This window comes from Sciurus vulgaris, assembly GCF_902686455.1.
Source record: "Sciurus vulgaris genome assembly, chromosome: 6".
Taxonomy (NCBI): Eukaryota; Metazoa; Chordata; class Mammalia; order Rodentia; family Sciuridae; genus Sciurus; species Sciurus vulgaris.
Genome location: NC_136466.1, coordinates 25,178,366 through 25,322,148, shown reverse-complemented (window position 1 = coordinate 25,322,148; position 143,783 = coordinate 25,178,366). Strand labels below are relative to the sequence as shown.

The following is a 143,783-nucleotide window of genomic DNA, read 5'->3' as shown; positions in this document are numbered from 1 at the left end:
CACAGCAGAAAGCCTGGCAGTTGACAAAAATTCATAGCCCCAGGCCCAGCCCTGACCTTCTGAATCAGAATCACTGGGTTAGTTCCAGCACTTTCTGCATTGTGGTCAGTTCCCTGGGCAACCCTGATCCAGTCGGGCTGTAGAAGCAGCACAGTAAGGGCTGGTGGTCAAGACCCTCCAGGGCCGGAGAGCACACTTCAATTTCCAGGGGGCTGTCCCCTCTGCACTTCCATCACCATCACCACGAAAGAGTGGATGGACCATGGTAGGCTGTCACCAGGCACGTAGCAGGTCCTCAGCAAACACCACCGAGTGAAAGGAAGGCCGGAAATGAAACAGGAGCAGAAAAGAACCCGTCAGCCTAAAAAATGATTCTCTCTGAACTCAGACAGCCCTGAGTTGGCGTTCCAGGCTGACCAGTTACTAGCTGGGTGACCGCAGACAAGTTACCTCCCCTCTTAGGGTCCCAGCTTCCTCACCTGTCACCAGGAATGATGACAGGTCCTACCCAACTCCAGGACTGTGTTGGCACACAGCACACTCTCTGAAGGTCACCAGAAGGATAGTGTCTGCTTTAATAATCTCTGGTGCTAGGGCTCAGTAACTCTTTTCTGGAGACAGGAAAGGGGGACCTGAGCTCCAGAGATGGGACTCGGGTCCTGATGGGGTCTGTGCCCACCAAGCCCTGGGCCTGGTCCTCTTCCAGCTGAGACTGCTGCCAGTGTGGGCAAGCGGCCCCTCCCACTCCCTTCCCCAGGCCCTCCGACTCACACTCACCCCTGCCAAGAAGCCGGGACTCCCCAGACCCCTGGAACTCAGGCTAAAGACTGACCCCATGGCTTAGGCCCCTGCAGCCAGGTATGCTCAATGCACAGACCCCTGGCCCACTGCTGGGGACTTGAGTTCAGGGATTTGGATTGGGGTCCAGGGCTGGCACTTGACCAATTCCCCAGGGACTCTGGTCTACAGCCAGGTGCTTCAGCATCTGCTCTGACCTCCAGGTGGTTTCCGATGTGCCAGTTTAGAATGTCTCATGGGCAGGCAAGAGTCCTGGTCACCCAGAACCTGTCCCTAACAGCGATACTGCCCCAAGATGAGCTCTTCGGGTTGCCCCCCTGCCCGCTCATGTCCATGGTACCTGTGGTCTGAGGCTTGGAGGGGCTCTGCAAGGAGCAGGGTGGGTGTATTTATAGATTTGGGGGTGGTGGTGAAGAGTTCTGGACTGGGAGACAGAAACTCTTCTGCTTACTCTGCCCCTTCCGGGCTCTCTGAGCCTCAGTTTCCTCATCTGTACATGAGGCCTGCTCCTTCATGGAAAATCAGGGTGGATACTTAACATATGCCAAGGAAGCACAAGCCAATGGGCCCCTCCTGAAGCCCTGCACCTAAGGTTTTCTCTTCCTTAAATAGGAGTCCATAAAATCCACACGGGTCCAGAGAGAAACAACGGCTGTACACATGCCAATGAGGAGCACAGCTGCAGGCCCTCTCTGGAAAGAGAGCTTCCTCCTCACTTGCTTTATTTCTCCACTTTCCTCTGGCTGGACCCTGTCTCAGCCTTCCGGGGGAGCTTATCAGCAAGGCCTGCGAATCAGCCCCTCCTCTGGGCCCAGGGATTAACCCTGCAGACCCCAAGCCAGGGTCAGTGGCCCTGGCTACCAGTCGTGGCCCAGGGTTCGCAACTGCAAGTGGGGTCAGGGTGGGGGGTACCCAAGGAGGGACCCCCAACAGCCAGAGAGACGGAGGCCAAATAGGAACACCTCAGCGTCCTGCTTAGAACAGCATAAAATCAAAGCCTCCCCTCTGCATGAAGAGTAGCTGCTGCCTCTCTACTGGCCCTGGCTCAAGACCGTCCACCTCCCTGCTTTCTCTCCTGCCCCGCTCTCGCCCTGGGACTTCTGTGCCAGCCAGCATGGTGGGGCCCAGCAGCAGTAGGTGGACTGAAAGGGTGAGCACAGTAGGTCTGCTCAGCCACCATCCTGGGCTCTGGGCAGGGGTGGGTGAAGGATGAGGGTGGTTAAGCCAGGTTCCCAAGCAGAGGAACATGTGCCCTCACCACCCTGGGAGAGCAGACTGGGAGGGGGGATTTGGAAAGACAAGCACCACTGCTGGTTTCAGTCCCAGCCCCAGGGCTGGCCTGGAGGAGGTGGCTCTGTGCCTGGCCATGTGTGAAAACCCCTGGAGAGCTTGTTAGTGGGTGGATGGCAGCCGGGACTTCCCCTCTGGAGGCAAGGAAGCTTCCCAGAGGTCCCGCCACACACCTATGGCTGGGTGGTCAGAGGCCGGTTACTTAATAATCATCTCTGCTCCTCAGTTTCCCCAACCGTGTAATGGGATCATGAACAGGATAAAGGAAGGGTTGGGCAAGTTCATCCACCCCCACAGGCAAGTAAGTGTTCTGCCTGCTCATTTCCCAGAGCCCAGAAGCCCAAGCCCCAGGCCTGCCTAGCCCAGGCCTTCAGCGCCACCTACTGGCCAAGCGCACAATGACGCAGACGGCTGTCCCAGGGTGGAGGAATCCGGAGCCCGCGGGCGATTCAGAACTGTCGCGACATCCTGCAGGAAGCGGGACAGGTCCTCCCCTCTGTGAGTGTCACCCTCCTCTTCAGTTACCTGGGCATGGGTCTTGTCCGTATGAGTGTTGGGCTTCAGAGAGTCTTGGGGGGCAGGGATCAAATGCCCTCGGTGAAGGACCTGCTCAGCCTGAGCTCAGAGGCCTCGTCCCCACAGGGGCCTTGGGGACCCGCATAAGGCTGTCTACGCTCTGTTCCCGGTGAGTGAGTTGCAGGTTCAAGGCCTTGTCCCTTGTCCCTCCCTCAGGCAAGATCCACAGCTGCTTGTTCCACTTGGGATTGGGGGCGCTCCGGACCACGTGTGAGCCTCTCCCCGCATTTCTCTCTCTCTCTCTCTCTCTCTCTCTCTCTCTCACACACACACACACACACACACACACACACACACACACACACACACACACTCCTGGACCCATGCATCCAGGAAGTGAGAAGTGAGTTGCTTTTATCCCGCTTAACGTCAGCCCTTGGAGTGGGGACAAGGTCCTCGACTGTCCTGGACACCTGGTGTCCCAGCACCTGGCGGGGGAGGCTGGCAATACGCCCGACTCTTAAATTAATAAACAGAACAACACTCGTGACACGCGCAGGCACGCGCAATCTCGACCGTGCTCGCCGACTGTCACAAAGATTTACTTCCCCCGCCTCCTGCAGGCTCAGAGTCGCCCTCCTGCCACGCGCGGCTGCGCCCGCTGTCACAGAAGTAGACGCCCACCTCTGCCAAGCCGGCGGCCGGCACACGCACACGTGTGCGCGCACACGCGCACGCCTCTCTGCTGCAGAGAGCCCACCTGGTTTCCGTCCCAGCCTCCCCAAACTCCCTTCACCATTTGGTAAAAATGGTTTGGCTGGATCCTTTGGAAGCAATCCAGGGAGGGATCTCCAGGGGCCCCAGGGACAGACAGGCGGGCGCAAGGATTTTATGCGTTTGCTGTCTGTAAATTTTCTTCAGGCAATGCCGGGACTTCCTTCCTCGGTCTCAGCAGGAGGGGAGGGGGCATGTTTCCACACCCTCTGCTCATCTCCTTCCTTCTTCTCAAACTGATCAGCTGGGACCAGTCACCTAGGGCCACACACACCATCACCACCACCATCACCGTCAAGTAGACTGCCGGGATTTGGATCCAAGCTCCGTTCTGGCCCATGTGTGTACTGGCGCCAGTGACTTGACTGCCCCGGGTCTCAGGTTTTCCTCTGCAAAATGTGAGCAACAGTACTTTCCTCCCAAAGGAGATGGTGCATTAAAGCCCAGGGCCATTGTGGCTGGTACCTGCTAATGTTCAGAAAATGGGACTTATAATCATCACTATGAGGTCCTTAAGATGATTATTTTTACAATGCTCTTTATACTTAAAATGCCCCAGCTGGAGGGGCTCTTAGAGACCCCCTATTCCAACTCTGGAGTTAAGCTCAGAGAGAAGTCACTTGTTCCAAATCACTGCCAGTCAGTGGTAGAATTTTGTCAAGAATTCAGTTTAAGCTCTTTGGTGAAGAATTCTTGAACCTGACACCAAAAACACAATCCAAAAAAGAAAAAATAATAATAAATTGAACTTCTTTGAAATAGAGAAAATCTGCCCTTCGAAAGACATTGTTAAGAAAATGAAAAAACAAGCAACACATTGGGAGATATTTACAAATCACACATCCAATACATGACTTGTAACTAACATATATAAAGAACTTTCAAAAATCAATAAAAAAAGACACAAATTTAAAATGGACAAAAGATTAGAGCAGACACCTCAGCAAAGAAAAGGTACGAATGCTGAATAAACACATGAAAAAAGTTCATCTTTATCAACAGAGAAATACAAACCAAAACCTTAATAACACTCGTCACTTAACTAGAGCCACCAAAACTGTACAATAAAGCTAATGATATCAAGCCCTGATGGGGATTTGAGGCAAGCAGAACTCCTACTTATCACTGGTAGGAATGCAAAATTATAAGTGCAAATACGAATTACAATAAAATCCAGCAATCCCATTTCTAAGTATTTATTTTCCAACTAAGATGAAAACCTATGTTCACTCAAAAATCCACACTTTTGGGGCTGGAGTTGTAGCTCAGTGGTAGAGCGCTTGCCTACCATGTGTGAGGCACTGGGTTTGATTCTCAACACCACATAAAAATAAATAAATAAAATAAAGGTGTATTAACATTTAAAAAATATTTTTAAAATGCATGCATTTGCAGTAACTTGCATTTATTATAAAAGCTAGAAACAGCCCAGTTGTCCCTTTAGCAGGTGAATGGATGGACAAACTATGCTACGTCCACACACTGGAACTCTGCTTAACAATAAAAATCACAAGTGCTGGGGAGATAACTCAGCTGGTAGAGTGCTTGCCTCGAAAGCACAAGGCCCTGAGTTCGATCCCCAGTATCGCAAAATAAATAAATAAATAATAAAAAAATAAAGACCACAAATATAAAATGTATTAGGATAAATAAAAGGAGGGTTAAGACTGCAGACTCTATGATTCCATTTATAGGACATCTAGAAAGTGCAGAACTCTAGGGATAAAGGGGATGGGCAGAGAGGCTGATCACAAGAGAACCTGAGGGAACCCGGAAAGAGGAAGTGGTTTTCCAACTTCATGTTCACACAACTTTCGCATGGGTCAAAAATGCAGAAGAGTAAAAACAGGTGAATGTTGCTATAAGTTATTACTTAGTATTTAAAAGAATCCTGGTCTCCAGACTCCCAGCCCAGCCCTCTTTCCACCCACCCTCTCCAGGCACCATGTGGTCTTTGGGCCCAAGCACTGCAGGCAGCAGGAGCTTGCAAGAAATGCAGTCTCTGGCCCCGGAATCTAAACTGAAGTAGCAAACTGTGCAAAATAAGGCTGTGAACTCTGGCTGACACCATGCTGCATTGGTCTCTCCAAAGAGCAAGGGAAGTGACCAGCCAGCCCGTCCACATGAGGGAATAGCACTGTATTCTAAGTCAAGCTTGAGACCTGGTTCAAGTGTGGCTCTTGTGTGACCATGAAGAACAATCCCCCGCCCCCCGCTGCTCCTGCTGCCTCGGTTTCCCCAGAGGATGATATAGAACCCCAAGCAGCCCTTCAGCTAGGACCCGCTACCTGTCCATTTTCCCATCCTCTAATGGTGCTCACTCCATTTACCTGCACAGACTTACCCTGGGAAACCACGTAGGGGTTTAACCGAGTATTGTGACATCTGATTGAACCAGCACCCCCTGGTGGAAAAGGTGCGCACTTGAGAAACATTTTTCCAATATGAAGGTATCACATGGATCATGGAATTATACACACGTTTTATCCTCCACACAATCCTTAGTGGCTCTGTACCTGGGGAATTGTCTGAAAACACAAATGTGAGAGTGACTTCACGGTTGGGACTCAGGAACTGGTTGGCTTTAAAAAAAAAGAAAGAAAGAAAGAAAAGCTTCTTGTATCATGAAGTGTAATAGATACACAAAAAGTTCACAAAAGGTCGTTTCCATACAGTAAACAGGTGAATGTTGCTGGGCACTCAGATCAAGAGAAGACTTCCTTCCCCAAAACCCCTTAAAACCTTCCAAATCATGTCTCTCCCTCTTCTCCCTGAAGGTGGCGCTGTTCTCACTTGAGACACTGATTTCATTTTGCCTGATGGGGGATTTTGTGTGAATGGAATAAAGATGCATGTGCTTGCTTCTGCCTCTCAGTTAGCATCACGTTTTAGGATTCATCTTTCTCATTGCATAGAATGATTTTTAACCAGCTCTGCCAGTGATTCTTCAACTTTTCCGGGCTTGGAAATCTGGGAATTCCAAATTGGAAAATTGAGGCTCAGAGAAAGAAAGGAACTCACCCGCCGCCACACAGCTGGTGAGCTGACTCACAACTCTTCTGTTGATGAACGTTCCCCTTCGGAGCTGTGTTTCCTGTCTCCATCTTTCTCCTTACATTGACAGCTTTTTCAACAGGCTCTGGAGTCAGACTGCCTGGGTGCAAACAGACCTCATTTGACCCTTCCTTTGTATAAGCCAACTATAAATAGAGTTTTTGTTTTGTTGTATTGTTTTTTGACACGTAGGAACATTTTAATTTGACTTCAGTATTACATCTAATACATTTAATAATAGCAGCATGACATTAAGGGACTTTTAATTTTGGTAGCTATAACCATTGCTTTATGACTAGCTTATGTAAGAAATTGTTTCTCCTTTTTGAGATGCATACAGATGAACCTGGAGGTGACAGATGGAATGTCTGGGGTTTATTGCACAATACTTGAGAAAATTAAAGGTGGGTAAGGAAAGATGGCAGGGCATGCGGAACATCGGTGGTTGCTAGAGCAGGGTAATGGGTACCTGGATTTTTGTGGCACTCTTGACTTGTGCATGTTTGGAAATGATCACACTTCAAAAAATAAAACGGCTTATTAAAAACAAAGACCTGGGTTCAACTGACTTGAGCTCTCTGGGAGGAAAGTGGCCTCTGCTTCCTCTCCAGGAACCCAGGTCTTCTCAGAGGGGGATCTGGCCAAGCCCTCAGTCACAATCCTCCTGGGAGCAGGCCTTTCTCGTGGAGGTGTTTTCCCATCTGGAAGCACACAGACTGACAGAACCCCTCCCAGACACCCACCCACCCACTCCAGTACACACGCCCCCGGCCCCAGGACTCACAGAAAGCCAGAGCCACTTTTGATGAGACCCCTATCAAGGCACAGCCCGGTTTTGATTAAACTTACTAAGCAAATGATTAATCTGGACTAGACACCCAGTGGGAGGTGGCTGTGGATGACAGCATCTGAAATTTGTGGTCACATCAGAAGCGCTTGATGCTGGAGAGTCACCATGGACCCCCCCCCCAGGGGCTCCTGGTGGTCTCTGGGGCCCCTGGGGACCTCCTAGCTAAATCGGGAGGGAGGAGTGCTGGGCAGGGGCAAGAGCCCCACGCTCCAGGCTCAGTTCTCCAGCCTCACAAGTGACCGTGGGCCAAGCACTTGGACTGGGGTTAGGGAGGCCTCTGAGGTCACAACTAGGCATAGAGCAGGTGTCATTACAAAAATAATGTCCAGGCCCCTCCACTCACTAGCTATGAGAATGTTGGCCACCAGCTTGGTACCGCTTCTACCAAATGGAGACGTGCACCTTCCCGCCTCCCAAAAGGGTCCCCCTTATTCTCCCTTCCTGCTCCGCCCTCCACCCGGTTTGTGATTCCACATTATATGCTGGTTTCCTCACGCCCCTTCCCATCCCACGGCCCCCTCAGCTGGACCCCGGGCCCAGCCCGCTCCTGACCAAGCAGGCCCTCGATAGCTAACGACTGCATGGAGGCATGAAAAGCTGGCGGCCCCGTATCTGACGCACGATCAGTGCTCAGTAAATCATCAGTGATCGATAGGATGGTTACTACTATAATTTCTGGCCTGGAAACACGAAGCCACCCTAACACCTCCAGAAGTGCTCTGAGAAACGGCAGAACTGGGGTTTGGAAGGGTTCTGATCAGCTCAGGTGGGACAGTTGCTGGCACACCTCTTCTGGAACATCAGGTCAATGCCAGTGGCCTGTGGGGACTGGGGGGAACAGGGACAGGACGCACACAGGGCCCTGGTGATCTGGTACAGCAGGGCGGCGGTGTCTGCAAGATGGTTGGCACAACGCTTCTGAGCTTTGCTTTTCATTCTTGATGCCAGTGTTAGCACTTTTATATAGTGGACAGCAAAGCAAAGTGCCCTGTATTCACGGGTCCAAGTGCTTAACAGCTCCAGTAGGTGTCTGACAGCTGGGCCGCCTCTGGAACACCATATGGAGGCATGATCCTTGGGACAGCTGTCCACTCCCAAGTAGGGGACAGGAGTCAGGCATTTCCAAGGGGGTAGGAGCAAAGGTGACTGGAACGGAGAAACGAACTGCTACTGCTGTTGTACCTCCATGTCCAAGATCTCTTCCTTATTCCTTACTAATAACAGAGCCCTAATTTTCAATGTGCTCCAGCTGAAAAACTAAATTTCCCAACCTTCTTTGCACATAGAGGACGCTGACAAGATTTAAGCAAAAGTCTTGGATGGGTCTTTCATGAAAGCACTTAAAAGACAACTAAAAGGATGAGGAGCCCGTTGCTCTTCTCCTTCTCACATATAATGCTAGGGCTCAGGTGCAATGGCTGGAGCTTTAACAGTCATCAAGGACCATGAGGTAGCAGCCTCAAGGATGGAAGCCATGTACTCAAGATGGAAGAGTAAAAGGAGCTTAGGTTCTTGATTATACTGTGGGGCAACCATCCAGTCACAGACTGCTCAGCCCTAGGCATCTCAGTAAGCCAGAAATTAAAAATGAATTCGTTTGAGCAACGCTAGTCAGGTGTTGGTGGCTAGAAGCTCAACACAATTCTTTCCACATGCAGAAATGATGGAGGAAAAGATCTACCACAGGACCCAACACACGGTGAGTAAATGGACAAAACAATTATCAAATAAGCCCCAGGAGGGACGGTGGGAGGTAAGAAGGGAGGGAGGGAGGAAGGAGAAACAGAGAGAGACAGAGGTAGGCTATGGTGGTTCAAGAGCATTTCTCTGACCTGGAAGTCGCCTGAGAGTTTGAAATGAGGGATCCTGTTGGCACCCCAGACCCTCTCCATGCTTCCCCATTGGATCGCTTTCCTGGAAGAAGCCCCACCCCGCCACTGACATTATGCCTCCACAGTTCTGGACCGACTCCCCCAGACTCAAGCAAACAGGACCGAGCAGGGCCCAGAGCAGTGGCCATACCCCAGGCCTCCAGGTCTCCTTTCCTGGGCGGGCTGGCTTCTCCACCTGGGTGGGAAGGCAGACCCTCTGGAAGGCGTTTTCAAACCTGGCCTAGAGTCAGCCTTTCTCAAGCGCACTGGAACCCCGATGTGCAGAGAAGGCAGGTGTCTCCCCTCTATTCCTGGGACAACCAGAAAAGTGGATGTTATTAAAAGAAGCGTGGGTTATACTCTCCTGGACTCACACAGCCAACTTCGAACACAGACACCAAAGTCATACTCTTTTTTTGGAGGTGGTGGGGGTGTGCTGGGGAATTGAACTCAGGGGCACTTGACCTCTGAGCCACAACTCCAGCCCTAATTTGTATTTTATTTAGAGACAGAGTTGCTCTGTCTCACAGAGTTGCTTAGGGCCTTGCTAAGTTGCTGAGGCTGGCTTTGAACTTGAGATCCTCCTGTCCCATCCTCACCAGCCGCTGGGATTACAGGTGTGCAGCACCGCGCCCAGCCCAAAGCCATACTCTCATGCCTCTGCACTGCAACCCCTTTCCAGAACCTTCTCCTCATCCCTCCCTGAGTGGACACCCAACAAGAGGAGGTAGCTGGATGGAAGCTGGGATAAGTCAAGGGTCCTTCATGCCCATCAGACACCCCACTGCCCTTGTCCCAAGCCAGTCTCACCTCTGGCTCCAGTGCACAGAGGTGGCTCCAGCCCCAGGTCCAACCACGATCCTCTCAGGGGGAGAAGGGAGAACAAATAAAAATAAAATGGTAATAATTCAGGCTGAGCAGGAGCACAGGCAACAGCTTTACCCAATTAACATTCCTTCGGGGTTTGGGGCCGTCCCCTTCAGTGGCACCTCATAAATGTCAGGAGGGGCTGAGGAGCAACTGGGGCTTCTCCGCCGCCTGGCTGAGGCGGCACCCTGGGCGGGGCCAGCCCAAGCAGCTTCCGGGGAAGGAAGGGAGAGCACAGCCTTCCCAGGGGCTGGCAGGAAACCAGAAGGAATAGGGCGAGAGCCCTCTTCAGGGTCATGTGGGCCCGCGGGAGTTACGATGCTAATGGGAGGCCGACAACCTTCCAAATCCTGACCCTTCTGCACTGGGAAGGAGGGGGCAAGCCACAAAATCAGCCCCTCCCTGGCTGGATTCCCTCCCCATTGGGATAAGATACAACTAGGCCTCGACCAGGCTCCTCACGCTGCCTAACTGCCCTGCAATGGTGAATTAATGAATGAATTTTAATTTTATTAATTTTTTTTTTTTTTTGTAGTACTAGGACTTGAACCCAGGGGTGCTCTGCCACTGAGCTATATCCCCAGTCCTTCCTATTTTTTTTTTTTTTTTTTTTTTTTTGAGACAGGGTCTCACTAAGTTGCCCAAGCTGGCCTCAAACTTACAATCCTCCTACTTCAGCCTCCTGAATCACTAGGATTACAGGTGAATGCTACCATGTTAGATGTCACAAAGTGCCCAAGTATTTCGTTAAATGTTACTTCTATATGTGATTATGAGGGTATTGGTGGATGAGAGTGACATCTGAATTGGTGGCCTAAACAAGGCAGGGTATCCTCCCTCATGTGGGTGAGCTCCTCCAACCCACTGAAGGCCTGAATAGAATAAAAACCTGAGTAAGAAAGGATCTCTCTACCTGAGTCTCTTTCTGGACATTGGTTCCCTCCTGGCTTCAGATGCACTGAACTGGACCTTACATCACTGGCTGTCCTGGATCTCAGTCCTTCGGACTCAGACTGGACCACACCGTGGGCTCTTCTGGATCTCTGCTTATCAACTGCCTCCTTAGTCATGTGAGCCAATTCTTTGTAGTAAATCTTTCTCTTTGGCTATATATCTACTATGGTCTGGTGTTTGTCTCCTCTAAGCCATATATTGAAACTTAACCCCCAAATCCAATGTTAATGGCATTGAAGATGGGACCTTTGGGAGGCGATGGGGTCACGAGGCCTCTGCCTTCATAAATGGATTAATCCACTTGTGGATTAATAAGTTATTGCAGGAAGGATGTCATTATAGAAGAGAGTTCTCTCTGGCTTGCCTGCTCTGTCTGGCCCGTGATGGCCTCTCCCATGTCATGATGTAGCACAAGGCCCTCACCAGAGGCTGAGCCAATGTCCTTGGATTTCCCAGCCTCCAGAACCATGAGCCAAATAATCCTCTACTCTGTAAATTACTCTCAGGTGTTTATAACAACAGAGAATGGACTGAGGCCATATCTCTACCTCTCTCTTCTTTCCTTCGCTCTGGGTGGCCTGTTCACATCCCTCGCCGTGGAGGGCATTCCTACCTCCTCCTCCCTCTCTGAGCTCAGCTTCCCTCATGCCCCAGCAGGATCTGACCCCTCAGGTCCCCTCTCTCCCTCTCCATTTCTGCCTTCCCCAGCAGCTCTTGGGTTGCGTGCCGGTTGCTTTCCGTCTCCTCCAGTAGACTGTGCAGCTAAGGCAAGGCAGGGTCCGGCTTGCTGTCTGCCTTGTGCCCACACGATGCCTTGAGAATGGACAAACGAGCAGGTGGACAGAGTCCACTCTGCCCTGAGGCTCCCGGATGCCCAGTAGGATGAAGGGCTTTCTGATGGCTCTCTTGGGTCCCTTCAGAAAGTCCCTTCTCACAAATCAGAGGATTCCAAACCTGGGGAATTCTGTCTCCTGGGGTTGCTGGGGACAGTGCAGGTACCCGGCTCCATGGTCACAGATCCTGGGACTGGAAAGATGCACTTTGGTGAGCACCTCGAGAGATTCCCATGCAGAGGAAAAGCAGTGGTCCCTGGAGGGTGGCGCCAGGGTCTTTCTCTGTGCCCTCCTGCCTCTGCCATACTGCACAGGTTCCCCGACATGGGCATGTAAGACAGACCAGAACTGCACGGAGGCTCCTGCACTGACCGCAGCTCAAGAGACGAGGAGAGGACGGGAGCAGGAATCACGGGTGACCCTCCAGCTCTGTCTGGTAAGGAGCTGCAAGAACCCTGGCAGATCATCCTGCCTTTCAAGCCTCAGTTTCCCCCGTGCATAAATGGCAGGGGGTGGATAACCCATATCCCAACCTCAGGCCCAATCCTGGGCACAAAGAAGACAGACACTGCCCCGGGTCAGAGAAGTGTTCTTCCCAGGGCAGCAGTCAGACTGCTCACAGGGCCAGGCAGCTCCTGGCAGTGAGTGTCCAGAGCTGGGTGGGGACTGCAGCCAACCAAAGGCCGGAGCCCCATCTGCAGAGGGCAGCTATCTCTAGTCCCATGCTGAGGAAGGCAGGGGCTCCCAATTTTACAAAAGAAACTGTAAACTTGTATATGACTGTAGGTCAGCTTTTTACCACTGTGACAAATACAATTCGAAAGAGGAAAGATTTATTTTGACTCAGAGTTTCAATCTCTGGTCAGCTGACTCCATTGCTCTGGGCCTAAGATGAGGCAGAACATCATGGCGGAAGGATGTGATGGAGGAAAGCTACTGGGCTCAGGATAGCTGGGGAGCAGAGAGAGAGAGGGGAAGGGGCCAGAGACAAAATACAAACCCCAAGGGCACTCCCCCAGTGACCTACTTCCTCCAGCCACATCCGACCTGCCTACAGTTTCCACCACCTCCCAGCCATCCATTCAGTTACAGGTGATCAATCCACGGATGAGCTCAGAGCCCTCCTCCCCTAATCATTTCCCAGAAGTCCCACCTCTGAATATGGCTGCACTGGGGACCTCGATTTTAACACATGAGTCTTTGGGGGACTCTAAACCATAACAGTGACTGTCCTGATTTTTAAATGTTGGAGCTGGGTATGGTGGCACATGTCTCTAATCCCTGCTACTTGGGAGGCTGAGACAGGAGGATAGAGTTTGAGGTCACTCTGGTCTGGGCAACATTGCAAGATCATGTCAAAAAATATTTTTTAATAAATAAAAGTTAACAAAAGTTCTGGGGGATATTTTTAAATGTTGGCAGTGAACTAAAAAAAAAAAAAAAAAAAAAAAAATTAAGCTAAAGATTGAATGAGAATCAAACAGGCCCTGAGGGATGGGAATGGGGGCAATGTCTTCCCCTTAGGGTCGGCCTGGCCCAGATTCCTGGTTTCCACCCCTCCCTGGACAAATATCCCCTGGGACAAGGATCCAATCTTGGCCCAACTCAGCCCACTCACCAGGAAGAATGCTGAGTCCAAAGAGGGACCTCAGCTATAAGATGAAAGGTGACTTGATGAGAACTTAAAGTGACCTCCAACGGAGGAGGAGACAGAGGTCCAGAGAGGGACAGGACCAAAGCAAGGTTTCAGGGCAAGGAACAGCCAAGCTGGAGTCAGACAGAACCCAGCCCTGCAGGCTCAGGGTCCAAAGCTCCTTCCACTCTCCAAGGAACCTCATGTCTTTGGCTGGCTGCTGCTCTCTTCTCATGTCCTGAGAAACGCTGGGATTAGGGTCAGCCAGGCCTGGGATGAGAGGGCAGTGAAGTGCCCACACCTGAACCTGTTCTAGAAGAACAGGTATTTTAGCATGGAGAGTTAGGGAGGGGACAGGGGGAGGGTCAATGACCAGAACCACTAGAAGACCCAAGTGAGTTTGACGTTCTTTTCTACACCTCTCCCGCCCGCCCGAGGCAGAGAGCTCAGCGCCGACCTAGGCACGAGAGGAACGAGGAAACCACATCAGTGCACCTTGCCTTCCAAACTCCTTCTCTAGGACTGGCACCACCCACGGAGTGCTCCTCCACGCTTGGCAGGTGGAGTTCCTCCGTATCTTCCCAGGCCCCAGACGTCCTCTTTAGGGAACCAGGGCAAGTGGGGAGATTGCTGCGAGCCAGGATTCCGTGGGTCGTCAGGCTCGCCGTGACCTCAGTCGCTCTCCGGAGCTGGTGGCACCTGTGTCACCCCTTGGAGCGCACGCGGCGTAAACTGGGCACACTAATAAACCCCGCCAGGTGAGCTCCGCTGCGGAGCGACGCGGCGCACAGGTGAGGTCAGGATCCCGAGATTCCGCTCACATTCGAGCCCCGGCGCGCGCCCCAGCGGACCCCAGGTCGCGCGTCTGCGGACGGTCCTGCAGCTCTTCCCGCGTCCTCCCCGGGAGTCGGGCGCATGTGGGTGAACCCGGAACGCCCTGGCGAGGCTCGCTCCCGAATCCAAGGGAAGAGGTGCGCTTCTGAGAAGCGGGGTGGTGGAGGAAGGAGCCTAGAAAGGGATAGACCGCCAGGGAAGGCCACCGGCTCACCGCTGAGCCACTGTCCACCCGTAATTTGCATTTTAACCCCTGTCCTCGGTGTTTCTTGTGTCGCCCTAGTGGTCATCGAGGATCTGTGGACCTTTTCAACGAGGAAACCCGATTCCTTTATTTTCCTCCCCACAACCCCCCCCACACACCCCTTTCTTAACTAGTGGTTCATTATTTTCCTTTCTTTCTCTCTTATTTTTCTTTACTTTTTTTTTAACCATTAGAAGGCCATCAATAAGGAAACAGAGTGTAAAAACAATAAAATACTAAAATACACCTCGTTCCTGCCAGAGTTCCAAGCCATGATTTACGAATTTTCTAAATCGGTTAATTTACAAAACCAAGTTGTGGGATAATGTGTATTAGAAAACAGTAACATTATTCCACGTGTGTAATGTATGCACGTGTGTGCGTGCGAATGTAAAGGACACGAGGAGTTGGGGGAAAAGTTTAAAAGTCAGCACACGGAGACATGGCACCCTCTGAGGAGTGAGAGAAGAGAGAGATTTTAGCTTCACATATACTGTCCGCATTGTAAAATTAGTATGCACCATGTGAAACTAAAAATTGATGAAAGTAGCTTTTTAAATATGAAACTAATTTATGCCTCTTGGGAAAAAGTTACACTGTTCCATATACAGTTAAGTAAAATGCTAGTTATAAAATGATATATATCTGGTATGATTCTATTTCTTAAAATATTGAGTGTGTGTGTGTGCACAGAAAAAAAGACCAAGAGAATATTAAAAAAAAAAAAAAAAATCTTAACCAATAGTTATTTCTGAGTGGTAGGGTTAAAGGTTACTCAATAAAATATGCCAGTGATATTGGTCTACATTATCATTTTTATAGCTTATGATACCCTGTTGTATAGACATCATTTATTTAACCAATCTCTTATTGATGGATATTTAAGTGACTTCCAGTATTTTCCTACTATCCAGTGCTAGGATGAACAGCTTTAAAGGACAAATTCTAGAGGGGCAACCTCAAGGTCAAAGGATGCTACAGGTTACTTTAAGATAAATATACATATGTACACATATATTTGCATGTATATATATATTAGTTGTAGATGGATAAAATACCTTTATTTTAGTTATTTATTTTTATGTGGTACTGAGGCTCGAACCCAGTGCCTCACATGTGCTAGGCAAGTGCTCTACCACTAAACCACAACCCCAGCCCCCACAGGTTATGCTTTGACACACATCACCAAACTGCTGCCCCTCAGCCCCATCCCCAGACTCCTCTCCAGAAGTGGTAAGGGTTTATTTTCCCACTTACCCACCAATACTGGGAATATTCATTCTAAATTTCTGCTAGTCTGATATGTATGAAAGTCTGTCTGACTTAAATTTCTTTTTCTTCCATAACCAAAGTGATGAAATACAAACACAGATTTTCTTTATGCCTTGGGATTCCTTAATAGGTTTTCCTGAGATGATACTCTCTTGATGATGTATAATAAGTCTTTACATTTTATCTTGCTATTTGGTAGGACAAATGTTCCAGCTTCAAAGATTTCTTGACTGTTCCATATCCTTCCATGTGATTCTTTACTCTGCTGTGTGTGTTAAATTCTGCAAAAGACCTTGGAGGTATTTTGCTTGGATTGCTTTGCACATGTGTGTGAAACTAGGAAGAACTGACATCTTTACCCTGGATCATGAGATAACTTGCCATAGTTCAGATTTTTAAAGAAAAATTCCTCAGTGACATTTTATAATTACCCTCATAAAAGTCTTTCATGCTTTTTGGTTAGATTGTTTGAGGATGTTGTATAAATTTGTTTTGGATTTTGGTATAGTTGTTTCATTTTTGCAAATATGCTTTTCCCCTCTTATATATTTACAGTTGATTATTATTGGCTTTTAATAAGGTTATTGATTTTTCCACGTTGATTTCATATCTTACCACTTACCACGTCCTTAGAGAATTGGATTTAAAGGCTTGTGTCATTGATTCCCTTGTGTTTTTGAGATGCCTGATCTAATTATTGACAGCTTTTTCTGTTCCTTTAAAATATTTATACATTTTTTTCTTTTTCTTGTCTTATTACATTAACTATGACTTCCAGTACATGTGTGATAGAAACAATAAGAGTGAGTGTTCTTGTCTCTTCCTGACATGTTTGGTTAGCCTTCTAGTATTTCCCCACAAAACATGTTTTTTATTACACTATTTCCAGTTTTATCTTTAAAAATCAGTTTTCAGTATTCTGAAATTACCGTCCTTCTATTATTCAGTCATTCTTTCTTGAGATTAGTTTCCACAGGGAATGATGGAAAAGGGCACCATTCTAAAACTAATGGAACTTTCTGCAGTCATAAAAATATTCTACTGTCCAACATGGTAGTCACTAGTTACATGTGGCTACTGAGCTCTTAAAACGTGGCTAGCAAGACTAAGAAACTGAATTTTAAATTTTCTTTTTAATGAATTTAAATTTTAACTTACAAACTGAAATTTAATGCTGACCAAGTGTTTCTAGTGAAAATTTAGTGTCCAAATTTAGAAGTAAGTATAAAATAGAACACATTTCAAAGATTTTAGTTTGAAAAAAAGAATGTAAAATATCATTAATAATTTTATATTGATTACACATTAAAATGTAATATTTTCATATAGTGTATCAAATAAAACCTCAAAAATTATATCACACAGTTGTTGTTTGGTTTGGGGACTGGGGATTGAACCCAGAGGCATTTTACCACTGAGTCACATCCTTAGCCCTTTTTATTTTTATTTTGAGACAGGGCCTTGCTAAGTTGTGGAGACTGGCCTCAAACTTGCTGTCCTCCTGCCTCAGCCTCCCAAGTTACTGGAATTACCAGCATGTGCCACTACACTATGCCCAGCACCTAATTGTTTTTAAATTTTTCTTAATGTGGCTATGAGAACATTTAAAATTCCATTCATGGCTTACTTTATATTTCCCTTGGAAGGGAGCATTTTAGTGCATGGAATGATGGGAGAGCCCTGTGACCTTGAACAAACTTCTTCTCAGTTGCCTCATGTGAAAAAACAGTGACCATAGGTCTTTCCCTGTACATTTTCTCAATTCTTTTGTGAGAATAAAGTGAAATAATGCATTGGGGAAAAAAGTGTTCTGTAAGCTTGTGAGAAAAATGAACAGCAACCATAGCATGTTTAGCTCTTGCTATGGATGAGCCAGGTTCAGTGCTAAGTGCATGCATGCAGTACGTGCACAGGCTGTAAAGGGCCCTGTGAGGTAGAAACCACATTGTACAGATGAGGAAACAGCCTGAAGGAGCCACCTGCCCAATGCGCCAGAGCTGTAATGTGACACCGTCAGAATCCTAAACATCTTAACCCACACTGTAAGAAAGGGGTGCAAAAATAAAAGAGCCAACCGACCTCCTGAGAGTTGAAAAGCAGGACTCTGACTCCCGGTCGATTTCATAACTGCGGGCGACCGCAGGCTTAGACGGGTCTCCTAAGCTCAGTGATCATTTGCTTCCTTGGGGATAAACTGGCCACCTTGTGCTGGTGCTTAAATGAGATACTGCCAGGAAAGTGTTAGCACCGTGCCTCGAACGTGGACATAAGGATGAATGATTTTCAAACGTGGTGTTTCCAGCTCCCCGTTGTGGCTCCTTGGGCTGCCATCTGGACACATTGTTCTGGGTGCCTCGGTTTCTTCCTCTGGTAAACAGGAATGAGAGCGAAAAGAACCTAAGTGAGAAAGCACGCCCTTTCCAACAGAGGGATCCCGAAGCCCGGACTGAGAAGGGGTGAGAGGATGGGCCGGTCTGGCCTGCAGCAGAGGAAGTGGAAGCAGCTGTCAGTGTGAGACTGCATGCGGCCGCTTGCTCCAGGTATTGCTGCCTTCGCGTTGGGCCATGTGGCTCAAATTTGCTCTGACTCCTACCTGCTGCCGTGTCACCTCTGGCCCCCCTCTGGAGGGATGAGGACCCCCAAGAAGCATCAGCAAGAAACAATCCTGAAGCTGACCCCTGTTCTGGGAGAGGAACCATGTGACTCCAGACCCCTCCCCTTTTAACCGCGCCCCTGTCTCGGGATGCTAGCGACTGAGAACTGAGTTTTAGACGTAGACCAGCCAGTTCCTACCGCCAGCCAGACTTCATCCCAATAGGTGACCTCGCAAACTCCCCCAGGCTGCGCTTAGATCCCCACAGGAGTGTGCTGCCCCCGCCCTCCCAGCTGCCGCAGAGAATTGAATTGACGCATGCCTGGCGCGTCTTCTCCTGGGCCACTTCTGGGTCCACACGAAGTCATTCTGAGAAGTTGCTTGACAGCTCTCGACTTACTTGTTCAGCGCTCAATGAGAAATGGCAACGTTCTTTCTACTGGCCTGGGTCTGTGGCAAGTAGGTTTAGACGAGGGGTGGGAATTGCGGGTGCGTAAACACGCCACCAAAGTCCCTCTCCATTCTAGCCCTGTAGATCCAGGGGCCAGGTGTCCTTGTCTGAGGTTGGGAGTCACTTCCACATCATTCACGTATCCATTCCTTGGTCATCGTTGTGGGGTGCTGGGCACAGCGTGCTCAGGCAGAACTGGAGCAAACCCTCTATCTTTCTGCTGGTGGCCACAGTCCCCTGCAGGCAGATGATCCGCAGTGCTAGTCCACCGGTCAGAGACCCCAGGACATGTGGGAATTCCTCGTGGAAGTACAAGTAATCCAAACACAAGGGACCAGCTTTTATTCTGAAATTATCCCCTGCTAATTGTTTAAATGTCCATTTGGTGTATGAAATGACGGTAACCAAGGATGGAAGCTGATTTTCTAAAAGTTCTTTGACAAAATTAAAAGTTGGCAAACAGAGGGCAGTAGGAAGGCTCTAGAATGGCCTCTCTGTGACCAACCCCTGTATAGTCCCCTTTCTTGCCTTGCTCCCATTGATAAAGCAGGGGACCTGAACTGAAGGTGGCCTCTGACCAACAGCCAGTCGGGACAGGAGATAGAGGGTATCCAGGGTCCTGGAGGAATTGAATCCTGCCAACAGCCACAGGCAACTTGGGAACAGATAGCTACCCAGTGGAACCTTAAGGTGACCACAGCCCAGTAGCAGCACCTGGACTGGAGTGAGGCCCTGAGGCAACAGAAGCACTTAAGGGAATTCTCGAGCAGCCAGATCTTGCAGGGGAGGGTCCAGGGAAGCGGTGGACAGACTCCTGTCCCACAGAAACCATCAGACAATATATGTGTGATGTATTAAGCTGCTGGGTTATAATTCATTCTAACCGACACATTTGGGTATTTTTAAACGTTCCCATCTGTGGAATCCCCAAAATTCAGGTACCAGTGGTGGTAAAACCCGCTCCTTACACCTTTTTGGTTTTGCAGCACTGGGGAATGACCCCAAGGCCTTGCACATGCTAAGAAGTGCTGCACCCCAGCCTTTTCCATTTTTGACTTCGAGCTGGGGTCCAGGGGGCCTCAAACTTGCAATCCTCTTGCCTCAGTCTCCAGAGTTGCAGGGACTCTAGGTGCACATCACCCTGCCTGGCTGAGATGGTATCTTAAGGGTAGGGAGGCCTCCCTGGATTCTAATCTCGATTCTTCTCTTGTTATCTAAATACCCTCAAGCAAGCTACTTCAACTTTCCTGAGCCTCATCCATAAAATGAGCCTCATGCTGATTTCCTAAGTGAAATTATGTGGGCAAATACCAATAATGACCATTTCTACAACATTCTTTGGTGCAAGGACCAGGGTTAAATGCTTTATTTACATGCATTATTGTGATTTATCCTCACCGACTTAATGGGTCAATTCAGTTATTACCCCCATTCTTGAGATGAGACAACCGAAAAGGCACAAGCCCTGTGTCTGCCAGATACACTGTGGGCTTTGAATCTGGGGAGTAAGTGAATAAAGGAAAAGAGAGCAAGCCTTGCAGTGGCACTTGCTCACTAGGTGGCAGCAGAGGCAGGCAGACCAGTCCACCTCTACCCTCACCTAACCGTGGCTGAACATTTATTCCTGAAAATAAATGTGGAGCTGAAAGTTTATTCCTGCATTATTTCCTTAAGTATGTATGGACTGCATTTTATCACCACATTATTTATTAGAATTAGTTACATTAATTCTCATCACGACCCCATGAGCTTTGTTATGACCAGTTTACAAAAGAGGAATCTCTGGCAGACAGTTGTGAGTTCCCAAGGTCACAGAGCTAGACGGTGGGGTGAGTGAAATTAAACACTTGATGTAAATCCTTCCAGAACTACTTTTCTACGTCAGTCTGAGTTGCTGTGTGTGTGTGTGTGTGTGTGTGTGTGTGTGTGTGTGGCCAAAGAGTAGTTTTGTTCGTGTGTTTTCAGAATTCTGACCACACATATTGTTCTGCACTTGCTTCTTCCCCTGCCAGTGAATCTTGGAAGCATCTTCCGAGAGATGGTGGCGTTTGGCAACTGCGTGATATTCGGCAGTGTGGTTGGATCACACAGTGTCTAGGTAGGCAACCCTTTGTTGATAGTCATCTAAATTACTTCCAATTTTGCGCTTACACAAAACAAAATGCTTCCAGAAACATCCACGGGGCTTCTGTGCTAGCATTTCTGTCTGTGGCGTCTCTGAAGTTTGGTTCCTGGGTTGTGTGTGCTTGTGTGATAAAGGTGCTGCTCACCCACAGGTGGGAGGGAGGGAGCCAGTTTCCCCAGGGTATTGGCATCCTGGGTGGTTATCCGTGTGCACACTTTTTGCTGGCTTGACATGAAGAAAATCTTAGTAGATAGGATAGTAAAATAGCTGGAGCTTTTAAGATGAAGCGAGCTTCTCTTTCGCCTGCAGATAAGCCGTTAGAGTTTGCATGGCCAAGATGGTCCCTGGGGGAAGAGCTGAGTGAAAACATCCCATCCCAGGTCGCTTCAGGGCCACCATCCCAGCGGAGAGTCCTGTTTGCCCTCTGGCTAAGCTGGGATGCACACACAGAAAAGCTGTCACTGCCGAGGGTCTTGTTTGCTTCTTTGTTTTTGTACTGGAACTAAACCCAGGAGCACTTCACCACTGAGCCACATCACCAGCCCTTTTTATTTTTTATTTCAAGACAGGTGTCTTGCTAAGTTCTTTAGGGTCTCGCTAAATTGCTGAGTCTGGTCTCGAATTTGTGATCCTCCTGTCCCAGCCTCCCAATCACTGGGATTACAGGCATGCCCCACCTCGCCTGGCCACTGTTCGGGTTTGAATGTGCAAGTCACAACCAGGTTGGAAGCCCCCAAGTTATTTTTGTGCTTTCATTGACATGCCAAAGTGTGCATGGTTCATCCTGCTGGGTAATGTGGACAGGGGGGGCCTGACCAGTCACACGGGAAACACTGCAGGGGGAGAAAGCTCAAGGGAACAGAAGGAATTTCTAGGCCCCACACTGAGGCTCAGAGGTGTCACATGGGATGTCTCTCAGCCTCCTTACATCGGGAGTGGGGCTTCCAGAGCATGATGCTGTCCCGAAAGCAGAGAAGCCAGTGTCGAGACCTTCCCACCCTTGCCCACTGAGCCACACCGTCCCTGAGCAAGCTCAGCCCTCACTGACATGCTGGGAGCCCTGACTTTCCCCACTTTGCAGATAAGGAAACTGAGGCTCTGGGAGGGGGAAGCTCCCCGTGGCATCAAAGCGGTGGGTGGTACAGGGAGACCGAGCTGACTGGCCTGGGGGTGTTCCTAGGCCTGCAGAAACACCCAGGCAGAGCCCAGCGGCACCCGCAGGGCCCCAGCAGCAGAGCTGGCAGGGGTCTACCAAAGAGGGCAACCCTATCATCTGGCCCCACCCTTTCCTGGGGCTGCCGTGTTATCTGGGCCCCAGGGACCCAGCTGCAGACGCTCACCAGCTCCGGACCTCCCTGCCAGGCGGCATCTGACCTTTGGATGTGTAAACAAGCCTTGGCCTGGCCCAAGGTGGCCCTGCTTGTCCTTGGGGCCTGCAGATCTGTGCCTGCCAAGGCAGGGGTGTGTGTGTGTGTGCGCATACACACATGCATGTGCATGCTTGGGCTCAAGAGGGTGCGAAGGCATCTCTGCATATCCACTGCGGGCTGGACCTGGGGACATCTTATCCATCCTGCTGTCTGCCTATAAATTGGAGATTTTCAGGAATGGTTTCAAGGTCCAGCTTCCTTCCCAAAAGAGGGCTAGGCTGGAACCAGGGAATCCAAGGGGAAGTTAAGGACCAGAGAGTCACTGCCACGTGCCTTGAGCCACACAGCAGACAGTTAGGTCCAGAAATGTAAGCTGCACAGGTCTTGCTTTCTCTGAGTCTTGGGGTCCTCTTAGTCCAGTGGGGAGAGGTCTGCCAACAGCCCTGGTTCCCCACACCACCTCCCTGCAGAAGACCCTGGCCCCTCCCATCCACCGCCCGAAGCTCTTGTTATCTCCGGGGCCCTGGAGCCTTCTGACTCCTGGGACAGGGCCCACCCTCACTGGAGGGACCAGATGGCCAGATCTCAGGGGCTGTGCAGGCCTGATACGGGCCAGCTTGGGGCCCTTTATCAGTAGGTCTGTGTCTCCCCGCAGGCATGTAGTCATTTCTGGGAGAAAAAGTGAGAAGAGGGTTCCCAGGCTTGGGCAGAAGGACAGAGCCTTTTCTTTGTACTTACAAAAGGGAGAGGGCTGGGGATCTAGCTCAGTTGGTAGAGTGCTTGCCTTGCAAGCACCAAGGCCCCGGGTTCAATCCCCAGCACCCCCCAAAAAAAAAAAAAAAAAAAAGAGAGAGAGAAAAATATATGAATAAAATCTGTATTGCCCTTCTCCAATAACAAAGTTACTGCAGGCATGTTACAATAAATCGGAACGGAACAGAGTAGATGTATGCAAACTGAAGGTCCCTGCACGGCCACCTTCAGACATCACCTGGGCCTGGTTTGGGGTCATGGCTTCAGACTTTTTTTTTCCTATGCACAGACTAACATTGTCAGAGATTTAATAAACTGGAATCATAGAACAGGATGTGGTGGCTCAGAGAATGTCCCAGGTCCCAATCTGTGCACCGGGCATATTCATCTCCCGACCCTCATGTTTTCATCTGGGAAACCTCGTGTGGACATTGTCGGGATTAAACCGAATGTGAACGTGAGGCTCTTGGCCAGCAAGACGAGGCCGCAGGAAGCCCTCGATGAGCGCCAGCATTTCCAGGGCCCTTCCACAACGGACCTTTGTTTTTTGTTTACCAACCTAATGTGTTTAACCAAAACCAAAACCAAAACCAAACAAAAAACAGCCTAAAATTGTTTTTTGTTTTTGTTTTTTTCTATATTGGTGCCTAGAGATATAGCCCCCTCCTTGACAAATTCAGAGCTTTCCCTGCATGAGTGAAAGTAATCATCATTGGTTTTTCCAATTAATCTTATTGCAGAACAATTCACATACGATAAGATGCACCTATTTTAAGAGTACAGTTCAATGAGTTTTCCAAAAATGATACAGTCCTGTAGCCGCAGTATAATCAAGATCTAGAACATTTATTTGCATCACCCAAACTACTTCTGTGGAGCCCCTTTGCAATCAATGCTCTGCCCTACACCTGGCCCCAAACAGCCACTGAAATATTTCCTATCTCTATGGTAAAGATCTCCTTTGTCTAGCCAGTCTAGCCACCTATAATCCCAGCTGGTCTGGAGGCTGAGAGAGGAGGAACACAAGTTTGAGGCCAGCCTCAGTAATTTTTTTTTTTTTTTTTTTTTTTTTTTGGTTGGTGCTAGGGATCAAACCCAGGGCCTTGTGCATGCTAGGCAAGCACTCAACCAGCTGGGCTATATCCCCAGCCCCCTAGCCTCAGTAATTTAAGGAGGACCTAAGCAACTTGTGAGACCCTGTCTCAAAATAAAAAATAAAAAGGGCTGGGGATATGGCTCAGTGGTAAAGCAACCTGGGTTAAATCCTCAGCACCAAGAAAAATTAAAAGAAAGAAAGAAAAAACAGGAAAAAAATCTCCCTTGTCTAGAATATCACAAAAGGGATCCTGCAGCACCGCCATGCTGGGGTAAGTCTGCCTCCACTGAGCCGGTTGTTTCCGAGGTTCAGGTGCATCGTTGCGGGACCATGCTCTTTGCTTCCCAGTGCTGAGGATCGCCTCTTGCTTGGACACAGCACCATCTGTGATTCCTTCCACCTGTTGCTGAGCATCCGGGTTGTTCCCACTTGGGGGCCACTAAGCCAGGATTTTCAAAGGCAGGTGAGGAAAGACACGGAAGCTGTTTCCCGAGGCTCTCTATTCCCCTTTAAACAAGGCAGCCACGTGTGGTCAGCAGCTGTGCGTGGCCATGCTATAGAGGTATGATGGAAAGTGTTCTAAAAGACCCCTGCTTCCAACTGGGGGTCCAGAAACCCAGAGAAGGTCAACAGCGTTTCCGAGATCATGCAGTGAATCTGTTTCCATGCAGAGGCTGGAACCCAGCTCTGCCTCCCCAGAGGCCTTGCATGAAGCAGTGTGGGCACCCTGCAGGAGCACACTCATGAAGTGTGCCCTCATGAAGGAAGCTAAATTGCCATTTCCAGCCTACAGCTATAAAATTGAGGCACAGAGAGGTTAGGCAGCCTGCCCGAAGTTACACAGGCACGGACTCTGAGCTCAGTCTCGTACCAGGCGGTCGGGCTCCAGTACGGGACAACCCCTGCCCCCTGGAGAAACACAGGGCATGTGGCATGCAGCCTGAATCGGATGCCAGGCATCCTGGGCCGTGGGTCCTCAACCTGCTGTGTGAGTAGAACCTAATCACTTTCTGGGACTCAGATTCTTCAAACCTCCAAGGCAAGGTGGCCGTCTGGCAAGAGGCTCTTGGAATCCCTTGGCAGTGGGACTCCAGGTGTATTCTTGCTAAAAGGAGAAGAGGGGGCTGGGCTCATGGCTTCGCTGCCTGATGAGTCAGGAGAGACAGGCACTGGGGCCTGGGCTCCATCCTCAGCGGGCAGACCCGTGTCCCTGAGCTAGGGCTCTGGCCTCTGGCCCCAAGGCAGGCGAGGCTGCCTGTCCAGGTCCACTACATTTCCCTGCTGAGCCATTGCCTGAAACCCATGGGATGAGTCTTACCCTGTATCCACCACCCGATGGCAACCCGTTTCCAGCCTCATGGCCTCTCCTTCCCCTCCAGCCCCCACCCCCTCCCCTGGTCCCTGCCTGCTGCAACCATATGCCATGGGTGCCCTGCCTCCCTGGCTTCAGGAAAACCATATTCAAACCCGGACCCAGCCAATCACTGACTGTGTCCTCGAGCCAGCCTCACAGCTCTCTGAGCCTCACTTTGCCCGTCTGTAAAATGGGATTGACAGCAGGATCTACCCCCACAGAGTTACTGCGAAGATGAAATCGACAGCGTGATCCAGTGGCTCTCAAGCTATGGTCAGGGGAACCCTGAGGAGTCCCAAAACCCTTTCAGGGGATCCAGTACATCCAAATTCTCTTCCTTAGAAGACTTAGAAATTATTCACCATTTTAACTGTCGCGAGTCTATGGTGGCGTTCTCTGGAGGCGACACAGGTAATATGATATCAAAACTGACTGGGGGGCTGGCGCTCAGTGGAGGAGCACTCACCTAGCACGTGCGGGGCACTGGGCAAAAAATAAAAGCAAGAATCAATACATGGAATAGATTCAAACTAAAAAACTTTTTCTCAGCACAGGAAACAATCAATAATGTGAAAAGAGGACCTACAGAGTGGGAGAAAATCTTTTCCACACACACTTCAGACAGAGTGCTCATCTCCAAAGCTTATAAAGAACTTAAAAAACTTTACACCCAAAATACAAAGAACCCAATCAATAAATGGGCTAAGGAAATGGGCAGACACTTCACAGAGGAAGATATACAGGTGATCAACAAATATATGACAGAGTGCTCTAGTAATTAGAGAAATGCAAATTAAAACCACCCTAAGATTTCATCTAACTCCAATTAGAATGGCTATTATCAAGAACACAAGCAACAATAGGTGTTGGCGAGGATGTGGGGACAAAGGTACACTCATACATTGCTGGTGGGACTGCAAATTAGTGCAGCCACTCTGGAAAGCCGTGTGGAGATTCCTCAGAAAGCTTGGAATGGACCCACCATTTGACCCAGCTATCCCACTCCTCAGTTTATACCCAAAGGACTTAAAATCAGCATACTACAGAGATGCAGCCACATCAATGTTCATAGCAGCTTAATTCACAATATCTAGATTGTGGAACCAACCTAGATGCCCTTCAACAGATGAATGGATAAAGAAACTGTGGTGTATATACACAATGGAATATTACTCAGCCATAAAGAATAATAAAATTATGGCATTTGCAGGCAAATGGATGCAGTTGGAGACTATCCTGCTAAGTGAGATAAGCCAATCTCAAAAAACCAAAGGATGAATGATTTCACTGATAAGTGGATGATGACACATATAGGGGGTGGGAAGGGGGCAAGAATGGAGGAAGGAGGAACTCTATAGAGGGATAAGGGGGGGAGAGAAAAATAATAACAGAATGAAACAAAAACTATTACCCTAAGTAAATGTATGATTACACAAATGGTATGCCTCTACTTCATGTACAGAGAAACAAGATGTATCCCATTTGTTTACAATAAAAATGAATTTTAAAAAAAGAATAAAATTATGGTGCTGGTAAATGAATGAAGTTGGAAAATATCATGCTAAGTGAAATAGGCCAACCAAAAAACCAAAAAAGGTTGAATGTTTTCTCTGATAAGTGGTTGATGATACATAATGAGGGTGGGTGGCAGCAGGGAGAAGAGAAGAACGGAGGAATTTTGGATGGTGTAGGGGAAAATGGGGCGGGAGGGGGTGGGGGAAGGAAAGACTGGAAGGAGACAGACGTTATCACCCTATATACATGTATGATTGCATGAATCGTGCGAATCGTGTGAATCTACGTCGTATACAACCACAGAAATGAAAAGCCACACCCTCGTGTGTACAATGAATCAAAATGCAGACTGTGGAAATAAAAAAAAATAAAAAAAAAAAAACGATTGGATACAGAAACAGGTACGAGAACCCAACTGTCCTCTACTGAGCAAGATGTCAGAGCATAAGGAGGACCTGGGACCAGGACGTTTGGGAACTGCTGGGTGAGTGCAAGGCGCCAGCTGCACTTGGGGCGGGAGATGCCCTTGACCTTGGGCCCACCCAGCTGGGTCTCCTTCTTCTCCCTGCCCTCCTGGAGGTCTTTACCAAACTGGAGGCAGCTGAACAACGGCCAGGAGCGACCGGTCGGCCCCTGGCCCTGTTCCTGCTATGGTTGACTGCCTGGTGGCCCTGGACCGGCTCGGATGCTCTGGTCTCCCCATTTCTTCACTTGAAGGGCAGGCGTGGCCAGCCAAGCAGATTCCGGGGCACCTTGAGCTGCTAACATACGACGAGAAGGTGAACCAGGAGTCCCATCTCGGCCTCAAGGTTAGAGGGTGGGCGCTGTGGGAAGGCAGCCCTCCCGCTGCCCCGCCCTGCCTGGGGTGGGAAGCGCTCCCAGCTGGTCAAGAGATGGTGCGGATCTAAGAAAAGCAGGGCACCGAGGCCACAAGGCCGGGGCTTCAGCTCCGCAGACTCTGACGGACCCACAGCCTCACGAACCTCAGTCAGTGCATCTGTGAAATGGGTGAGACCCTGGCCCGGCCATGTTCCAGCTGGGAATGGGAAGCTTCTCCCCTCCAGGTCTCCTTTCCCCTGGGTCCCCCGCTGCCTGGAAGGAGGCTGGGTGGGGGCGTGGGGGGGGAGGGCTTGGGTGGGCAGGGGTACCTCCATCCTGGCTCTGATGGCAGCCGAGGCACCTCAGGCAAGTCCGTCCCTCTTTGGGCCTCAGCTCCCAGGACTCTCACATGGGCACCAGCCTTGCGGCTCAGGGTTGGCTTCTGCCGGCCCCCATCTGAGGACTGCTGGGGATTCTGCAGGACTCGACCCTCGCAGCCTCATAGCCCAGATTGAAATGCCACTCGCAAACCTTGGCCCTTCTTAGAAAGCCGGGCTCGTCCCAATTCACTCAACAAACCTTTATTTAGCACCCACTGAATAAAGCACTAAACAGACAGGAACCCAGAAAAGATAAAAAGCATCTTTTCAATTCTCTGTGTTCTATCCCTCTAATCAGGATTCCCCAGACATCCACTCTGGGCTAGAGATAAGAGGGGAGCCGAGTGTGGTCTTCGTCCTAGAAGGGACCTTGGACTTCAGCGGGAGAGACATCGTCCATTCCCTCCTACCAGCCTCCTTCCCTCTCTCCCTCTCCCTCTCTCCTTCGTTCAACTTATTGAGCACCTACTCTGGGCCAGGCCCCTGCTATGAATAAAACAGACACAGTCCTGCCCTGGCAGAAATGGCACCCTAGCTCAATGAGCAGACGCTGAACAGATAAACACACAATCACAGATAGTATTACACACTGCGATAACTTGTGTGCAAAAATGGTATGAAAGAACAGGAAATACTTCAGTGGAGATTGGGATTCACTATTAGAAACACAGACTTCCAGGACAGTAGCATAAGCATGTAAAAACTTATTTTTCTCATTATGAGAAGTCTGGAGGTAGTGGCTGCTGGTATTGTTTCAGCAGTTCAGGGAAGGTAGAGTGGAAGTCTGTGTTGTGCCTTATATTCCCAAGGTGGCTGCTGGAGTACCAGCCAACACATGTGTATTCCAGTCAGAAGTCAGAAGGCATCCTACCTTCACACATCCTGAATGTCAAATCTCCCTTGGCCTATTTGGGGTCCACCCTGACAACCCAGAATAATCTTCCCATTCTAAGGTGCTTAACTTAATCTCATCTAAAATGTTATCCTTTTTCCTAATAAGGTAACATTCCCAGGTTCCAGGGATTAGGGCCTGATATCTTTGGGGGCATTGCACACCCTGCTACAGGTGTGCAGGTACCTACTTCATTTAACCCAGGGGGTCAGAGAAAGTCTTGCCAAGGAAAAGATGCATCCCCAAGATGGAAAAGATGAGTGGGGGTTAGGGTAGGAAACAGTGTCCTAGGGAAAGGGAACAGCACATGCAAGGCCTGAGTGTGAAAGCTGGCCCAGTGGCCCGTGGGGCTGGCAGGAGGGTCAGTGAAGAAAGACAAGCTGGGACCCAAGAGCCAGGAAGCCATATTAGGAATTTTTGTCTTTATTCTAAGCATAAAGAAAAGCCCTAAAAACTCTTGCATGGGACATAACAACAATATGGTCTCATGCTTGTGAACGATTGCTCAGGCTGTAGCACAAAGCCCACATCATAAGGGACAGGGGTTGCGGGGAGACCAACCCCCGTGGGAGAGGGTGGCAGCTTGGCCAGGTCGGTGGCTGGGGGTGGGGACAGTGTGCAGGGAAGGCCTGGGGCTCAGGGATAGATGAGACAGGCCAGGGCTGCACCCTCTCCCTGAGGCTGTCTTTAAAAAGGGAGTTCCAATCCCCACCTCTGTAGTTGGAGGAGATCTCAGCCATGGTTTCCCAGCTGGGGGGAACTGCATCCTGAGAGCGACATGGCCTCAGCTCCCGCCACAAGGAGAGCAGAACAGAGTCAGGACATGAGTCCCCTGGACTCAGAGGCTTCCTGGAAGAGGTGGCGTCCATCACCACCGATTTTCTCTTCCTTGCCGCGATTTTGAATCCTGCCCTTTCTTTCCAGCCTGGGAGCGCTCTGGGTCTGGGATGTGTCTACGGCCACCTGCCATCCCCAGGAGCTGTATTTGGGGCAGGGCGGTTGGAAGTCACGCTGGAGAGAACCTTTGACAACCCATTCCCTTTTGGAGCCTCAGCTGGCTGGTCTGTGAAGTGGGATAGTAACGGTGCCAAGGCGGTGGGACCGTTCTGAGCGCTCGATGAGGCCAAGAACCGAAGTCTAAGGGCGGTTTACAGAGAACCTTAAACTCAGCCCCTCAACCGCCCTGCCCTGCCCTGCCCTGCCCTGCCCTGCGGCACCCTGGGCGGGGACCTCACGATGTATTCACAGGTGATAAAAGGGTGCACACTCAAAGAGATGTAGGATGCTGTATCACCCAGAGGCAGCGCACCAACGAAAGCTTTCTTGTGTTTGTGTGGAGTTCGTGGTGTTTACGGAATCGTAAGTTTTTGAGAAGTTGTTACCTGCCGGGCTTGCTTTTCGCACGCCGAGAACACATTCGTGTCAGCACCTCCTCGTGTACTTATAATTTTGCATTTTACTTTTTTTTTTTTTTTCCTAAGGAAGGTTCCCAAGATGGTGTGAACTTCAGGCCCCACCAAACCAGCCCCCGCAGCCTTCAAGGGCGCTGGCCGTCCTGGTTCACCGAGGGCCGGGCCAGGGCCGAGCCAGCCCTTCCCTTTCCACCTTCAGGCTGACCCCCAGGCTGAGCTCCTGGAGGACAGAGATTCTTCTTCTTGTCCCTCATGGGACAGCAGCTGGCACACGGCCAGCTCTGAGACCTAGAGAGGGTGAATGAACGAATGAACGAATGACAAGTGGATGAGGGTACGGGGTCGGGAGACAGCAGTCAGAGGCAGGCACGATGCCCTGAGCTTTCCCAGCGGTCCTGGGTGGAGCTGACCCCAGGGCCGACTCAGAGGGAGAGCCGCCTGAGACAGCCTTGGCCTTGGCAGAAGGGCAGAGAGCGAGTTCTGCCCATCACTGAGCCCCAGAGCTACCTCGGGAGAAGACTCCTCTGATAAGGGCCACCACACTCCTGAGCACGAGTGCCCTCTGTCCCCTGACCTTGGACTGAACCTCACACTGGGCAGGGATCCATGGCTCTCAGGGTACAGAGGGCAGAGAGCAAATCACCTCGGAAGGGAAGTGGGAATGGATTCAGGTTCTCCACCTCTCCAGAGGTCGGGTTCCAGGAGGTGTGTAAGGTCGGGCAAGCTGCTCGCCTTTCCAAACCTCAGCTGTTGTCTGTGAAGCAGGCAATAAAGGTATCCACTTCACAGGGCACAGTGAGGACTAAGTGGGACAGGGCCTGCGAAGTGTTCAGAGCAAGGCATGGCACACCACACAGCTCAGTAAATAGCATCTACTGTTACTCCTTCCACCTGTTTTTCCCAAATGCCAGTCGGTGAAGAATTTTTTTGTAGGGAGGGGGATACTGGGGATTCAGCTGCATTCGACCACTGAGCCACACCCCCAGCCCTATTTTGTATTTTATTTAGAGACAGGGTCTCACTGAGTTGCTTAGCACCTTGCTTTTGCTGAGGCTGGCCTTGAACTCGTGATCCTCCAGCCTCAGCTTCCTGAGCTGCTGGGATAACAGGCGCACACCACCACACCTGGGAGAAGTTTTCTTTGATTCGAGGTAAAATGAAAACACAATCAATACGGAAGAAAAGGCCAATTTACTCTTTTTTCCTTTTAAATATTTTTAGTTGTAGAAAAACACAATAACTTTGTTTACTTTTTTGTGTTGTGCTGAGGATTGAACCCAGGGCCTCACACGTGCAAGGCAAGCACTCTGCCACTGAGCCACAATGCCAGTCCTCAATTTACTCTTAATATCTCATTTATCTTCTTCGTGTGTGTGTGTGTGTGTGTGTGTGTGTGTAGGGAGCGGGTACTGGGAATTAACCCCTGAGGCACTCTGTCACTCACCTACATCCCCAGACTTTATTTTAAGACAGGGTCTTGCTAATTTGCCCAGGCCGGCCTCAGACTTGTGATCCTCCTTCCTCAGCCTCCCTAGTAACCGGGAATATCTCATTTACTTCTATGTATCTTTTTCCTAAATTCCCATCAATGTATTACATTTACAATAAAAAAGGAATAGAAGTATGGACTAGAAATGTGCATGTAAACACAGAGTACACTTAGCAAAGAAATAGCTGAAATGTTAACAGTAATTACTCCTGAGCAGTGATAATAGGAGTAGGTAATTTTTAGTCTATTCACAATACATTTATCAAATATTTTTCAATAAGCTTGTGTTTCTTTCACTAAACAAATCATTTGAAGGTAAGAATAATAGTTTGGAAGCTAGGCACAGTAATGTGCACCTTGAGTCCCAACTACTCAGGAGGCTAAAGGAGGATCACTTGAGCTCAGGAGTTCACAACCAGCCTGGGAAACATGGTAAGAACCCATCTCACAAAAATAAAAATAACTAAATTTTATTTGACTTTGTTCTGAAATTGTCCTTCCCACTATTCTCATGTTGAAATATTCCTTATTTTTATGAAATCATGATCAGAATGAATGACAATCGATTCTTTAAAAACTCATTCTGGGCAAAATTTAAAATGGACTTCCCCATGTCAATTGTCAGCGTTTTTCTTTTTTTTTTTTTTTCCTGAAATGTTGTGGGTCTGCGAAGCCCTGTTGTCAGGTAACTACCCACTGTCCTTGTGCAGCTATCTGACTTTCCATGGGGTAGACTGAGACCTTGAGAAGCAACACTCCTCTTTTCTTCATTCTAAACACACAAAAAACCACAAAGAACACGATCACAAACATCCAGGTCTCACTACTCAAAACCGATAACAGTTCAAACTTTGTTTTACTGTATTTGCTTAACCCGTGGTCTTTATTTTCTTAAGTACAGTAGAGTTGAAGCGCTCTTTGTCCCCCATTCCCGTCCCTCCCCCTTTACTCCCATGTCCACCAGTGTTCACAGCAAAGGGCTCAGAGGACAGTGTGCGTGACACTGTTCAGCGTGTGCAACATCACACGATGGGGTCAGCCGCATGTCATGTTCTGCCACCTGCTTTTTCCCCTCTCAACCTTGTTTTTGGGGAATGTCTAAATAAACTCTGGATCACTCTTTATTATGTAGTCCTCTGGTTGGTATCCCCATCCCCCTTTGAGGTATATTGAGGAGGTTTCCAGATGACCTATGCAAAGTCACACAGGAGTCAAATGACCTCCCCATACACACAGTCACTCTGTGGACTTCTACACTTCAGAATTCCAAGTTCCACGTGGTCCTGTGCCATGGACAGAATCCACAACCATCTCCTCCCCCACCCCACCCTCTGTCCACCTTATCGCCCTTGGTCCTGGAGACTCAGGGTGAGCACAGGATTCAGGCTGTGGGCAAGAAGGGCTTTTGAGACCAGGGTCTTTCCTTCCAGACAGAAGAATGCTAAGGCACTTCTGACTTGGACTAAGTGTTCTAAGATGTGATTAGAGTTGTCAGGTTTATTAAAATGATTGACAGATGACAAGGCTGTTGGTGGTCACTAGCGCTGTTCAGTCAATGTTCTCCCTGCTCTGGGCACATGGCAGGAGGCATTTCCCTGCTCCCTGACAGTTACATGTAACCTGCTTCATCAGAAAACAAAACAAAATAAGAGGAAGTGACATCTGTCACTCCCAGGTGGAAGTCAAAGAACAGTGTGCAACAGCTTCTCTCCCTCCTGGAATGGCAACTGGCAACGTTCAGATTGGTGGCTACTCTATCAACTTGATGCTTGGAGTAAGCACCAAACAAAGCATCTGTGTCCCACAAAGGATGCTTAAGCCACTCTCTTGGAGTTGTTACTGCAGCATAACCCTGCCTATCCTAGCTGATATGGGGCCATGTCTGGTGAGCCCGGGCAGCTGTGAGCCAGGTGATAATCTTAAGGGCTATCCTTAGGTTAAACCTGGGTTTGATGATGCCAAGTCCAGTTCCCTGGTCTCTTGGGTAAAAGGTAGTCCTTGGGGGCCCTAATTGAATTGAAGAACTTCACCATCAAGAAAGCAGTGAGGGGGCTGGGACTGTGACTCAGTGGTAGAGCGCTCGCCTTGCACTGCATGTGTGAGGCACTGGGTTTGATCCTCAGTACCACATAAAAATAAATAAATAAAGACATTGTGTCCATCTATAACTAAAAAAATATTTTAAAAGAAAGAAAGGAAGCAGGGGATCCTCAGTCTTTAAAAAGCAGTATGCGTCAGAGAAGTTTGAGGCCGAGTCATTTCCTACCTGCATGTCTTTGGATTGGTAGAGGATTACATGAAGGACAGATGTCAAGTACCTAGCACAGCCCTGGGCACAGTGGGAGCTCCGAACAAATGCCTGTGCAGCAAAGCTACTGGTTGTTAGTAACAACAACAACAAAAAGTATTAGAATCTAAGAATCCAACCATGGGGAAATAGTTCAGTAACTATGGTCTGCCCACGGTGTTGCTAAGCAGCAAAAAAGGGTGGGGAGGGGCATGGAGAGGAAGGAAGTAGAACAATGTAACATGTGGATCATTAGGGCCACAGGGAAAATAGCAAGTAGCCAACAGCTCAGCTTTGAGAGCAGGCAGACCTGGAAATGAGTCCCGGCTCCTGGCTGTGGGTTTTGGATGAGATGTTGAAATGCACTCAACTTTGGAGACTGACAACAATAGGAGCTCAGTAAATGTGAGCTATCTCTTTATTGCTACCATTATTAATATTAAAGCTACAGGTCAATGGGGCTGGGGAGATGGCTCAGTTGGTAGAGTGCTCGCCTCACAAGCACAAGGCCCTGGGTTCGATCCCCAGTAGTACCCAAAAAAAAAAAAAAAAAAAAAAAAAAGCTACAGGTCAACATTGGCAGAGCACCTGGCTCCCCTCAACAGAGCTCTGCCATTCTGTATTTCACTGCCTCCATGACCTGTGAACTTGATCTTTATTCATTTTTACACACAAGGACACCGAACCCTGAAAGGTTAAGCCAAATGCCCACAGTTTCAAAGTCATCCTCTTCCTTAGGTGTCCAGCCTCGTCTGTCCTCATCAATCCTCATTAATCCACGTGGGGGTCACAGTTCGAAGTCAGTTGTCTGCTGGCAAAATTCATCCTCTTAGCCAGGCTCAGTGGCACATGCCTGTAATCCCAGCAGCTCAGGAGGCTGAGGCAGGAGGATCAAGAATTCAAAGTCAACTTCAGCAAAAGTGAGGCACTAAGCAACTCGGTGAGACCCTGTCTCTAAATGAAATACGAAATAGGGCTGGGGATGTGGCCCGGTGGCCGAGTGCCTTTGGCGCCTATGCTGGATGAACTAACCCTTCTTAGATCATCCCCTGTATGTACTCACCTGGCTGGGTCCTCACAGTTCCAGGTAAACACACCATCTTTCTCTGGCATCAAATTACCATGGGCCTGCAGCAGGCTGACGGCTTTCTGTACCTGTCCTACAGTCCAATTCAAACAAAAAGCACCAGAACAATATATACCCTTGGAACAAAAATAAACTTTACGCACTGGTAAAAATTGGCAGTACTTCTCAGGGGGCCACGAGACCAGAGGATTCTGTGCTAAGTGATTCCATCAGTGACTGAAAAGGGAACATCTAACTTCTTTGGGCCAAACCCCACTCCTTCTGGCTCCTTCTTCTCTAGGCCTCTCAAGTTTACCCAGGACACCCCAGCTGGAGACAGGCTCCTCCTACCTATGGTGAAATCTGCTTTTGGTGGAGCAAAACAGGTAAAGAGGCTTTGCCGTGACTGTACTTAGGGGTTCAGATGCAGAGCTGCTGCTCCTTTACTGTCCCCGGATGAGTTACTCAATGCCACTGTACCTGAGCTTCATCTTCCCAGCTCTAGGGCGCAACATAGCACCTTCTTCATAGAGTTGTTGAGGGATCAGATGAGAAAGGAATGTCCAAAGTCTAGCACAGTGCCTGGCTATTATAAATACTTATCCTCATTCTACTGCTAACCAAGAAGCACAGCAATAGTGAGAGTTACTCTTTATTAAGGGCTTTGCCACAAGGTCAGCATGCTTTACATGGACTATCTCATTTAATCCCAGGAGATGGGAACTCTGAGTAGCCCCACTGTAGAAATGAGGAAGCTGAGACATAGCGAGGTGATGTGCCTGCCCAGGGTCCCACAGCCTAGGTCAGCAGGCACCTGAACCATTGCTTTTAATTATTTTGCTCTTCAGTCTTCTAGAAGGACTGGACGAAGGCCCAGTGCATACAAGAAAGGCGGCAGGGATTGAGGGGAGGGAGAGGGAGGGAGAGAGACAGAGAGAGAGAGGGAGGGAGAGGGAGAGGGAGAAAGTGCCCCAGAGGAACAGGCAAGAAGAGACTTTCCCAAGTGGCAGAGAAAGTGGTGGTATGGAAGTCCTCTGATCATTGTCCCCTGTAGCTTGTTGGCAACAGGAGTCTCAGGCCTCCTACACACGTGACATAGTCACCATACTTTCTTGTATGTGCCACCCCAGGCCCTGCCCTGCTAGGTTGGCTGGGCCCTGTGGCAGCACAGACACCCTACCTAGGCCGGGGTCCAGGTTGGACACACTGACAGCACAAGGCTCCAGCTTGCCCTTCCTAACCACCTGCTCTGGCCACAACGCAGCACTTGCTCATTAAAATCAGGTTCTTCTAGAAGGAAAAGCCAAGCTGTTTTATTTGCAAAAATGAAATAGTATAAGCTATAATAACATAAAATGGGACCCGTTTGGGCCCAACACTGCAACAGTGTTCTTGCTGAGTAGGAAAGAAAACTCAAAGCAGCATCCACAGCTCTGGGAGTGGGGCGGGGGAGTCAGCAGGCTTGGGTGCACTTCCTCCAGGCCCTGACCTTAGGAACCCCCCCCATGATTTGCATGATAATAAGAGCTATAGAAGTGCCCACAAGGTGTCAAGCCCTGTTTTCCGTAGCTGGGGCCCAGAGAGGTTGAATTGCTGGGCAAAGGGGCACAGCTGGTAAGCCTTCAGTTTGCATGTGGCAGTAACAAGGGCCACCTGTGTGGAAGTGTGGATTCCCAGAGAAAGGAGGACAGTTGAAACCACTGGACACTGTAGAGTTAGTGAAGCCCCTCAGGAAACATTTATCCAAGGAGACAGGAAAGTCTAGCACAGTGGTTCTCAATCTGGGATGATTTTGTCCCAAGGAATTGTTTGGAAATGTCTCTAGACACAGTGGTGGAGAGAGCACGGAGATTCTGGAATCTAAGGCACCCTTCCCAGCTGTGTGAACAGGCACTTATCCTCCTGCTTTCTCTTCTATAACACTGAGCTTAGTTTCTGCCTCACAGAGGACCCAATGCCTATGAAGTGCTTTTTGGAGGCAGGCACATTGAACCCCTTCAGTGTTCTGCTGTTAATTACCAAGAACAAGTGCTCAGCAAAAACGGATGGAGAAGGTTAGCTATGAAAGTAGATCAAGAGCTTGAGAGGGCAGAGGCGGCTGGAGGAGGCCCCAATGACCCGCTCTGGCATTCAAGGCCTTCCTGGTCTTGCTTTAGCCTGCATTGTTCACCTTGCCACCCACTGCTCTGGACAGTCTGCTCAATGAACACCCAGGGCTTTGGCCTACCTGTACAATCCCCGCCTCCCAAGGATCTCCTCCTCCAAGAAGCCACCTTGAGCAGCCCAGCCTTTAAGAATCACGGGCTCTTTATTGCAGATGAACCATGGGGTGGCTTCAGAGATACATCAAGACACACAGAGTCCTATCCACACAGATTCTGAAAAACACATACACTTCCACTCATGAAAGACACCCCTGTTAAGATACACTGAGCTCTGGTCACAGACTGCTCACAAACATAACCCTATACACAAACATACATACAGCAGAATACGATCTCACAAAACACGTGTGGTCCCATACACACAAATACATACAATACAGGCACACAAAAACAATACATAGTCAAGGATATGCGGTCCCATGCGGGAACCCACAAACTCATACACATGTACATAAATGCAAACTCACAGAAGTCCATGGGAATCTTACAAACCCCAATATTTAGGCACATAAAGGTACACACCTACATATATGCACGTATTCCTGGTACACACATAAATACATCTATCAATGCACTGTATACATAAGGACTATGTATACGAACATTACTCAGTGACACAAACACTCCTCCTATATATTTTCCCAAACACACATATAAACAAAAAGATACTTTTTAAAGTCCATGTGTTTCTTTACATACATCCCATAGCACATTTCATTCAGTCATCGTTTAAATTACAAAAAACTGCGAAGGAAAGTTCCTGACGGCTCCTTCCTAATTCAACCTGGCGTCATGGGTACTCGCGTAGATCAACAACATGCACGCGGCAGACTCAGGCCTCCCTTTCCTTACGTTTCCACCTTTGGATACGCGGGTGTGGATTTTCTCTCTTCTTCCGACCTCCGCCCCCGCCCCGCCAGCCCGCGGCGGCCCGGGGCGCCCCCACCCTTGCTCACGACCCAGCCCTCTAGGCCTGCGCGGCGAAGTGCCCAGCGTCCGGAGGCCCCGCCCCTCCGACAAAGGCAGGGCGGGGCCGTGGGCGGGGTTGTGGGCGGGGCCAGGGGCCACGTGTACGCGCGGGCGTGGGCAGCGGGAATGAATGGGGTATGTGGGGGTGGAAGCCGTAGCACACCACTTTCCTGCTCCACCTCAGCCAGGGCCCTCCGCTCTTCTCCACCTCGCTTCCCAGGCCTGGCCAGACCTCCGCCGCCAGGAGAGGGGGTCGGGGCTGCGGCTTCGAGCCGCCCTTCCCTTCCGTCCCTCCACTCCGCCCCACCCCGCGGCCTGCCCCGCCCCTCGCCTTGCAGCCGGGGTGGAGGCTGAGTCATCGCTGCGGCGCGGTCGGCAGCGCCCGGGAGCGGGCTAGCTGGCAGGCAGGGTGTGAAGCTGGAGTCGTCGTGCCACCCGGCGCACGATGGGACCGAGTTCCCGCTCAGGGTCCTTTCCTGGAGAGCCTGGGAAAGGGACCTCACAGGAGGCCAGGGCCGCGGGGGTTGAACTCCGAGACCCCAGAAAGCACGGATCTCCCGCACCCCCGCCCGGACTACAGTTGCCTTGCAGCATTCTGAAAGAGCCACACAGACGACGGAATCGCACATTTATGCATAACATTTGCGTGGCATCCAGGCCAGGACTCGCCAACTGGCGGCCCATGGACAGAGCTGGCCTGCACCTGATCTTTATTTGGCCCACACAGTGTGGTGTTGTTTTGAAGTTTTAACAATTCCCAATATTTAAATACCATGCATTTCGGGGGGGGTGGGGGGGAGTCACATTTCCAACTCTTGAAACATCAGAATATATGGCAACACGTTTCCCATGATAACTAACTTACTTTTGAGGGGGACTGCCTTTTGTGGTCAGAGCATTGCACCCTCCAGCTGTCAGGGTCTCCCCTACTCCCTACTGAACTTTTATGTGGACCTAGTGAGTGCAAATCTAGTCTATCCTACCCATTTTTCAGATGGGGATGGGGAAGTGAGGTTTGGTTGTTTTCAGAGTCCCACAGAATGTGGCCTTAGAGCTAAGAGGAACCCAGCTTTTCCTCACCACTGATTTTTTCTACCAAACAATTCTGCCTCCTTTCATATGCATGCTAAGACAAGAAATTCTCCTGTGAAAAGTGGGTCCCAGAAAATGGACCCCATTGAGGGTCAGAGTGGACCCCAAATAGAAGATCATTTGAGTCTGTAATTAACCAAGAAAAGGGCCAAACAGCTTTCTACTTATCTCTGGAGGAGAGCAGGACTGTCCTAAGGAATTCCAAGCAGAGAGTATGGGAATTCCTTGGAACCACTGGTAGCTTCTCAGTCTTTGCCCTGAAGTGACAATAGAAGACAAAACTGGGACAGATGGATGGATGGAACAATTGGCAATTCTGGCATATGTAGTTATAATAAGTTGTGTTCAGGTCACCTGATTTGTGAATTCCTAGAGTTGTGTTAGGACTGCATTGGCAATTGCCACTTTCCTTGGATTATTCTTGTCTGGTGCTTCTCAGCTCATAGCCTGTATGATTCTTGTAAAGCATAGATTTTGATTCAGTAGGACTGGTGTGGAACCAGGCTCTGGCATTTCTGGCTAACTTCCAGGGGATGGCTGTGCTGCAAGCCCCAGACTCCACCTTGAGTAGCCAGGCTCTGGGCCCCTTGAGCCTCCTGTATAGTCATGAGGACCACCGCTATCTGGGAACTAAGAGATGGGATTTCAAATGCCACAGGCCTGGGCATGGATCCCTGTTCACCCTGTAATAGACAGCCACCCTGGGGCAGGCTGCTTGTTCTCTCTGTGCCTGACTTTCTCATCCATTCAATTGAAACCAAACAATGCCTACTTCCTGAGAAGGATGAGGGAGGCAGATGAATGTGTCACTCTGGCTAGGTGCTCTGTGAAGGGAGATTTTTACTGTCACAAGGTGAGAGTGCTCTTGGGCTCTGAAACCCACAGCAATGTGATAGGAAGAAAGATATATATATATATGTATGATGTTTTGGGTTAAGAGCAAATTCCTTAATGTGGCCTCTCAGAGTATAGTCACTGCCCGTCCCATAATACTCTCCCAGCTCTGTCCACTTTTCAGCCACACTGGTTACTTGTTAGGGCCTTCGGTTTGAGTACTTTCTCCTCTCAGAGGCCCCACACATGCACCTCCTCATAATCCAAGCTGGCTGGTCCCTTCTTTAGTCCCAGTTCCCATGTCACTTTCTCAGAGATCCCCTCCCTGGTCCCAAAAGTCTCTAAGGATTTAGGGGCATACCTAATAGAAAGGAGGGAGCAGGGAGCATCTCTTTAGGCTCCCTGTGCATAGAAAGGTCATGTTTTTACTTAGATCTTGAGTCTATTTAAAGCAGCTTTTGGGGGTGGGAGGAGGAGGAACTAAATGTGGCCCCTGCTAGTCTACACAATGCCTTTGTGCGAATTGAGAAAGGCACAGCTAGGGCAGTGAGCAGGGACGCATCCAGCTCTTGCCTGCCCTCTCAGCTGGCTGCTTTTGTGCAGTATACAGACTGTACAGACTTACATGGCAGCCCTGGGTGCTAATGCTTCCCCAAGCTACTTCATGACCTACTTAGTCCTCCTGCCTGCATTAAGGTCATTTTGTAAACTTTCTTAACTCCACAGAACTCATCACAATCAGAAGTAAGTATCTTGGGAAACCTTGATTTTACATCTGTCCCCCACATTAGACTATATTTCTTCAAGGCCAAAACTGCATCCATCTTGTTCTGGGGCTGCTGTCACTAGTGCCTACCCCAGTGCCTACCACACAGCAGGTGTTCCATAAATATTCCTGGAGCTCATTGTCTATCAGGAAGGATGGAACTGTTGCTGGAACAACTGTAGCATGGCACAGAGCTAAGCGAGTGGTTTAGCCCCAAGAAGGGAGATGCTGCTTCTGGCCCAGGTCCTGCAGGATGCTCAAGAGAAGCTGGTGACAGAATACATGACGTTCCCTAGACCCTCTGAGTGGGAGAGTGTTCCCGGCAGTGAGAACAGCAAAAGCAAAGGTGCCGAGGGAGAAAAGTCCAATGTGTTTCTAAGAGACAAGTCACAAACAGTGATCAGAGCCTGGCCAAGCGTGTTTTGTGAGTTTACTGCCAAGCTGCATTTTAAAATCTGGAAATTTCACAGAAAGACCCAGATTTCCCAATTCTCTTGACAAACTGGAGGTGCTCCCTAGAGGAGTTGACTGGCCCTGAGAAGGGGCCATCTCTTTAGAAAGTCTGGGCTTGCTGCAGTTTACCACGATCCCCAGTGTGCCTCATGACCTCACACCAACTCTGGTCTCTCATCCTTGTCCTTTCCTGGCCTGGCTTTGGAGGTGGCTGGTGGACTGTTGGGATAGCACATGAGGTGGTAAGGATGGTTGGTTGTGAGCCTACAGACACCTCAACACCAGAACAAGGAGATTGGCCAGTACCCACCTTCAAGGCAAAGGGGAGCCACTGAAGGTCTTTGAGCTAGGCTCCGTAAGACTGTGCAGCAAGATAGCCCCCAGAGAGGGCATATGACTGAGAAGTAACTCAGCTAATTAAGTAATCTGGTAACTGCAGGGCACTGCTCATGGACCCCAGCCTGACTTCCAAAAGAGGAACTTCATGCCAAGGAGGCTAGTGAAGTTCTGGAACCGAGTTCTGTATGAGGCTTTAAAGGAGAAAACACAGGGACAGAGGCTGGATCTGGACTGTGCTATAGTCTTGCTAAGAGGCCTAGTGGGGGAGATGGAAAGTCGTCCCAAAGGGCAGAATTTTCCTCTTAAAGGTTTCTGACACATAGGTGAGCTCCAACTTTCTTTGTATGTTTTAAAACACATTCTTTGGTTTTTCTTTAAAAATAATTGCAATTTTCTTCTGTTTATAAATATAATATACCCTTATTCAAAAAAAATGGATGATACAGAAAAATAAAAATGAGGATAATCATCTTCCGTATCTGGCCACCCAGAAGTAACCCTGTTGATGGGTTGGTGCATTTCTCGCTCTCTTTTTCCAAGATATTTCTACTTGTAAAGAAATGAAGTTGGGGGTCATAGCTCACATATAAATGATTGCCCTTAGCCAGGAGCGTTGGCCCATACCTGTAATCCCAGTGGTTTGAGAGGCTGAGGCAGGAGGGTCACAAGTTCAAAGCCAGCCTGAGCAAATTAGTGAGGCCCTAAGCAACTCAGCAAGATTCTGTCTCTAAATAAAATGTGAAAAAGGCTGGGGATATGGCTCAGTGGTTAAAGTGCCTCTGATTTCAATTTCCAGAACAAAAAAAAAAAAAAAAGAAATTGCCCTTTTGCACTTAATGTTATGCTGTGAATCTTCTGCCATGAGAATATATTAATCTATTCCTTTGGTAAAATTTTTACGTAAAAAGTTCAATTCAGAAAAGGAAAACATACATTGCTGGTGGGACTGCAAATTAGTGCAGCCACTCTGGAAAGCAGTGTGGAGATTCTTTAGAAAACTTGGAATGGACCTACCATTTGACCCAGCTATCCCACTCCTTGGCCTATACCCAAAGGACTTAAAATCAGCACACTACAGAGATACAGCCACATCAATGTTCATAGTGGCTCAATTTACAATAGCCAGACTATGGAACCAACCTAGTTGTCCTTCAATTGATGAATGGATAAAGAAACTGTGGTATATATATACAATGGAATATTACTCAGCCACAAAGAATAATAAAATTATGGCATTTGCAGGCAAATGGATGAAATTGGAGAATATCATGTTAAGTGAGATAAGCCAATCTCAAAAATCCAAAAGAGGAATGATCTCACTGATAAGCAGATGATGACACTTAATGGGGGGTGGGAGGGGGACAAGAATGGAGGAAGGAGGGACTGTATAGAGGGAAAAGAGAGGTGGGAGGGGTGGGGGGGAAGGAAAAAAATAATGGAATGAATCAAACATCATTACTCTATGTAAATTTATGAATATGCAAATGGTATGCTGTTACTCCATGTACAAACAGAAACAACATGTATCCCATTTGTTTACAATAAAAATAAATTTAAAAAAAAAGAAAAGGAAAAAAGAAAAGGAAAACAAATGCAAAACATGTTAACATGATTCCCCCTGGTTATTAAATATGCTCTGAAAAAACATCCACTTCTTCTGTTCTTGAGGCTTAATCAGGGAGCCGATGTTTTTCCTTGCTTGGAAATGGGTGAACCAGGAATCATCACCTCCGCTGTACAGAGGAAACTGAGACACAGAAATGAACTGATTTACCCAAAGCCAGTAGCTAGCAGCCTAAGCCCGCTCCTCCCAGCCCACTGAGCTTGGTTTAGATAATGCCAGCTGTGCTTTAAACGCAGAAAATCAAGGAGGCTTTAAACTGAGTACCGTTAATGTGGGTGGACTTTGTGGAAGAGGCAGATTTTATATGGGGATCTGGGTTTGTTGAATTCATAGGCAAATTGGTGGCAGGAACCAGGCCTAAGACTCTGATAGTGATAACTGGCCTTTATCATGTGCAAGCTTCTAACTGAGCCTGTGAATCTCTTTATGTTAGTTCATACATCCAGTTTAGGAAGCACTGTTATTTGTACTAATTTAAAAATGAAGAATCAAGGATTGGGGTGTAGCTCAGTGGTAGAGTGAGTACTCAGTATGTGCAAGGTTCTGGGTTCAAATCCCAACATGCTCCCCCCCCCCGCCCAAAAAAAAAGGTTAATAATTACAAAGCAGGTGGCTTGTCTGTAATCCCAGTTACTCAGGGGAGGTAGAAGGATGGCATGTTCAAAGGCCAGCCTGGACAACTTAGTGAGACCCTGTCTCAAAATTAAATTTTAAAAAAGGGCAAAGGATGTAGTTCAGTGATAGGGTGCTCCTGGATTCAGTTCCCAGTGCCGTATAAACAAACAAATACATTTAAAAAGATAAATGAAGAAACGAAGCACAGAGAGGGAACATGACCTGCTCAAGATCACACAGCTAGTCGGTACCAGGGCAGAGATTTGAAATCAGGCAGTTTGGATCCAGTGGAACCCACCACTACCTCCATGTACCCTCCCTGCCTTCGGCTGAAGGAAGAGCAGCAGCCCCACGGCTTTGCGTTGCCACCACCCTAGACGGCAGTGACTTCCAGGCACCGTAGACCCACCCTAAGTGGTTGTGAGTGGAGGATGCACAGATGGTGCCCAAGATAAATGGCGAATGGGATTTTCCACCTCAGCTTGGCCAGGGGGTTCCCGTGGAGTCCCCCTCTCCACTGTTGTTCCACCCTCAGGATTCTCAAAGTGGGAAAAAGGAACAAAATATAATGGATTCCCCAGAGCATTTACACCCCAGCTGCCAGTCCTCACCGATTGTGATGGACCCAGAGGCTCACCTGGAGTCATAGTCCTGCTTCTACAGTGACCACAACAACATGGCTGCCTTGTTAATTTTGTGAGTTGCAGTGTGTTGCGATTATGGAGGAGAATGCCCTTATTGATTGGAAGTCCATGCCGAAGTGTTTAGGACTGAATATCCTAGAAGATCTGTAATTTAAAGTGGGTTAGCCACAAATCTTCTAGGCAGCAAGAAGCAGTAAATGCTTAAATGTTGACAGCTGTCAAACTACATGATAGATGATGGGATTCGGTTTACTATTCTTTCTGTTCTCTTGATGTTTCAACATTCCATGATAAAATGTTGTTGTTTTAAATGTTTCTCCTCCAAATCCTATAGCAGATTTGGCAATCTTCATTCATATCACAAGGAAATGTCCCTGGCACACATCACTTCCATATATGGAGTCACAGTGTAAGGAGGTGAGATATGCTGGGTCTTGCCATCCAGATTACAGAGGCTGAGCTTCTGGGAGTGGGATCCAGGTTCAAGTCAATGTGTTCTCTCACATACCAAGTACAGATGAATGTTCAGTGATTTCATTCATTCAGAGGCTTCCTGAATGAATGGCTTTACGATGGCTATAGTGCCTGGCTTAGCAGACGCACTCTTAGGAAATCTCCAAATGAAAATTAGGGCATGGCAAGCCTTTTTGAGGCACTTACTGTGTTCTAGGCTGAGGGCCAAGTCCCTGACATGCCTTCTCTCGTGTAATCCTATAGCAGTCCTATAAAGTGAATGCTGCTCCTGTTTCACACAAGACAGTGCCACACAGGGAGGCGAAGCCACTTGCCCCTATGACATTCAGACAGTAAGGCAGAGTATGTGGCTCTAACCATTAGACTGCATTGCCTTGTCATTGGCGTAGACCAGTGTCTTCAAGGCTAGGAGCCCTTCAAAAGCAGAGGAGAGAAATCACATCCACACAAAAACTCTTGCACAAAGGTTCCTGGCAGCATTATTCGTAAAAGCCACAAAGTGGAAACTACCCAAGAGGGCCATCAATTGATGAATAAACAAAATGGGCATATCCCTATAGTGGAACATTATTCAGCCGTGACCGGAATGGAGTTCTGATATGTGCTACCACATGGGTGAACCTTTAAAACATGCTGTTTGAGCCAGGCATGGTAGCATAGGCCTGTAATCCCAGCAACTCTGGAGACTGAGGCAGGAGGATCATGAGTTCAAAGCCACACTCAGCAACTTAGTGAGGCCCCAAGCAACTCAGTGAGACCCTATCTCTAAATAAAACATAAAAAGGGCTGGGGATGTGGCTCAGTGGTTAAGTGCCCCTGGATTCAATCTCTGGTACCAAAATTATAATAATAATAAAAAACCACCGTACTGTTTGAAAGGAGCCAGTCTCAAAAGACCACATGATAGGTTTCCATGCATATGAGCAGAGCAGGCTAATCCATACAGAGAGAAGGTAGATTGAGGTTGCTTAGGACTGGGAGGACTGGAAGGACTGGGGAGTAATAGCAAGAGAGTATGAAGGTTCTTCAAAATACACATAGATTATATATAGGTATGTACATATCTATGTATATGTATATATTTAAGTCAGGTGTGGTGGTGCACACCACTAATCCCAGCAACTCAGGAGGCTGAGGCAGGAGGATGGCAAACTCATTGTCAGCCTGGGCAACTTAGCAAGGTCCTAAGCAACTAAGAGGACCCTGTCTCAAAAAATTTTTAACATTTTTAAAGACTGGGGATGCAGCTCAGTGGGAAAGTACCCCTGGTTTCACTCCCCAGTATATGTGTGTGTGTGTATACATATATATTTTTAAATGTGTGTGTATATATATATATATATATATACATATATACATATATATATATATATATATTTTTTTTTTTTTTTTTGCGTTGCTGGGGATTAGAACCCAGGACCTTGTGCTTATGAGGCAAGCACCCTACCAACTGAGCTACATCTATATCCCCAGCCCGTGTAACATTTTTAAAATATATACTTAAGTTGGCACATAATACTTACTTATAGGAATTTTTTTGAGGTGACGAAAATGTCCTAAACTGTGGTGATGGTTGCACAACTCTGTTAACATACTAAACACTGAATTTACATTTTTAATAGGTGAATTGTACAGTGCATGAATTATACCACCATAAATTTGGAGAAGGAAGGCAGAGTAAATATCTTTTTTAAAAAATTGTTTAGTTTCCAATGGACCTTTATTTTATTTATTTATATGCGGTGCTGAGAATCGAACTCAGTGCCTCATGCATGCTAGGCAAGCGCTCTGCCACTGAGCGACAACCCCAGGCCCAGAGTAAATATCTGACTCACCAATGAATCTTATAAGTTTAGCATAGAAAATGATGAATGAATCAATGGACGGCTATTTCCCTGCAATTGACAAAAACCTGCCATGTTTCCAAAGTCTAAAATGAATTCCCTTGATATGCTGGCTTTGAGCTCCCAGGAACCCATTAGTGTACTAATAAGAAACCTGAGAATTCAATAAATAATTCCTGAGGTTGCCGGTGCTGCTCCAGAAGGAGAAACGCATGGATGATTTCTTCCGGAGACATATGTGGGACTGCAGAGTGAGGGGCAGCCAGGATGTTCTGTCTGGAAAAAGGCCCCCGGAGATCGCCTTGTGGTCTGTTTCCACTTGGCAAACCTTGATCCATTTCTGTGGGCTTATCAAAACGTTTCTGCATTTTCCCTCCTCACCCTGGAGACTCAGAAGGACATTGGTAGAGAAAGTTTCAGAATAAAGTAACTCTTGAGGTTCTGCAGAAAGAATTTCTTTGCACAGGACCCAAAACACTCCATAGATGTCAATCAGCTGACAAGGAAGGAGTGCTTGTTCAAAATGTTGACTCCTGGGCCCGGTCCCTGGAGGTTCAGATTCTGTAGGACGAGGATAAGGCCACGGAATCTGCATTTTAAATAAAGTGTCTCAAGCAGAAAAATGGGTTTGTTTTTTGTTTAGAAGTCTTAGAGACCCTTGAATGTGGTGTAACGGTGTCCATACTGTGTCCTAGAATTGCTTAGGGCTCCATCGAACACATGGCTGCTGACTTGGTGAAGGGACAGAGGTGCAAATAGGTCTACCTCAGCGCACAGCCTCCGTGTTTTATCTGCTTTCTGTGTTGGGAGCTTGCACTGTATTGCTTAAAAACCACTAGCTGTGCCCTATCCCTCACAGGTAAGTGGAGAAAGCAAGGCCTGGAGGGGAAAACAGGTTTTCCCAGGTGACAGCAACAGCAGCACCCTGATGGCAGAACAGGACTGACTCCAAGCCTCCTGTTCCCAGCCAGGGCCCTTCCCACTAGGGAATGCCAGTTCAGACGGCACCCATACTCTCCTGGGTGGGCTTCCCTCTCTGCCTCCAGCAAACCCCACAGAAGACAATCAGACCTGGACTGGGGTGTGGGGGATGAGGTATCTGCCTCTGGCACAAAACTGAGGAAGGTGCTAAGAAATTAAACAATCAAGACACATAATATATTAATATCAAAATTAATGTAAATAAGCATGGTGAAGAAAATATCAAAATTCTAACCATGGTGAAGAAAATATCAAAATTCTAACCATGGTGAAGAAAATATCAAAATTTTAAACATAAGCATTGCTGGTTCTGATTTTTCCTTCAGCCACAAGCTCTGATATGGCTTCACCCAGTGCTATTATTCATCCTGCCTTTATTTGAAATTTTGGTATTTGGTTGCTGTGTTTGTTTGTTGGTTGGCACTAATTTTGATTTTTAAATTTTTCCTTAAAAAGTAGTGTTATTTGTCTATATTACTACCTCCCTCCACTTAGGACTTCACTTGTCTTCCTCTAATCTGGCCCCATAAAGCAGTTCCTTGGGCAGACATCTGAAAACTGACTCATGGTCCTCTGAGAATCTCTTCAGATCCTGTCACTATTTGGCAGAACTGTCTGGGTGCTCTCATTGTGGCATTGCCCTTGTGACCTGACATGCAGACAGGTTTGCCATCTGAAGTGGATTTTGTTTTGCTGACCCAGCAACATTATACCTCCTTCTGGCGACTGCAGCCATACTTGGCTTGGGGAACATCACCTTCCAGCGCAGTGCTGACTTCAGCCCTCAGGGAGGGAGGCGGGTCTGTGACTCACCTCGGCCAGGCAGAGCCTTTCAGCCCTCCTCACAGTGATTGGCTCAGGAGTAGTCATGTGTCTCTGTTACAGCCAATGAGACTCAATTCTGGGGGTTTGGTTTGAACTTTAGGGAAGAGAAACTGAGAATGCGATGTAAACCACCTTCCCGGGCCTGAACCTTCTTGAGACTGCTTAGAAGACAGCAGTGTGGAGTGCTGGAGACGAGGAAGAGACATATTTTTCTTTTTTCTTTCTTTTTTTTTTTTTTGTAATTTAACCCCAGTGCTGGGGATCAAACCCAGGCCTCAGGCATGCTAGGCAAACCCCCTACCACTGAACCAACCGTATGCCACAAACATTGAGCCCTAGCTATTGCTGGGTACCATTCTGAGCACTGGGGATACAACTGTGAGCAATACTAGGGAGCAGCCCCTGCCCTCAGTGAGCTGAGAGTCTTGTTGGGGAGGCACACATTAAATAAATAATTGCATGGGCAGTTGTTTGATAAGTATGGTAGGCACTGAGAAGGAAAAGCCGAGACCCTTAGGGAGGGTGCAGCATGGGTATCCAAGTCTGTTGAGGAAGCTAATCAACTTCATTCATTTGACGGATGTTTTTTGGTTGGCCACTCAATGCTAGGTACGATGTTAACTCTGAGGGCTGGTCAGAGCAGGGGACAAGGCCCAGCTCCTGTCCTCAAGGTATGTAACAGGGATTCACTTGATGCTTTGGCTCTATCCCTTGTCACTTTGAAACTTACATTTTTTTTTTTTTTCTTTTTCCCAACCTTTTCCCTGACCTTCTGTCTGACCTTCTTTTCCTGAACCTCCTCCCTGATCTTCTTTTCCCTGATCTTCTTCTTTATCTCCCTAATCTCTTTTTCTCTGAATCACCTCTTAAAAAGAACCTGTTCCCAATGACAGCAGAATCACAGCCTTTGGGGGCAGGATTCCTCTGTTTCTCCTTTGCTAGCAAAGCAATAAACCTTTTTTCCTTTTTCTTAAAACCATGTCTTCATTATTGGATTGGCATCAGGGACTGAGCTTTGGGCAACAGATACTCAAAGCATACAATAAATACACAATCTGAGAGCTGGGAATGTAGCTCAGTGGTAGAGCACTTTCTTTAGCATGAGCCTTGGGCTCAATCCACAGCACCATAAAAGAAAAAAATACGCACACACACACATACCATCTGATCAGTTTTATTTTCTGTTCTAGAATAGGCCAACACTTCATTCCATATGATAGAATAAGTGTTCCAATGAATTGAGCAGATGAGGCTGTTTTTTTTAGATAGGAAAGGATTGGAGAAATCAGAATTTTTTTTAAAAAGTGGGTTGATCATTTTGATTTCTTTCCCAGTAATGTAGGGACATGCAAACAGCAGTGGTAAAATAACTGATTAGTTAACAACAGGTTACTTTAGTTTGTCTTTTTTATGTAAGTTTAAGGCAGAGAAAAGTTCTTTATACATGACAGTTGAAACTGGTCCTTCTGGGAAAGTTAGTTCTTATCTCCCTATTCTTGATTTCTCTGGAAGGTTAGGTAGCTTAGTTTCAGTTTGGTGACTCGGAACTTTAGTGTGACTCCATTTTTAGGCTGGTCTGCTGGGTCCCAGTGCAGAAGCTTGGTCCAAAACAATGGTTTCCTGTAATTTTTATTTAACAGTATCAGCCATGGAGTTGGGGATCCCAGGGTATACACATATTGCTCTCAAAAGTTGTAGTTATATATATTCCCACCAACTGTGAGAGCTAAACTTATCCCATATCCTTCTGCAATTTTAGGTTTGTCAGATTTTTAAATGTCTGTCAATTGAATGAATGTGAAATGGAATAAATACATTTTAACTCTTCATAATGAAAAATTATAGGTATTTAATTAGAATAGTATAATGAACTTCTATGTAGCTGTCATCCAAGTCAACAATTGCCAACTCCTTTCCAATTTTGCTTCCTTTATATCCTTTCCATCATTTTGAACCAAGTCACAGACATCATCCCATTTCATCTGTAAATAGTTCAGTATGTATCGCTAAAAGATAAGGATCCTCCCACTTTCAAGCTTAACCACAATATATCATCAAACACTTTCAAATGTCAAGAATAATTCTTTAATGCTAGCAAATGTTCAAATCAATGTTCACATTTTTCCAATTACCCTAATTTTTTTTTTTTTTCCCTACCAGGGATTGAACTCAGGGCATTATAACCACTGGGTCATTTCTCCAACCCTTTTTATTTTGATTTCAAGACAGGGTCTGGCTAAATTGCTTAGAACCTCCCTAAGTTGCTGAGGCTGGCTTTGAACTTGCCATCCTTTTTTTTTTTTTTTTGAGGCGGGAGTACTAGGGATTGAACCCAGAGGTATTTTTTAACTGACCTACATCCCCAGTCCTTTTTATTTTAAGGCAAGTTCTCATTAAGTTGGTTAGGGCCTCTCTAAATTGCTGAGTTTGCCCTCAAACTTATGATCCTCCTGCCTTAGCCTCCTGAGTCCCTGAGATTTCAGGCTTGTGCCACCATGCCTGGCTACCCTAATGCTTTTTATACTTGTTTAAATGAGAATATACTGGTTGGATTAGAATTGTGATTGGTTAATATTTCTTCATTTTCTTTTAATCCATAGATCTCCTCCTCCATCTCTCTACCTCCAATATATTGAATTTTTTAAAATTTATTTTTATTGTAAACAAATGGGGTACAACTTGTTTGTTTGTACATGAAGCAGAGGCGTACCATTTGTGTAATCATACATTTACATAGGGTAATGGTGTTTGATTCATTGTTATTTTTTCCTTTCCCCCCACCCCTCTCTCACCCCTCTTGAATTTTTTTTAAATTAAAATATTTTTCATTTTTACACATTTTGATTCGTTGTACACAAATGGGGTGCAACTTTTCATTTCTATGGTTCTACACAATGTAGATTCACACCATTCATGTAATCAAATATCTTGAAATTTATTGCTTAAATAAATCAAACCAATTTTCTTGTATTTTCCCAGCTTGGATTTTGCTTGTTGCATACCTGTGGGATCATTTCATGCGTTCCTGACTCCCAGTAAGTAGGCAAAGAGATCAACAACAGGGTTGGCAAATTATGTTCTATGTGTTCTCTGTTTTGTTTTTTTTTTTTTTAATTTGGATAGGATATTATTAGAACATAGTCTATTCGTTTGTTTAGCTTTTTTCTAGAGGTTTTTTGTTTTGTTTTGTTTTGTTTTGTTTTTGTGGTCAAATATCAGAGTTGACTTGTGACCCGATAGCCAGCAAGGTCTAAGCTGTGTATGACTTATCCCTGGAATGTTTGTCAGCATCTGCTCCAAAGTCTTGATCAGATTCATGCTGGGTTTGGGGGCATGATTTCTTCCTACGAGGTGGTATTTAATTCCATCAATTCCATCAGGATACTCATGGGGTCAATTTTTTTTTTTTTTTTTTTTGTCCTCTCATCAGATCGATTGATTCATGAGGAGTTATGAAATGGTGATATTCCGAATTCCTCCCTCATTCCTTTGTTTTCCTTCCTCGGATGCTATGTAGAGACAGCCCTCCTCTCCTGTGTGTCTGAGACATAGCTCTACAGGAAAGACAAAATAAACACTTCATTCTTTCCCTTTAATTTACTAGTTTTCCAAATAATGAGTTGATTTTCTAACATCTTCCAAAGATTATTGCTGAGATGCTTTATCTATTTAAAAGATATCATGATGAACTAATTTAAATATATTTGATGTTTATCAACCCACTGTAATTATCTTCTTTATTGAGTCTCTTTGACCAAGGACAGTCTCTTCCGGTTTCTTTGACAGGACTCCAGCTTCCTTGATTTGTGATGCCAGAAAATAGTCTTGGTAAATGTGCATTTTTTTCTCCCCAAGGCCTAAGCAGCTATTTATCTTTTCGAGGACACCATCTCCTTTCAGTGGGAAGTAGTATTTAGAGACCATAGTCTAGGGACTAATAGTGCTCACCGTTCACTGAAGATCTGGCCATTGTTTCTAGATCTGAAAACAGTTGACAGAATGATAAAAAGATGTTAGCTAGTTTATTTTCAGATCAGTTACATCAAAAATGCATACTGAAACTGAGGATTCAAATCCAGGATCCTCGGCAGAGGGTGTTGCTCAGTGGTAGAGTGCTTCCCTTAGCAGGCACGAGGCAGGTTCGATCCCCAGCATCCCCACAGAGAAGAAGAAAGAAAAAGAAAGAAAAGAAAATCCAGAATTATAAGGTTTCATGTAACCCTTTCCATCATTCATTCACATCTCCTTCCTGCCTCTCAGCAACACCAATGTGATTCTCTTACTTTATACCACACTACTATCCAGCAGTCTTGGATAATAATGTGCAAAGCTACCAATAGTTATGTGATGACTAAATACTGTCAGACTCTTTCTAAAAAAATCAGAATAAAAACTTCTGAAAATGAAGGTGAAAAGAAGCTCAGCTGGAAGGGTCTGTACTGACCCCATGTAACTCCCTGGTAGTTTGCATTACTACCAGAACTTTAAATTCTAAATTCTGATGGTCAGGACTTTGTTCTTCAGTGCGATATACTTTTGTGTGTGTGTGTAGAGGGGTGACTAGGGATTGAACTCAGGGGCACTCGACCACTGAGCCACATCCCCAGCCCTATTTTGTATTTTATTTAGAGACAGAATCTCTAAATGAATTGCTTAGGTCCTCTCCAAGTTGCTGAGGCTGGCTTTGAACTTGCCATCCTCCTGCATCAGCCTCCTGAGCTGCTGGAATTACAGGTGAGTGCCATGGCGCCTGGCGGTGATAGACTTTTAAAATTATAGTCCTTGCAGTTGGGATGTTTACACGTGTCTACAGTGCAAGGTTATAACAGTGTAGGCTAACAGAATGGCATTTGGGCTGGTAACTCAAGTCAACTCTAGACTTCTGTTTCCCTCCCTCATATAAATGAGGATAAAGAAAGGAAGGAGACATTGCAGGAGGGAATCTTGCACAATCAAGCCACCTTTCTGAGTAATTTCCTTTTGTATTGAAAAAGGGAGTACAGAAACTGGACTATATTGCCCACAGCAGCTTTCTTTCTGTTCTCCAAACACATCTGCCCCAGGGCCTTTGCACTTGTGGTTCACTGGGCCTGGAACTCTCTTACTCCAGCTCTTTCATCATTCAAGTCCTGGCTTTAATAGCACTTCCTTTGAGAGGGCCTCCCAGACCTCATAATCAGAAATATTCATCCCTTATTACTTTATCATATCAGTCTTTTTTTTGGGGGGGGGGGTGTCAGTATTGGGGGTGGAAGCCATGGCCTCTTGCATACTAGGCAAGCACTTCTTTACCACCAAGCTATAGCCCAAGTCCTATTCTTCATGGTAGTATTACCTATCTAATCCATTTGACTTTTTTTTTTTTTTTCCCTTCTTTCCAGAATGCCCATCTGGTCAGAGTAGGGTCCTTGACTTTTTCTCCCTAAGAACTAGAACAGTGGCTGGTGCCATAATTATTGCTGGAGCAACAATGGCTGGTGAATGAATGCACGTCTAAATGAGCAAGTGAGAGAGGTCATCTCCAAGATCCTCTTTGGGTTTAAATCCAGGGACATGCCCTTAATACAGTTAGTGTAGACTCAGTTACAGGTGAGGAGACTGAGGCAGTGAGGGACTTGTCAAAGGCCTCTGGGGCAGGAAGGTGGTGTGGCCCTGTAGCAGGGCGTGAAAAGTCAGAGGCGGAGACTGATGGCACACTGTGCTGTCCTCACACTACACTGTCCTCACACTACACTGACCCTCACTGTGGGTGTTTTGCTTTGTTTTGTTTTGTTGGTGCCAGGGATTAAACCCAGGAGCCCTTAACCACTGAACCACACCCCCAGCCGTTTTATAAATATTTCATTTGGAGACACGGTCTCCCTGAGTTACTTAAGGCCTTACTAAATTGCTGAGGCTGGCTTTGAACTCTCGATCCTCCGGCCTCAGCCTCCCGGGCTGCTGGGATTACAGGCGTGCACCACCGTACCCGGCTCCTCCCTGTGTTCTGACCCTCACGCCACACTGCTTCCAAGAGCTGCGTGAGCTGGCGTCCCTTCCTCCTCCCAGGACGCTAGTTTTCCATCTGAAAGAGAAGACAGAACCCTAGCTCTGCTCTAGGGTTACCATGAGGTCGTGCAGACGGAACAGCACTAAGCACCTGCAGAGTGTCTGCGGGATCCTCACCCCCAGGTTGTTCCCTGGGGAGCAGATGGGGCGGGGGTGCGGAAGAAGCCCAGCACCCGGCCGAGGGGGAGGGCGGAGCCAGCTGCTTGTTTACTCACCTGGGTCCCCGGTCGGCCCCCTGCCTGCTCTGGTACAGAGGTGGGGGGTTGCTCAGCCAATGAGCTGCATCCGCTCTCTTAAAGGCACCCAGCGGAGCAGCTGGCAGGAAAACCAGCCTGGCAACCCGAGAGCCCCTGTGCCAGGAGGCAGCTGGGCAGTCTGGACAGTAGCTCAGCCCTCTGTGGCCACACTGCGACCCTAGGGCCTGGTCACTCCCGTCCTGGAAGAGACTTTCTTCAGGGAGGTCTCCCACGTCTAGCTGCCCTGGCAGACTCCCAGGGAGGAAAGACAGCATGGCCTTGGCAGCTGCCCCCAGGAAGGCGCCCACAGGTGACAGGAAGAAGCCATTTCCCCATCTTGACCCCGTTCGGCAACCCTGGTGAGTCCTGACACTCTGGCCTTCGTGAACCTCAGGGTGGCGGGGTGTGGTGGAAAGAGGCCTCCCCTCAGGGGGAGAAACCTTGGCTGCCGGTTCTGGCCCTGCTGTGTGACCTTAATCAAGTCACTCCAGCTCTCTGAGCCTTCCGTCTCCCATCTGGGAAAACGAGGAGCTCAAATTTCCACGTCCACTTTCCTTTTTAATAGTTTGCTCTGTCACACCCCCTCTTTTGAAAGATGTTTGCCTGCCAGGTTGTACCTGTTGCGTAATAAAGCCGTTCATTGATTTTCCCTTCTCTGTTCATTGTGACCCTCTGGTAGCCGATCAGTGTTCTCTGGTCAGCGAGATCAGACCGCTGGGCTGATGCAAGTTTAGCCCAAAGCAGAGAAATGTGGTGTTTTAGTGTGTCTGTCTGATCTTATCTGGAGTCAATATTTGATTTTCATTTGACCTTCTGAAATCTGAGAAATAGGGCACTTGTGAGTACTTTTCAGAGACTGGGGACCTCAGGCGGGGAGTCCCTATACCTTGCTTGCACAAGGTTTGGGGGACCACAGGCAGAAATTCGGCCTGCACCGCCCCCCCCCTCCCCAGCCCAGCTTTGGTCTCCACGATGCTGCCTCCAACAGGAGGTTGATTCTTAAAAGTGAAGTCCTTGAGCTTGAAAACGTCCTGTGTGGAGCTGAACTGCCCGGCCCTGGCGCACCCTGAAGTGGGGACTGAGGCTCCCTCGGGCCTCTGCCGGGAGGATGCCGGGAACAGGTGGTGGGGAGTGTGCTGCCTGCAGACCAGGAATCTGCAGGAGGCCGCGGGGCTGCGAGCCAGGAGTCAGGGCGGCGGTCCTGAGCTCCGACTCAGGCGAGCTGCCCCCTCGCCTCTCTCACTTCACTTTTCCCAGCTGCAAAATGGGCATTGTAATCTTGGCAGTGCTTGCCTCCCGGGATTATTTTTAGGACCAATTAAAGTGTATCATGGAAGTTTAAATTCTGTAGATTTTAAAAGAGATTTAGAGATTTTTTTAAAGTTCAAAGATTAAAAAAAAAAAAAAAACTTCAGAATTGATAAAATCAGGTCATGAATATTTTATAAACTGTGATCTTTGCCATAGTAATTATGATCTGTGATAATTACTAATAACTACATGATGAAAAAATTCATCTGATGATGATGGAACTGTGGTTTGGCTGCTCATTGTTTAAATTCTTTTTTTTTTTTTAAATGCCATTTATAGGGACTTTTAAAATGTAAAATTGTATGAACAAAAAGAATGGGGGAAATAGCTCCCCAAGTCATGAGTATGGGGACAGAAACCGGGTGCCTGCTGATGGGGGGGTGTGGGAGGCAGTGTGGTTCAGAGGTTAGAGCAGCCCCTTTGGTGTCAGATGCTCTTGGGTTCAAGAAGACCTGCTGGTGAACTTGGGTGGGAGTCGTCCTTCTCAAAGCCCCTTCTGTTCAGTCATCTGAGCTTCAGCCAGTCTGTTCGCTCCTCTCTGGCACCTCAGGGCGTGCTGAGTTCTGGATTACGGCAGCGCCTGCGCTCCCAGGGGAGGCAATGGGAGAATGGAATGGAGCAAAGCCAGCACGGTATGCAGGAAGGGGAACCTAGGGAGGTATTTGGGCAAGCGAAGTGTGTGAGTATCGTGTGTGTGGCACACGTGTGCCCAGGATCACAGGAAATTTAAAAACTCTCTGACCCCCGAAGGGTCATGTTCGCCGGTCCCCTGCGCCGAGGCTAGCCTCTCTTCTAACTCATACTGGAAAGTTGCCGCTGCACCCCAGGGAAGGCTCCTGAACAATTTTCCTTAGTAACCAGCCTTGGCATCTCAGGACCCTCCCGAGGGGCATGCAGAGTGTGTGTGAGCGCATCGAGCACCTGTGCAAGAGAGCCAGCTGCACTGGATCCCCAAACCTTGGGGAAATCGGTTTGGACTGGATGGATGGGTGCAGGGGGGGTGGGGGTTTCCTCCAATCACTGAGGCATAGAGGCACTTTGTAGGAGTAGCTACCTTGTGAAGCACCTACTGTGTGCTAACAGTGGCGCTGAGTGTGTTAAACTCATCGCAGCCTGTAATCCTCACAGTAGCCAATGTATTAGCCCATTTTTCAGGTGAGAGCACTGAGACTCAGAGCTACGAATCTTTTTTATTATTATTATTTTTTGATTCACTGTACACAAATGGGGTACAACTTTTCATTTCTCTGGTTGTACATGAAGTAGATTCCCACTGCTTGTGTATTCATACATGTACATAAGGTGATAATATTTGTCTCATTCTGTTCTTTCCTTCCCCCGGCCCCTTCCCCACCCCTCATTTCCCTCTACACAATCCATCCTTCCTCCATTCTTCCCTTACCTACTCCCCCACCCGTTATGTATTATCATCCACTTATCAGAGAAAACATTCCCACCTTTGGTTTTTTTGGGATTGGCCTATCTCACTTAGCATGATATTCTCCAACTCCATTCATTGACCTGTAAATGCCATCATTTTGTTCTTCTTTATGGCTGAATAATATTCCATTGCAGCCACATCAGAGCTACAAGTCTTTGAACTGGGGGTGGAGCTCAGTGATAGAGTGCATGCTTAGCATGTTTGAGGCCCTAGGTTCCATCCCCAGCACCAAAGAGGAAAAAGAAGAGAAACTACAAATTCTAAACAATATCATACAGACAGTGGGTGGCGGATCAACATATCAGATCTTTGTCTATCTAAATCCACAGTCAGGGCTCTTGTTCATTCCATCAGAAGTTGTAAAATTAAGATCAATACTACAGTCCTTAGATATGTTTTGTCTAGCCTATGGAGTGTTTTATCATTGTGGCTTACCTTTAATATTTTTAGATTTTAAATGCCAATGTTCAAATATGGAATTATTTAATATAAAAAATCTAGATTCTAACTTCTCTTTTAAAATCAGAAGGAAAAGATGGGTACACTGGTGCACACCTGTAATCTTGGTGGTTCAGGAGGTAGAGGCCAACCTGAGCAAGGTAGCAAGAACCCTATCTCAAAATAAAATAAAAAGGGCTGGGGATGCAACTCAATGGTAGAGTGCTTGCCTAGCTTGTGCGAGGCCCTGGGTTCCATCCATAGTACTGTAAAACAAAGAAATAAATAACCAGAAGGAAGACCTGACCCTCTAGTCCACCTTCTCACATACCAATAATCAGCTGGAACTGGGTGTTAGTTGCTTCCTGTAAATGGAACCTGTGAGTTCTAGTTTGCCACAGTCCCCACCACTCCCTACTACCACCCAGTTCACATTCTCATGTGTGATACCAGCTTGACCCCACAGGCCTGTGGTCGTGCAGCCTCTGCACAGCACTCTGCCTCCCCTGTGTACTGGCCCTAGTCCGAATTCTGGTGTGAACTGGTTGTGACAGGAGGTAAGTACTCTCTGGCTTTCAGCTGTAACCTGGGCTAGCAATGCTCTGAAATAACTCCTGAAGTAGCTTTTTTTGCATAACTTAGGGAGAAGTCACAAGTCCCCAGCATCTCCCACATCTTGGCCACCTGACTGTGATCTGAGTCTGTGTAAATAATACCAGGAGTGTCCAATGTTCTTCTCTCAGTGTTGCTATCCTTGCATTGCATGCCGGATGGTCCTTGTGACACGGGACACCTGAGGACAAGTAGGGCCTGGTGGCACCAATTCTGGGAGGATGCCAATTCCCAGCCCTTTGATCAGAGTCTGACTTCCCCCAGCCTCCCGTCATCTGTTGCAAGAGGCCTGGTTGAACCGCGAGGATTCTGAGTGTCCTGTGCTGACTCTGCTTTTGCTAGAGGGTTCGTGAGAGAGAACACGTAGCCCAGCCGGGAACATTCTCTCTCTGCTACACACATACACACACACACCTCCTGGGGATCAGAGGTAGCCCTCCTGCAGGTCTTCACATCTGCCCAGTATCTTACTTGGGCCTCTGAGATCGGATCGTTAGAGCCACAGAGTGTCAGAGATGGACATGTGGGCGGTGCTTTCCATGCCGATCGTCTAAGACAGCGAGAGCAGCGGGTTTGGCTTCATTTTCCATTTTCCATCGGTCGGTGTGTGGAAAAGGCTCCCGAAGCTCCTGGTGCACGTGCAGCCCTCAGACTCCCAGATCTGTCGGCAGTACCCACTACCGACCTGGCAAGGGGGACTAGCCGTGCCAATGCCCGAACTCTGCAGTGGCACCAGCCCACCTCCTCCTCTCCTCCTCGTTAAACCCTTGAGAAAACTGGCCCGGGAAGGGGAGACCATGGGCCCAGAGTCACGCAGCAAAGGCAGAGGCAGCGGCAGGCCCAGGAAGGGCCCCCCTTGACCTTGACGTGCTGCATTCGCTCTGAGAAGAAAACAGACTAGGAGGGGAAATGACCAGAGTAAGACCGGGCCCCGGGAGTCCTGGGAAGCCTGGCCAAGGTGGAAGCTAAGGAATTCGGTTCTGTGCCACTAGACTGAGCCCTGCCCGCCTGGCCCGTTGGCTTCCGTTCCACTTCTCAGAGTCCCTTTGCTCCTGCCCCAGTTTCTTGTTTCACTTTACTTGGGCTGAGAGTGCACATCTGAGCAGTTCCAGAGGGGTCCCCAGGGATCCCAGGCCCTACATACCCTCCTTGGCAGCCTTCAGTGAGCTCCGAGCCCTAGGGCGGGGATTCTTAACCATACTCCTGCCGTGGACCTCTCTGGCAATCTGGGGAAGCCTGCGGCGCCCCTCCCAGCATGCATTTAAATCCATAAAACACTAAAGTGCCAGAGAAACCAATCATATTGAAATTTGGGTTATAAGGCTTTTTAAAATGTTTATGATAAAGTAATATGTGCTTTTTCTATTAGTACATTAATCTTGAGGTCTGGTGGCAGAGAGATTAATTATGGTAACTTTAAAGTCATGCTGAGCTTTGTGGGGTGTGGTGGTACCTATCTGTAATCCTAAAAGAGGAGATCACAAGTTTGAGGTCATCCTGGGAAACTTAGACCCTGTCTCAAAATAGTAAAGCGCCCCAGGGTTCAAGCCCCAGTACTGGGAGAAAAAGAACAAACTATAAAGTAATGCTGAGCTTAAATGATATTTTGAAAGATCTGCAATGACTGTAATGTGATTTCTCTTGGCGACGCAGTCCCAGGAACTGCCAGTTCTACCGTGGTTCACTGCTTCCGTTCATAATGGAGCAAGATGTTTGACTTAGTTGGAGGTTAGTGAAGAGCAGGCTGTTTTCCATCCACATTCGGAGACCTCCTGGGTTCTGTCTGTGGACCTAGGCTGAGAAGCCTGCTCTAGGACATTCGAACAGGAATCTGCTAATCCAGTGGTTTGCAACCTGTAGGCCTGGGAACCCTGGGGATTCTGGAAGAGCTGTGGAGGCTGCCAAACAGAGGGATTGTAGGCAAGCAAGGCAACTGTCCAAACAGACAGTCTCTGAATCTCCTGTGTCTGCTTCGGCTTGAGAATTTTATTTTCCCCTCTTTGAGTCCATTGCAGTGATTTATAGATTCCTATCTTCCTTCTTTTTTTTAAGGTTCCAGGTTTTTTTTTGTTGTTGTTGTTGTTGTTTTTGGCGGTGCTGGGGAATCGAACCCAGGGCCTTGTGCTTCCAAGGCAAGCACTCTACCGACTGAGCTATCTCCCCAGCCCCTTAAGGTTCCAGGTTTATGTTTGAATGTAGAAAACCTTCACTTGGCCTCATGGACCCTCCAAAGGACATAAAGCAAAGCTGAGGCCAAGACAAGTGAAGGGGTCCCCCAGTGCCGTGGGTGGGAGGGTTGGAGCTGCAGGGGCATCTGGGGAGAGCAGGCTTCCCTTGCCTCCTCCTGCCGGCCATCCCAGGGAAGTGTCTTCCTCAGCCAAGGGCAGGGCCAAGAGTTAGGAAACTTGAATTTGAGGTCCCCATCTGTCACTACCTCAAGTTTCTCCTCTGCAGAGACAATTGCAAACAGATGTTGAAGGACCACATCACCTCCTGAATACCTCCTCTTTGCTGTTCCCAAAGCTACGGCATTATCTCTGTGGCTGCACTTTTCTAACCCCTGGTTGCTCTCTCTGCTCTAGTCTGCCTTTCGTGAAGCCCAAACCTGTTTTGACCACAAGTTCTGACTGTGTCCTCGCCACAGTGTCCTTGGTGTCTCCTCACTGCTCACAAGACCAAGTCCAGCCCCTGCAGAGTACGGCAACCATGTTCCATGAGATCTGCCTCCAGCCTCCTCAACCTCTGCCTTTCTTTGGCCTCCCTGCCTCCTCCTCCTCATTCAATCCCTGCCTCCTGAGTTACCACTGCTTAAAGTGTAGCCCCAGGGAGCCAAGAGGAGAAGGGATGAATTCCGGAAACCAGAGATATTGCTCTGCCAGAGGCTGAAGTTGTGAGCAGGGGAATCCTGCTAAACACAGTGGACTCAGAGGAATTCTGTTGGTAGGGACCCAGGACAAGTGCGTCTCTGCCCTCTGTCTGCCCCAGATGCATTATTTTCCAAGACCAGCCCATAGCATGTGGAGAGAGCTGGAGTCGCCTGCACAGTCAGGGAGGGCCATTCATTTGCCATGTTTATTGGAACCAGGCCACCAGGAACAGAATTCAGCCCAGTAGCCAAGAATTCATAGAATCTTCAATTATTAGAACGTCGGTATTGGAAGGGAGCTCGTGGCTCTGGCGCAGGGCAATGACTTGCCCAAGGTCACAGTGACTTTGAGGCCAAATTTAGACTGGAGCCAACATCTCATTTTCTTCTTGATCTTCTTGTTCTGGGCTCAGGGTTCTGGACTCTCACCAGGAAACTGAATAGCTAGTCTAGAACTGATTTACCTACAATGGGTTAATGCGTTACTGATGGTCAGTGTGAGTGCTGGCTCTTACCAGGGGGTACCAACACCTTAACCCAAGGTCCCTAGCTGGGGGACAGTGACAGGTTATAATGTGCTGAGACAGCCCTTGGCCATGAGCGGAGCTAAAGCTGAGGGCAGCTGGAGTCCCCAGTCCTGTTAGGAGTCACCTTCTGGCCTCAGATAGCTTCCTAAGTTTAGTCCCCTTGAGTTCTCATATGATGTCATAGAAGGGGTAAATTGGGAGGCACTGCATTAACCCCAAAGCATGAATAATTTTAGGGGTGCTATGGGCAAGATAGGGAAAGGGGGAGTCTGAAGACCCAAATTCTAATTCTGGCTGCACCACTTCCTTCTCGGACATATATTCAGGGCGGGGGAGGTACAGGAGAAGAAATAAAAGAAGTGCCCTCCATTGAGCCTCATTTAATCTTTCAAGTGATGCCATTAGTACCTGCCATTATCGACTCCACGACATTGATGGAAACACAGAGTTAGGGAAATTAAGGGACTTGGCCAAGATTTCACAGTTAGGAAGTGGGGCTCTGGGATTAGAGGCCAGGTCTGTCTTTGCACTCTATCTATGTTCTTAACTATTCTATTATAGTTTGGGGACCAGAAGGGGATAAAGATTGTGGCCATTCAGGCCTGTTCCCCTGGCATCAAGGTGGCTGATTGTCCCTCCACCACCATGTCCCCAGCTTTAGGAAGGCCTTCAGCAGGAGGGATGCAGGCAGAGGGTCCTGACGACCCCCGAGCAGTAAGCACTAGCCTCACTCACATCTGCCTTCGTGGTGTGAGGTTATCAGTGGGAGTGGGGTGTGTACTTAGAGACATGCCTAGGATCCCTTCGAGATCCCTTTCCGGAAAGGCAAGATGGTGAGCTATCTCTGGTTGCTGGGATACCTCTGAAACCCATAGAAAGGAAGCTGGAATAAAGGACCTCGTTCACCAGGCTAAGCTTCCTGGAATACAAGCTCCTCTGAGCAGATTCGGTTGTGCTACCAAGCATCCTAGACACATTGCCTCAAGGAATCTTCCCAACAGCCCTGTCTTGGGTAGCTCTTATTATTATCATCTCCATTTTACCAAAAGAAGAATCTGAAGCTCTCAGAGCTCATGGAACTTGTCCAAGGCCACACAGTGGCAGAGCTGGCATTGAAACTCAGGTCTGCTTGATGCCAAACCCCATGTTACCATTACATTCTAGTGCAATCTGGCAGGGTGGGGAGAAGCACATTCTAGATCAGTATTCAAGACCCAGTCAGACCACTGACTTCTTAGTGGATCTGAGCCAGGGGACCTTCAGCTAAGTCTTTTCTGGATCCAGTATCTAGAACTATAGAAAGGTAATTCCTTCTCTGCCTAAACCAACAGATTAAAAAGCAAAAGAAATATACAAATTACTATCCATTGAAGACTTAAAGCAAGGGGGTGGGCCTGGCTCTACAGGTAAGAATGGCATAGTTCCTGCCCACTGGAAGAGAAGACATGTTAGCTGAGGAAGTTTTTTTCCCATTTCCAGTAATTATGGACCAGCTTGTCAAAGACCAGTTTTCTCACTAGAAATTATTGCAAGAGTTTATCAAGATAAATTTTGGGTGTGTGTTGGGGGGTATGTGTATGTATTTGAAGGCATTAGAGAACCAGGACTGCAGTGCCAAGCCAGAGAGAAGAGAAATGCAGGAAGAAAAACTCAATATTCAACCGGGTTTGTTTGGTTAAGCACCCCTGGGTTTAGTCCCCAATAAAAAAAAAAAAAAAAAAAAAAAAATTCAGCTTCCACTCCCCCCTCAGAGAACATGCCATTTCTCAAGAAAAGGTAAAAAAGCTGGTAGTGTTGTGAGGCTGAGCTATACAAAATTGGATTTCAGTGTCTACAAAGGAGAAGTATCCCTAAATACTCCAGGTATTTAAGCCCCTCTCTAAGGGCAAAACCCTAAGAATAGACGTGAGTTAGCAATTGACCAGCCTTGGCAAAACCGAAGCCCAACATCTAATCAATTTAATGCTTTATAAGACTTAGATTTAAATGCCTACAAGAAGCAAAAGTAAAAATCTCTGAATAAAAGTAATACCAGCCAAGACCTCAAATTTTTCTGTAATTTGTTTAGACATGATACTTGATACTTCAGGATATAAGACCAAATGACTGAAAACAAGAGGAAAAATAGACAAAAACAGGAGGCCCATAGTCAATCTAGATATTGGCATTATGAGATATGTAATTTAAAGCATATGTGGTTAATATATTTAATAAATTATATGACAAGAAAAAGAATTTTAGATTCTCTTTCTTTTTTTTTTTTTTTTTTTTTTTTTTTTGCAGTGCTGGGGATTGAACCCAGGGCCTTGTGCTTGCAAGGCAAGCACTCTACTGACTGAGCTATCTCCCCAGCCCAGCCCAGATTTTAGATTCTCTATTAAGGAGAATCAAGGGGAAGTTCCAAGACTGAAATACAATAAATGAAATTAAGAATGCAGTAGATGAACATAACAATCTGTAAACACAGCTAAAGATAAAACCAGGAATTGAAAAGCAAGTCAGTAGGAAGTATCCAGATTATAGCACATTTATACTGAAAGGTCATATGGAACATGATGAAAATTACTAAATGTGTGTAATCAAGGGCTGGGGATATAGCTCAGTTGGTAGAGTGCTTGCCTTGCAAGCGCAAGGCCCTGGGTTCTAATCCCCAGCACTGAAAAAAAAAAAAAAATGTGTGTAATCAAAATCTCAGGAAGAGATAATATGGAGAGAAGTCAAGCAAAGAAAAAAGAAATGAAGTAAAGTTAGAAGCAATGTGTGATGATGCTCAGTAATTAGGAATCCCTTGAAACCCCAAATAAAATGCAGTTTTCAAAAACCGAGCTTGGGCCTATTACAGTATAACTGTCAAAAACGAAAGGTAAGGGGAAAAATTTGAAGGCAATTGACAGCTTCTCAGCAGAAATAAGGAAAGTGAAAAGGGAATGGAATACTATCTTACCAAGTGATGAATGAGGATAACATTGTGTGAGCTTAATGGTTCTCAAGTTTTAATGAGTCTGAATCACTGGGGAGGTGGGACAGACGGGAGTGTCAAGATTTTAGATTCTCAGACTCCACCCCCATGCATTTGGATTGAGCATCCCTGGAGTAGCACCAAGACCATGGTGCATGAGCAGTCCGTGACTTCTGATGCAGAGAGTTTGTGGGAGATGGTTTACCCTGATGGCTGCACTGCTTCCCCCTTTTCTTGTATGCCTACTCCTCGCAATGGGACTTTGCCACTCCTCCAGTCAAGAAATGGAGTCCATTTTTCCTTCTTTTGGATCTTGGCTGCCCCGTGGCTTGGTTCGACCAACAGACACTGCTTCAAGTCATGTCTGTACAGCTGAGACTTGCCTCGCATGGTCTTGCCTTTTCAGTCTTCGCCCATCTAGAACTCAACTGCAACAGGGGATTAACTGATAAGAAGTCAAGAGAACTCGAAAGAAGGCAGGAATAGCAGATACAGGGAGCAGCCACTATCCCAGGGATGACAGAACATCCAAGGAGGCACGCCCCCAGGACTGAGGCCCAGGTCCTTTTGGAGAACACATAGCCGTGGCTCACCACACGGTATAAAAGTGGCTGCGATGCCATGCAGGGCCCATGGAAGTTGGTAGAAATCATCCTCTGGAAATTGCTGGAAATGTGCCCTCTCAGGGGCCGGGGAAAGCCATTCAGAGGGAAATGTCTTATTAGAGATACTGCTACAAAGTCACTTTAAAGGATTCTGAGAAGCCGCCGGGTGCTTCTGAGTGCTGTGCACCACAAGGAGTCTGATAGTGGTGAAGGCGTTCCTGCTGCAGGACCTGGGCCCGGGCAGCCAACCACAGACCTGATGAGCCAGGAAGGCAGGCTCTCTCACTTCAGTGTCTCTCCAGCACGTCTACTGAGAAAACGGAGCATCCTACCATCCAGCAAAGAAAAGGAAGCATTTCAAGGGCCCAGATCCACGTTAGTGGATCAGGAAAGAAGGGCTAGTGTGGAACTAGGACAGTAAATCGACGACCAGCACAGGCCACCCTGAACCGTCCGGCCCCAGTCATGAGCACAACTGCACTAATGACCCTATGCAAGACCAGCAGAAGAACTGGCTGGCTGGGCCCAGCCCAAACTGCCAAACCTTAGGGCAAATGAGCAAATATAAAAAGTTGCTTTCGAGCCCTAAATTTTGGGGTACTTTGTTTACACAAAATACTGTCATACCAGTATTGGAATAAAACTAGGCTGTTTTCCATTTCCTATTCTTGTGACTTTCTTTGTGCTATTCCCTATGTCTGAAGTGACATTTTTGGTTAACTCTTGCCAGATGAATGAATTTTCCTACAGTTAATTAACTTTAATTTTTCTTTTTTTTTCTTTGTAACAGAAATTGAACCCAGGAGTGCTTAACCACTGAGCCACATCCCCAGCCCTTTTTTATTTCTTATTTTGAGACAGGGTCTCACTAAGTTGCTGAGGTTGGCCTCACTAGGTTGCTGAGACTGGCCTTGAACTTGTGATCCTCCTGCCTCAGCCTCCCAAGCCCCTGGGATTATAGGCATGTGCCACCATGCACAGCAAATTAATTTTTTAAAAACCTATAACGTGTAGAGAAGTACACAAATTATCATCAATGTATAGCTTCATAATTTTGGTCAAGTGTTTGTGTTCTTGCAACCTACAGCCAGACATCCCTACCCGACACTCTCCCTTCCTGTCACTAACCACGTCCCCAGCAGAAGCATGGCTCAGATTTCTTTTGCCATAGCTTAGGTTTGCTTGCTTTGGCACTTTGTCAGTGGATCACCAGAATGTTCTTCTTTTGTTCAATATCATATTTGTGAGATTCATCCCTGTTGCCATGTGTAGACGTAGTTTGTTTATTGCTGTATAGTTTTCCTTTTATCTATCGGTTCTCCTGATGTGCGGCCGGGTTGTTCCCGTGTGGGGTTATATGATGAACCCCGCCGTACACCTTGGGGGGACACATGTGCATCTCGGTTATTCCAACAAACGGAATTACTGGTTTCCCGTCGTCATGCTCACACTGCATTAAAACTTCAAAAAAGTCAAATATTAAATAACATGCATAAATTAATCACAATCATGAGAAAGGAGGGAAAAAACAACACACATCTGTGCATGCAGTGGTATGATATCAGCAGAGAAAAAGTAACAAAATACTGACATGGTCGACGGGTAAAGAAAATAGGAGTGACTTTTCCTCTTGACATTCTGTATCTCCCACAACTGTATCCTAACCGTGTATTATTTTTATAATAAAAAGAAACATTTAATCCTATTGATCACCAGTGTCTTGCTCAAATGCCACTTTTCTCCAAGTCGCTTTAGCATACGAGATTGCCATCCCCAGCCAAGGTCTTGCTGCATTTATACATACCCTAGAGCGGAAACCCATTTCTGTAGGAGCAGAGTGGCTTGCCTAAGAAGGCGCGCTCAGAATGTCCAGTCCTTTCTCTACAATCATAGACATTTCATGAGCAACTCACATTTTTTTCTTTGTTCTTTTTAGGTATACATGACAGTCTTTTGTGTGCATATTGACATATACATTCATGGAGTATAACTTGTTCTACATAGGATCCCATTCTTGTGGTTGTACATGATGTGGAGTTTCACTGGTAGTGCGTTCATACATGAACACAGGAAAGTTATGTCGATTCCTGTTCCCATCCCCCTCTCCCTTCCTTTCGTTCCCCTTTGTCTAATACAATGAACTTCTATTCTTCCTTCCACCCCTTAATGGTGTGTTAATATCCACATATCAGAGAGAACATTCATCCTTTGATTTTTTGGGGATTGGCTTATTTCACTTAGCGTGATAGTCTCCAGTTCCATCCATTTACCAACAAATGCCATAATTTCATTCTTCTTTATGACCGAATAATATTCCATTGTGTTTATGTACCACATTTTCTTTATCCACTCATCTATTGAAGGGCACCTAGGTTGGTTCTATAGCTTAAATATTGTGAATTGAGCGGCTATACACATTCATGTGGTTGAGTCACTGTAGTATGCTGTTTTAAGTCCTTTGGGTATAAACTGAGGAGTGGGATAGCTGGGTCAAATGGTGGTTCCATTCCAAGTTTTCTGAGGAATCTCCATACTGCTTTCCAGAGTAGTTACACCAATTTGCAGTGCCACCAGCAATTTATGAGTGTAGCTTTTCCCCACATCCTCACATTTATTGTTACTTGTATTCTTGCTAATTGCCATTCTGACTAGAGTGAGATGAAATCTCAGTGTAGTTTTAATTTGCATTTCTCTAATTGCTAGAGATGTCCAACATTTTTCATATATTTTTTGACTGATTGTATTTCTTCTGTGAAGTGCATGACTCGTTCTTTTGTCCATTTATTGGTTGGGTTATTTGGGGGTTTTTTTGGTGTTAAGTTTTTTGAGGTCTTTATCTATCCTGGAGCTTAATGCTCTATCTGAGGTACAGGTGGCAAAGATTTTCTCCCATTCTGTAGGCTCTCTCTGCACATTATTGATTGTTTCCTTTACTGTGAAGAAGCTCTTTAGTTTGATACTATTCCATTTATTGATTCCTGATTTTGCTTCTTGAGCTATAGGAGTTTTATTGAGGAAGTCGGTTCCTAAGCTAACATGATGGAAAAGTTGGGCCTACCTTTTCTTCTGGTAGGTGCAGGGTCTCTGGTCTAATGCCTAGGTCCTTGATCCGCTTTGAGTTGGCAACTCTCTTTTCTTAAAAGAGCACCATTGGACTGTGTTTGTGGCTCAGTGGTAGAATGCTTGTCTAGCACCTGTGAGGCACTGGGTTCCATCCTCAGCAGCACATAAAAATTAAAAAAAAAAAAGGTATTGTGTCCACCTACAACTAAAATAATTAAAAAAAAAAAAAAAAAAAGCACCCTGACTGGCCATTAAGAGAGGCAAGAATCTGAACCGGGCGTGGGAGGTAGGTGAATGGTGGAGCTCTTGACTAGGGTATGTGAGGCACTGGGTTTGATCCCCAGCGCTGCACAAACAAACAAAACAACACACACACAAGCACACACACAGATGACTGTCTCCATTTTTTTCTTGAACAATACAAAAGTGTTGAAAGGCCAGTTGTCACTTAGCAAATCATTGGTACAGTCATTCGAGGGAGCTCACCCTGGAAAGAGGAATCTGGTGCAAACCATAGAATCAACCAAGTGTGGTCCGAGCAGAGTCAAGAGGCAGGGGTGGGGATTAAGGGAAAAACAAAACTTTGGGAACCTCAGCTTTGTGTTACTGGCTGGGCAGATTTTGGCAAGTTAATTTACTTCTCTGAAGATCAGTCTTCTGTCTCATTGGAGGGATGAGAGTGGGCTAATTTCCAGGGTAACACATGGGATTTGATTCTGGCTAATTGGTGGCGGCTTCTAGAGAGTTGCAGGGAGAAGGATCCTGGGGACAGTCGAGGCTTTGTGGGGAACAGTGCTGAGATTGATTAATAATTTCTTCCCCGTCAAGGGCTTCAAAATGGATATCAAGCTTATCCGACGTGTCCTTCCTGGATGCAGCCTCTTCAACCCAGGTTTAAGTCTATCCATGTGTCTGTTGGGCACAGGCAATTTTCTTAATTCCAAAGGGGAAGGAATTTTAATTATCTTCTAAAAACCATAGGGTTTGTCTCCAGCAATGGATGTGATATACATTTAAATAATCCGAGAGACTCTCAGCGTTCCTCAGAGGTGGAAACGTCTGCCTACAAAGTGTTAATTACATACTCATAATCATTCTTTTGAGATAAATTACATTATTATAATTTCCATATTCGACAGCCTTCCCTGTCTGTGCCTTGCCCTCCTCTAGGGTTGAAGCCGGTCCTGGGAGGATGGGGATTCATCCGGGTGGGTTGCATGCGGGGGGGAGGGGGGTCAATGAAGGGGAGCACCCTGGGGGCCCTCCCAGTCCCAGCCACTCAGGACCCCACCTGAGATTCCTCAAAGGAGGTTGCCTTTGTGTTATCTGTGAAATGATAAAGGGTCATCTGTAGATATTACTAGTGGTGGCCAGCAAGAGAGTGGCGGGGTATTATTTGGCACATAAATTATATGATCGTGGCTGTCAAGGAGATCCATGAACAGGGTGACAGGCAAGTGCATCACCTTGGTCTAGCAGCATCACCAGGTTGGCAATAACACAGGCTTCGGAGACGGCTGTGGTTCTGAACACAGCTCTGACACTCTACAGGAGCTTGCACAAGCTACTCAGCCTCTCTTCTCACCTGCGGAATGCGTTTTATTAATAGAATCTATATCAAAGGATTATCATATAAGATAATTCATGAAAAGTCCAAGTGTCTTGCCCTGTTGACCATGGTTTTGAGTTGTGCATAAAATAAAACCTCAAAAATATGAATTCCACTTATGTTAGTGTTGTGGAGATCAAGGCAGGCTGGGCTAGGCTGTAATTCCAGAGACCTGGGAGGCTCAGGCAGGAGGATCACAAGTTTGAGGCCAGCCTTTGTGACTTGGTGAGACCATACCTCAAAATTTAAAAATTTTAAAAACAAGGGCTGGGGATGTGGGCCAGTGGTATAACATCCCTGGATTCAACCCCCATTACCAGTAAATAGATATAAATAGATGATAGGTAAATCGGTAGATGGATGGATGGATAACTAGATAGATGATAGATAGATAGATAGATAGATAGATAGATAGATAGATAGATATAGAATGAAGTTGTGTTGCTTTAATAATTTACAAAATATCCCCTTTAAAAAGTTAGAGAATACAGATTAGTAAAACAAAATCAGCACTCAGAAGTAACCACTATTAATCTTTTGCTGTATGCCTTAATGAAAATAATTTACATGCATTAGAAAATGACATTTGACAAAAATAAGATCATACCAAATAGGCTATTTTATAATCAGCTGTTTTTCAGTGAAGAAAGAGAGGCCGATAGGCCTTTTGTGTTTGTTTGTTTTGAAGGGGTTAGTGGGGATTGAACACTGAACTCAGGGGCACCCCACCACTGAGCCCATCCCCAGCCCCCGCCCCACTTGTTTTTGTATTTTATTTAGAGACAGGGTCTCTAAATAAAACTTAGCACCTTGCTAAGTTGCTGAGTCTGACTTTGAACTCGAGATCTTCCTGCCTCAGCCTCCCCAGCTGCCGGGATTATAGATGGGTGCTACAGGGTCAGGCTTTTTTGTTGCTTTTTATAAGTTCTTTTATTTATTTACTTTTCATTATTGTGGTAAAAGGCACCTAACAGAATTTATCATCTTACCCATTGTTAAGCATGTGTTAAATACCATTAAGTATATTCACATTGTTGTGAAACAGATTTCCCGAACTTTTTTAGCTTGCAAAATGGAAACTCTGTAGCCATTCAAAAGCAATTTCCCCTTTCCCCCTCTAGGCCCTGGTCACCACCATTCAACTTTCCATCTCTATGAATTCATTTACTTTTTTCATTTACATCTCTATGAATTTATACCCCTTGTAAGTGGAATCATGCAGTATTTGGTTTTTCATGACGGGCTTATTTCACTTAGCCTAATGTCCTCAAGATTCATCCATGCCGTTGCATGAGCCAGAGTTTCTCTTTTTTATGGCTGAGTAATATTCCATCCAATGTATACACATTTCATTTATTTGTTCATCAGTGGACATTTGGGTTTCTGGTACTTCTTAGCATTGTGACTAGTGCCACTGTGAACATGGGGATCTCTTCATTACCCTGCTTTCAGTCCCTTTGTTTAAATATGCAGAAGAGGGATTGCTAGATCATATTCTAGATCATATTTTTAATTTAAAAAATATATATATATTTTTTTAGTTGCCGATGGACCTTTATTTTACTTATTTATATGTGGTGCTGTGAATCGAACCCAGTGCCTCACACATGCTAGGCAAGCGCCCTACCACTGAGCCACAACCCCATTCCCTTCTGCGGTTCTTTTTATTTTTTCATTTTGAGTCAGTGTTTCTCCAAGTTGCCCAGACAGGCCTCGAACTTGCAATCCTCCTGCCTCAGCCTCCCGAGCCACTGGGATCGCAGGCATGCTCCACCACGCCCAGCTCTGCCCCTCCTCTTAAACAAGGTGTCCTCTGTGGCCCCCTCCCCTTAGCCTTCTCTTCAGAGTGCAGGAATAGTCCCTTCTCCTTCCCTACACCTCTGTGTTCCAGGCACCCAGGGACCCTGTGTCCAGCCTCAGGCCCCTATGAACATCCTCCAGAACTTGCGGGGTCCCCTCAGGTTCTGTGGGCCTTTCAGAGACAAAGGCAGCGGATTGGAGGTAGCTGGCCTGCAGGTCGGGTCTCCCTCTACACCCCCACACTGCAGGTTTGGTGAGCACAGAGTGGTCCACCTTGTTGTGGGGGAGGGGCACCAGAAGCTGCCATCCCTCTGCGGTCCTGGATTCCACACGTGCTCTCACCACACTATCGCCCTATTTATACTCTCACAGACTGGGCTTTACACACCAGCTATCTTCTCAGGATAGACCCTCTGAAGAGTGGCAGGCTGTCAAAACCCTCGCAGGAGCCTGCACAAGGACACTGTCTGCTCTGCTAGGCGCTCCTGGGCTATCCATGATTAAACCATGCCATCCATTATTTTTGCCCTAAATGTCAATTTCAGATGCTGACCTCCTCAGGAGGTAGGACTTGGCTGTACCAAGCTACCATTTTAGTTTATTTTTAGGTTTTTGTAGAGCTGGGAATCGAACCCAGGGCCTCACGCATTCTAGGCAAGTGCTCCATCACTGAGCCCCAGCCCCAGCCACTTAAAAAAAAAAAAAAAGGAGTTAAATTTATAATAATATACTGTACAGATTTTAAATGTGTAGTTCAATGAGTTTTGCCAAATGCCCTATGACTCAACAATCAGCTTATTTGGAGAAATTGTAAGATTCCATAAAATTCCTGGAATTTGGAGTGAAGAGATACTGAGTCAAGGTTCTGCCATTAATCTGCTGGGTGACCTTGGGCAAGTCCCTTCCCCTCTGTGGCCTTCAGTGTCTGAGGTGTACAAGGAGAAGGCTGACGCTAGAGGCTCCTTCAGCTGTAGGATCACAGGGCAAGGCAGGCTTTGGAGAAAGGTCACTCAAGACCTCCTGAAATTACGCAGAACTACGACTGTGCCCTGCTGATATTTGTAGCGTGAACGTGCCTCACCTGGGTCCTTCTGATCACATTCCTGAGGAAGAGAAACTGTAGGAATCACCATCATAAGCAAAGATGGCGGAAACCAGCAAAACCAAGACCTGCATCCCCTAGTAATGTACCCAAAGCCTTGCAATCAAATCTTTTTTTTTTTTTTTTCCTTCGCGTACGTAAGTGAAAGATTCTAAAGGGATTAGCTTCAAAATTCACAGCAAGTACCAAAACACACCGTTTGCCAAATAGGTTGAGTTTAACCACTTTGCCTTTTGGAAGCTAATGTGCCTTAAAAAAAAAAAAAAATCTGAGCTTCTCTAACAAAAGTAAGCTGAAGCTCTCACGTGTCTGCAGCAGCGTTCAGTTTGCAGAGGCTTCTTGCCCATTCCTCATCTGATCTCCTTGTCAGTTCTATGCCGGGCAGGAATTGTTCTCGCCCTTGTTTTCAGATGAGCATCCTAAGGCTCGGAAAAATGAAGTTGAATGTCCTCAAAGACCAGAGGCGAGCTCACCCCTCTGGATCTCCAGCCCCAGCATCTTTGGTTTGGGCTCCACTCTCTGTTTTGCAAACCAACCCACCCAGAGAACAGTCTGAGTTCAAGAGGATCTAAAAACAACAAGCTCACTCAGCGGGTGGCAGTTGACAGGAACTGACACTTCTTGCCCTCCCATGATGCATTAACCCTTGAAATTCTTCCCACCGCTCAGTGCTCACCCTTTTACAGGAGAGGAGGCAGAGGCAAAGAGAGGGGTCACGGATTGCTGGAGCTCACACAGCAAGTAGGCTGGAGAGCTGGGATTCCACCAGGCAGGCTGGCTGGAGGCCCAGGCCCTTCACCCCTGTGCTACGCTGCCTCACATTACACCAAGCTGCTGATTAAGGAACTTTCTAGACAAAGCTGTTCATTGGCGAGATGAGCAGCCCGATAGACAGTGAGGCCCCTGCTTTGAGCGTGTCCGGTGGAATCCAGGTGGAAGGATGTTTCAAGGCAGTTAGGTTTAAAGCAGATGGTGAGTCAACGGTCCTGGAAGGACCCTCCTAACCCAGAGATTACTGGATTGGTGAACTCTCCTGAAGATTCCAGCCTGTCAGTTCAGGGTGGAGACAGATGGCTCCACCATGCTTTCCCAGGCCACCAACCTGCCCACTCTCCTCTTCTCATGGACATTGGGAACACTGAGCTGGGAGAGCAGGTGACTGTGCATGGATCATCCTGGAAATCCAACAGCATGGTCTCAAGCCCAGAGACCAGGGAGGAGGAATGGAGGGACACTAAATGACAAGGCATTTGCTGCCCGATTTCATCAGTGAACTGTGGGTAGTAAAGTGGAAATGCGACACACTCAACCCACTTCTGGGCCTGAGGCCTAGATGTTAGTCACAGAGCCCTGGTCAGAGCTCCCAGGGCTCTCTGCCGCACCCTACTCGATGGCTTCATTTCACTCATGGGACTACAGAGGCCCAGAGCGGGGAAGCAACTTATCAGAGGTCACACAACATTCATTCAACAAATAGTGAGTGTGTCCTGTGCCAAGCTTGGCACTGGAGGTACCAGAGGTGAGAAGAAGGTGGAGCCCCTAACTCCAGTCTCATGCAGCTTAGATGTGATAGGAGACAATGGACCAAAAGTATTGTTCATATACAAACTCAGATTGTCATCTGGGCTGTGAAGAACAAGGAGTACTTCAGCCAAGTTGACGAAGAGAGTTCTCTCTAAGAAGGGGCCATTCAAGCTGAGGCTGTATGGGGGCAGCAGGACACAGTGGAAATTCGATGCCCTAGGACTCCTGGGGATGAGGGTTGGGTAGTCAAGAGGGATTGTGTGTGTGTGTGTATACGTGTGCGCACACACACATGTTCAGGATCTTGTGGGCACAGGTGAGACGTCTGGAGCTTGTCCTTGCTGTAACAGGAAGCTTTTGGAGGGCTTCTTTTCAACAGAGTGGCAGACATGCTCTGTGTTTCCCAGTGCCGGGTTCCTTGGGTGCCCTGGTATCCTGGAGGTTTGAGGAAAACACACCAGACATTGCTACCCACACCAACTTGTCTTTATCTGGTGATCTCTAGGCACTGTCCCCACATTAGGAAAGCAGGCCACTCAGGTTCACTGGAAGCTCCTCCTTCCCACCACAGTCTCCAATAGACCTTGAGATCCAAGTGCGTAGGCAATGAGCAAACCTCTCTGGTCCAGTGGCTGTGGCTGGGACAGGTCCTCAGACAGTCCTGCCACCTGCTCCAGGCTTTCCCCCGCCTCATCCCGCGTCCAGCCTTCACCTCCATGCATGGTGCAGACCCTGAGAGGTCTTGGAGCAAAGCTCTTGTTCAGTTTGGTTTAGTCTAACATTTCCCAAATGGTTTGATGCCGTAGAAGTAAGGAAACATTAGAAACTGCTATCCAGACAGCTAGGATAGGAAGAAACTTCCAGAATATTTAGATTTTTTTAAAGAAATGGGTAGGGCTGGGATATAGCTCAGTTGGTAAAGTGCTTGCGTAGCATGCACAAGGCCCTGGGTTCAATCCCCAGCACCACACACACACACACACAAAAGTTGGGGGAGGGGGGGGGGGGAGGGGGAGGGGGAGGGGGAGGGGGAGGGGGAGGGGGGAGGGGGAGGGGGAGGGACTTTTCTAGGTCTCATAGGAAGTAGCGTCAGAGCTGGAACTGGAAATCAGAACTCCTTCTACACTCCACTATTGGGTACCGGGAGGCCATGTGACAAACTTGAGCCATTGCTTCTCAAAGAGTGTTCCATGGAACACAGGAGATTTGTTCTGACTCCTGAGTTTGAAGAATGTTGTATCCCTACATCCTTAGAAGAGGCCCTGAGATATCCTATAGCAAATCACTCATTTAACATTGTTTAAGCCAATGTTTCCCGCATGGTTTGATGATGGAATTCATCTTTTTTTGTTGTTGTTTGTTCATTCTGGGGATTGAACCTAGGAGCCCTTAACCACTGAGCCACATCCCCAGCCCTTTTTATTTTTTATTTTAAGACAGTGTCTCACTAAGCTGAGGGACTCACTAAGTTACTGAGGCTGGCTTCGAACTTGTGATCCTCATGCCTCAGCCTCCCGAGTAGTTAGGACTGCAGGTGTGCACCGCCCCTGGTTGATGTATATTTATTCATATTCTGGGGAGTTCTGCTTGGGGAGGGCCACCCTCAATTAAAATTCTGCTATCCACAGCCCATGGCTCATAGCAATGGCATAGCAAATGTGAGCCATTATCATCATCATCAACACTGTGGGCAGGGATCATATTTTATCCTGTGGTGCATGTGACTGAACCTCCCTTACCCAGTGCTGAGTCCTTGGGGACGAAGACACAGATCAATTGCTCTGTCAATCAACCAACACTGACAATGTGTGTTGACTTTGGACCTCCTGGGTCACATGGCCTCCCCTGAGATAAAGGGCAGCTTACCTCTTTCCTCTTCTCTACCAAAGCAAAGGCCTGGGGAATCCTTGTCAGGAAAGCTCAGAAACATCCCTAAAGGTCATCAAATGCCAGTTTGATCTGCCCTATTCCCTGCCTCCCTTTTTAGACTGAAAAAAATTCTCCTCCCCAGATTCAAGTGCTAACTAAAGTCCAGCCACGTCCAGGAAGGCTTCCCTGGCTACCTCTTCCCCGTCCCGCTCACCTCTCCTTGTAACTGGCCCCTCTTTAGTCTCCTGGAACCTGACTGCGCCACGTGTTCAGTAATGTGATGGCATCCATCTGTGCAGGGGTCTAAATGAGGGTAGCTGGCGGGAGTGACATCAGACAGGGGTGGCCCTGAGGTTCACAAGTGTGACTGAGCCCGTCCAATCACATTTAAATCCAATTTAAATCATACTGGGTGAGGACTGGGTGTGGTTCAGGGTGAGCACGTGCTTGGCACGTTCCAGGTCCCGGGTTCAATGCCTAACACCAGGAAAACGAAAATGCCATGCAGGCCAAAGGAAACATGCCCCAGGGGAAGGACATCAGATGTGAAAATCTTCAGATGTCCTAGAGCTTCCAGCAACCAGTTGCAGACTCCAGATAAAACAAATCATCTTTCTGAGTCTCAGTATCCTCACCTATAAAACAGGGTAACACTCGTTCTGCCAACTTGGTGGAACTTGAAGAACGTTTCTCCTGACAGTACCAATGACCACTGCCCCCTTTGTGACAATGCTGCACATTTATTCAGTATTTACTGCGTGTCAGGCACCGTCTGTCAAGCACTCTGAATTCTTTCACTCACTCAGTCCTTACGACAACCCTCAGGGGTAGGTACTGTTATCATTCCCACTTTACAGATGAGGAAACAGGCAGAGAGAGGCAAAGGAATTTGTCCAAGGTTACAAAGCTGGGGGGTGATGGAGCAGAGACTGTTAAACACTTTCACAAATAGCAGTTCATTTACTATTCTCAAAGGCATAAAGAATTTTATCAAGCGAATGTTTCTCTTTTCACCCTTTTACATATGGAGACACTGAAGCTCAGCAAAGCAAAGTGATTTGTCTGAGGCCACATAACCAGGAAATAGGCATTAATAAAACTGGGTTAAACCCAGTTCTTCTGATATTAAGCCCTTGGTCCATGCTTTCTGTGCCACATGTAAAGGCCAGGCAGGCGGTCAGTGGAGAGAACAGTGCGATGGGGTGAATGAGGAGTCCTGTTCCCCCGGCAAGGACCATGCCACTGCAGTCCTTAGGGCAGGACCCTTTGTCCTGGAGCTCAGCGCTCACGTTCCACTGAGTGACAGTTCAATCGGCTAATCCCACACTTGACTGGCTATGGTCTTGTTGAAGGGGAAATGGCTTCCTGCCTTCATTTTGACTGCGGATGTCCATTTGTCTCCATGAACTTGATGCTTCCTGAGCCTGGAATGTTTAGAAATGATTACCTGAGTTGTTGTCTGGGTTTGTTTTGTTTTGTTTCTCTGCGTACTCTGTTTCTTGTGTGGCTTAGGGATCTGGAACAGGGAAGGTGAGATTGGGGTTGAGATCTTGATTCTGCCGCCCCACCTTGACATACCGGAACAAGATGCTTAGTATCTGTGGGTCTCTGCCAGCTAGGGGTAATCATGTCTATCCTGCCTTCATGAAAGCCCTTTATAAAATATACAGCACAATACAGACAGAAGTTGGATCACTGTAATATATAAGGCATACCTTAGGTACTCAATAGATGATATTTAACTGACCGTACAGAAAGAATTTGCAATGCTGTGGGGACAGCACTCATAAAACAGAGTTAAGGAAGGAAAAAAGCAAGAAATAAAACTGCTGTATGTACATTATTATCTCAGTTATGTAAAATATAGATAGAAAAAAGACTAGAAGAAAATAAACCAACATGTGGCCAGTGATTGACACTAGGTTGGGGACCTATATATGGGTTTTGCTTTGCTAGACTTTTGTTCCTATTTACTAAATTAGCATATTTTATTTTTATATCATATTTTATCACATATGTCATGTAAATATAAAATATAATTCAAAATATATTTATCATATAGTTATATATTTATCATATATAATTTAAAATGTAAATCAAATATGTGTGACTTGCCTTTCAAATATAAAATAAATCATGATGTATAATTTATATGTCAAAATATTTATAATTTATCTACACATACATATATATATATATTTTTTTTTTTTTTTTTTTTGCAGTGCTGGGGATTGAACCCAGGGCCTTGTGCTTACAAGGCAAGCACTCTACCAACTGAGCTATCTCCTCAGCCCCCTACATGTGTTGATATAGATCAAAATATATATAATTCAGCACTTGACACTTGACGGCGTTGCTCTTATTACCCAAACTAATGTGATCAGGAGTGATTCTGAGTTCATTCGTTCATTTATTTATTCCTTTGTTCAGAAAATAGGCCAAGGGTTTCAGTTCTGTATAAGGCACCAGTGACAAGTGCCACAAGGGACACTAAGAAGAATGAGGTATGGTTCCTGCCATCAAGATGGAGGATAAATGAATGGATGAAGAAACTGTGGTATATATACACAATGGAATACTATTCAGCCATAAAGAAGAATAATATTATGGCATTTGCAAATAAATGGATGGAATTGGAGAATATCATGCTAAGTGAAATAAGCCAAGCCCAAAAAAACCAAAGGCCAAATGTTTTCCCTGATAAGTGGAGGATGATATATAATGGGGTGGAGGTGGGGAATGAGAGAATACTGGGGGAACTTTAGAATATGTAGAAGAAAATGAGGGGGGGGGTATGAAAAATGGTGGAACGAGACAGACATCATTACCCTATGTACGTGTATGATTACACAAGTGGTATGAATCTACATTGTGCACAACCATAGAAACCAAATTATGTACCCCATTTGTGTACAATGAATCAAAATGCAGTCTGTAAAAAATTAAAAACTAAATATAAAAAAGAGAAAAAATGGAGGATAAAGGGGCTGGGGTTGTGGCTCAGTGGTAGAGTGCTTGCCTCATATGCATGAGCACTGGGTTCAATCCTCAGCACCACATAAATAAAACAATGGTATTGAGTTCATCTACAACTAAAAAAAAATTTTAAAAGATAGAGGATAAATCATGCTCAGAGCTAACCATAGCTCAATGCAGAATGTGAAAAATATTTTATATACTTTAGGGAAATTTCTACCAGGAGTTAAGAGCAGGGAAAAAATCTGTTCTAGGTGAGGTTTTGTGAAGAAGCTGAAGGGTGAGTGGAATTCTGGGCCAGTAGAAACAGAAAGGTGTTACGGGTAGTAATAACAATAATGAATGGTAATTAATATTTCCTTAGCACATACCAGGCAGCAGGCATTGTGCTATTAAATTGCATACATTATCTCACTTAATGCTCCCTGAACATCTGAGATAAATAGTATTCTCATCTCTAATTTATAGATGGGGGAAACTGAGGCTTAGAGAGAGGTTTAAATACTTGCCAGAGTTGCAAGGTGATCAAGCTGGCAGGCACACTCAAGACCTCACTCTCAACAGCTGTTATTTGAATCGAGGAAGGGAAACACCTGGTTACAGGGAATAAGGCAGGGAGCTTCCTGAAAGTGCAAGAACATGTGTGTCCTGCACTTCTCTCTGTCCAGAGCCAGGGCAGTAACCAGCATGTTACAGATGCTCAGTCAATATTTGTCAACTGAGCAAGGCGTGGTGGTGCACGTAATCCCAGCAATTTGGGAGGCTGAGGTAGGAGGATTACAAATTCAAAGCCAGCCTCAGCAACTTATTAGTGAGGTCCTAAGCAATTTAGCGAGACCCTGTCTCAAGATAAAAAAATTTTAAAAAGGGCTGGGGATGTGGCTCAGTGGTAAAGTACCCCAGGTTCAATCCCTGGTACCAAAGGGGGGGAAAATGTCAACTGAAAGAACAAAAAGAAACAGTGAGTGAGTGGTCCATTGTTGCTGGAGTGTAGGGTGTGTGGTTGGAAGGCAGGGGGACAGGAGGCTTAGGGTCAGCCTGTGCTGGGTGAGAATTTTGGAGATTTTGAGCAGAGCCTGTCAAAGTCCATCAAAGAGTCAGAGAACTGTTCTAGTCAATGTGGTAAGGTGGATTGCAGGAAGGAGTAGGGAAGCCCATCCTGGGACCATTTGAGAGCAGGAAGCCCAGAGAGGGTAATAGGAACAGGATGGGGGAAGAGGCTGCACAGTTGATAAGAATAGGCTGAGAGAATGCCAGTCTCCAACTCGGAGTGGGACTATGCTAAAAGATCATTCTTTATCAGCCCTTCCTCACTGCAAACCTTCCTCCTCCTCTACCACTCCTTATTTCCTCTGAGCCTACTCCATCTGTAAAATGGGGATGGAGTGGCATCCTGGAGGGAAAAGGATTATCAATTCTTGCTGTTTACATCTACTTCACAGGAGACCTTGACTGAGGCCTCTTCCTGAGAACTGAAATCACTTCATGGCATGTGCCAGAAGATCCAAGAATCTTCAGGGTCTGCCAAAGCCCCTCCCTTTTCAACTCCCCCCCTCTCCTCCATGTTGGTGTAAAGAAACCTACAGCCTGTAATCTCAGCAACTCAGGAGGCTGAGACAGGAGGATCAAAAGTTCAAGGCCGGCCTCAGCAACTTAGCAAGACCCTGTCTAAAACAACATAAAGCGCAGGGCATTTAGTTCAGTGGTAGCAGCCCAGGTTCAATCCCCAATACCAAAACAAAACAAAACAAAATACAACAAAAAAGAGGTATCGGACTCAAGAGTTCTGATACCAGGAGTAAGCAATAGAGTGCCAGTTCTTCTAGAAATACAGGTCCTGTGAAAAATCAAACTCAAAGGGAAACGGAACTACATATCCCAGTGTGTAATGTTTTCCTTCCTCATAAGCACAGGTAACTCAAAAAAACCATGCCCCTGTCAAATGGATGAAATTGGAGAATATCATGTTAAGTGAGATAAGCCAATCTCAAAAATCCAAAAGAGGAATGATCTCACTGATAAGCGGATGATGACACTTAATGGGGGGTGGGAGGGGGCCAAGAATGGAGGAAGGAGGGACTGTATAGAGGGAAAAGAGAGGTGGGAGGGGTGGGGGGGAGGAAAAAAATAACGGAATGAATCAAGCATCATTACTCTATGTAAATATATGAATATGCAAATGGTATGTTGTTACTCCATGTACAAACAGAAACAACATGTATCCCATTTGTTTACAATAAAAATAAATTATAAAAAAATTAATAACCTAAAAAAAAAAAAAAAAAAAAACCATGCCCCTGCTTCTTCATCTATCTGCCTGACCCCAAAGAAAAAGAATAAAATTTCATGGAAACTTTGTATCTTCCTTCATGCTTCTAAGCCAGACAGGCAGGTATTCCATTTTGTAGCAACCCAGGAAAGTTTTAAGAGGCTGCCCAAACTCATTCTGCAAGCCCAGAGAGGGGCCTCAGGTTATAAAACAATTCTACCACCTCTCTAGTCTCTCCTCTGTCTCTCTTTAGGAAGTCACCACCAGGAACACACAAATACATGTTTAATTACAAAGAGGTTTTGGATCTGCTTTATAATTTTTTAATTAATTTTGCAGTATTGGGAATTGAACCCAGGGGTGCTCTGCCACTGAGACACATTCCCCGCCCATTTTATTTATTTATTTATTTTGAGAGAGGGTCTTGCTAAGTTTCTGAAGCTGGCCTCAAACTTATGATCTTCCTGCCTTAGCCTCTCAAGTTGCTGGAATTGCAGATGTGTTCTGCTGTGCCAAGCTATAATTGCTATTTTTTAAGTTTGATTTTATCCCTCTGTGTGTGTGCAAATGCGCCGCATGTAAGTACATGGTCTATTTAAGCCTTGGGCACAAGTTAGCTTGATCCTTGTCACGAAAAGCATATTTTGTCTAACCTCCTCTTTTGGCCTGAGGTCATGTATTGCTTAATTCTTTGGTCCCCTAATTAGAGTTTATCTTCTGGAGAGACAGGATTCAACATTTTCAGGATCTTTCAAGGCCTCAATATTGATGGGTATGACAATGAGGGGAAGAGAGGTAGGCTGAACAGTGTGGGGTGGTACATAAGAGCAAGACCTGGGGACTCAGACTGCTCTGAAGAAACAACCCCACTCTGATACTCCGTTGCTGCCTATGACCTTGAGCATCCACCTTACTTTTTCACATTTTGTATTGGTACATTTAAAACTATACATAACAGTGGGATTCACGATGCCATATTCAAACATGCACATCACATAACTTGATCGATCTCATTTCCTAGTACCTGCTCTTTCCCTCCCTTCCGCCCCCACTTTCGCTTGCTCTATTCTCTGATCTTCCATTATTGCTATTTTATTTATTTTTCACCTTTTATTTTTTTAAACATTTAATTTTTTTTTTTATTTTTACAGACTGTGTTTTGATTCATTGCACACAAATGGGGAACATCTTTTCGTCTCTATGGTTATGCACCATGTAGATTCATACCATTCGTGTAATCATACATGTCCATAGGGTCATGATGTCTGTCTCGTTCCACCATTTTTCATACCCCGCCCCTCATTTCCCTCTACGTAATCAAAAGTTCCTCCATTCTTCTCTAACCCCCCTACCCCCATTATATATCATCATCCACTTATCAGGGAAAACATTCAGCCTTTGGCTTTTTGGGATTGGCTTATTTCACTTAGCATGAAATTCTCCATCTCCATTATTTATCTGCAAATGCCATAATATTATTCTTCTTTATGACTGAATAATATTCCATTGTGTATATATACCACAGTTTCTTATCCATTCATCTGTTGAAGGGCGTCTAGGTTGGTTCCACAATCTAGCTATTGTGCCATTATTGTTATTTTAACTAGTGCATTATTTTATATACATGTGGAGCTCATTACAATATATTTGCACAGACATAGCACAGATTTGGTAGATTTCACTTTCCAGTATTTCCCCCTGTTCTTCCCTCCTCCCTTCTTCTCAATCCCCTTCCCTCTACCATCTTAATTTCTTTTCTGAACTTCAGTAGCCTTCCTTTATAATTGAAGACAATAACAGCTTCAGGGCTTCATCTACTGTCTGGCACATAGTAGGGACTCAACTGACATTTAGGGAAAGAATTAATACCTATCTTATTGGGTTATTATAAGATTTAAATTGAGATAATGAATGTCAAGTATGTTTCATAGAACCCAGTAAACAGTATTTAATAGAAAAAAACTACTCTTCACTATTTAGTCTTGACTATTATCTTGAAAAAAAAAAAACAAAAACATACATATAGAATGCCACAGTGGGTGAGGAATCCAAAAACCTGAATTAAAATCCCAATTCCATCTTTTTTGTTTGTTTGTTTGTTTGTTACCAGGGATTGAATTTAGAAGGGCTTAACCACTGAACCACATCCCCAGCTCTTTTTTTATGTTTGAGGCAGGGTCTTGCTGAGTTGCCTAGGGCCTCACTAAGTTGCTGAGTCTGGCTTTGAACTTGCCATCCTCCTGCCTTAGCCTCCTGAGCTGCTGGGATTACAGTACAGGCATGCACCACCGTGACCAGTCCCAATTCTATCATTTTAAACTTGTACTTTCCTAGTAGTGGTGACAGATTTGAATTTTTCTTTCATTTTTCTTTTTATGGTGCCGGAACCCAGGGCCTCGAGTGTGCTAGGCAAGTGTTCTATCACTGACCTATATCCCAACCCTCTTTTTTTTTTTCTCTTTCCACATTGTTTTAAATTGGTGCATTATGGTCGCACAACCCTCTGTCATTTTAATGTTGGAAAACTACTGACTTTTGGATTAGCAGATGAGATGTGAGGACTGGTTCTGCATGGAGTAGGTGCATGACCTTGGGTAAATAACTTTATTTCTTTGAGCTTCAGTTTCCTCATCTACAAAACAAGGAGATTGAGTAATCAGTGAGCTTATTTTTTTCCAGCTCTAACAGCCTCTAATTCCAAGATGTATCTCATGATGATCTCTCTCTCTCTCTCTCTCTCTTTTTTTCCTGGCCCCAGTTTGCCCCTCCCTAGGGCAGGGCAGGTCCAGGGTGTGCAGATCCTAGTTCTCCTCCAGGTTCTATGAAGCAGGGCCTGGCCAGCACCCTTTGGTTCTGACCTTGCTGGGTAACATGAACCATTTACTTGTCTACAAGGGACCCTTGTACTGCTACAATTACAAACAAACAAACAAAATTCGTAGAAAAAATGACCAACAATGACAATTATGGGCCCTATTAACAACAGAGAGGGTCTAGCATAGTATCATTGGGAAATATTTAGCAATAAATAAAAGATAGTGCTTCCAGTGGCAACGTACAGTAATTTGCCTCCTCATTAGGGGTGTATATAATGCAATTATGTAGAATCCTGCTTAAATTCATTGGCGTACCTTTATTCATTGCCTTCCTCAGGTACCTCTTTTAAAATTATTTTGGTGGTGCTGTGGATTGAACCCAGGGCCTCTTATATGCTAGGCAAGAATTCCACCACTGAACAATACAGCTGACCCTTTTAACTAATTTTTATTTTTTATTTTTAAAAATTTTTTTGTAGTACTTAGAAGTGAACCCAGGGCTTAACTTTTATTTTGAGATAGGGTCTGGCTAAATTACAGACTGGCCTCCAACTTGGGATTGTCCTGCCTCAGCCTCCTTAGTCTTTAGGATTATAGGCATGTGCCAAGTTCTTGATACCTCTTCTGAAGCACTGGCCTAAGTGTATATCATTAACACAGCACTTCGTCTAACATTGTCTCACTTGATCCTTCGCAGAAGCCCAGAGAGTTAAGAGTTAAATCAGGAATTCTTTACTCCCATTTCTCCCCTCAGGAGGAGGGGCTCAGGGAGTGTGGAGAGTTGGAGGAGACTAATAAATTGGGACCAGTGTCAGTTTGCCAAGCCGTTCTCACCAGTATTTCTCTTGGAACTCCTGATTAAGAGCCCAGCCTGGCTGGCTGGGGCGGTTTGTAGAGTCTTCTCACTAAGCCGTTCCCTCTATCCAGCAGGTGGTGTGTCTAATCCTTGTTTTGGAGATGGCCAACATTCCAGGCTGTTAAGTCTTGGGCAGGTGGATCACAGCCAGTCAGAGGTCAAAATTGCCCCAGCGAAGCGTGGGACCACCTGATGTGTATAAGCACTAAGGAGCCTTGTTAGACTGCAGATTTCTGGGTCCAATCCCAGGCCACACCTAATTCCTAAGGATACTTTGGGATCTGAGTTCGAGGATATCTTCCCTCATCACCCAAACTAAAGTGGTCAGTCTAGTCTAACTTATGACCGCAGTAATGACTGTCTTCCTCGATACTGAACAAGCACTTATCACTTAATGCTTATTGTCTCTTTTCCCACCTCAGAATGTAAATTCCATGAGGATATGCACTTGTTAGCCTTGTTTATTGACAAACCCGTTTCCTAGAACTCTGCAGGCCCCCACAGTAGGAGGATGGTAAATGTTTATTGAGTGTACACTGAAACTTGAAACCGCTGTCACACATCGCTCCTTCATTCTGCAGTGGGGAAATCGAGGCCCGCGGAGATGGGAGTGACAGTAGAGGCGCAGCGTTGGTAGGGGCCAGGGCCAGGATAAAATTCGGATCTCTGGTTCAACTCTGCTCAAAGCGACTCTTTAGAAAACACAAAATCCACTTGAAAGAAAAGACATTTCCTGCCCATAAATACTCGGTTCCGGGGGCCTGACCAGGGTGGGGGCCACTGGTAATTCATCCCTACTTCATAGGCGCCCGCTGCCCTCAAAGGTTAAGGGCTGGTCTTCCAGGCCTGGAGTCGAACCCCTCTCGGGACAGCTTTGCGGCCCGGCCCGGCTGGGAGGAGCCGAGTAGAGCCCTCGGAGGTGAGGGCGGCTGGCCCAAGGTCACCCGGGCGGGGCCCGGAGGGGGCCAGGTCCGCCGGGTACCGGACAGGGGGCGGCGCTGGCGCATCCTCAGGTCTTGGTGGGGTCCCCTCTTCGGCATGTTCGAAGTCAGGAGTGATATCAAATGGTCCTTACCCTGAAATCAACATTCGAGCTGAAGAGCTGCAACAGGCCGGGCCAGCCGCGTGGCGCGTCCCCATGTGCTCCACCTGCACCCGCTCTCAGGCCTGGCCCTTTAAGACACCTCCCCCTCTCCGCCCTCCCCTTCTCTCCATTCTCCCTCGCGGCCCCCCCTCCCGAATTGCATCAGGCACGTGCTCGCCCCCGTCAGGCCTGGGCACCCCCACCCCCAGCCCGGGAGGTGCTCGGAGGAATCAGAGGCGAGGGGCGGAGCGAGGGGGCGGGGCCACGGGGCCGTGCGCGCGCGCTCCCGCCGCCCGTAGCCAAGGGCCGGCCCGGCGGGCGCGCCCCCGCCGCTCCGTCCCCTCCCCTCGCTCTCCGCGTCGCGAGGCGCGCGCCCGCCCGCCGCCTGCCGCGGATCGCGTGGTCTGCTCCGCTCGCCGCGCCTCTCCCCCGTCCGTCCATATTGCTGCAGCCCCCGAGCCGGGAAGCCCGGGCCGCCCCGGGGGCGGGGGGGAGGGAGGGACGGAACGAGAGGCCTGCCAGGCTCGGGGTGGGGGCGCCCTGCGAGGAACGGGCGGGGGGGGACGCGCGCCGAGGAGGCCTGGACCGCAGAGTGGGGGGCCTTCCTCCCCCCCCCGCCCCGCCAGTGGGCCTCGGATCTACGGCGGCTGCATCCGACCGGGAAGGGAGCCGCGCCTAGCGTGAATCCCGGTTCTTCTCCGTGGGGACTGGTGCCCGGCGCCCCGGAGGAAGGCGTCGCGGGCGCTCTGCGAGCCAAGTTCGCGGCGGGGGAGGCAACCTCGGGCGCGCCCGGCTTCTCCGGGGGGGCGGGCGCGCAGATGGCCACTCAGGTGGAGCCGCTGCTGCCGGGGGGCGCCCCGCTCTTGCAGGCCGAAGAGCACGGGGGGCTGGTGAGGAAGAAGCCGCCGCCGGCGCCCGAAGGCAAGGGCGAGCCCGGGGCAAACGACGTCGGAGGGGGGGAGCCGGACGGCGGCGCCCGGAGACCTCGGCCGCCCTGCGCCAAGCCACACAAGGAGGGCACCGGGCCGCCGGAGCGCGAGAGCCCGCGGCCACCGCAGCTGCCGGGCGCCGAGGGCCCTGCCGTCAGCGACGGAGAGGAGGGCGGCGGCGAGCCGGGCGCTGGCGGAGGAGCGGCCGGAGCCGCGGGCGCCGGGCGCCGAGACTTCGTGGAAGCCCCCCCGCCCAAGGTGAACCCGTGGACTAAGAACGCGCTGCCGCCGGTCCTGGCCACCGTGAACGGACAGTCCCCGCCAGGTGGGTCTCCTGTTGGCGGTCCGGGGCCTCTTCCGGGGACTGGGCGTCCCCTCCCCCAGCGGCCTCCGGGGCCCAGGGGGTCGGCTGCTGGTCGTGGTGACTCGGGTGTTTTTAAAATTGTCTCCTGGCTCGTTGGGGTCGCCGGGCCCTCCGCCAGCGCACTCTCGGGACCCTGCGCCTACCGGAGGGCCAGGCCTCCGGGAGGCCACTGCCACCGCCTGGGCCGCAGCGGTTAGTGGGCAACGGCGTGGTTCGGGCCTACCTCGCCGGGAGAGGGTGGGCGCTGGCCCGGGTGGGGCGAGCAGAGCCGGGGTCTGCTCAGCCTTCGAGGGAGCCCCCTGGCCACCCGCCCCACGCCCGGGTTCGGGTAGCCTTGCGAGCGTCCCAGGTGGTAAACGTTTAATGAGCATATGTCATGGGCAGCACAGCGCCCGGCGAGGACTTGCCGCCGACGGACGGGTCCGGCTTTAAAGTTAGCAAGTTTTGTCCTCGAGAGCTGGTAGGCGGTAGGGTCCCCTGCGGATACGCGTTGGGGGTCAGTTACGGGGGAGAGGAGAAAAGGAAACCCAGCGTGTCATTGAATTCGGTGGTTTCCCTCTGATCCCGGCGTCTTCCGCCTTGAGAGGGAGCCCGACGGCGTGTGCGGGGGAGCCGGTTAGGGGCCCGGCGGAAAATGTGAAGCGGGTGAGGGGCATGCGGCGACACGAGGGGCGTGTGCGGCGGGGGAGGGAGTGGCCGGCTGGGCGGGCGGGTGACAGTTGGGCGCCATGCGCCGCGCCGGCGGCCGGCGGGCTGCTCGCGGCCGCTGGGCCTCGGCGTTCGGCGCGGGTCGCGGCGGTCGGGGCGCACGGCGGCTGCGGCCCCGGGTGCGTGTGCGCGGCGTAGTGCGCCCCCCTTCGCGGCATTCCTCCGCCGCCGGGAAAACGTGCCTCCCCGCGCGGGGAGCCGCATGTGACCGCCGGCCGGCGCCTCCCTCGCCTTCCTCCCCCCTGCGTTTTTTGGTCCGTTTGGACCCGTCCCTTTCGGGGGAGGCGAGGGTGTAGGAAATCCCAGCAGAGCCGTGTCAGCGTGGGGAGGGAGGCGGTGCGGAATATGGAATCTGCTCGGCCTCTCTGCTGAGAACAGATCGGCGGCCAGGGTGGGGGACGCGCCCTCCGTCCTCCCTTCGCCAGTGCATGGGGCACCGTGGGCCTCGGTTGTTCGGTTTTGGTCCTTTTGAAGTGGGCTAGTATGAAAACTGGCTAATAGGTAGAATGATGGCCTCTGCCAGTAGCCCGAATGGTTTTCCAGAACTCCTCCCCTACTCGGTCGCTGTTGAGGCTGACTGGTTTGAACCGTCAGAATGGGGAAAGTTGAAGGGGGAGCTTAATGCCTTCACATTCGGGAGGAGACTCACTCCCTGGCCCAGGGAAACCAAACAGCCCCTCGTGAATACAGCAGTGTCGCCTCCCCTCCTCCCCCAAAGGTTGCTTCATTTGGAAGAGGGACTATTTGGGGTTTACTAACAGTACCTCAAACCGTGTTCTTTCCTTTTGCCGCCTCCCCGCCCCCCTTCCAGAATCCTCTTTATGCAAAGGGCAGTGCTGGAACCTCCATTTTCTTTCACATCCCTCCTATCCACCCACAGAGTAAGGGAAAACAACTTTAAGACACTCTTTGGTCCTACCCCCCTCTTTAAACTCAGAGGTATAATCATCCCCAGGAGAGAGCACTCAGAAGTTTAACTGGGGCTACTACTCACCCTGTCTGCTGCTACTTAGCTAATGGTGAACCTGCCTTGTGGGTTTTAAATCAGCCATGACATCAGGTGGTATTGGGTGCCTGAGCTGGCATTTGGTGTAAGTCCAGGGGCCCTTGATAGCTTGCGTCACTGGTGTTATTGATCGTGGGAAGAAGACAGCTTGGCTGGCATCTCGCCTTTCCCTCTGAACGGATAAGCTGACTTGCTTTAAAGCAGTTCTGAGTTGGATAAGATTTGCTTTGTTTTCCTTTTTCTGGAATCTTAAGGCAAAAGAGCGTCTACTCATTGGTTTAGAATCTTTGGAGTAGTCTTTGACAGACTAACTGAATTAATCCAGTAATTTCCATGTTTAAGCCTGTCATTAGGACTGATGCTTTTTGAGAGAAAATTCTGTGATTGGGTTCTGTCTGGTGAGGTTAGGTGGTGGCCTTTTCTCTTGAATCAACATGGATATCTTAAGGCCCTTTTCCAGCCCTGGTTTTACTTGCAGCCTGGACAAGTTTAAATGTGACACCAAATGGAGTGACTGTGTGGTCTTGGGAATTTTTGTGTTCTGTGATACATATGTTTTTGGGAGTCTACTGAAATGAGTGCTTCATAAGCAAGCTAAAAGCTTTCCAAGGCTTGCTGCAAATGCCTATTTTTAGCCCTCCTTTTGGCTCAGATGTTGGTGTTTTAGTTCTTTAAGGGACACAAGCAGTAACTAGTAATAAAATATGTTTTATGATCTCTCTCCTTTCTTGTGGGGTTCTCTATTCTGGTTTAAGTTTCCAAGTTCTAGGTTTGTAGTTTTTAAGTCTTGTGATTTGTATTTTGGCTTTTTGGACTCCCTTCCTCCCGCAGAGTATTTTGTAAATGTCTTAATTTTTTTTTTTCTTATTCCAGCCATAACCCTTCTAAGACCCAGGATGTCTAAGTTAAAAGAAATGATTATATAGCAAAGGTGCTGGCTTCAGACTGCAGAGGCTCAAATGCTACCTCTGTCACTTGTTAGCTGTGTCTCCCTGTGCAAGTTGTTCAACCATTCTGTCTCACCTTTCCCATTCATGTAATAGGAATTAATTTATGATGTGCCTGTCTTACAAGGCCATTGTGAACATTCACTGTAATGATACATTTAAATTATTTAACCCAATATCCGGCATAAGGTAACTGTTGGGATGCCTAAAACACTGGGACTTTCCGGGACTTTTCACTGGGTTTTTTTCTTCATTCGTAAAATGAGGGCGTTGGAGAATAGAAGCCTTTTCTTTTTGTGTGTGGCATCAGTACCCCTGAAATAAGTCGGATCTCTCCTTAAAAATTGACTTTTGTTAAAAAAAAAAAAAAAAGACTTTTGTGGGGCTGGGTTGTGGCTCAGTGGTAGAGCACTTGCCTAGCTTGCTTGAGGCACTGGGTTCGATTTTCAGCACCGCATATAAATAAATGAATAAAATAAAGGTCTATCAACACCTTAAAAAAAAAGTTTTAAAAAAATTGACTTGCTTCTCCACAGACATGATATGGATAATCTTAAGGGTTGGAGACCCAAAGAATTGGCAATTTCTGCTTTAGAGGATGGTATGATGAGTTTTTAAAAAATAAGTGTTAGCATTTTTATTTTGCCTTTTGTAAAGACTATAGGGGGAGTACACGTGCTCTGGGGCCCTGAGAAAGGCCAGCCTACGGACTGTGACTGGTGCACATGCAGTGCAAGCCTTCTCCCACCCAGCAGGGGTAATCGGTGGGTTTGTTATGTACGTACCTCTAACTTGGTTGGAAGAAAGCTTAACTAGTGCTCGAGTTGGCAACAGGGTCAGACTTAAGCTTTTATTCCCTGGGTATCATTTTATGTATGTTTGTGTCCCTTTGAAGTGCAACTGATTTCACAAAACAAAATAAGGGTTATCCTGCTGACCCATGGTACCCAAGGGATCCTCCCACACTGAGCTGGCCCCAGATAAACTCCTTCACTTTTTTCCCTGGGGTTGGACCCTTCATTGGATTCCAGCTGTACTAGTTGGGCACTAGTATAGATCTGAGGCATCACTATAACTTCACAGTGTCTGAGCTACTTCGGACCCTGGCTCCTCTTTTCCCCAGTACAGAAAGTAGCCTGGATAGAAGAGTTCTGGCCCTAGAGTCATATAGTCTGCACTTTTGAATCCTAACTTCTAACTTACTGGATGATCTTGGGTGAATTATTTGGCCTCCGAACCACTGTTGCCTCAGCCTCACAATGAGAATAATGATAGCTACTTCAGAATACTGGGAGAATTAAAAGTGGTGTTTATAAATCCTTTAGTGTAGTACCAGGCACAGAGGAAGCAATAGATGCTGCCTATTTAGTTATTGCTATTTTAAAAAATTTTTGTAATAAATGATTAACATTATTAGTGTCAATTCCATTTACGATCATTCTCGTGACCAGCATGGTGTATACCAGCATATCCTATGCTTTCTCTGCCTGTTTCTTCATCTGCAAAGTGAGGGAATTGGTTTAGGTGTAAATGTCTTTTAAGGTTTTTTTGTTTACTTGTTTGATTGGTTTTTTTTTATCAAACCTATCCCTCCCACACACACCCATATGCCATTGTGATTGAAAATCCAAGGTCTTTGAGGGCTGGCTGAGAGTGGCTTTGGGAACCTAAGTTAACAACTTACAGGTTCATAATAGAGCAGCAGAACAGTGTGTGCCTTAACAATGTGATGATCAAAAGTACATAGCACCACCTATGAAATTTCCCCAACTCTAATAGAACCATAGAACTAACTGCCAGCTTATAGGGCAGGTGGGGATAGAGGAACAAATTGTGAGGTAGCAGTTATCCAGTTTCTAAATGTGAGAACTCTGTAAGATAGATTATTGAATGTGAGAACTCTATAAATTATTTTTTCAATAATTAAATTGCATTTTTAAAGGGGGGAATTGTTATAGATGAAAAGGTTCAGTCATCAATGCATTGTTGTGGATCCCGTCTTGATCCTGATTTGAACAAGTGGGGCTATGAAAAGACATTTTGGTGACAATTTAGGAAATTTGACAATTTTAGATGACATTAAGGAATATTCTGTCAGGGCTGATAATTATGTGATCATCCTTTTGTTTTTAACTCAGTTAATGTGTGCCCAATTCTCTGCCCTTGTCTCTCTCGCTGAAAGAACTGCTAGTTTAACCTTCGTAATTGAAGCGTAAGGCTACCCCCATCACCCCTCCCCCCCCAGTCGCTTTCTCCTGTTCCAGAGCACCCACTTAGGACACACTCTGCAGGGGAGGGATTGCAGCCTTTACCTGGAGCCTTGGGCCACCTTGCCTTTCTCCTTCTAGGCATGGAGTTTGAATTTCACTCTTGACAGGGAAGTGAATGCCTGCCAAGGAAGGGAAGGTATTTAGGAGTGGTTTCTGGCTCTTAAGGGAAGGGGCAGTCACAAGCCCTTGAACCCTGAACTTGCCTAGGATCTGATCTCTTTGCTGATCCACCCTCTGCAGTGGGACCTAAGCTGGAGTAAGCATTTTATCATTGTTACTCAGCACCCATTCTCTTCTCTGGGAGGAGGAGCAGGAGGAGCACGCCTGAAACCACAAAAACCTCTTTAAAATGGAGAGCTTGGCAGAAGGGAGTGCCCCTGTTTGCAAAATCCAAGACAAGCTCAGAGTGGGTAATTAGGGTGTTGGGGCCTTGGGGAAGGCTCACAGGCCCACAGGTACCTCAGTCCAGGCTTACAAACTTCCCTGGCTGGTCCAGAGTGAAGTGAGGATGTGACCAGAAGAGAAGATGACCTTCCCTTCCCTGGGGTTCAAGAAAAGGAAGAAGTTTGATGTCAGACCAGTGAGAAACCTGAGAAACAGCACATTTCTGTGAAGAGACTTTGATGGAATTCAAATCAGAGCATGTGCAGAGAACTTCTGCTCTCATGTACTGTGTAACCTTATGTAGCTTGCTTAGCCTCTGTTTTCCTTATTCACAGAGTGGCACAGAGATTTTTCTGAAGATCAAGTTGATGTTGAGTATGGGGTAGCACAGTTGATGAGTTAAAATGTCCCATACAAATGTAATTCGTTGATATTCCAGAAGACGCATTTCAAAGCCAATATGTAGATTGAGGTAATCACTAGTTCTGAGGGGTCACCTATGCCTCTCCTAAATGGAGGTAGGTAATCAGGAATTAACTGAAGTTTCAGTGTGGGCTATTTGTGAAGTGTGATGGACTTTGTAAAGCTGACCAGATAAAGCTATGGTATTTGTTGAGGGACTTCTCTGTCAAGTTTGAGATTATATTAATAAACTCCGATGACCCTGCTGCATCAGAGGCCTTGTTTATAGGGCCCTTGGTAATGACCCTTCAGAAGTGTGTGATCACCTTACCCTCATTACATACGTTCCAGGGATTCGGACAGCCTTTCATTTCTCTTTGCTTTGGAATGAAGTTGCAAGCTTCTCCGAGGATCGAAAGTTGCATGGTAGCCAGGAGCTATCAGGATGGATGGTCTGCCTGGGTGATCTGTATGGTTTTTGCTTTGCTTTTCTCACACATTAATTTATTTAGGCCATTGACAACCCCAAGACAAGTAATACGATATACTAGTCACCATCCACTGAGCATTTCACTTGTTCTGGCCCAGGTTGTCTTCCCAAGTGCTCTTTTTATACCCATGTAACACATGAAGCAAGTGAGACTTGAAAAAGGTTAAGCAACTTTGTCCTAGTTGCTCAGAGTAAGGAAGGACCTTGGGGTCATACTGCCACCTGTATTTGTTACTTCACATCTAATTTAGTACATCCTTTGACTCTTTAAGATTGCATCCAGGGCTGGGGAAATAGCTCAGCTGGTAGAGTGCTTGCCTCGCAAGCACAAGGCCGAGTTTGATCCCTGGTACCGAAAAAAAAAAAAAGATTGCATCCAAAAGCTAAACGTTTCTTACTGCCTTCTCCATTGCCAGTTGGGACCACACATCATCATCATCATCTCACCAAGAGAATGTGGCAGCCTCTGATCTCCTGTCACTCCTGCTCATAATCCTCTGCTGGCTTCTCATAGTAGAATCTGGAGACGTTAGAGTATCCTCTAAGAATATACCTGAGTTGGTCCTTCCTGTCCCCTGCCCCCGCATCCTTCACTGTTTACCCCTTTCTTCACTCCTTTTCACAACAGTGATCCTTTTCCTGAAGCATGTCCTGTGCTCTTCCGTTTCAGGCTTTTTGTTCTGGAGTGCTCTTCCCACAGATCACTGTAATGGAGAGTCCTTCCCAGACCACCCTATGTACACTAGCAGGCCCCAACCCTGGACTCCATCCCGTTGCTCTTAACCTTTCTTCATATTTCTTAGCTCTTATCACCAGCTGGTCAGGGACTTTGATGTTTGACCCCTAGCACCTACAGCAGTGCCTGGCCCGCTGTGGTAGGCAGCTCAGGGGAATATTTAGTTGGTGGACAAATGGATAATCTCATGCTTTTAGTGACATTCAAGCACATTTTGGGTGCTGTGTGTGAGGTGTAGAGGATATTGCAGTGAACGTGCACTCAAAATTCAGTGTGGAAGAAGGCGATGCATAGGGAAAGGAAAGGATGGAATTGGAGGGGAGTTTAGCAGGACACCAGATTCAGGCTCTGTCAGAGAATCTCCCTGGCAGAAGCAATGGCTAGGCTTGTATGGGAAGATTGAGCAGGAGTTATTGAGAAAAAGCCTACCCAATCTGCTCATTCTGGGTCGAGAGAAGACAGTGTAGTTCGGGGAACAAAGTTCCCTGTAGCAATAGTGGAGGTAACTGGAAGGAAGGTAAGCCATGGAGCCTTTAGTGAATGCTGAATTCCCGTCTAGTTGGAAGGCAGTGGAAAGCCATGGGAGATTTTAAGTGAGAGTGGCATGGTCACATGTGTTTTCTTTTGAAAGATGACTCCGTCTGCATGGCAGAGCCTCTTAGGTTAAGAAAGATGGTTTGGGGGTTTCCTTCTGATCTTTTGGGGCAAAGTTCCCAAATTACAAAAGGAAGCAGACTTCTAAGTCATTCCTTAAATGTAAATTAGCGTTCCCCTTTTAGGGGTGAGGAATGCCTGGGGTTGGTGTACTACCTCTGACTTTCAAGAAGGCTGCATTATCTGGAATACATCTCAGTTGCTGGAAGAAGCACCATTGTGGATGGACTGTCCTAGACTGAGCTCACACTTGCTTACCCCTGCTGCTGCTGGCTAGATAGAAGGAAGAGGTGACCCTGGAAGTGTAGTGGCTAGAGGCAGGCTTCTGAGTTGCAAACCTTGGTGGAGGACTTCCTGGGTCCACGTGCCAGGCAGCTGCTCATCAGCCATTCTCAGCAGTTTACCTCTAGACTTTTAAAAGAACAGATAGCCATGTGCACAAGGTTTCCTTCCCATAAAAGCCACCTCTCTGGCTGAATCCAGCTCTGTTTACACCCACATTGAGGACAGTGAGTTTCATATGCCCCCAGATAGGCTGCTGGAGAGAGATCCTGAGAGTTCTGGGCTGATTAGGCTTGTACAGCCCACTTCCTTGTTGTGAACTCTGTCCCCACTGCTGTGTCCTCAGGGACTTGCTTTCCCTTTCCTTCCTTTGAGAGGTGGGAGTAGAACTGTAAGGGGCCACAGAGATCATTGAATGTAACTCCTCATTTATAAGTGAGAGTACTTTGGACCCAAAAAGAAAATAGGAGTTGCTGAAGCTCACAGTCAATTCAAGACAAGACAGATTTAAACTCATGTCCACTGCAGTTCTATTTTCATTCTACCCCTGGAGGAAGAAGTAAAATGGAGTGGTTGAGCATGGACTTTGGAGTCCATCACTGTCGGAGTTAGCCCAGCCACTCCTAACCTAGCGCCCTTGGACAGGTTGGTAACTTCTGGGCTGCAGTAGACAAGGCTGTATCTGGAGTTGCCACCTACTAGGATCACTGTTGGAGGTGAGGCAGGTGAAGATACAGAGGTGTTTGAGAGCCTGGCACACAGTAAAAGTGGTAATGGTAAGAATGCCGTTTTTGTCTTCTGAGGCTTTGAATTTGACCCAGGTCTTAAGTTTGCTTAACAGTGGAAGCACTAAAGCCAGCCTTGCTCTGTTGACCTGGGTCCTCTTGCCCTTGATCATTGCGTTTCGGATCTGAGCATACATAGGAAGGCAGCCCATGTCATATCTTAGTACCAGTTCTTCTGACCTTGGCTCATAGTGGAGGGGAATTTAAGGAGTCTCTGTGGGCCGTGATTTAGCAGTGAGCAATCCCAGTTGTGCTTGAGAATGCTCTAGTGGGAGAACATAAGAGTGAAAGGTGAGCTCAGGTGCTTTGCAGTAAAACTCTGCCACTCCAACTTTGGAGTCTTTATAATTTTGAGTTTGTTTGGGAGAACAGAGATGTCTTTTCTTTTGTATGAATAGAGACCAGTTGGTGTGGAAAGAATAGCCTTGTTTTGGAGCCCATTCTAGGTAGGGGTGGAGTTTGGGCATAGTGGGAGAGAGGTTGGGTGTGGGATACTGCCTCTAGGGAATGTGGGAAGGAGACAGAAAATCCAGAACACGGAGAGATGGCTCACTGAGACACATATACCTATGAGGAAGGAATGGTTGAAAAACTAGGATTGTTGTATACAGAGTATCAAAGGTTGGAGTAGGTGGGAAATACCAGTTGTCTTGAAATGTACCATCTGAATAGGCCTGCTTCATTATGAGGGTTAAAGCTCTGGGGAGGGGAGAAGGTGGAGTATTACTGGGTTTGGCTCTGATGAAGTGAAGGCTTTCAATAATGCCCCCAAATGATTCAGCCATCACAGATACAGAATACCTTGAGTGGCCATGTTTTAACTGTTTGGATGGTGATTTGCTGTAGGGCTCTGCAGCTTAAGATGGCAAAGTTCTTTAGATTTGTTTATCAATAATTTTTGAGTACCTGTAAGCAGGGCCCCAGAATTTAGAGGTAAACAAGACACATCGCTGCCATGGAAGAGGGCTTATATTCTGAAAGGCTATTCACAAGGGCCATTCCCTATCGACCTACTCAGGCCCAATGTAGCCTACCAACAGGTTTGGCTAGTTTGCCTTTAAAAACACTTAAAATAATCCAGTGTTTTAAAAATGAGGAAGGTTATCTAGAAATGTAGGATTTACAAAAATATCCCACTGAATTATATACTTTAAATGGATGAATGGCATGGTACTGAGTTGTATCAAAAATGCTATTATGAGTGCAACAACTAGAAGACGTAGCCCCACTGGGCCTTTCACGACTGCTATTCAGGGCCATTAGTGGCCTTTGCCATCACAAACTTCCTTCCCGCACAAGGCCTTTGGGTCTAGACTTCATAAGTTTCCTCATTTAAAGTAGAAAGGACAGCATTCTGTCTAGTTCACAAACCAAGGAGGATCCTTATGAGTAAGCAGTGAGAAGACGTTAAGGCCTAGAGCAAGAATTGTGGTCCCAAGGGGGGAGACAGGATGCCATGAGTACAGTAGCCTTGAGGCACTGGAACAGTGGTAGAAAGCTCTCTGAGAACCTAGGGATTAGCTTGTGAAGGAAACTGCACTGTGCTGGGCTTCCCTTATCTCCTCGGATCTGCAATGGGTATAGCATGGTTGATCTCAGTCTCTTAAGGCCTTTTCCAGCTGCTCTGCCCTGGGGGTGTAGGAAAGACTAAGGCAGATATTCATAATCGGGGTGGAAAGAGGAACGAAAGACCTTGAATAGAAGCTGTGGTCCTGCTGTGGGGAATGGAACCAAGGATCATTGGATCGTTTAATTTTTCTCTGGGGACAGCGACCCTGGAAAGAGTCTCCTGCACAACAGCCCTGCCCCTGGCACAGTTTTTGGTCTGAAAAATCCTGGACAGGGAAGCTGTAGACTAGCCCTCCATGCCCTGCTCTTTGGTTCACCGACTAGGATGCGCTGGTCAACCTGAATCTCTTTGGACTTCCTTTCCATTTTTCTATAAAGGAAGGTGGTTGAGCTAGAAGACCCTTCAGGATCCTTTTCCACTAACATTAAAATTAATATATTACACCAGAGATGAAGACTGCAGTTGTTGAGAGAGATTTCATCAGGCAGGGTTTGCTTCTCCCACCCAAATCTAACCAGTTTGAGGAAGTCATCCCCCTGAGCTTGGCCAAGGCTGGGAGACTCTTTTCCTTAGGGCTGGGGCAGTCTGCCTTAAGCATTTGGAAAATCTAGGGTAAGATGAGCTGCCCCAAAAGGATATGAGTACCTCAGCAGTGTGCAAACCGTGGTGGCCCACCTCTCGAGGAATGTTAAGATTCTGACATCCTTCCTAAACATGGTTAGGCTGGGTGATGGCTGAGACATCTCCCCTTCTGGCCCTGAGGGTTAGGCGAGGTTTGGTATAGAGGTCAGGGACAGAATGTTACCCAGCTCAGTAGAATGGAAGCGGAACATCTAAGGAGACTATCTCAGTATTACAAGTGTTCCCAGGCTTTTCTAGAGAGCCACCAGCTTGAACTTGACCTTTGTGTGATAGGAGCAAACTTGGCTGCCACTAAATTGAGCATCATATTCAGCCCTTGGTTAGATCATTTGCCTTAATGGTGGAAACAAGACAGAAACTACTCTTCTGCTCTCCTAGTTTCATTCCAGTGGGGAAACAATAAACTAATAAGATAGTTCCAGTTATCTATTGCTACCTAACAAATCACCTCCAAAACCTAGTAGCATAAGAAACAACCATTTTATTCACTGATCTGTGGGGCAGGATTTGGACAGGGCTTGGGTCTGATTCTGTTCCTGGTCTGGAAGGCCTTGGCAGCTTAAAGGAAGAATTCAGATGGAACTGCAGTATCTTCAGGTAGCTTTCCTGAGTGGTTTCAAAGTTGCTATATGGTAGATTAGGTCTCACAGAGGACATTCCAAGAGAGGGGAAGTAATGCTATCAGTATTCTAAGATCCTAGGACACTAGCACGACAACACTTTTGTCATATTCTATCAGTTGAAGCAGTCCTAGATTCTTTTGAGAATCAAGGGAAGGGGATTTATGCCCTGCCTTTCAAAGGAAGGAATATCAGTTTGCAACCATCTTTAGTTTTGCATGGTAGTTTCAAATAGTGGTAAGTGCTCTGAAAGAAAGTAAGGCAATCTAACAGAGAAATTTTTGGGGAAGTGGTATGGGGCAGTCAGTCATGCTGTTGGAAGTGGCTTGGAGGGCAAGCCAAGATGGGCTGGATAAGGAGCCTGGTGGTGAGCATTCTAGCCTGGGGAAACAGTATGCGTGCAGGTAGTAATGGATTTAGGGTGTTCCAAGGGACAGAACAGAAGGCCTGTGTGAATGGGGAAAGGGGCTCAAAAAGTCAAACAACAGGCCTTTGGAAGCCAGCTTAGGGAGTCTGGATTCTGTTCTGGAAACCCTGGAAGAGGTGACGACCTGATGGCTGCTTTGTCGTTACTCGGTTCTGTGGAGAATGGACCTGGGCATGGGTTTGGTAGAAGGAAACAAGGAGCAGGGGAGGAGTAGAAAGACGTACTTGTGCAGTAGTCCAGGGAAGAGTTGGGAAGCAGTGGATCAGGGCCAGTGATCTGGGCCTTATGTTTTTTAACTCTTTTACCCCAATATGAGGCCACAGCAAGAGGAAAGCTTTTGGATGGCTATTTCTTACTCTCCTTGTTTCTCAAACTGTCTAGAAACTTACAGAAAGACAGCTTTAGGCAACTAGATGTTTTTTCCCCAGTTCTTGGTCTCTTGTCCCCAGAGCCAGGCTGAGTACTGGCATTTCCATGCCTGGACCTGCCTCCCCTGGTCTGTCACAAGCTCCATGCTACAGGGTGGAGGTGTGTGTGAGGAGCCTGGGGGCACCAGTAGGAACAGAAGAAATCCTGGGTCCTTGATCAGGTGGGGAATGATCCTGACCCTGAGCCTTCGTGTCAGTTTTTGCTATGGGGCTTTTGATTTCAGGTAACATCTTCAGGGTGAGTTAGAGCCAGCTACCCAAACTCTGAAGGCTTGGGTATCTGAGTTCTGATTTCAGCACTGTTCTCTAATTTCTACTGGCTAGATGTTCATTTCTCACTACTTCGATGAGGGGATTGAATCCTGTACTGTGCAGTGCCGTGCTCACCTATTGCTGTTGTTGTGCCTCTGTGATTTCTCTGGGATTAACCAGGTGTCCTAGAATCTGCCTCATGGATGGCAGGGATACCTCAGGGAACCACACCACAGTGCCCATACACCCACTATTTCTTGCATGGTTTTCAAACCTAAGCGACTACACACATCCCATTCATTATCTCCATTCATTTTCACAGTAACCCTGTGGGATCTAGCTATAGTATGATCCTCTTTTTATAGTAAGGAAATGGAAGCTCAGAGGGGCTCTGTAATTTGCTCAAGGCTCTGCAGTAGTTAGTAAGTAGCTGGGATTGGTGCCCATAGCAGATTGACTCCAGAGTTAATGTCTTGCATACTGTCTGGCCTTGCATTCTCCCTTATTACAGTGTTCATAACTGCAAAGAAAACTATTTCTTGGAGAGAGGGGACCCATACATATCTTCAGACATTGGTGACCCTTGTAGCACAGCCTGAAGTCCCCAGCTCTGCCTCTCTGTCAGGCTAGGCTCTCTGGCCATAAGCCTTGTGGGTGTGAGCCAGGGCCTGAAACTTCTGATCCTGCTGGATCCCTGGGCCTCCTAGAGATGTTCCTCTTCAGCTCTGTCAGGCCACCTGCAGACTTGCTGGAAAGAGCTACACCTTGTGGTTTTTCAGACTCGGCCTCGGGGGGCCATTAGGAAGGAAGGGGGCTCTGCAGGCTTTGGGTATCACCAAAGGGGATGGAAATACTGTTATGTTTTGGGCCTTTTAACTTTTTTTGAAGGGGGAATTTCTTTTCAAATTACTCAGCGCTAATTCATTGTAGAAAAATATCCAAATATATTTTAGCAAAAAGGAAAACAATCTTGCCAGTTCCAGTAACCACCATGGGTACAGTTAAGCATTGACAGGATTGTGTATCTATCTAAAATAGAAATAATACAAGCACACGAATAATTTTTAAAATTCAGTAGGCATAATAAAAAAGTTAAAATCAGATAAAATCATTATAACCCAAGATATTTAAAATACTGATTCAACATGTAACCAGTGTAACTGTTAAGGAGATATTTTATATTCTTCATACTAAATATTTGAGTGTGATGTCTTTCATACTTAAAGCACTTCTCAACTTGGACTGACCAACATTTCAAGTTCTTAGTATCCACCATGTACCTTGTGGCTGCTTTGTTGGATAACACATTCTGGGTGTGTGTGAGAATGTACACACACATATATACGATTTTTAAAAAATAGACAAAATGAGATGATGTTTGTGAGCTGTATTTCTGCTCCACTCAGAAATAGACTTTCAAGGGTGCTTATCATCTAGCACTCCAGGTAAGTAGCCTTGGTCAGGAAAGTGGGGTTTTCCTAATGGGAGAAAGGTTAAGGGGCTGGCCCAGTGCTGCCCGCTGCAGGCACCCTGGGGTTGAGAAGACCGTGAGTTGGGGTCGGTATTCACACGTACGTGGGCACATGCACACTGCGCTTTGCTGAGGGAAGCAGGCCCAGGCGGGAGAAGCTATTTACCTGGGTTGTCACAGTGTTTAACACACAGGCATCCTAGACTCCTGATCTTGTTCTTCCCACTATACCCTTCTGCCCTCTCAGAGCTTACCCACTTGTTTGCTTTTTTTAACTAGGGATCGAACACAGGGACACTCAACCACTGAGCACATCCCCAGCCCTGTTTTGTATTTTGTTTAGAGACAGGGTCTCACTGAGTTGCTTAGCACCTCACTTTTGCTGAAGCTGGCTTTGAACTCTCCATCCTTCTGACTCTGCTTTCCAAGCTGCTGGAATTACAGGCCTGTGTCACTGTGCAGTGTATACATTTGTGAAACAGTCCTGTACCCCTAGTGTAGGGACCCGTGCTTCACCCCAGACTCCTTTGTGTCAAAAATGTTTTTCTTTTTCTTCTTTGGGCTTTGGGTATTGGGAATTGAACCCAGAGGTGCTCTACCACTGAGCTACATCCCCAGTCCTTCCTATGTTTTATTTGGGATGGGCTTTCTAAGTTGCCCAGGCTGGCCTCAAACTTGTGATCCTTTGGCTCAGCCTCCGAGTCTGAGTTCTGGGATTAAGGGGGTGCACCATGGTGCCCAGTTACAATAAACGTGTTTAAAAAGATACTTGACTCTGTTGACCTTTCCATCCAGGAGCTGTGGGATAGCAATTTTCCCACTGAAGGATGGAGTTCTCTTGCTAAGAATTAGGAAAGGAGCCTGAAGATGTGGCAGATAGGGACCACCTGACCCCTGACTGGGGGTGGAGACTATTGGCTGTGACTATTGGTAGTTGCTCCGAGATGTTCTTGGCCATTTCAGACATCCCTGCCCTCTCCTCTGACGTTGTGAAGTGGCAGCTCTTTGGAGATCATAGAGTTGAAAGAAGCCAGAGTTTCGAGGGCATTTGGAAGCCCGTGTTTCTCATTTTACAAAAAGCCAAGGCTATCTTGACCAAAGTCTCCCAGGTGGTACCAAAGGGCTCACAGTGCCCAGTGCCTGGTCTGTTTTCATTCTGCTTTCTTACTTTGGGGAAGGAGAGAGAGGAGGCCCTTCAGATGATCACTGCCACAGGAGTGGAAGTTAGAAGAGAACTGGGCCTGGCGATATGAACCCCCAAGGCAGATCGGATGCAGATGCTGTAGCTTCTGGCCCTCCAGACACATACCTTCAATTCTCTTTCCTAAGTCCCTAGAGGGCCAGGGAAGTTACCAGATGGAGAAGGTGTTGTCTAGCAGTGTTCTAAATTTCCTGGAAACAGGCTGCTTACCCTTCTGCTTTGCCTTCCAGATGAGTTTTTGGTGCTAGGGTCAAATGAAACATCTGCTTGGGAGCCTGGAACACTAAGCAGACATCCAGGGCAAGGAATCTTTAGGAAGCCCACCAGTGGGTTTGGGGGTGGTGTTGAAAACCTTGTCAGTGGTCTTAATCAGGTGTTCATAGAGCTATAATTTTCATTATAATAGCTTACAAGTATTGAGTACTTCCTATGTGCCAGGCACTTTTCCAAGAACCTTACAAGTAGTGACTCATTTAATCCTCTCAATTCCATGAGGTTAGGGACTCTTCCCATTTACCGAAACCGACACCCAGGGGGAAGTGGCAGAACCTTGACTCTGACTCTGGGGTGGAGCCCAGGTAGGTGCACTGCTCTGCTGGTGGGATAAAGTAGGGTGAACCAGGCAGAGCTAGAGAAATCAGACAATTTTTTGGACTCCCAGCCTATACGCTTTCCACAGAGGTACCTCGTCTGTATTTATTGGCTCATTTCTGCATTTTATTCTTCTGGGTCTTTCCTTAATTTCTCTGGAAGAACCCAGGATAAGGATTGTAGGTCTTTCCTGGAATGAAGACAGAGTAGTCCCTGGAAGGAAAGAGCCCACCACCCCGCTTGGCAGTCCTGTCCACTTCTGTATCCACAGTAGCCAGCACATAGTATGGACTTAATATTTGTTGAGTTGAAGAGCCCTATACAGTCCTTGACAGACTGAAATTATACATACTCATGTTTGTGTGCCATTCCTTTTCCTGCCCATATCGGACAAGGACCCCAAGTTTTTCCCTAGCAGTATGCTGCCTGGGGTTCTTCTGTACAGCAGGACAACACAGGTGGAGTTTAAAATTAAAGCCTTCACGTAAACTTGAGCCCTGTGAGTAGAGAGGGCTGTCTTGTTCACCACTGCTTCCCTCCTCCCCCTGTGCCTGACACCGATGCTTCGCTAGTCAAGTTAACAATGACCCGAGTTTTATTTTGCTTCATGAGACAGTGGCTGGAGCTTAGGGCTGGGATCTCAAAAAACCATGGGCTCTGGAGATGAGCTAGGAAGCTCGCTGTGTCTCAGTTCTAAGTTCTGTAAAATGGGTAGAACTGTGCCCACCCAGTCTGTCTTGAACTGTTCTGTTGAGACAGATGGAGTGTTGGAAGGAATTCTCTTAAGAGCTTCTCAGCCTTGGTCCCCATAAGGAAAGGTAATTTCTGTGGTGGTTTATACTCTGTTCCGTTCTCCCCTGTGCCTTGAAGCAGGGCCTGTATACCCCACCTGCTTTTTCACCTTCCTTTCCCCTCTCCTGCCTGTCCTTTGACCTGTAGTGTCTTTTGAGTTTCCTCCATCCGTTTGTTTCTGATCTGCTGGAAGAGGTAAAATTTCCCTGGGGCTTTGGTGCTGGCCTGAGCCCAAGGTCTTCAGGTCAAGGGTGGCCTTGGAGCATTGCCTTTGGAATAAACAGTGCTTTGATTGCTGACTGTGCTGCCCGGCTCCTTCCCTGTGCTAAGTGGTGCTGTCCTTACCTGGCAGGTACATTATGGGACTGAGAGAAGTGGATTCTGGCATGAGTGGCCTCAGTGCTCTCTATATGACTTTCAGGCTTAAGCTTGGAGCCCTTTGGGGACATAAAGAACCTAGTGTTTGTCACCTTCAGTGCTGGGATAGCCTGGGATTTCAGATCTTTGGAATCTCTACCTTCTCACTGTGTGTCCTTTGATGACAAACCACTTTGCTCTGAGTCTCTCTGAAACAGGGACAATAAATAGTTCCTCCACCGGGAGGATTAAAAAACAATGCACAAAAGGCTTGCAGCAGGAGGCCTGACTTCCTGGGGTAAATGCTTAATAAATGGAAGCCATTATTTTAAGGGACCCAAATGTTAGGGCATTGGGTGAGCAGGCAGCAAGGTTTAAGGTAGGAGAAGGCAGAGGCTGTTTGGCTAGGAGGAAGCAGGTGGAGAGCTCCCTTCAGAACCTTCATTTCTCCTAGCACAGCCCAAGTTTGGAACTTGTAAAACTAAACCCCAAGCCCAGCCCAGACTGATCCCCATGACCTCACACATCTGAGAAGACATTCAGCCTGTGGCTTCTTGACCTGACCATTCTTGGTTCCTGGTGCTAGAGAGGGGACTAATGAGTAAACAGGGATGGGCTTCTCAAGCACCCTGGCTACTGAGTGTGTGTAATCAAACCTCCTGCAACCTCCTGTCTGCAGGTGCAAGCCTTTGGTCTGGGGCTTGGTGACCAGGGCCCCTGCTGGCACTTACTGGTAGGGTAGTTCAGTCTGCAAACATTAGTTTTCATCAGCCATGTACAGGAAGCTTATTAAAACTCGATGCCCCAGGTTGGCCCACCTCCCCACATTGATTTCTGAAGTTGGGGGAGAAGCAGGAATCTGCACCTACCCCCAGGTGCTAGCTGGTGATCCAGTGTCCACCGCTGTGAAATGTGAGGGTTTTCCACATGGGATTCTGCTTGGGGAACTCCAGCTGAGTGGTAGGCAAGTGGGGAGGGGACTCAGGGTCCATTTCTATCACAAAAGTTCTGTCATTTTATTTGTTTTTTTCTTCTTTGGTACCAGGGATTGAACCCAGGAGCATGTAATTACTAAGCCACATCCCTAGTCCTTTTTTAATTTTTTGAGGCAGGGTCTCACTGAGTTGCTTATTTAAGTTGCTGAGGCTGACTTTAAACTTGAGATCCTCCCCTTCAGTCTCCCAAGCCACTGGGATTACAGTCATGCACCTGCACACCCTGCTTTATTCCCCCCCCCACAAAAAAACTCTTAAATATTTATTATATAAGAACATAAATATACTAGTGTTTTTATTTTATTTCATTTTGCAGTGCTGAGGGGGGATTAAACACATGACCTCACATGTGCTAGGCAAGCATTCTACTACCAGGCTATATCCCTGACCCAAGAATGTAAATGTAAAAGAAATATTAAAACTAGAATCCAGGTATGCCTACTACCAGCTTAAGAAGTGCAGCCTTGATTTTAAAATGTTAAATGTTGCAGTTCTGGATGATAACCTGTCAAAAGTAACAGTTGAAACCTCATTGGGTTAAATCCAAATAATTTATAAATATATCCAGAGAAAACCTACTTTAGAGTTACCTAACAGATTACTGACCCCACCATTCCTAAACAGAAATCTGGAGTGTGGGACCCAGGAGTCTACATTTTGATGAACTCCTCGGATGATAATCCTGCACTCAAAATATTGGGGTTGAAGCCCTTTGTGGCCAGTTTTAGGAGAAGCTTGTCCTCCTGGAAAGCTGGCTGCATTTAAGGGGATCCCTGGTGTAAGGACTGCAAAGATTGCAGATGACAGTATTCCACCCACCCTTAATTACCACAGGCCTCTGATTTGAGAGACTGAAGACACCAGAGGGAAATTCTTGCCAAGCTTTATATGTAAAGCTTTTTATATAGTATAGCAAGTGCTGCAGTACTTGAGCCAGACTTGGCATCCCAGCCCAGGGGTCTGGTCGCTCCCCCACTTTGAGCTTGGAACATCAAGCAATGGTCCATCTTTCTATGATAACCAGATTTAGCACATAAAAACAGGGCACCAGTTAAAACTGAATTTCAGAAAACTGAGTTTTTAGTGTAACTGTGTCCCAAGTATTACATAGGACATGGTCTTAAGAAATTACTCACTGTTTATCTGAAATTCAGATTTAACTGGATGTTCTGAATTTCATTTGCTAAGTCTGGCAACCCTGTTCCTTCCTCCATTTCCCTTTTTATAGGACCAAGGGAGATTCTGAAATTGCCCCGAAGAAATAAAAAAAGACTGGGGTATCTGTGTGTGTGTGTTCTAAATTTATTTTAGAATTATTTAATCTGTTAAACAATTCTGTGAGATAACTAAATAACTATTGTGGACCCCTTTCATAGTTTAGGAAAAATGAGTGATTAAATATAATGCCTCAAATTCTTTTCTGTATGCTGCTTTTTTTTTTTTTTTTTTTTTTTTTGGTTCCTGGGATTGAATCCAGGTGTACTTTACCACTGAGGCACATCCTTAGCCCCAATCCTTTTATTTTGATACAGGGATTTGCTGAGATGCTGAAAAGGGCTGGGAATATAGCTTGGTGGCACAGCAACTCTGGGTTCTATTTCTAGTACGTTGGGGTGGCGGTGGTTTATCTTGAGAGCAGAGGGATACTGTGAGTAGTGTGGGGAACAGTTCTGTGCCACTTTCAAATCCCTGAGGACTCCCCCCATGAGTGACTGGGGTTGTGCAATTGGGGGAGTGTGGGGAAAGCTGTCATTGACTTCCCAACTCCCAAACTGCAGAAGAGCTTTGAATCTGGAGGTAGCAGTTCAATGTTCCAGTCTCAGGTCTACAACAATTCTCTGGTAGCTTCAGGTGCTGCCAGGTCACTCTTGGGTCTCAGTTTTCCAAAAGTGTACATACGACGAAGTTTCTCAAGTCCTTTCCTTCCCTAGCATGGTCTGGGATTAGCTTCTCTGCTTCAGTAGTGGGGCTCATCCAAAATAATTTCTTGGGGATTCACATGCCTCTTTCAGCAGAGAATGCCCTAAAATTTAGGGCAATAAGAGTGAGTTTGCTGTCTCTTTTTGTCTACTGCATACCCTCTCCTTTTGTTTTCCCACAACTGACTTTTGATGCTTGAATTTTAGTGTACTGATTCCATTTCCAAGGAGAACTGAACCGAAGTCCAGGGGCAAGCTGAGAAAACCAGATTGTACTCCTGTGCTGTTAAGTTGTAATGCAAAGGGGTAATTAACCTCTCTCTCTCTTTCCCTGGAAGAGAATACTATAGAAATTGAGAAGCAACCATACTTACGTAAATTTCTTCATTCAGTAAATATTTACGTGGGCCTACCACACACAGACTGCAGGGAACCAGTGAACAAGGTAGAAATGACTCCTCTCCTTATGGACCTTCCAGTAGTTCTCTACAGAGGGCACACTAAAAACCAGGAAGGCTAGGCATGAGTGGTGGGTTTCACCTCTGCTGCTACTAGTTTGACCTTGTTTGGGCAAGCTGTTGAGCTTCTTGTCTTGGTTTCCTCGACTGTTAACTGGGGATCATCATACCTTCTCTAGTGGTTGTGAAACAAATGAGCTGTCCGTGTTAAGAACTTTGGCACCATACAAGGATGTGAGGACTGGGGAATGGTTGTAGTCTAGGTGGTTGATATATACATAGGTGAGCCATTTCAGGTGGTGGTGGGTACTCAGAAGAACCCACACTAAAGACTGAAGTAGAACTTGGTCCAGGCTTGCTGATTGGGCAGCACTGACACTGGGCAGCCGGGAAGGACTCCTGAGGAGTACTTACACTGAGATCTGTGACTAGGAGGAATCCACCATCTTGCTTCAAAATTGCAGTGACCCTGAATAAGTGCCTTTCTTTAAACAAGTAAAGGAAATTGTAAATAGAAAGCAGCTTATATCAGTTTTGGGCACCTAGTCAGACCATGGTGAAAAATGGTTATCATTACTGTTCTAACTAGAACCCAGTGTGCTCCTCAGAAAAGGCAGGTTAGGGAGCTTGGAGGCCAGGGGTTTTAGTGGCTGCTGATACATTCAGCAGTGATGACGATTAATCAACTTTTGAGCAAGACTTCAGGGACTGCCACATAGTCGTGGGGATGGCCGTAGGGTTGAGGGTCTGTGTTTGGACAGGGAGAGTAGAAGCGTGGAGCAGCGCCTGGGTCACCACAGGCTAAAGATAGTCATCTGGGCCTGGCCAGGCTGGCTAGCATGTGACTGGAGCCTGGCCACCCTCTGCCCCTCCTCCATGCCCAAAGGGACACAGACTGCATGCACTCCCTGGCTTGGTGGCTGGCTGTCAGCTTCCTTTCACCAGGGCCCCAAGATGGCTTGACCTTCTGAAGACTTCCCTCCTCTCTCTGCCCACTCCTCCCCCACCCCAGAGTGCCTTTCAACTCTCGTATGTTTCAGCTGCAGGTCTTGGGGAAGTCTGGGTGAGGGGTTGGGCAGAGAGAGGACTCTGAGACGTGACAGCAATGGCAGCAGGCGGAAATCGGTGAACAAGGTGAGGAGGGTTAACCCACTATTCTTTGAATTCTCTAAAAAGAGAAGTGGGCGTGCCAAGAAGGTACTGGGGTCTGTGGGGTAGGAAGGAAGATCTATAGCTCTCCAGGTTCCTCTGTGACTCCTCCTCATCCATAGGCTAGGTGACAGCCGAAGGTATTCAGGCTTTTCACAGACTGTCCCCAGACTGGCTTGGGAGGGAGGGATAGGCACAGGTAGGTGACTCTGCCTGGTTTCACTGCCTTCCACTGTCAGGTCCCAGTCTGCAGCTCAGGCAGACACTGTTCTCCCTTTCCAGGGAGGCTGAGGGTAGGGCAGAGTCCTTGTCAGCTGCATCCCCCACCCCAGTAGCCTCTGGTCCAGGGTGTGGCTGAGGAGCCTCTCTGGGGCAGAGTCTGTAGTAGAAGAACTGCGATGTGGACCTGAATGGAACACTTCTTTCCTTGTAGGGCTGCCACGGTCCTAGTGTTAGGGATTCTGGTGGGGTGTGCTTGGTGGCAGTTTGCCTTGAGCCTCTGTCTGGACATGGGGATATTTGTCATGCCATTGGCATTCAATCCTGGGAGTGTCACCCAATTCTGACCTTAGGCAACCTTGCCTTTGAGAGCCTGCCTTATTTATTGCCCAAAATGAGGTGGTTACATGGACCCCCTGTCTTCTTTTCTACCTCCTTCTGATGATTAAAAGCACAAGTTTTTGACTGAACTATGTAGCTTCAAATCCTGTTCTGCTTATTACTGTGATCTTGACAAATAACCTTTCTACCTTGTACCTTGATTTCCCGGCTTGTAAAACGGGACCAGTGAAAGGAACTAATTGAGCGTTACTGTAAGGATTAAGTGAGAACTTGGAGAAGTGTAGACAGTATGGCCATCTGCACTTGGATACTGACTCCACTGTGCTGCAGGCATCTCTTTCCTGGATGAGAAATTTGACACCTTGCTTTCTTTCTCCTCACACCCACAGAACCAGTACTCCTTTTAGTTGAGAAATGTGTGGCCAGGAGCGTCCCCACGGTTACCCAGTTGACCATTGCTCAAGTCTGGACAGGGACTTGGCACTGATTCCAGGCAGTCAGTTGCCTGAGAGTCGAGGCTGAGCTGGGACCTGGCCTCCTCTGGGAGCCTTCAGTGTCGGGACATTTGTTTCTCTGTCTCTGGGAGAGCAGTGTTGCCAGGCTCTCAGCTGGCATTGGGGTCCCTGCTGTGAAAGAGCCTGGTCCCTACCCACAGGGAGTGCATAGTCTGGAAGGGCAGGTAAGTAGCCAGGCAGTTAACACTTAGAGTGCAGTGAGAGCACACAGTAGAGGCACTTGGGATCTGGAGGGGGTCTCCCTGAAGAGGTTGACTAATGGCCAGGCAGAGAGCAGCAGACTAGTGGGGAATGTCATGCAGCCCCTAAGCCCAGCAGTCAGGGTAAACTGGACTTTTGCAGCTGCCAGTCTCTAGAAGATGATGCTAGCTCCCAAGCCAGCTTTTGGCTTCCCCATTCCCTGGTGGTACTTAGACCCCAAGCCTGGTGGTCCTCTCCATTAACCTCCTCCAGGTTCTGTAGGCCTTCCTGATTAGCCCAGTCTTGTCTTACCTTCCACTGCCCTGGTCCTTTATTTTAATTCCAGCTTCTCCCTTCCTCTTACCAGGTCTGTGTATGGCACCTGATCAATCTGAATTTCCATGTGCCTTCTACCCTAAAAACCTTCACAAGTTTCCCATCACTTACAGTGCTTGCTGTTACTTAGGACAAGTAAACCTCACTGGGTAGTTTTCTATTAAAGGTCAGCAGCTTTAGGATCTTTCTAGAATAAGACAGTGTAGAAAATACTTAGTATCAGGCTTTGTAACAAGGGCTTATGGGTTTAGCTCTTTTGGTAGGCTGGAGAAACTCCTGTAGCTCCTCTCTGCCTCTTTCTAGCTGATGACCTGATAAGTGACTAAATTTCCTTGACTGTAAAGCTCTAGGCCTTCCCCATGTTCTTCCTTCCTTTCCAACACAGCAGAGCTTGATGTCTTGTCACTGGGATCAGGAAAATCTGTGGTAAATATCCTCATTTTTCTTTCCCCATTTAAGACTGCAAAACTTCTGAAGTTTTTCTTTTTTCCTTTTCTGGGGAAACTTGCATTGGAACCCAGCTGTCTCCATCTGCAGGGCAGTGCAAGGGTGCAACCTCCTACCCCCAGTGGATCACTGCCTGGAAGAACAGCCAGGCTGGGTGGGTCATTTGTAATATGGTTTGGGTGAACTGCACCAGTTGATTCCCAAGAGTTCTTTCGACACCCTGATTCTTACATGATAAGAGATTGGTGATGTTGCTCTTTTTCTCTTGGTAAGGATGAGGATTACTTGGAAGTATTAAACTTCTTTTGTGAATTTGAATTATAATCGTCAGCATTTGTTGTGTTTACTGTGTGCTGTGCACTCATATGTTCTAGTCACTTAAGTGTGTGTCCAGTGGTTCTGTGTGAAGGTAACTGCCTTCGGTTTGTACAGAGGAGGCCTAAGTTCACGGGGCTCTGCAAAAGCAGAGTAGATAGGGACTCCGGCCCAAATCTGGTAACTTAAGTCCCTTCGTGCTTAATAGTGGGGCTGGCTGACTTTGTAGGGAGTGTTTGAATGAAGGGGTGTTCCACATTTGAAAGCTGAGGCTCAGAGACAGAGCATCCCTGGGAGTTAGACTGTTGAGACTGTGTGGTCAGCCGCTCTGCCTAGCTGGGCACCTGCCATCCTTACCATCCCCATATTAACTCTTGTCCTTTTATTCATCAGCACTAGTGGATTAGCTCCTGCTCCCCAACACTGAGAATCATCTATTTTTAAGTAAAATAGCCTAAGTAAAAATGGTGAGTGTGCCATGCATATACAGCTTCAGGAAACTGCCTTTAGTGCCCCTACCTCTACTAAATTCAGATTGCTTCTTGCACATGAACATTTTGGTGTGCTTCACTTTTAACAAACGCATGTGTGTGTTTAGGAAGCCCTTGACTCCCTAGAGTTAGAGCCAGTGCTGGCTCCTTGCTGATGATGGTCCTGTGGGACAGAAAGTGCTTTTCTTCCTATTCCAGATAACCTTTAGCCTCTGATATGCCTTAGTTGAGGAGGAAGACCCTCCTAGGGCCTCTGTCTGCCATCCTCCCCCCTGGAATCCTGGGCCCCAGAGATCTATGGACAGGTAAGCCAGCTGGGCCCTGCCTGGGTCTGCCTTTCCACACTTGCCCCTCTCTCTCTGAGGACTGCTTCCTGCCATCTGTAACAACTTAGAAAAATTGGGGAGGCACTCTAACACCAGGAAGGTTTTTGACCCATTCCTGACACAAGGGAGCCACTGGACTTCCTGGTGAGCTTGTAGGAGCGTTGGCCAGGGAGTAGAGATTTGGTGCTCCCTTCCTGGGGAAGCCTCTTCCCCTTTTGCAGCCTCAGTTCCCTGTCTACAAACAGAGAGGATTAGAACTATGGTCCTTTTGCTGCTCTAATATTCTGTAACTGTTTTCTTGGGCAAATGAACAGTGGTGTTCTTTGAGCTGGGCTTGGGTCAGTGGTGACAGACGCAGGTTTCAGAATGCAAAAGTGGAAGGAAAGGATTTGTGCCCTGACTTCGCTGGGGTGGTGTTGGTCATGGCGATTGGTGAAAACTGAAGAATGGTTTTCATTGGAAACCATATGAGATATCAAGTCCCTCTAGACCTGTATATTCTCTGGATGGGGGTGAGTGTGCATACACAGTGGATGACTGAGAGAGGACCCAGAAAGGGATATATGATTGAAGTCAAGTCCGAAAGCCTAATCTTTAGTCCAGCCTCTTACAGTGCTGGTAGCAGCTCATCTGAGTCTTCCTGGTTTTTTTTTGAGACCCCACAGATTTTAACAGATCTCTGAATTTTATACCAAGGCAGAAATGGTTTTCTCTCCCCAGTGGATTTTTCTTCTTCTCTGGAGGCTTTGTTCTTGTCAGGCAGTCTGAAGCTGTAGCTGGACTCTGAGCAGGAACATGGGTCCTAGGGACAGAGGACTTGGGTATGGAGCTTTTTCAACTTCGCATCGGACTGATTTAGGAATATTCCTGCCTGTACCCAGAGCAGCCCTATTCTGCTGGTCAGCCTAGGATTGCTGGTGGAGTAGGGAATCAGCAGGGCCATCTCATGGCAAGAGGTCCCTCACATTGATAGGAGACTAAACTTTTAGTACTTTGCCACATTTCTTTGTGATCTTGGTGAATAAAAGGTTAGGCAGAGTGGTCACAGTATGTGACTCTTCTTAGTTTTGAAAGTGTTTTAATAAGAAGAAACAAAAAAAGACTATTGACCTGAAAACCTGCCCCACCTTTTCAGGGAAAGTGTTCAGAACACTTTGCCTCTGAACCTGATTCCCTTTCCAAACTTCCTGTTGCAGGCCTCTGGTAGCATGTGTGTGGTGTTGGGAACTGGCAGAAATTACCAGCATGGCTTGGATGTACACTAGCCTGGCCCTGGGGTGAAGCAGGTGAAGAAGATCTTTAGTCTAATAAGGGGACTGGGTTGGGGGTGGTAGGTCTGTCTGGGTCAACCCAGGAGTCACAGGCGAGTGGGTATAGAGCTGCCTACTGGGCCTGAGGCCTCCATCCTTTTGGGACCAAGATATTCTGGTTCTCTACTGCCAGTGCTAGGGGTGAGGGATGCTGTGGTTGGGCCCCACAGGATCAGATATCAGAAGGCATGTGTATGGGGTATGATGAGGGGGCAGCGACTGGCGGAAGCCAGGAATGCTTGGGCTTCACAATCAGTCAGGCAAGGACACTTTCTACTCATTAAGAGAACATGGGTCTGATCAAGGAGTAGAACATTGCTTTTGAAGCCAGCTGGGTAGATTTCTCTGCTCAGGGACTGGGAGTAGCTCTTGCCCTGGCATGGCTGGCCAACAGTGCAGACAAAGGGAACAGAGAAGTGGGTGAGTAGAACCCCAGGATGTATCTTTTCCTGTGATCTCTGAAGGAAGAAGGGGCAGACACTCTTGGTCTTCAGAACTGTGCTAGGAAAATAAGTGTGGTTGTATAAGGTACTGAACCTCTTAGAACCATTCCTTTGCGAAAGGGGCGGGGGGAGGACGTGTCTTTTTAACAAAAAGTTCATGTCTACCTTTGTACAAGAATTAAGGGGCTGGGGTTGTGGCTCAGAGGTAGAGCACTTGCCTTGCACTTGTGAGGCACTGGGTTCGATCCTCAGCACCATATAAAAATAAATAAAGAATTAAAGTGACTGTAAATACACTACTTCATTCCTGATAATACTCATGTATCCTTCCTGAGTTTGTACTGTGAGCGTGCACATGCACATTTTTGTTTTACAAAAAGAAAAAAAGGAATTGTTTGTAACTTCTCATTTATTGTGCCCATCTTGTCATATACGTAGAGATATTCTCTTTTTAATGACTGGTATAAAAATGGATGAACTTAAATTTATTTAGACAGTTACTATTGGATAAATAGATTGCTTCTAATTTTTTGAAGTTGTAAGTAACACTTTGTTGGAGTCTTTGTACATAGTTCTTGTCTCATTTGTCTCATTAGGATAAAACTTTACAGGTGGAACTGCTGAGTCAAATGGGAGCTCACTTTCAAAGAAAACTTGAGAGTCTGACTCTTCCATAAGACTTTGAGAACAGATCTGGCCCAGTGTGGTCCCTGGACTTGATTGCCCACTTAGGAGTTTTTATCTTGCCTTCCCGATGATCACCAACTCTGATCTGGTCACACAGAGACTTCTAGAATATTAGGGCCAGAGTCTTTCATATTTTGACTGTGAATCTGCTATGATTTAAGAACTCTGAATCAAAGTGCTAATTTTAGCATGGATTTCCCTCAGGCCCTGGTCCCGATTTTAGTAGGGTGTTGACCTGAGTCCTGGAAGGGCTTTTCCACCTCAGAGTCTGGGTTTTGGGGTTTTGGCTGCCATCTCTTTGCATGACCTCTCTCTCCATGATTTCTTCAGGAAAGAGCTGGTACAAATGTTACTGGTGTTTGATCACATGTCTTTCCTCTGTCTACTCTGACTTCCTCCTTTGGGAACCTGAAGGTTGCTTCGTGGGATAGGGATGGTGGTGAGGGTGAAGAGTTGGCAGTGGCCCTTCACAGGCTCTGCATAACCATTTTCTCTCTGCCTTGTTCCCACAGAACATTCTGCTCCAGCCAAGGTGGTAAGAGCAGCAGCTCCTAAACAGCGCAAAGGCAGCAAGGTAGGAAATGGACCCGGGTTGGCCCCGGGGACTTACTGGAGGCAGTGCAGGGCACTCTTTCCCCTTGTAATGAGTGCTTCTGAACTGCCAGGTAGTGCTGGCTTCTCAGAGAATAGCAGGGGAGTATGTTCTGGGCCCCAGGGTGGATGGTCCTAATGGTTAGATTGATTTGGCCCTTGATCACTCCTCTGGGTAGAGCTGGACCTTGAGTGAGGGGATGAATGGCAGAGACAGGTCACCCTGGGGCCCTCATAGAATGTTCCTTACAGGTTGGTGACTTTGGAGATGCTATCAACTGGCCCACACCTGGAGAGATAGCCCACAAGAGTGTGCAGGTGAGACTGGGAAGGAATGGGCAGATTTGAACTCTGGCTTCGCAAACTTCCAAAACCTTGGGTTTTACCTTTCTTAGTTTTTAAAAGGGATAGTTGGTTGGGCGAGGTGGCAAGCACCTGTGGTCTCAGCTAATGAAGTGGCTGAGGCAGGAAGAAGATTATTTGAGTCCCGGAATTTGAGGCAAACCTGGGCAACTTAAAAATAAATAATAGTTACTATAACGTGGGCAACACTGAAATAGTTAGGCACTCTCATTATTTGAGCCTGTGCCTTGTGTTAGGGACTGCCAGATACTATCTGTTCATCCTCTCTGAGTCTGAGAGAAGTTACTTACAGCTCTCGATGGCCAGTGGAGATTGGATGTCAAGTATGTAGCTGTATTTCAAAGTCTGTGTTCTCCATTACTGCACTTGGATTTCCTACAAGCAAAACAAGAGAGGGTATATTATGCTAGATACCCATCTTCAGCTCGAGGAAGCTTATGTAGTTCTCCTGGTCATTTCTCTTCTTCCTAGCACTTTTGTTCTTCTGAGCCAGTAGCCTAAATCCCTTGTTCACTGACTGTGACCACTTTGAGTGGGTTAAGTCCTTATTTAGAGATGGTGTGGATAGGCCAGGGGCCAGCATCTCTTCCACCACACAGACTACCAGGACTGCATGGTAGTCCCTATTGCAGGGAATAAACATTTGGCTCCTGTGGACTTGAGCACCTCTGTCCTGGGCATTGTCTCTGGCGTTAGACCACAGGTAAGTCTGAGAGACAAGTTGTCTTTCCCACCTTCTGGCCTTGTGTGATCATGCTTCCAGTAAAGGCGTCTCAGATGTGGAAGTAGGGACTTAACACTGCATCTAGTCAACCTGCCATCACATGCCATCGTTCCTCTGCCTACCTTCCTAGTGACAGGAAGCTCTCCTACATGTTCACTTCCTTGTTGCCTTACTTTCTGCTGTAGCCACAGTCTCACAAGCCTCAGCCTGCCCGTAAGCTGCCACCCAAGAAGGACATGAAAGAACAGGAGAAAGGAGAGGGCAGCGATAGTAAGGAGAGCCCAAAAACCAAATCAGATGAATCAGGGGAGGAGAAGAATGGGGATGAAGACTGCCAGCGAGGTGGGCAGAAGAAGAAAGGTGAGTGGATCGAGACTTGAGAAGGTGTCAGCACAGAACTGATCTGTCAGAACTCTGGGGACTGCTGGGTGCTGTGGCATGTGCCTATCCCAGCAATTTGGGAGGCTGAGGTAGGAGAAGCACAAGTTCAAGGCCAGCCTCAGCAATTTAGCAAGGCCCTAAGCAACTTAGTGAGATCCTGTCTTTTAAAAAAAAACAAAAACAAAAAAAAACAAAAAAACTGGGGATGCAGCTTAGTGGTGAGCTTGGGTTCAGTCCCCAGTACAAAAACAAACAATCTCTGGGGACTGCTGAAGGATTTTCAGGTCAGCAGAAGGTGGCAGATTGCTGAAGCCATTGAGATAGTAGTCACCTCTTTACTTGTTGGTCCATTAGTTCCCCCTCTTAAAGACAAGGATTTACATTGCTTTAAGAGTTTCCCAAAAATTGCTGAAATATGGTTCAGATACAGGTTGGTCTTCTCCAATAGAGATCCAAAGTAACAATGGTTTGAACAAGATAAAAGATGGTTTCTCTCATAAAACATTGGTATAAGTAGGCCAGGCCTAGTATGACAACTCCTGCCTGCTTTCATTCTGCAGCAGTGCGTGGGCCCTTCAGCATCCAAGATGGCTCCCTGTTTCCTGTGCACTCTAGCTGGGAGGGAGAAAAGAAAAGACAGCTCTTTTCTTTGTAGGTACTCAACTGTGAATTTGCTCCTTTATTTCACAGTCAGGATTTTGACATGTGCCTTTATTCTGGGCAACCATGTTTCTTACTCCAAAAGTCCATTCTCAAACTCTAGAAATCAACATGGAGAGTTAGCCAGGAGTCTCCATCACACTGAATGCCACAGACCTCCGTATTTTAGAGATGAAAAAGAGGTCTAGTATGTGGGAAAAGAATTTGCCCAAGGTCACCATATTATGGTTTAAGCCAAAGCCCAGGGCAGGGGAAGAGTTGGGGGATGGGAGCCTCTCTCAAGCCATTTTTCGTATGCCCATGCCGCCCTCCAGGGAATAAACACAAGTGGGTTCCACTGCAAATAGACATGAAGCCTGAAGTGTCCAGAGAGAAACTTGTGTCGCGCCCCACTCGCCCACAGGAGCCGAGACATACACCTGCCAGCCGCGGGGAGATCAAAGGTACATGCTGTCCATTATGGAGGACCTGGACTGGGAGATGACCTCAGTCCTCACCCGATGCCCCCTCTCCCCCATAGGGTCTGAGCCTGCCACCTACATGCCTGTGTCTGTGGCCCCCCCCACCCCAGCCTGGCAACCAGAGACCAAATCGGAGCCTGCCTGGCACGACCAGGACGAGACATCGAGTGTGAAGAGTGATGGGGCTGGTGGGGCGCGGGCTTCCTTCCGTGGCCGTGGACGGGGGCGTGGTCGCGGCCGGGGACGCGGCCGGGGTGGTACTCGAAGTACGTGAGGCCCCTTTGGGCTCCGGGATGTCCAAGGGAGTGCGGCGGGGGTGGCGGGCAGGAATCTTCTTTCCCTAACATCACCCATTTCCCCCATAGCCCATTTTGACTACCAGTTTGGCTATCGAAAGTTTGATGGTGCAGAGGGGCCTCGAACCCCCAAGTACATGAACAACATTACCTACTACTTTGACAATGTCAGCAGCACTGAGCTTTACAGCGTGGACCAGGAGCTGCTCAAAGACTACATCAAGCGACAGATGTGAGTGGTGGTGGGAACAGGGGTGCTGAGAACTGGGTGAGAGGTTAGGGGCCTCCAGAGGGTTGCAGGCTGCCTGACCAGGACTGGATGCCCTCCCCTAGTGCTCACTGCAAAAGATGACTTCTCTTGTTCTTTAATCTGGCTTTTCATAGTTAACTGTTGATGACTAAAGTAGAACCATTTTACTTCAAGGAAATTAGAAATTACCACTAATGAAAAGGAGTGTAAGATTCCTAGAATATACCTGCTTCTGTGCCTCCATTGGTAATGACAGCACTGACTGACTGCTAGCAAACATTTATTGAGTCCTCACTATTGGCCCGGCTCAGTGTTAAGTGCTTTACAGGCATTATCTTATTTAGTCCTGTAATTTTTAACTGCTGAATTCCTATGAGCTGGGTCTTTTATCCCCATTTTATAGGTGAGCAAACAGGACCAGTAACTTGCTCAGAGTATCACAGTGAGAATGTAACAAAGTGCATACTGGAATCCATTTCTGCCTGATTGCAAAACCTTTGCTCTTAACCACTCTAATATATAGTTTCACTGTGCAGTGGAGGAGCCATACAAGGAAGTAGAAAATTGCAGTACAGTATTACAAGTGTTTTAGGAGCAAAAGAGAAAGTGATAATATTGGAACTGGATTTTAAAGATGGCTGAGGAGTTTGCCAGGCATGCCAAGGGACTGAAGGGCAGAGATAGTGATTTGATCTAAAGTCCTTGGCTGTTGAAGGTATACATCATTTCTTTTCAGCCCTTAGACTGTAGAAGAAAGACAGAACAGCTGAGAGGCAGCGTGAAGGGGCCTGGGGTGGGTAGTAGAACAGGGAAGGCATGTTCGCGAATGATGCTGCAGTTTCCTCAGCGATGCCTCTTCTCCCCTCCCCTTAGTGAATACTACTTCAGTGTGGACAATTTAGAACGAGACTTCTTCCTGAGACGAAAAATGGATGCTGATGGTTTCCTTCCCATCACCCTTATTGCTTCCTTCCATCGCGTGCAAGCCCTCACCACTGACATTTCACTCATTTTTGCGGTATGTCTCGTTCCCTGGGTTTAGGGTGCTGGGGAAAGAAAGGTTCATACTTAGAGAGCTGGAGTTTGGAGCTAAGGCAGAAACTTCTGGAAGGAGGTCCCTATCTAATAATTTATGCTGAAGTCATTCCAAAGGTTGGCTAGCCTCCTTCCCTCCTTCCTTCTCTCTCTCTCTCTCTCTCATAGAAAGCATCAGACATTTACAAAAGTAGACAGAATAGTATAATGAACCCATCACCACCTTCACTATCAATTTACTGTGGCCAGTCTTATTCATCTGTCCCCTCACGTGTATCTTCTCTCATATGACTTTAAAGATAGTCTTAGGTAAACTGGCATTTTATCCACAGATGTTTCAGTACAAAGACTTTTTAAGAAATAGAACCATTTCTCAGTTGGTAGAGTGCCTGCCTTGCACGCACAAGGCCCTGGGTTCTAATCCCCAGCACCAAAAAGAAAAATAACTACAATATCATCACACCTAAAAATGTTGGTAATTCCTTAATATCACCAAATATCAGTCAGTTTCAGATTCACCTTAATTTCTCCCCTCCCCCTCAGTTTTATTAAAAATAATTTTTGAAGATCAGGATCCAAATAAGACCCATATATTTAAAAAAAAAAAAAAATAGACCCATATATTGTTTTAAGTTTCCTTCTCCCTCTTTTTCATTGGCAATTTATCATTTGAATAAACCAGGTTGTTTAAGTTACAGGATTTCCCACAGGACAGAGATGTCATTTAACATGTTAATCTGTACTCTAGTTTTTGGTAAATTGGTGACCCAGAGGCATGATGAGTTTCAGGTTTTGGAATTTTTCCCCCCTTGGCAAGAGTATTACATAGATAATGTGTTTGTTTCTAGTGATTCTTAACATTTCATCTGTTTGTCTCTCTTGTGACATAAGCTGCTGTAGACTATCACTGCATATTATTTCATTAGGAATTACAAAATGGAGATATTCTGTCAGTATTATTACTATAATACCTCTTTGAGGAAAAACTTTTGCTTCATCAATTATTCAGTTACTAAGAGGTTTCACAAAAAGGGCAGATAAGTGTTTGATCTTTTTCCCTTTAAGTTTGCAGATCCCTAATAACCTTGAGAGATGACTAGTGAGATAGGGTTTTTTCACTTGTTTGTTTGCTTTTGGAGCATAAGCATGTGAATTTAAACATTAATTAATTTCAGTCCATTGCAGTTAATATTAAATCGTATTGTTCCATATTTACTTGGCCATTGGGATTCTCATTCATCTTGTACTTTTCCTGTTCTAGATCTAAAATTGGCTTTTTTTTTTTTTTTTTTTTTTTTTTTAAATCAAGGAACTCTTCTTCCTTTTGGGTGGGGGCAATGATATTTAGAAACCATGGTCTGAGTTACAGGGGTGCTTATTGCTACTCGACTGATCATTTTTTCTGGCAGTTTGTTTTTGTAAGATGAAGTATATTATGAGATCATACCGTAAAATTCAGGAGTGCAGGGTCTTTATCTAATCCCAAGAATTTTATAGACATCTTCTCATTTCTGTCCTGCTAAAAAATACCTAATGGTATTCATTTTATTTTACAGTATATACACATAATCTTACAGTGATATCTCTACCACCACTGAATTTTCTTTTTTTTTTTTAATTTATTTTTATTGTAAACAAATGGGATACATGTTGTTTCAGTTTGTACATGGAGTAACAGCATACCATTTGCATATTCATATATTTACATAGAGTAATGATGTTTGATTCATTCCGTTTTTTTTCTCCTTCCCCCCACCCCTCCCACCTCTCTTTTCCCTCTATACAGTCCCTCCTTCCTCCATTCTTGTCCCCCTACCACCCCCCATTAAGTGTCATCATCCACTTATCAGTGAGATCATTCCTCTTTTGAATTTTTGAGATTGGCTTATCTCACTTAACATGATATTCTCTAATTTCATCCATTTGCCTGCAAATACCATAATTTTATTATTCTTTGTGGCTGAGTAATATTCCATTGTATATATATACCACAGTTTCTTTATCCATTCATCAATTGAAGGGCATCTGGGTTGGTTCCTTAGTCTGGCTGTTGTGAATTGAGCAGCTATGAACATTGATGTGGCTGTATCTCTGTAGTATGCTGATTTTAAGTCCTTTGGGTATAGGCCGAGGAGTGGGATAGCTGGGTCAAATGGTAGGTCCATTCCAAGTTTTCTAAGGAATCTCCACACTGCTATCCAGAGTGACTGCACTAATTTGCAGTCCCACCAGCAATGTATGAGTGTATCTTTTTCCCCACATCCTCTCCAACACCTATTGTTGCTTGTATTCTTGATAATCGCCATTCTAATTGGGGTGAGATGGAATCTTAGTGTAGTTTTGATTTGCATTTCTCTTATTATTAAAGATGGTGAACATTTTTTCATATGTTTGTTGATTGCTTGTAGATCTTCGGTGAAGTGTCTGTTCATTTCCTTAGCCCATTTGTTGATTGGGTTATTTGTATTCTTGGTGTAGAGTTTTTTGAGTTCTTTATATATTCTGGAAATTAGTGCTTTATCTGAAGTATGAGTGGCAAAGATATTCTCCCACTCTGTAGGCTCTCTCTTCACATTGCTGATAGTTTCCTTTGCTGAGAGAAAGCTATTTAGTTTGAATCTATCCCAGTTATTGATTCTTGCTTTTATTTCTTGTGCTATGGGAGTCCTATTAAGGAAGTCTGATCCCAAGCCAACAAGGTGAAGATGTGAACCTACTTTTTCTTCTATAAGATGCAGGGTCTCTGGTCTGATTTCAAGGTCCTTGATCCATTGTGAGTTGAGTTTTGTGCAGGGTGAGAGATAGGGATTTAGTTTCATTCTGTTGCATATGGATTTCCAGTTTTCCCAGCACCATTTGTTGAAGAGGCTATCTTTTCTCCATTGCATATTTTTGGCCTTTGTCTAGTATGAGAAAATTGTATTTATTTGGGTTTGTGTCCGTGTCCTCTATTCTGTACCATAGATCTACCTTTCTATTTTGGTACCAATACCATGCCGTTTTTATTACTATTGCTTTGTAGTATAGTTGAAGTTCTGGTATTGCGATACCCCCTGTTTCATTCTTCCTGCTAAGGATTGCTTTAGCTATTCTGGGTTTCTTATTCTTCCAGATGAATTTCATGATTGCTTGCTCTATTTCTGTGAGGTACATCATTGGGATTTTAATTGGAATTGCATTGAATCTGTATAGCACTTTTGGTAGTATGGCCATTTTGACAATATTAATTCTGCCTATCCAAGAACATGGGAGATCTTTCCATCTTCTAAGGTCTTCCTTAATTTCTTTTTTCAGTGTTTTGTAGTTTTCATTGTAGAGATCTTTTACCTCTTTGGTTAGATGGATGCCCAAGTATTTTATTTTTTTTTGAGGCTATTGCAAATGGAGTTGTTTTCCTCATTTCCCTTTCAGCTGTTTCATCGCTTGCGTATAAAAATGCTGTAGATTTATGTGTGTTGATTTTATAGCCTGCTATTTTGCTGAATTCATTGATGAGGTCTAGAAGTTTTCTGGAGGAGATTTTGGGATCCTCTAAATATAGAATCATGTCATCAGCAAATAGTGACAGCTTAAGTTCCTCTTTTCCTATTTGTATCCCTTTAATTTCTTTAGTCTGCCTAATCGCTCTGGCTAGAGTTTCGAGGACAGTGTTGAATAGAAGTGGTGAAAAAGGACATCCCTGTCTTGTTCCCATTTTTAAAGGGAATGGTTTCAGTTTTTCTCCATTAAGAATGATGTTGGCCATGGGCTTAGCATAAATAGCCTTTACAATGTTCAGGTATGTTCCTACTATGCCTATTTTTTCTAGTGTTTTGAGCATGAAGGGGTGTTGTATTTTGTCAAATGCTTTTTCTGCGTCAATTGAAATAACCATATGATTCTTATCCTTAAGTCTATTGACATGATGGATTACGTTTATTGATTTACGAATGTTGAACCATCCTTGCATTCCAGGAATGAACCCCACTTGATCGTGGTGCACAATTTTCTTAATATGTTTTTGGATACGGTTTGCCAATATTTTGTTAAGGATCTTTGCATCATCAAGGATATTGGTCTAAAATTTTCTTTCCTTGATGTGTCTTTTCCTGGTTTGGGTATGAGGGTGATATTAGCTTCATAGAATGAGTTCGGTAGGGTACCCTCCTTTTCTATTTTCTGGAATACTTTGAGAAGTATTGGAATGAGTTCTTCTTTGAAGGTCTTGTAGAACTCGGCTGAGAATCCATCTGGTCCTGGGCTTTTCTTGGATGGTAGATTTTTAATGGCTTCTTCTATTTCATTGCTTGATATTGATCTGTTTAAATCATGTATGTCCTCCTGGTTTAGTTTGGGAGGAGCATATGTCTCTAGAAATTTGTCAATGTCTTCGGTACTTTCTATTTTGTTGGAATACAGATTTTCAAAGTAGCTTCTCATTATGTTCTGTATCTCAGTGGTGTCTGTTGTGATATTTCCTTTCGCATCATGTATTTTAGTAATTTGAGTCTTCTCTGTCCTTCTCTTTGTTAGTATGGCTAAGGGTTTATCTATTTTGTTTACTTTCTCATAGAACCAACTTTTTGTTATGTCAATTTTTTGAATAGTTTCTTTTGTTTCAATTTCATTGATTTCAGCTCTGATTTTAATTATTTCCTGTCTTGTACTACTTTTGCTGTTATTCTGTTCTTCTTTTTCTAGGGCTTTGAACTGTAATGTTAGGTCATTTAATTGTTGACTCTTCATTCTTTTCGGGAATGCACTCCATGCAATGAATTTTCCTCTTAGTACCGCTTTCATAGTGTCCCAGAGATTTTGATATGTTGTATCGTCATTTTCATTGACCTCTTAAGAATTTTTTAATCTCCTCCCTGATGTTTTTTGTTATCCATGTTTCATTCAATAGCATATAATTTAGTCTCCAAGTGTTGGAGTAATTTCCTTTTTTGTCATTGATTTCTACTCTCAGTCCATTATGATCTGATAGAACACAAGGCAGTATCTCTATTTTTTTGCATTTCCTAAGGGCTGCTTTGTGGCATAACACATGGTCTGTTTTCGGGAAGGTTCCGTGTGCTGCTGAGAAGAAAGTGTATCCACTCGTTGATGGATGGAATGTTCTATATATGTCTATTAAGTCTACGTTATCGATTGTGTTATTGAGTTCTATGGTTTCTTTGGTTGGATTTTGTTTGGAAGATCTATCTAGTGGTGACAGCGGTGCGTTAAAGTCGCCCAGAATTATTGTGTTGTGGTCTATGTGATTCTTGAAATTGAGAAGGATTTGTTTGATGTACAGGGATGCACCATTGTTTGGGGCATAAATATTTACTATTGTTATGTCTTCCTGATTTATGGGTCCCTTAAGCAGTATGAAATGTCCTTTATCCCTTCTGACTAACTTTGGCATGAAGTCCACTTTATCTGATATAAGGATGGAAACCCCTGCTTTTTTACTGAGTCCATGTGTGTGGTAGGTTTTTTCCCATCCTTTCACCTTTAGTCTGTGGATGACTTTTTCTATGAGATGAGTCTCTTGCAGGCAGCATATTGTTGGGTCTTTCTTTTTAATCCATTCTGCCAGTCTGTGTCTTTTGATTGATGAGTTTAGGCCATTAACGTTCAGGGTTATTATTGAGATATGATTTGTATTCCCAGTCATTTGGCTTATTTTTGATTTTTAAGTTGGCTTGGTTTCTCCTTTGAGTGGTTTTTCTCTAAGGTAGTTCCTCCCTTTACTGACCTCCATTGTTGTTTTTCATTTCCTCCTCATGGAATATTTTGTTGAGAACATTCTGTAGTGCAGGCTTTTTATTTGTAAATTCTTTTAACTTTTGTTTATCATGGAAGGATTTTATTTTGTCTTCAAATCTGAAGGTTAGTTTTGCTGGTTATAGGATTCTTGGTTGGCAACCATGTTCTTTCAGAGCTTGAAATATGTTGGTCCAGGCCCTTTTAGCTTTTACAGTTTGGGTTGAGAAGTCGGCTGCTCCCTGTATTGGTCTCCCCCTATATGTAGTCTGACACTTTTTTCTCGCGGCCTTCAAAATCCTATCTTTATTTTGAATGTTAGGCATTTTTATTATAATGTGCCTTGGTGTGGATCTGTTGTGATTCTGTGCATTTGTATTTGATTTTCCATTTCATTCTTCAGGTTTGGGAAATTTTCTGATATTATTTCATTGAATAGGTTGTTCATTCCTTTGGTTTGTATCTCTGTGCGTTCCTCAATCCCAATAATGCTTAAATTTGGTCTTTTCATGATGTCTCATAGTTCTTGGAGATTCTGTTCATGATTTCTTACCATTTTCTCTGTTTGGGCGACTTTATATTCAAGATTAAATATTTTGTATTCATTGTCTGAGGTTCTGTCTTCCAAGTGGTCTAGTCTGTTGGTGATGCTTTCCATCCATTGAGTTTTTTATTTGGTTTATTGTCTCTTTCATTTCAAGGATTTCCGTTTGGTTTTTTTTTTTTTTTTTTTTTTTGAGAATCTCTATCTCTTTTTTGAAATGGTCTTTTGCTTCCTGCAGGTGCTCTTTCAGCTTATGGGTATTATCATTCATTGCCTGCATTTGCTCTCTTATCTCATCCTTTGCTTCGTGAATCATCTTAATCATGTATAATCTGAATTCTTTTTCTGACATTTCTTCTAACATACTGTCATCGGATTCTATTACTATAGAATCTAGATTTGTTTGGATCATTTTCTTCTCTTGTTTTTTCATGTTGTTCATGTATCTTCCCCTCTAGCAGTGCAGATCTGGGGTATTGCAGATTTCCCCCTATAGGCTTATAGTGGCCCTATAGGTTTCCAAAACCCTTTCTTTAAGGGGAGATCAATATTAGCAGTGTCCAAATCAGACACTATGCAATCCTAGACCAAATAGCCCCTATGGGGACAATAACAAAATTGTCATAATAAACAGAATGAGTTCAAATGTTATCTTCGGTAAAACAAACAGATTTGCAGTAAGATCTGCAGTTTCTAATGGAGGACAAAGAGGATGCAGAGGGATGTAGAATATGGCTGTTAATGGGATAAGAAAAGAATATACAGAAGTTCTAGAAAATAGAAAGGGTGAGAGTGTAATCAAAAGAAGTTGGATGTTAGCATGCAAAAAAGGGAGAAAGAGACTCTGAGGGAACAGGTAAACAAAAGGAAAAGAAAGCAAGAAAGTAAAGAAATAAAAACTTAAAATTTTTTTTAAAAAGGAGAAAAAAAATCTACTGTATAACAGTCATATACTAATAAAACCTCCCAGTGTTCAGGAGCCTGATGTATGAGAAGTACCTGACAATGAGCTTCAAGCCTCCGGCAGGCGTCCCAGGATGGGATTTGCCCCACCCAAAGATCGGAGCTACGGCTTCCAGGATTATCCAAGATGGCCGCTCTGGCTTCGAAATGTGTTGGCAAATGGGGAGCTGCAGCTCAGGGGTGGACGTGGTCAGCTGGAGGTCCTGGAGATGGGATGCAGTTGGTCCAGCAGGGGTCCTGGAGGTCCAGTGTGTTCAGTGTGGTTGTGGGATCCTGGAGGCCGGGTGCAATCAGTCAGTCTGGGTTCCTGGTGATAGGGCGCAGTCAGTTGGTCTGGGGGTCCTGGCAGCAGGGAGCAGTCAGTTGATGTGAGGGCCCCAGAGGCCAGGGAGTGATCGGTCAGGCTGAGGGATCCTGGAAATGGGGCTTAGTCAGTCCAGCCAGGGGGCCTATGGAGCCTGGCTGTTGTCTCAAAATGGCGGCAGCCACGTGTAATTAAACCTGCAGGTACTCCAACAGTGAACTTCCAGGCAACAGCAGGCAGCTGGTGCTCCACTGGCGGTCTGCAGTCAGTCTGCTGGCAGCTGTCGGACGATCGGGAGGTGAACGTCCAGCGCGTTGGGTGATGGATAGGGGTAAAGTAGGCGATGGACAGGCGAGAGGCAGGCAAATGGAGGATGATAGACGCCTGACAGTGAGCAATCTGCTCTCAAAAAAGGCGTCGATATGCTGGCTGAATTTTCTTTTTTCAGTTTATGTGACTATTTTTAGTCGTTTGAAATAATCTCTGGTTATGCCTTAAAGTAATATATAGTAGTTTTATTTTGTGCTCAAGTTTTAGGATTGTTCATCCCTGATAATTTTCTGATTTTCTTCTTTTATGTAAAACACTAATGGTTCCAAAATTTCAACATAAACTAAACATATAAACTCATTCATAAACTTACACATATAAACTCATTTAAAAAGTTTAACTTAAACGTCTTTTTTCCTCATATTTTTATTGATGCGTTGTAACAGTATACAGTGGCAAGATTCTTTATGTATTAGGACATGCCCACAAAACAGCGATATAATTTGACCAGTATCATTCTTAAGATTCTGTGAGTTCCATCTTTTCCTCTTTCTTTCCCTACAGGTAACCTTTTCTGAATTCTTCCATTAAAAAATAAGGGGAAAAAAATGCCACTATGTATGCTTTCTCTTTCTTAGATTAACTGTAATCTACCACATATCTATTTCTTCAATTCTGTTTTGTTTTTACTTCATATATCTGGGCATTAGCCACATAGTAGTATATAAGAGAAAGATATTCCTCATTCCTGGGGTTGTATAGTACGTCCGTGGTGCATGTGTGTGTTTGTTAGTTTTGTGTGTGTGTGTGTGTGTTAACCTGTTCTCTTGTAGATGAACATTTTGTTTCCAGTTTTTTCTAAAACATAAACTGTGTTGGTGTTAATGAATAGCTTTGTGTATTTCATTTTTCATATTTTTGCCAGTGTGTCTTTGCTGTAGATTTCTAGACGTCGGACAGTTAAATTAAAGGTGGATGCATATTTAATTTTACTTCTTTTTCTAGGGAATGTGCATTTTGTATTTTTTTTCCTTTTTTTTTTTAAGTATATATTTTTTAAGTTATCAGTGGATCTTTATTTTATTTGTATGTGGTAGTGAGACTCGAACCCAGTGCCTCACACCTGCTAGGCAAGGTCTCTACCACTGAGCCACAACCCCAGCCCAGGCCTTTTGCATTTTCACCAGCAAGTTATGAGTGCACGTTTCCCCAGTCTCACAAACCATATATTTTCACAGGTTGAAATTCTTTCCTCTTTCACTTAGAAAATTTAAAAATGTTTTTTTAGCCAGTTGCAGTGGCATGTGCCTGTAATCACAGCAACTCGAGAGGCTGAGGCAAAGAGGATCACAAGTTCAAGACAGACTTGGCAGTTTAGTGAGGCCCTAAGCAACTCAGTAAGATGCTGTCTCAAAAAGTAAAAAGGACTGGAGATGTAGCTCAGTGGTAAAGGACTCCTAGGTTCAATCCCCATGTATATCTTTGTTTTTATATAAAAACTCAAAAAGGGATCTTACGCACAGTGGCCAGTTCCTGCTTTTTTGACTTAATATATTTTGTGTCTTTCTACTTTACCATATGTAAAGCTGTTTGTTTAGTGTGTGAGTAGGGTTCCACTGAAGGGATATGCCATAGTTTTATTAGAATTGCCAACTCCATGGCAAGTTACTTTTCGGGTGTTTTCCCTCTTACAGACAGTATTGCAGTGAATGGCCTCTTGTTTAAATCTTAAAACATACTGTTACCTGTGTGTGCAAGAATTTGCTAGATTACCGGAAGTAGAATAGCAGGGTCAGTGGGTAGGTGTGGTTTTCATGTTCCTACAAATTTGAAGATCTTATCTATCTGCTAGTCAGGGGAGAAGATGCCAGTTTTTTAATATACTGTTGGCACTGGCCTTAATACCCAAGCCCACAGGGACCCAGTTGTCCATCTCTAGGATCTCTGGCTGTCCTGGTTTCTCCTCTTTATTCCCTTTCCCTCCTCCTTTCCTGCAGGCCCTCAAGGACAGCAAGGTGGTGGAAATTGTTGATGAGAAAGTTCGTAGGAGGGAAGAGCCTGAGAAGTGGCCTCTTCCTGGTCCCCCAATAGTGGATTATTCACAGACTGATTTTTCCCAGCTTCTCAACTGCCCCGAATTTGTTCCCCGCCAGCACTACCAGAAAGAGACAGGTGGGTACCCTGCTGGCATGTAACTGCCTCCTTCTTGTCCTTGTCCTCTGGCTAGCAGTCCATCCTAGGGCTGGCCTCAGGAAGAGGAGTAGAGGGATGAGGACCTCACCTTTCCATCCTCAGAGTCGGCACCTGGCTCTCCCCGTGCAGTCACCCCAGTGCCAACCAAAACGGAGGAGGTGAGCAACCTAAAGACACTGCCTAAGGGCCTGTCTGCCAGCCTGCCTGACCTGGATTCTGAGAACTGGATTGAAGTGAAGAAACGGCCTCGACCCTCCCCAGCACGGCCCAAGGTAGCCGACCCCTGTCCCCTGCCTTGTGTTTTAGGGCCCTGTGTGGGATGGGGTCTCAAACAGGAAAAGAATTGTGGTACTGAGGATCTAGCAGGAATCCCAGGTGGTCCAGGGTCATAATGTGAGTTGGAGTTACCAGTAGTGATTGCAGGAAAATCGACACGACCCATTTCTACTTTCAACGATGGCTTACGTTTCTTGATTCTTGGCTGTTCTTTTTGCCTCATTGAAATCCCAAGTGCCATGTTTGCAGTGCCTTTTTCCTGAATTTGTCTTCTCTGTCCCGTGTATAAGTCCTTTGGGTCCCTTAAAAGAGGGAAGGGAGAGGAGCAGATGCATGGCCCAGATGTGGTAACTCCACTGATTTGAGCCTGGACTAGATCACGGGTCTTCCCTGATGGCTCGGTGGTTTTGGGAAGCATGTTGAACAGCAAGGCTTGTTTACCATGGGGAATGGTGGGGTTAAACTACTCCGAAATAGTAAGCTGTGGAGCAGGGGAACAAATGGAATCCACTGAGAAGTGTCTCCATCTAAAGCTAAAATACTGCCCCCTTTCCAGGAGCCAAATTTCTCTCTACCTGCTCACCCCTGACCACTCTTTGGTGACCTCTTTGGAGGCTTGTGAGGAGGCTTCAGAGATGGCCTTGGACTTTGGGTCTGTAGAATTCTGTGCTCTTTGTTTTCACAGACTCTAACCACCTTTCCTCCTTGTTCATTCCAAGAATCCCCACTGTTAATGGCTGCAGCACTTTTAAAAGTACTGTAGACAGGCCACAGTCACAAGGTGAAAAGGTAATAAGGGGACAAATGTCCAAGCTTATAGACTGTAAAGGCTTTGGGAAAAAGGGATCCAACGTAAACCCCTGTTCCAGAATTGGAGCTTCTACTCCCACCTGGCCTGTCTTGAACCTTAAAAGAGAGAGGTTTGGGGCTGGGTGTAACTCAGGTGGACCACTTCCTTGTATGCCCAGTGCCCTGGGTTCCATTCCTAGCACCACTCAAAAAGAGAGAGGTAGGTTGTGAGTTTACATGGGATGTTCTTGGCACAGCAGGGCATTGCTTTTGGAAGTATATACTGTGAGGTAGACAAATGGTTTTCTCCAAGAGTGTCCAGCAACACTGAGATGTGGGTTTTTTGCCCTTGGGACATGCTGTTCTTCCTGACTAGCGCACACTATCCCTGTCTTCATCTGGCTTGCTTATGTTCATCTTTTAGTAGCAGCTACTTCCAGAAAGCCTCCCTTACCAATTCCCACTCCCCATGTGCTCCCACAAATCCTATTTATAACCTTTACCATACCACATTGCATTTGACTGGTTTGTTGACTTTTCCTCGCTAAACTGAGCTTCCTAAGTACAGAGACCTTGTTTTACTCACTATTCTGCTTTTCGGTTTTTCATACAGAGCCTGGCATTGTTGAGTACTTGGTTATTCATCATATTGTTGAACATTGACTGCAAGGTCCCAATGCATATATGAGTGTCTAATGGAAAACAAAGCAACTTCCCTTATAGAGCTTCCACTTTATTGGGAGGTGTTGAATAGATGGATAAGTAGATGAATCAACCTGTGGAATTTCTGCTGTGTGTCCACTTCCAGAGTAGGTGCTGTGTAGGATGTGAAGTAAATGAGAGCATAAATTTGTTTGCTGTTGGGTGAGCTGTGAGTGACGAACGTGGGTTTCTATGAAACATCCATTTCTCTGTGAAGCTCACTCCAGGGAGGGCAGTCTCATGCAGAGAAGCCAAAGCGCGCCCCCCCCCCCCCCCCCTTGTTGGACAGCTGCAGAGCCTGATCCAAGGACCCCTTGGTGATTTCTTCTCCCTGGTCTGTCCCTGTTTCAGAAGTCAGAGGAGCCCAGGTTCACCCACCCAACATCTCTGCCTCAGCAGCTTCCCTCCCAGCAGCTGATGTCCAAGGATCAGGATGAGCAAGAGGAATTAGATTTCCTGTTTGATGAGGAAATGGAGCAGATGGACGGGCGAAAGAACACCTTCACTGCCTGGTCTGATGAGGACTCTGACTATGAGATTGATGACCGGGATGTCAATAAGATCCTCATTGTTACCCAGACGCCTCCTTACATGCGCCGGCACCCTGGGGGGGACCGTACAGGCAATCACACCTCTCGTGCCAAGATGAGTGCTGAGCTGGCCAAGGTCATTAATGACGGGCTCTTCTACTATGAGCAGGACCTGTGGACTGAGAAGTTTGAACCTGAGTATTCCCAGATCAAGGTGAGGCTTGGGCGGATCATGAGTGTGTTGCTTAGAGTACCTGTAACGTGGAGGAGAAGGAGGCTGATGAGCTTTGTGACCTCAAGCAGGTCCATCAGTCCAGAGCCTTGTATTCTCACATATGAAGAGGGTGGTGATTGACACCTTACTTGGGATTAAAAGCAAGAGGAAATGTGTACACTGGCAAACAACCTTTGGGGTTGATTTATTGTCTTCCTTGGTCATCCATATTTAATATCATAACAAACAGTTGGCTAGATACTTCTTTGTGGAGAATAGAATACAGATTAGACTATTATTTGCATCCTTAAATAATTAGGCATATTTAAAAGTTTAAAGGCTTTTTAAGATTTCTTTTGAGTATGGAAAATGGAGAAAAAATTAGTCTTTTGGGAAACAGTCAAAACATCTAATGCAGTTTTTTGAAGAGTGGATAAGTGGGGCAGTTAGAGGGTCCTTGGTGACCCTGTGCAGCTAGTGGCAACGTGTTTATGTAGGTGAGGAGAGAGTTGCCCAGCCACTCTGATCAGACAGTGGCAGTGATGCGGGGAGGCACCAGAGTGCCCAGGGGAGAATCTGCAGTAAGTTTCTGGGGATCTGCTCTCAGCCTGAACTTGGGCAGGAAAGAGGAGAGCCAGATGAATTCTCTCATCTTAAAATTAGAGCCCCTACACTTGCCTGGCCTGTTGTGAACCTTAAAAGAGATGGGTTTGGGCTGGGTTTATACCACAGGAAGGCAGGGCTGCATCGTCCTCTCCTAGATTAGCAGCCTCCTGCCAGGGTACCTGGGGTTGAGGAGTAGTGATGGGCAACCAAAAGCTTGGGGACTAGGAGTCCCATATATGTGGACGTGGGAGCTGTCCTCCCCAACTTCCTGCCAGTCTTGATTCCTAAGCAGGCTGGAGCAGCTTGCTGACTAACATTTTTCCCCACCCACTTCACATCCTCTGCAGCAAGAAGTCGAGAACTTTAAGAAAGTCAACATGATCAGCCGGGAGCAGTTTGACACACTGACCCCTGAGCCACCTGTGGATCCCAACCAGGAGGTTCCTCCTGGGCCTCCCCGGTTCCAGCAAGGTAAGGGGCAGGCCCTTGAGATCTGACGTGAGTGAGAGGGTCTGAGCCCCAACGTTGGGGGCCTTCCACCTCTTGCTGACACTTCTCTGATTGTGCAGTTCCCACTGATGCCCTGGCCAACAAGTTGTTTGGTGCTCCTGAGCCCTCCACCATTGCCCGCTCTCTACCAACCACTGTCCCAGAGTCGCCAAACTACCGCAATGCCAGGACCCCCCGCACACCCCGGACCCCACAGCTCAAAGACTCAAGCCAGACGTCACGGTTTTACCCAGTGGTGAAAGAAGGAAGGACGCTAGATGCCAAGGTGAGGTGCTCCTGCTGGGCTCAGAGTTCTAGGCCCACTTCACCACCTTCCAGTGCTTTGCTTCTCTCCCTTGTCTTGTCTGAGCCAAGAAAGTGCCAGATCCCCCCCTATTCTCCATATCCTTAAGCTGGAGGACTCCACCCCCATATCTGCAAAATAGCCTAGGGGTAGGAGTGGTGGCCTGAAGAGACCCAGGGAAGACTGACCAGGTGTGAGTCCTTCTGCAGATTCCTTATTCCCAAGCTGCCATTTCTTCACTGAGAACTAGATGTATCAGATGCTAGCTTACAACTTTGAACATTACATGGGAGAATGGGTTCTAAAATGCTTTTGTAAAATGTGAGGGATCAGATAAATGAGGACATCTTACTCCTTGATACTCCTCAGAATTGTACAACAAATTGTACAAACAACAAATTCTGGGTTCACCTTTACAGATGCCTCGAAAAAGGAAGACAAGGCACAGCTCAAATCCACCCTTGGAGAGCCATGTGGGCTGGGTGATGGATTCCCGAGAGCATAGGCCCCGGACTGCTTCCATCAGGTACTGGGGAGGAGAGATCTGGTGGCCTGTGGGATAGATGAGAGAGTCATGAAATCTACCAGACCCAGATTGATCTGAAAATTAAAGGGATTTCCCCCCTCCCCCACCATCTAAATCCAAACAATCAGAAGTGTGTACACCTTAGCCCAGGACCTGGGAAGGGAAGACTTCTAAAGAAGTGATATCACAGCTACCTGGAGACGCGAGTTTGGTAAGCTTAGAGTATCTCAGAACTGATTTCCAACTTGGGGTATCTGCTGCCTGCCTGAAAGAGACTAGCCAAGTCATTGAATAACACCTTGGGGTTTGGGGGTATTGCTCATGGTAGAGTACATGCTTAGCATGCCTGAGGCTTTGAGTTGACTCCCCACCAGAAAAACAAAAGAAGATTCCTTGACCCTGTCCTAGCTCCCCTGACTCAACCTTTCAGAGTAGGGTCCAGGCTCCTTTTTTTAATTTATTTCCTTGAAATGGCCCCAGTGTTTATTCCTTGTTTTGAAGCAAGATTTGGGAAACCCAGATCTATGCATGGTTTCCTGCACAGATGGCACGGACTGAAAATAGGCAAGCTTTTGAGAAAAATACGGATAAACCCATGATGACTCATTAAAGAAAGTTAAATGTTACAAATTAGGTAAATAAATGGTCAGAAGCTCACATTTTGGCATCGGACAGAACTCTGCGGTTAAATAGCTCCTTGACCCTGGATGAGTCTCCTGGTTTCTGTGAGCCTTAGTAACCTCTTCTTGAAACTCTGGCTCCGAGCGTTGACATAGTTCATCAGATCTCACGTATGCAAGTTAGGGGCCCAGCACAGTGCAAGAAGCTGGATCTTGGCTGATAGAAGGGATCAGAAGGACAGTGGAGCTTCTGTGGGGATCCTAGTGACCTGTGACATCATCTTTCTTGTGGCCTCTATATATAGCTCCAGCCCTTCAGAAGGAACACCTGCAGTTGGCAGCTATGGCTGTACCCCTCAGTCACTGCCCAAGTTCCAGCATCCTTCCCACGAGCTGCTCAAGGAAAATGGTTTCACACAACACGTCTACCACAAGTATCGTAGGCGCTGCCTTAATGGTAAGAAATCCAGCGGGAAAGGGACTGAACTTTTGAGTTTGTTACTTGGGCCCAGAGTATGTCTTAGGGGTCAGAAGGAACAGGTGACTGTTTTCTCTGACCTTAAAAACAGGACATTTCAGCAAGGACTGAAGTTAGGTGCAGGCCAGATAATTTGGAGCTTTAGGAAGCTAAGGGAAAGTCATACTTTTAGAGTATTCCAATTCCTTGATCTTCCTTCATTGCTACAGAAAATATCATTTTTTAAATCTCTGGCAAGACTGCTGACTCAGCCATTGTCCAGTGTGACCCATTGCTCATAACAAAAGGATATTCAAGAGGTGGGACATAATCTCTAGAACAGTGGTTCCAAGTGATGACTTGTGGGCCAAGTCCAGCCAGTGGTCTGGAACTAAGAACAATTTTTATGTTTTAAGGTGTGAAGAAAAAAGAAATTTGTGATGAACTGTTACGTCTCCTGCAAAGACTGAAATGTTACTCTCAGGTCCTTTACAGTAAAAAGCTTTCTTCCCTGCTCTAGAAGATAGTGTGAAGAGAGCCTTGACAAGTGCTCTTGGGAGTTCCCTTTTGCCACAAATGGAGATGGCTTTTCCTTGTCGATGTCCTGATAGGTTGGCTGTAGAGATGCCAAAAAGCAACCTTAAACACTCACTTGATAAGTTGACTGTAAAGATGCAAAACTTGGCTACTGAATTTTTGGTTCACCTGCCTCGCTTGTCCTTAACTCTGTGTGTAATGTGTATGTAAGAGTAACTTCATTAAGATATGATTCACATACCATGCGTTTCATTTAAAGTGTATAAAGTAGTGATTTTTAACATACTCTTTAGACTGTTTTCTGTAGTGGCAGCACCATTTTAATTTCCTAATAGTAAGATAGAGGCTTCTGCTTTCTCTCCATCCTCACAAGACTTATTATTATCTTTATTTTACCCATCCTCAAAGATGTGAAGTATTTCCTTATGGTTTTGATTTGCATTTCCCTGATCACTAATGATGTTCAGCATTTGTGCGTGTGTGTTTATTGGCTATTTGTATGTCTTCTGTGGAGAAATATTTATTCATATCCCTCTTCAGCTAGATTATTTGTCTTACCACTAAGTTGTAGGAATTCTTTATATTCTAGATACAAGTCCTTTGTTGGATACATGATTTGCAAATAGTTTGTTCCATTGTATGAATTTTCTTTCCACTTTGTTAATGTATAAAAGTTTTTCATTCAAAAGTTATCTGCTTTACCTGTTTTCATCTGTTTATTTTGTTGCATGTCCTTTTTTTTTTGGTACATAACTTATTTTTTCTTTATTTTTTAGAGCTTTATAGTTATACAAAGTAGTTGGGTTCATCCTGACAAACTCATACATGTGTGGAAATCTATTTCAGTTTAGGATCCCTGCCTTTTCCCTCCCATCCTCCCTCCCTGCCCCCATTCTCCTTTCTTTTATCTACTAGACTTCCTTTCACTCTGAATTACTTTATTTTTTTTATTATTTATTTTTTTAATTAAAAATCATAAATTTACATAGGACAATATTGTTTGATTCATTTTTTCCCTCCCCCCCACCCCTCTTTTCCCTCTATACAGTCCTTCCTTCCTCCATTCTTACCACCCTCCTTATCCCTAACCCTAACCCTAACGCTAACCCCTGCATGTACTTTTCATGTTACTGGTTTGTGCTTGTTAATATTGGTAATGAGCAGAATGTGATTTGTTAGAATTTTCATTGGCCTTATTCTGCCTGCACTTGAAAGTGACATAAGTTGAGATGAAGGGCTGGAATGAGGGCCTGACCTAGAAGCTGGTGCCACCTACTTCAGATGGGTCTGAGCCCAGTACCCAGCAGCAGGGCCTCACAAAGAATAGTAAATGCTCAGTAAACACTTACTGGATGAATGAAGTGGCAGGTGATGGGCAAGGGTATTGGGAGGCACAGGAGGAAGGACTTAGTTCTTAAATTCCAGCATCCTAAGCAAGGACAGCCTAACCCTGACACATGCCTTTTCCTTTCCCCATAGAGCGGAAGCGCTTGGGCATTGGTCAGTCTCAGGAGATGAACACTCTCTTCCGCTTCTGGTCCTTCTTCCTCCGAGATCACTTCAACAAAAAGATGTATGAGGAGTTTAAGCAGCTGGCTCTGGAGGATGCCAAAGAAGGCTACAGGTAAGTGAGGAATTCTGGCTAGGAATTCTGGCTGGTTCTTGAGGGCCGATGGGGTCCCCAGTGAATGGTTGGAAATCTCTTGCATGTGTGTCGGTCACTTTTAAATAGGAAATGTATTCACATGGTTCAGATTTCTGAGAGTTTTAAAAGACTTCTTCTCCCTGGCTCCTGCTATCTAGTTTCTTTCCTCACAGGCAACCAGTATTGTTACAGTGTTATAGGTCCCTTCCAAAAATAGTCTACACCTGTGTAAGCAGGTAGTTATCTCTGTCCTCTCCCACACCACCACCACCACCTGCTCTCAGTCTATACCAGAGATGACCTACATTTTATATTGTACCTTTTTCTTCCTGCATACTGGAAATTGAATTCAGGGTCTCAGACATGCTAGGCAAGTGCTCCACCACTGAAGTATGTCCCAGCCCTTTTTATTTTATTTTGATTCAGTCTTGCTGAGTTGCCCAAAGTGGCATCGAATTTGCAATCCTCCTGTCTCAGCCTCCTGGATCACTGGGGTTACAGGCATGCACCACTCTTGTGCCTAACACACATGACCCTTTTTTCTTTACTTAATGCTTTATTTCGGAGATCATTTTATATCTGTACATAAATTAATTTCTTTTTTTATAGCTGGTCTTATTTTGTTTAGCTCATCTCCTACTAATAGGTTGTTTATAATATTTTCCTTTTGGAAAATCTCTTATACATTTTCTCTCCCTCTGATTTGCAAAGTAAAATGTGCTCTGTGTAAGCAATTTGAATGTTTGAGGAAGTGGGAGAAACGTCCTTCAGTCCAGAGACATCATCGAGATGACATGCTGTCATCGAGATCATCCTGTGAGCTGGGCACCAGTAATCCCAGCTACTCAGGAGGCTGAAACAGAAGGACCACAGGTTTGAGGTCAATGTGGGCAACTAAGACTATATCAAAAAATTGAAAAGGGGGCTGGGGATGCAGCTCAGTGAGTGGTAGAATACCCTGGGTTTAACCCCCAGTATCTCACAAACAAAAATTCTGTGAATGTCCTTTTGTTACCTTATTTTTAGCCCTTATAAGCATGAGCATTTTTCCATGTTAAAATATTTAACTTTTCCTTCTCAAAGAAGTTGTTAAATACTTTTGGTAGAAAGTTTAGAAAATACAGATAAGAAAGATCACTTAAATCCCACTTCCAAAGACAACCAGTATTAATATTTTTAAGTTTGTGCCCTGTCAGACTTGGATGCATGTGCAGATACATGATTTACATATTTATCTATAAAAATGGGGTCATTCTACATAACACTTGGAAGCGTGTCCTTTTTACTTGATAATATAATTTTTTCAGTATCCATAAGTACACATTTGTACTTTGAATTTTTGACAGCTTATATTTAATTATATGGATTTACCCTGGTTTTTTTTAATGCTTCAGTATTCTAAGACATGTACATTTTGTTTAATAATATTGATATAAACAGTTTAATACTTCTGTAAAATGTAAGTCTGTATTTTGAGCCATTTCCTTGGCATATGTTCCCAGAAGTGAAATTTCTCAAGTCGTTTAAATGAAGAAACCTACTAATTGGCATGGTTAAATGACTTTGCAGAGAGCTTTTACTAGGGACCGGCAAAGTTTTCCTGTAAAACAGATAGTAAATATTTAAGACTTTCAAGGTTGTAAGATCAGAGCTACTCAACTTTGCTGTGACACAAGAACAGACAGAAATCCTGTAAAGGAGTAGGGGGAAACAAATGGGTGTGGGCTTTGAGGTGAGGAGGGATGCAGTTTCCTGACCTCTCACAAGCTGCGAACATTTAATGCTGGATCCGCTTAGACTGGTACTAAATGTTAACCTTCTTAAAGCATATATGCCATTTTTTCAGTACAAGAAAAACACATTTTTTTAACTGCTTCATAGTTCCTCTGCTATGCAGGCACATTTCCCCCTCTTACAGATGAGGACACTGTGCCCTGAGTTCACTGACTTGTCCTCCCACAGATATGGTTTAGAGTGCCTTTTTCGATACTACAGTTATGGCCTAGAAAAGAAGTTCCGGCTGGATATATTCAAGGATTTTCAGGAGGAAACCATGAAGGACTATGAAGCTGGTAAGAGGCAGAGTTGAATTTCTGTGCACCCTGGTCACCTAGGCTTTCTTCTCCCTGGTTCCACCGGGCTTTTGTCTGCTTAACACACACCCCTCTCTCTCCTTTTCTCTGCCTTCTCCCCAGCAGTCCAACTTCTGTCTACTCCTCTCTCCTTCTCTCTTCCCCTACAGGCCAACTCTATGGGCTGGAGAAGTTCTGGGCCTTCTTGAAATATTCCAAAGCCAAAAATTTGGACATTGACCCCAAACTGCAAGAATACCTCGGCAAATTTCGACGTCTAGAAGACTTCCGAGTGGATGTAAGCAGAAGTCTCCTCTCTGATCCTAGTGTTCCAGGAATCAGGATGCCTGGGTTCTGGTCCCAACTGTGCCACTAACCCCAAGGACCCTTTCCTGACCTTCCTTCCTCTCCCAGTTTGGGTTTCTTTTTTAGTTTCTTCATCTGTGAAATGGAGGGTGAGGATGGACAGGTTCTTCTAGTTGTAGAGTGGCATTTGCTGCAGATTTCCTTCTTGGGTCAGTGCTGCTGAGCTGTCATGATACTCTCCCTTGTATCTTATAGTCCTTCTGCTGCTGTGCCCAAGTTGCCACTACTAATTTTTACCTTGATTGACTAGCTACAATAAATGTATTTAACACCAGAAGTTTATAAATAAATGTCCAGCATGATAAAATATGCCTGAAATTCTGGCGATTGAAGAAGCTTGGGGCAGGAGGATTGCAAGTTCAGGGCCAGTCTGGGCATCTCAGTGAGACCCTGTCTCCAAATTAAAGAATTTTAAAAGGGGAGTGGAGGGTGTGACTCTGGTAGAGTCCCTGGGTTCAATCCCCAGCATCAAAATAAATCAATAAACTGTCCGGTCCGCCTCGTCTTCTGGAGCGATGCCTCTACAGTGACATCCAGTGGTAGATCTGGGTTATTGCCTTAGCTGCAGTTAACTGATTCAGCATCTCCATGTTAGGTCCTTCAGGCACTCCAGAAATGAGTAAAAAGACTCTGCTTCAAAGAGTTTATGGTGGCTCAGTGGTAATGTGTGTGCTTACCATGCACAGGGCTCAGCACCAAAAAGGAAAGGGACGTTAAAAAAAAAAAAAAAAGAAAGAAAAGCCTTAACCAAACAGTTTATAATGTAGTAGAAATCTCTGGTAGTGTCTCCCACCCCCGGTATGGGGGATTGAACCGAGGGGCACTTAACCACTGAACCATATCCCAACCTCTTTTTTATATTTTTAATTTAGAGACAGGATCCGGCTAAGTTGTTGAGAATCTCACTAAGTTGCTGAGGCTAGCTTTGAACTCATGATCCTCCTGCCTCTGCCTCCCCAGCCACTGGGATACAGGCATGCACCACCACGCCCAACTTGTGGTAGTCATCTTATTTTCATCATTCCTTTTAACAAAAAGGCAGGCAATAATAGCCATCACATTTATCATTTTAAAACTGCCGCTGAGGGTTATTCTCAGGTACTGTGCCAGACACTTCATGTTGACGTCATTGGGCCCTTTCGTGGCGAAGTAGGAAGGGCTTACTGTCATTATTTACTCACACATGGGTAAACTAAGGCTTCTGTCCATCCAGGGAGATAGGAATAATATTTCTTAAGCCTCCCAATATATTCCAGCCCTGAGGAGGGAAAAGGTGTACATTTGCAGAGTCCTTATAGATTGATGGTCCCTTTAGGAGGAACAGAAGTTTAATCTTGGTACCCAAAAAGGGCAGGAAATGTTCTTGAGGTCACGGGATCTTTGGTAATGGTGGTTCATGGTCTGATATTTGATTCATGGCCTGTAGCAGTGTCTGGAGGGGAATGAGGTGACCTCCAGAAGAATGTGAGCCTTCTGAGCTGAGGCATCTAGTATACTGCATGCCACAGTCCACACATCATCTTTCAGCAGATCCCAAGCAGAAATTTATACGGATGAAAGTCTAGTCTTTGGGGGAGATGACCTAGATTTTCTGTTTTCCATTTAACCAGCTCTGGAGTCCTGGGTCAGTTACTTTCCCATGTGTCAGTTTCCACATCCATAAAATCAGATAGTGATGTCTACATCAAGGAGTGGTGTAGACCCCATGAGAGACTATGCATAAAATAGCACAGTATTTGGCACAGAGAAATGCTTAATACCTGGGAATTCATTTTTAAACCCAAACTCATTATCTACATTTGGAGGTAGAAAGTAGATCTCTAGATAGCCCTGGTAAGAAGTGGATAGTGCCCCTTAATCACGTGTGACTTCCTGCTCTATTGCAGCCCCCCATGGGTGAAGAGGGCAACCACAAGCGACACGCAGTGGTAGCAGGAGGTGGCAGCGGTGAGGGCAGGAAGCGGTGCCCCTCCCAGTCTTCCAGCAGGCCTGCCACCATGATCAGCCAACCCACTACACCACCTACTGGCCAGCCCATCCGGGAAGATGCCAAATGGACAAGCCAGCACTCGGACGCACAGACTTTGGGAAAGTGAAAAGCCCTTTAGTCCTGGGGTTTAGAGCGGGGAAGGGGTGGGGTGGTTGAGGGTCCATGGGGGTGCCCAGTCCCAGGAGAGGGGACAAAGAAGGGATAGGCCTGGAATTAATAGAACAGGCCTTTGTGCTGAGTAGCAGTGCGTACACCATTTGGGCTATTAGAGGTACCCTGGGCAGGAGTCCACATAATTCCCTTCCCCTCCTCTCTCCATGACTCTTACATCCTAGCTTCTTCTAAGGGGGGAGGGAAAGGGGGGAGATTTTTTATATATATATACATATATATATATATATCAAGTTTTAAATTATTGATAGTTTGTCTGGATTACCAAAATCACTCTTTAGCCCTGCCCGCGGCTGGTAGGCCGCAACCCTGGTCCCCACCCACAGCCTCTTCTTGCTCCCCCCCAAGCCAACTATGCAGCCCACCAGAAGGCCCTGCGGGCCCCATTGCCCAGCACCGTCCCTCGGAAGGCTCTGACAGCTCCCCTGGGCCCAGGAGCACCAGCCCCTGGTCATCCGGGTTTTGCCATCACCATGTTCTCTCCCTGCTGTCCCCACCATGCCCTTCTGCCATCTTCTGGGAGAAGGAAACCAAAGGATCTAAAAGTGGGGGTTGGGGGAGGTTTCAGCCTCTCCCCCTCCCCTTTCCCCACATCCCTTACTCCCCAGCCCAGAGAGACGCTGCTCATACCAGAAAAGACTATTGAAAGATGATTTATTTTATTTTTCTCTGACCTTTCCATCCTTGGGAAAAAGGAAAAAAAAAAAAAAAAAAAAGAAAAAAAGAAAGAAAGAAAGAAAAAAAAAAAGACAAAATAGACCATTAAAAAACACCAAAAAAAAAAAAAAAAAAATCAGAAAACCCCCACCTAATCCATAGAAAGTGATGTCTTTCCCCTCTCCTTGAAATTTTTTTGTTTGTTTGTTTTGTTCTTGGAAATAATATTTTTTTAAAAGTTGCCTTATTGTGGAGCGGGAATCTGAAATAATACCCAAATGCCTGTTTTCCTCGGTGGAGTCATCCTGCAGAGCTCCCACCTTCTCTGGGTGTGCCTGGGCTTGGACTGGCTGGATCTTTCTCTGGACTGAGTTGCATGTACAGTGCCTCTCACTTGGAGGCGAGAGAGTTGGGGGCGGCTCTTGTCAGAGCCGTGCCCACAATATCCCTGCTGTTGCATCGTTGAAGCTGATGTCCTGTGTCTGTACACTGCTGCCACTTTCGTGTCCTCGCTCTGCTTGCTGTCGCCTCACGCCAGGCCCTGTCCTGCCGTCGTGACACCCTTCATCTTACCCTTGGAACCCCAAGGCCAAGTTTGC

The 143,783-nt window shown here is 46.4% G+C and overlaps 1 protein-coding gene across 6 annotated transcripts; it reads left to right on the top strand.

Annotated features, from left to right (window-relative positions):
* Positions 1 to 55,398: 55,398 nt before the first annotated feature.
* On the top strand, positions 55,399 to 143,282 carry LARP1 (La ribonucleoprotein 1, translational regulator). Of its 6 annotated transcripts, XM_079144993.1 has the most exons (21): positions 107,814 to 109,842; positions 112,605 to 112,678; positions 112,901 to 113,007; positions 115,981 to 116,042; positions 116,312 to 116,377; positions 117,332 to 117,506; positions 118,502 to 118,630; positions 118,708 to 118,914; positions 119,014 to 119,176; positions 120,068 to 120,212; positions 130,038 to 130,212; positions 130,336 to 130,505; positions 132,352 to 132,744; positions 133,698 to 133,821; positions 133,920 to 134,125; positions 134,563 to 134,669; positions 135,595 to 135,746; positions 137,763 to 137,907; positions 139,891 to 140,000; positions 140,171 to 140,298; positions 142,253 to 143,282. In XM_079144993.1, the coding sequence occupies exons 6-21, from the start codon at positions 117,383 to 117,385 to the stop codon at positions 142,460 to 142,462; spliced, it is 2,688 nt and encodes an 895-aa protein (XP_079001119.1). In that variant the 5' UTR covers positions 107,814 to 109,842; positions 112,605 to 112,678; positions 112,901 to 113,007; positions 115,981 to 116,042; positions 116,312 to 116,377; positions 117,332 to 117,382; the 3' UTR covers positions 142,463 to 143,282. The 6 variants fall into 6 exon arrangements, with proteins under 6 accessions (XP_079001122.1, XP_079001118.1, XP_079001119.1 ...); XM_079144995.1 differs by lacking the exon at positions 112,605 to 112,678; XM_079144994.1 differs by lacking the exon at positions 107,814 to 109,842 and having other exon boundaries at positions 111,899 to 112,678.
* The last annotated feature ends 501 nt before the right edge of the window (positions 143,283 to 143,783 follow it).

Coding starts and splice junctions, on each gene's coding strand:
- LARP1 (XM_079144992.1), top strand. CDS start 87,847: ATGGCCACTCAGGTGGAGCCGCTGCTGCCGGGGGGCGCCCCGCTCTTG. Junction 116,043..116,311: donor AACAGCGCAAAGGCAGCAAG/GTAGGAAATGGA, acceptor TGTTCCTTACAG/GTTGGTGACTTTGGAGATGC. Junction 137,908..139,890: donor GATGCCAAAGAAGGCTACAG/GTAAGTGAGGAA, acceptor GTCCTCCCACAG/ATATGGTTTAGAGTGCCTTT.